The sequence below is a fragment of the Anabrus simplex genome, chromosome 6 (genome assembly GCF_040414725.1).
Source record: "Anabrus simplex isolate iqAnaSimp1 chromosome 6, ASM4041472v1, whole genome shotgun sequence".
NCBI classification, from domain to species: domain Eukaryota; kingdom Metazoa; phylum Arthropoda; class Insecta; order Orthoptera; family Tettigoniidae; genus Anabrus; species Anabrus simplex.
Genome location: NC_090270.1, coordinates 37625808 through 37769986, shown reverse-complemented (window position 1 = coordinate 37769986; position 144179 = coordinate 37625808).

Below are 144179 nucleotides of genomic sequence, written 5' to 3'. Positions count from 1 at the left end.
CCACGCCTTAGGACGGTAGTCCGACAGTCATGGCAGTTCGTGCACTTCACAGCACTGGCAACCACTCACTGACTGAACTATAATTATTTTCACGAGAGTTTAATCCTGATGTAAACATGGTATGTCTACGCCCCCGGCAAAGAAAGAGTTGTGATTTGTTGAGCGTGTAATACCGACCTCCACCCCGTTAAAATCTCCTGTTCGGACTTACAGTGCTACGCATCGCATACGGCAACAGTGCGAAGATCTGAACTTCTGAATAAACGACTAAACCTGGATTCTGTTCACTTAGTTTATTGAACACATTCACAATTCACAGCCTATGGTCACTTCTGAGCGGTTTTCCTCTTTTGAGCTTCACTACACGCGATGGTCGTACCTCTTGCTCCGTTTCTCATTATGAATACTGACTCACTGACTGATGGAAGATGAAAAACCTCATCTACACGGTGTACAGCTTGGAACTTCCCTCCACTACGAGACGACTTCATGTATTACACCATGCCTTGTGCCATCATTTTCGTTATTTAATCACTATTTTATATACAAGCATATATAAAATGTAATATATATACACTGGTATGTATAACCAATTTTAATTTTGTTGCGTAATCTTCCAAACTCTCTAAATGTAATGAAATAAAATAAAATTAATGCGACGTACTACTTTTCTTCGTCTCCCATAAGTCCAACCCCTCGTCCACGTCGTGGGAGACGGGCAACGTCATAAAGTAAGGGACTGCCTGGCGGGGTGATGTACAGTGGGGACTGCGTGTGCCCCGTGACCGCTTCGGTAGCTGTGAAGGCCTAGCAGGAACCCTGAAAAGTGGCGGCTAACGGGGCTATGGTGAAGATGCTGCTGCCTTGCAGTATGCGGGGTTGGTTCTCCAAAGGCTAAGGGAAGAAAACCTTGATTAAAAATTACCCGTCCTCCGGAAGAGGTTGGACGTAGGGCTGACACCCCGCTCTGTGAAAAAGGTCGAGTTGCGGAACTTCAACGAAAGAAAGCCGGACTGATCAATGGAGACAAACTTGGCTTGGAAAAGGACAATGATAATCGACCATCAGTGCATGAAAGAAAGAAAAGAAATATAAAGCGTAAGTCAGATTTATATATTGGAACCTGGAATGTGAGATCCTTGTATCGCCCAGGAGCCCTGAAGGTGCTGCTGAACCAAACAATGAAGCTGAAACAGAGTATCATAGCTCTACAAGAAGTAAGGTCGACCGGAAGGGGAATCCTAGAAAAGCGAGAAGATTGTATATTCTAATGCTGTAGCGAGAAGGAGCACGAGTGCGGCACAGGATTTGTGGTACACCACCAGCTAAAGCAAGTTGTAATTGGGTTTACACCTATTAGTCCAAGAATGTCAGTACTCAGGATAAAGGGTCAATTATTTAATTACTCTATATTTAACGCCCATGCACCAACAGAAGAATCTGAGCAAGAAGAGAAGGAATTGTTTTATGAACTTTTGGAAAGAACATATGACAGTTGCCCAGGCCATGACATTAAAATAGTTGCTGGTGATCTAAATGCTCAGGTGGAAAGGGAACAGATACATAAGCCAACAATTGGTCCCCACAGCAAACATACTGTGATAATGGAACGTGACTTATATTATTTGCAGCATCTAGAAATATGGTTGTGGGCTCCTTATTATTCCACACAAAGATATACATAACGGAACGTGGACATCACCGGACGGAAACATAGTTAACCAGATTGATCATGTGTTGATAGATGCAAAGCACAAGTCAGATCTCTTGGATGTGAGGAGTCTCAGATATCCAAATATAGACTCAGACCACTTCCTGGTACGTGCGCGAATTAGGGCTAGGATCTCCAGTGCATTCAAAGGAACCCGAACCAATATACCAAAATACAATATAACCGCTCTAGAATCATCTGACGTTAAAAAGCAATACCAGGAGAGGATAATACAGATCCTTGAAAATACTGAAAAATGCAACGACATTGAGTATCAGTGGGAAATGATTAAAAATGCAGTGGAGACGTCAGCAAGTGAACCACTGGGAATTGAAACAAGATATAAAAGATCTCCTTGGTTTGACACTGAGTGTGAAATAGCAACAGAAGAGAAGAACATGGCATACAGAAGGACATTACAATCAAATTGTACAACGAATGAAGGAAGTCTGTAAAGAAAAAACGGAGGATTGAAAAAAAGACCCATCAGAGGAAATAGCGAGAGTGGATGAAGGCAAATATCGAAGAAATTGAGCTTCTGAGAAATTAAAATTTGGCGAGGAAATTTCACAGAGAGGTAAATGCTGCACGGAAACCCTTCTGTGGCAAAACTAGCCTGATAAAGGATGAAACAGGAAAAATTGTTAGCGAGGGGAAAGAGATATGTGAAAGATGGCGGCGACATTTTGATAGACTCCTGAAATTCAGAATTATAACAAGACACTCAATTGATGCGCAAGAAGAAAATGACCCTGACGAAAATATAGGTCCACCAAATTTAGAAGAGGTGATAACTGCCATGAAGAAATTGAAGAATAAGAAGGCAGCAAGAACAGATTATATTCCAGCGGAACTGCTCAAGCAAGGTGGCAATGAATTTGAACGGACTCTCCTAAAAATAGCTACTTCAGTATGGGATAAGAAAATGCCTCAGCAATGGGAAGAAGGAATTATATGTCTTATATGTAAGTGGATCAGCTTGAGTGTGATAGTTATAGAGGAATTACGCTTCTTAACTTGGTATATAAAGTATTCTCTAACATTCCATTTGATCGCCTTCTCCCAATTGTTTAGAGAGGGACTGGAATTTATCAGGAAAGTCCACTGTAAATCACATTTTGACCTTAAGGCAAATTTTAGAGAAGACAATCGAATTTGGGATTGGCACGCATAGCCTCTTCATTGACTACAAAGGAGCGTAGGACAGTATAGATAGAGATGAATTGTACCATGCTATGATTGAACTGGGTATTCCTGGAAAATTGGTAAGGCTGGTGAGAATGACAATGAATGGGGCTAAAGTAGCAAAAACATATGATTGAATGATGGCTACGGCTGATTCTAACACTATTAGTATAAGAACGGGTGGAATGATGTCTGAGATATTAAATATTCAAAATGGGGTACGGCAGGGAGACGTGCTGGCATGTCTCCTTTTTAATGTTGCCTTGGGGAAGGTGATGAGAGATGCAAACCTCCTGAATAGGGGGACAATTTTCTATAGATCAGTGCAGATACTTGCTTATGCCGATGATATAGATATAGTGGCAAGAACTCGAAAGGCAATTGAAGAGAAATCCATCGCTCTGGAACAGGCCAGTAGGAGAATGGGACTGAACATCAACCAGAAGGAAACTAAATATATGGCTGCTGTGAAAGCACGTAAGGAGAACATGCCACCATCAATAAACGTGGGCAATTACACCTTTGAGAGAGTTGAGCAGATTAAATATCTGGGATCGACAGTCACCTACTCAAATGATACCTCTCATGAAATTAAACAGAGATTAATAGCAGCCAAACAAGCCTATTTTGCTCTAACAACGCTTCTCTCCTCAAGGCTTTTGAACCGTACCACTAAATTAACCATCTATAAAACACTTATAAGACCTGTGCTTACATATGCCTCGGAAACTTGGCCATTAACAGCAAAAGATACTGGAATGCAGGATGCCTTCGAAAGAAATATACTTCGAAGAATCATCGGCCCAGCCTGTGAAAGAGGAACATGGAGGAGGAGGTACTATCATGAATTGTACAACATTTATAAAGACCCACCTACTAGAAGAATAGTGAAATCAGCCAGATTGAGGTGGGACGGGCATGTAGCACGGATGAGTGATACGGAAGTACCTAAAAATATATTAAATGGAAATCCACGGGGACAGAGAGGACGAGGTCGACCGAGAACCAGATGGATGGATGGAGCAACTGAAGATCTTCGAGAAATGGGCTATAGGAATTGGAAAGTTTTAGAGTTGAATCGATATAAATAGCGGAAGATTGTTGAAGAGGCCAAGGTTCACAATGAACTGTAGAGCCATAGAAGAATAAGAACACCACTTTTGTTTAGAGCTCGCGTACAGTCGATTGAATGCGACAGTTGCTTTTCCAATGAACTATGTCTATGTCCACGTGCAAAAGCAAGGTGCTCCGCCTATTTGTTTACATCAGGATTAATCTCTTGTGAAAAGAAGTATACACCAACTCCGATTCCAGCAAGTCACTCCTGTCTTATATATCTGCGCCAGTCATTCCAGAACAGTCCGGACTGGATGTATCCAGTAACTCGCGAGATGGAAGACTCCAGGTTAATCGTCTCGTAATTTCCATAGTCCTATGCCACGCCTCCATGGGTGAAAGCTTGAGGGGGGCCGGTCTAGCACCGAAGCCTTGTTCTTGATTGGTGCCGTCGGGGAGTAAGCAGGTGGGTCGATATGGTGACGTCATCAGCCCATAGCAAGTTGGCATGGCGGACGCTGTAACCATTACAATACGTTTATGGGCTAGGGTTCTATTTGGAATTAGCGTCCTCAATTTCCCGACATCATTTAGTACGTATACATGGGGATTGAGATCGATTTGAGTACACTTACCGTATTGAGAACGCCATGTAAACGGAGACTCAGTTCATATTGAGTCTCAGGGTCGATACGGTAAAATCTGGGATCGTATCGTAGTCGGTTCGAATTGAGTTCCATGTAAACGCGGATCGTACTGAGATCGTATTGAATTGTAACCATAGCAACCAGTGCTATTCTATGTATGGCAGATCAGTAGCGTCATCAACTTCTCGACATCATTGTAACCATAGCAACCAGTGGTCGTCTATGTATGGCAGGTCGGTAGCGTCATCAACTTCTCGACATCATTGTAACCATAGCAACCAGTGTTCGTCTATGTATGGCAGGTCAGTAGCGTCAACAATTTTTCGACATCATTGTAACCATAGCAACCAGTGTTCGTCTATGTATGGCAGGTCAGTAGCGTCATCAACTTCTCGACATCATTGTAACCATAGCAACCAGTGGTCGTCTATGTATGGCAGGTCGGTAGCGTCATCAAGTTTTCGACATCATTGTAACCATTGCAACCAGTGTTCGTCTATGTATGGCAGATCAGTAGCGTCATCAAGTTTTCGACATCATTGTAACCATTGCTACCAGTGTTCGTCTATGTATGGCAGGTCAGTAGCGTCATCAAGTTTTCGACATCATTGTAACCATAGCAACCAGTGTTCGTCCATGTATGGCAAGTCGGTAGCGTCAACAATTTTTCGACATCATTGTAACCATAGCAACCAGTGTTCGTCTATGTATGGCAGGTCGGTAGCGTCAACAATTTTTCGATATCGTTGTAACCATAGCAACCAGTGTTCGTCTATGTATGGCAGATCAGTAGCGTCATCAACTTCTCAACATTATTGTAACCATAGCAACCGGTGTTCGTCTATGTATGGCAGGTCGGTAGCGTCATCAACTTCTCGACATCGTTGTAACCATAGCAACCAGTGTTCGTCTTTGTATGGCAGGTCGGTAGCGTCATCAACTTCTCAACATCATTGTAACCATAGCAACCAGTGTTCGTCTTTGTATGGCAGGTCGGTAGCGTCAGCAACTTCTCGACATCGTTGTAACCATAGCAACCAGTGTTCGTCTATGTATGGCAGGTCGGTAGCGTCATGAATTTCTCAACATCATTGAAACCATAGCAACCAGTGTTCGTCCATGTATGGCAGGTCGGTAGCGTCAACAATTTTTCGAGATCGTTGTAACCATAGCAACCAGTGTTCGTCTATGTATGGCGGGTCGGTTGCTTCATCTTTCCACTGTCCGCTTTCTTCGTGTAACTAAGAGCTTGAGAAAATCTCTTATCAATTGAACCACGTTCTACACCTCAGTCCAGAATAAAAATCCTTGAACTGCGCGGAAAACGAACCCAGGGCCTTGGAATAAGGGAAGAGCCAAGCTACCTCTATACCACACGCCTGTCTAATTAGAATAGTAATGATTAGTATTATAGTTGCAAGGTCTAGAATGTCTTTCATTTTCTAATGTTTTGTAAAGGGCCGTATAGTCCTGATTCGGGATGCCAATCAGACAAAATCGCCTAAGAATTGAGGCACTCATCCCAGCGAGGCACAAGGTTGGAGAACTCCGTGTCGTAAAGTACCGTGTCCTGCTGCAAAGCCTCGTCCGATAGGAAGCGTCGACCATTCAAGGCCCGAAGCTGATGTGCGGATCCATTGGTGGTGCAAAAATGGTTATGCGCCGGTCCTTCCTAATCGCCTCATCCACCGCCCACTTGATGTTGTCCATGATATTGGTGAGGCTTGCCTCCCAGATTGACAGGCGTCTTGTGTCGTAACGCGACCAACACGGAACTTGGTGGATCATACCACAACGGTCTTTTTAGACAGATGTGCTACCCCATACACAGTCTTCATTCTCCGATGGATGTCCACTGGTGATTGTCCTTCGGCAATCAAGAAGAGAATAACAGCACGTTGGTCCTGTTTGGACGCATTTGGTTATATCGTGGCCACATTTCGCGTGGCCACATTTAAATCACGCACCTCGGCACGACAGAACTGACACACTGATCCCTTTGCCTACCTTTCCGTGCTTACATACCCGCATCGGGGTCGCGCTACATTGCATGTCCGCTGCAGCAACGGAAACGTTTTATCGAGCCTTACATAACGATTTTTGCAGAAGCCAAGGTGCCAGGAGCTTTTTTACGTGCTGATAAATCTACTAACACGAGGCTGACGTATTTGAGCACCTTCAAACTGTACTAAGTCAGCTGCGAACCTGCCAATTTGGGGTCAAAAGGCCAACGTCTCCATCGTCTGAACCATTCAGCCCGACTTTTATTTTCTCGCAATTCATGAGCCTTGCCATTATATTGTGAGCACACTCCTTTTTATTTCCATTTATCGTAACTCATTACCTCTCCTATGGATGAAGAGAAAGAATGTTAAGTCTGTAACCCCTGCATGTCGTAAGAGGCTACTAAGTGGGAAACGACAAAATAATCTGTACTCTCTGTCATTATCTATTCAAAATCGTATCCATGATTCTATGCTTTTTCATGTCTTCAACATCTAAACCAGGGGTTTCCAATTTGTAAGGGCTCGTGGGCCACTTTGGAAACCTTAGGTATGGTCTCGGGCAAATAGAACAGTGATACCAGTTTGAAATAATATGCATAGTTCAAGAAGGTTTAATCCTTTTAGTTGCTTACAACACTATTTTATATTTGCATGAAAGAGTGAAATTAAAAATTAAGAGATTCTGTTATACCCTGGACAATTGAATTTTGAAGAAGAGCACCAACAATGTCAATTCATTTCAATTAATATTTGACAAATTAATGATGAAAAGTAAAAAACAGCGAAATAAAAACTGAATTAATTATTTATTTTTTTAGCGTATGATGCTTCAGTTGAGAATCGACTATGTACAAGTTCATAACAGGCGCAAAAAATTGACTCTATTTGTATATACATTATACATGTGTACAAATTCCACGTCCGTAGGTTTAACCTTAAAGTACCCTACACGTGTCCTCTGGGTGGTGCTAATAGAGAAATGACAACAACAAGATGCCGCCGCACTGCACTACAGGGCCTCACGGTTATGACAATCCAGAAATTAATTGAAATGAATAATGTAGTCTAAAACAAAACTTAGAGAATTAAAATTTGGCGGGAGTACTCTGAAGGGAATATATTTCCAGGAGTGTGCAGCATCGTATACAGACAAGAGAGCAACGAATAATTGAGACCGCTTCTTACAAGAATGTCCATTAAAGTATTTCTTGGTATTCATTGCATTAAACGTCCACAGTGAGGTTGGCATGGAGTTTAAAATTAGGTTTGTATCCCACGGCTATTTTAATAATGGTTAAGACCTAGCAATGGCATTTGAGAGGGCTTTTTTGGATTTTAATTTTTTAAATCAAGTATAATCTATTCAGGGTAATTGAATACTTAAATAGAGAAAATAATATTAACCCTCTACTGCATACTGTTGCCATTAGGCAACAAATAACTTTTCACCCGTATAAATGGATACAGAGGTAGTTTTATGGCACATCTTCAACTGTGCAGTCAATTAAATATATAGTGATGCCTTGTTATTTTTTACATAACAGATGACAATTCATCCCCACAACCAAAGGTACGCCTTTCACCCCGTCAACATCCACCCGTACCAACCACCGTTTATTTTACGTGAGCCTTTCCCATCACATACCACAGGCTTCATGAGTACCTCTGGCTCAATCTCAAAGACATTACCTACTTGCGCCTTAAAATACGTACCCATGGCCAGTAGGCAGTAATCTTTGAATGTTAAAAGCTTAGCGCAAAATCATGCTGCTGCTGCTTATAGTTATTTCATTCTCCCTGTTTGAGAGCGGGCCATCAGCCCAACTAGGGACTCTTTGGCCGGTGATTTCAGTAGTTTTTGTGCACTCTAGTTATTTATTCTAAGTGTGCTATGGCACACGTACAGTAATTTTACTTTGTTGATGTTGATATGGATACTGCCGTGTGGATTGTCACAACAAGGCCTGTGAGTCCCGCTCTGCACCCACCCGGATTTTATCCTGCTATCCCCCGTTTAGTGAATCTTTTTTGAAATACAATTTTTACAATATGTACAATATATTGTATTCATTTCATCTTCTTTTTGAGTTTTTGCTCATTGTGAATTGATCATTAATCATATAATAATTTCACATTTGACTTCATTTCATTGCACTTTCCACTGTAAGTTCTGTCTTGATGTTGTTTTAACATTTTTCAATCTATCATCAACTAAAGTACAAACACACCAATTATTCTAAACACTCAGGCACACAATACACAAAAATGTTTAAATTATATCCCGATACACAAACACACAAAAACACACTACAGGAATATAAAATGTAACAACAACACAAAACACAACTCTAATAATATTGTAAAATCTCGAAAACAGCAAGCAAAATAACTCAAAAACTGAAAATGAAATGATAATATTACAGTGAATCTGATTGGAATATATCGTCGTTGCCGGGACAAAACCTCCTATGTGATAATATTTTTGGAGATATACTGACCCGCAGCACATACATTATGAAGAGCAAGAATGCCTTGACAATTGTCACACAATATTGGCCCTTAGATGACAGAACCTTACCGGCCAAAGTTCTAAGCTAAAATATTTCACATAGGAGGTTTTGTTCCGGCAACGACGATATATAGGCCTACCACACATGATACAACACATTACACCCGCTCAAAATGTAACAAATCTTTTGTGTAGGTCGGTATCTACGGTTGACGTTTCTAAAAACTATAAATTGGGTTTTGTTTATGTTGATTTTCCAAAGATTTAACCATTGCTCGATTTGGTGGAGGTAGGGTTATATGCGTGATTGGAGGGAGAGGTTGTTAGTTCCAAGGGCGAGGATTGCAAATTGATATAGTTTGAGTGGGGGTGAGGGTTGCGGGATATCTATACAATATAGGACGTATAATAGGAGGATCGGAATGACAATATATCTCCTGGGATGATTTCTTCCTCCATATTCCATCCATACAAACTGGGCCGAAAATTTTCCTTTCTTGTTTCTCAATGTCTTTGTTTAAAGATCAGCAACCAATGATTAAGGTTTCTGAGGCATATAACGCTTCAGGTTTGATTACTGTATTCTAGTGTCTAAGTTTTGCATTCCGAGATATTGATTTTCTATTACCTGTTCCAGGTGATCCTTTCTGTAATTTGGAAATTCTTTATTTGCCTCGCGGTTTAAACCAGAAGGCTGAATAATTTCTCCCAAATATTTAAATTGGTTCACTTGAACAATTTTGCCGAATTTAGTTATCATAGGTTGTCCACCTAAGTATCGTGAGGCTCCTTCCATGTACTGAGTGTCCTCATACGACATTTGAAGTCCCGTTTTGATGGCGATTTCATGTAATTTTTCAATGGAATGAATTGCTTCATGCCTATTATTCGAAAGGATTTCTATGTCATCAGCAAAGGCCAGACATTGCACGTGAATTCTGTCTTTACGAAGTCTTCCAAGGGTTAATCCTTTAGTTTCCTTTTCCCAGGTCCTGCTTACTTTCTCAGTACCAAGTTGAACAGTAACGGCGATAAACCACCCCCTTGACGGACCCCGGTGTTAACAGGAAAAGGCTCAGATATTTCGCCTAGGAATTTAACTTTTGAAGTAGTGCCAGTTAATGTTTGTTTGATTAATTCTCTTGTTTCTTATATATTTGAAATTCTTCTTAGAGTATTGGGTATTGCTTTTCTGAAATCTACAAAAGTAATGACTGTTTGTCTGGTTTTGCGCATTATTATTATTATTATTATTATTATTATTATTATTATTATTATTATTATTATTATTATTATTATTAAAATTTTGTTGAAGCCTTAGCGGGCCGCCATTTGAATACCTGTTCTAAAGGCTAAGTTTCATGGCCGCAGCCATATAAATCTATCTTAATCCAGTCTTTTCAACTCAATGTAGATCTTGCAGATCATTCCCTGAAGCAAGACACTCTGGGTCGTCCTCGTACTCTTACCCTTTTGTATGCAGGAGGAAAAATATACGAGTGCGAATTTTTTAAGCTGTTCTGGTTGATTTGATCGTATACTAGACGTATTTTTTTCAGACCTCAGAACCACACCCTCTCCTTTTCCCTCTCCCTCCTAGTTTCTTTTTCCGGTCAAACTCAATCATATTGTACTTCTGTTCTCTCACCAGCATGACTCGGAATGTGCTCATTATTTGGTTTCACTCTCCACTATGTCGGCTGCCGCCAGCAATAACGATCCAGTACTTGATCACATGCTGGATATCATTATCAATATTGTGCTGAATCATGCAGCTGCAGAAAGAATAATTTTATTGAAAGCCTGTTGCTCTTCTTTTTTTTTTGTCCGTATTGGATGGCGTCGAGCTGACTGCTAATACGTACTTAACAGTACGAAACCAAATTCCATTACGTGCATATATTGAAACTGTATTCAGCTTTATTAATAGAATTGTTCGGGATTTATTCGTTTTGTTTTCAACAGAATTACATACAGACCAACTTGGCAATCATTTCAATATTTGTACCCAATTTAATTATAGAGAAATATTTTAGAGATCAGTGCGCAATGACGTACATTGACATTTATTGAGAATTACACAAGTAATATTAGTTCTATGAGCATATCCAACTGCGATATTTAGTATGATGTGTTGGGTTGCTCGAGTGTTCTACCTATTAATTGGTTTAACGTCTTATGACATTCTAAGTTCAGGCAAGCAAATCAATGTTGAAAACATCCTAGGGATTTGATCTACGAATTTTAGGCAAATACAATTTAATAAAGTATGAGAATGTGTTTATTTACTCTTAAAAGTTACAATCCTTTGATTAATCATCGTTATCCGGTCGATTAGATTACAGTTTCGCTAATGTAAGTCAATGTAGAGTTTCACTTAAACCCTTAAAACTACATACGATGTGGACATTAAAAAAAACTCTCCTGAGGGTATTGAACCAAGGTTGCAGCTCAATTACCGCTCTGTTAAAAGAGGCCAACGAGTTACTCTTGTCCCTCCCTTCGCTAGAACCACCTCATATTTAAATGGGTTTTATGCAAGGGCTGCTCGTACCTGGAACCGTCTACCACCTGAGGTAAAGCTGCTTCCTCTTCCTCAATTCCTCCGCGAAGTAAAGAAAATGTATATGTAAATAGAAAGCCATATGCAATGTATATAACTTGTATAAAATAGAATTGCAAGAAGGATGGGTGCAAGTACAGGTGTATGTGGGCGAATGTGTATGCGTGCGCGTGTGGGAGTGGTTGTGAATGAGTGTGTATACAGGGGTCTGAGTGAGAGTATAAATGGCTGGGTGTTCTTACTCTAATATTTTCAGTATAAATCAAGATAATTATTATTCTAAGGGTACAGTGTTTGTAGTGTAAGTATGTAAATTTAAAATTGTCTGCATAAGTTTGTATGTAAATATTCAGTAGAGTTTATGTACACTTGTGGACATGGAGGCACTTCCGTGTATGTCGGGCTTGCCCTTTCTCCATCTACCTCCCCTAAATTGTACATGTACAATTTAAGGAAAATAAATAAAAATAATGATAATAAGTATGTACATAAGGTGATTTGGCTAGGATTTGAACAGAAAAGAAAACAAGTAAATAAACAAGGGATTTTAAGCCTTTTCCGAAATTGCATTTAGACCAGAAGTGATTTTCAAAATTCCTTTTTATAGACATGATGTTTTATAAGCTTTTGGGCATATGCAATGTCAAGAAAATAAGGTAAAATTCTTTACGTTTCGCTGAGAGCTGTGCTCTGCGTCATCAGAAGGAAATCTCGGCGGTCCACGAGAAAGGCTGTAAGTGCAGGCCGTGAAAGCATCAATGGCATAGTTTTTTAGTTTCATAGAGTCACAATAGACACTTCATCTTTCGGCACAATTAAGGAAATTGCTTAATTTTACGTTTTTCGTAGTGCGGAGACCATACTTTGTATGCTAAGAAATGTTTTTAACATTCGAATGTGTATGACTCCCCTAACTTTGATTTTTGAGTCATACCTTGCACTGATAGGGTCACAAACGGGAACATTCCTTTGAGACACGCACCTTGGTTGACACCTTAAAACAAAAGAAGAAGTAGATTCGTTTGCCAATTGCTTCGTCATATTGACTGGTGCACCACGTTGTTTGAAGGAAAAATGGAAGGTATGAGGAGCAAAGGAAGACCTAGAGTGCAATTGATAGACAATACTAAAGGCAAACACATCTATTGTTGTTGGCCAAAGAACGGAAACGCTTGGAAGACATGCACGTTACACACCAACGTTAGGGTTGAGGAGGTGAAGAAGAGGACAGATTTTTAACTCTTGATATTTAAAAATTACCTGTTTTAATACATAATTTGGTTCAGTTCCTACCATAACCTAAAATGGTAGAAATAAGGTTGTGATCGCCTTGAATTAAGTGTATAAGAAATATCATACTAGAACGAGGCACAACTGGAGGGCATGGATGATAATTAGATAGATAAATAAAACTTTCATTGTCCGTGGGTACAAATCCTGTAGGAAAAATCAGAAACTTGCTTTTGTTACCACGATCAAATTAAGTTAGACATAAAAACTCTCATCTTTATAGATCATGTTCAGTGTATAATAAACGACATTCCCTTGGAAGTGATCTATTTCACGATATAAAAAGAAGCAAAACCAAACCAAACCCCATGGCACTACAGCCCTTGAAGGGCCTTGGCCTACCAAGCGACCGCTGCTCAGCCCAAAGGCCTGCAGATTACGAGGTGTCGTGTGGTCAGCACATTTCACGATATACTGAATGAATTTAATGCACCTTACAGTATAATAAGATGTATTTTTTAAATTAGTTATAGACCTATAGCTGTCATGTTACCAGCTATTTTTAATACTGCTGATTCTTATTTTATTTCCATTAAATTATTTTAATATTATAATGCATAATGACTTCTCTTTCTTAGGTAACGATTATATGGTTAATATTGCATAATTAGTGCTTTACTTAAAAGAGTTACAAACTTAATATATTTCTTAATATTAAATCTGGATACATGTGCCATTTATGTTTGTACAATTCAGTGGTTTTCCTCTACGATTCCTTTGTTTTCCTTGTTGTTTCAATTTATTCCTGCGCGTCATGATGAGGATGAAATGTATCATTGAATGAGAGAATAATGTAATTGGCCTTACCGATTGTATATTCACATTAAATAAATAAATAAATAATGTTTAAACTAGGATAAGAAAAAATAAGTTAGTAATAACTACCTATATTGAACTGATGTGAAAATATTGACTAGTCAATGACTACAAAAATGCAACAGAATTAAAAACATCAATAATAAAATAATAACTTATCTTAACAGTACCGATGAAATGAAATGTCGTATGGCTTTTAGTGCCGTGATATCCCAGAACGGGTTCGGCTCGCCAGGTGCAGGTCTTTCTATTTTACTCCCGTAGGGGACCTGCGCATCATGATGAGGATGAAATGATAATGAAGACAACACATACACCCAGCCCCCGTGCCATTGGAATTAACCAATTAAGGTTAAAATCTCCGACCCGGCAGGGAATCGAGCCCGGGACCCTCTGAACCGATGGCCAATACGCTGAGCGTTCAGCCAACGAGTCGGACAACAGTACCGATAAGAATTAGTAACTTACTGTAATTTGCACAGACTGCTCTTATTTCTAATAGGTAAATACCGATGTTATCAGTTGAATTGAATTGTTGTTATACATCATTAATTAAAATTACTTCAAGAAATAAACATAAATTAAAACCCATACATGCCCAGAATTATTTGTGGTTCCATACATCAATGAAACTTTTCATATTATTATTATTATTATTATTATTATTATTATTATTATTATTATTATTATTAACAAATCGCAATTGGGAATTATCCCGGTGACAATAGTGTGATAATAAGGTAAAGTTAAAACATAATTACACTACAACAACAACAACAACAGTAACAACAGCAGCAACAAGAGTACAACAGCAATTGTATGCAAATAAAAAATTACAAGAAATACTCCTAGTTTATCATTCTAAATCCAGCATCTTCATATATATACTATAATATAAGCTACAATATATTACCTCTTCTTCTTTTTCTACCGCTTTTCCTACACCTGTAGGGTCGCGGGTACAAACTGTGTGTAGCACATGTGGATTTGGTCCTGTTTTACGGATGGATGCCCTTCCTGACGCCAACCGCATATGGAGGTTGATGAAATCACTATTGCGTGTTTCTGTGGTGGTTGCTGGTGTAGCGTGTTGCCTGAATATGAAGAGGGAAGTGTTGGGACAAACATAAACACCCAGTCCCCGGGCCAGAAGAATTAATCAGAGGCGATTAAAATCCCCGACCCAGCCGGGAATTGAATCCAGGACTCTCTGAACCGAAGGCCTCAACGCTGACCATTCAGCCTATGAGCCGGACATACAATGTATTACATCATTAAGTCTTAATAGAGCCTGGAATGTTAAAATTCCGTAATTTGGGTTTTTTGGGGAATAAATAATGCCTGTTACAGAAATGCAACAATTGGCAAACCCGGTATCATTTTAAGCTTAATTATCTTATCTATTTATTTTGTTAATGGTTATCTTAATAAAACTAAAAACATGTCATCAAGGGAAAATAATAATTTCATACACAAAATTGAACTCCCTAAATGGGAAACGAAGGCGAAGAAACTATGCTAAGAAAAAGTTTGTACTTCAAACAAAATCTGAATGACAGCATAGATTGTGATGAGTCACCTTACACCATGGATTTGTAAGAAACATCTGTCATGCGATGGAATGTCTCATGTTACACACTTTCTGTTAGTCTGTGACCGTAAGAAACATCTGTCGTGCGATGGAATGTCTCATGTTACACACTTTCTGTTAGTCTGTGACTTGCACAAAGCGCATCACGACCGCTTAGCTTGCACAACCGGCATGTGTGCCCTGTGATCAGAGGCACTCTCGTTACGAATGGTGTGACTTCCACATCTCAGTTTTAGTTGGCCAACCGCCTGAGGACTTTTGACATCCTTTTGAGATGATGAATGAATTAATTTCCCATTGCAACATCAATGCTCCATGTGAAAAGAGGCCACCACCATTTCTTACATCGCATGTTATCCCTATAGCAGCCAACATTTTGGTCCATTCTGTCTGTGCCTCCCATGTAGGTGTTGTACGATGCGACAAGCTTTGGCTGAATAATACTTATTTTCTTTTTCTGGAATTCTGAATACATAGTTACTATAGACGTTGGTTCTGTGTTTTCACAATTGAAACCCACTGTTACATCGTTCCATCTGCACACAGCTATTCTTGAATCACAGCACTGATTATCACGAGTTCCGCGGAAAATCGTCTTCATTGCCGATACGAACATTACCGGGTCCTATCCGTACGGTTCGATCGAACTGTACCCGTTTGTTCAATATCTAAATATGTGAAGTTGTCCAAAATTTTCAGTGACATAAAGAAATTGTCTGCAAATATATGTTGAGGAGTTTTATTACCCTGCGCTTTACATGGCAGTAAAGTCTGTAAACTTTAGAAGAACACTACTCCTCTATTCAAATTCGTTCTTGTAAACATTTTCTGGTCCTTTAGCGCCCTGCTATGCCTCAAAGTTGACGACATACCCCAGGCGGAAGTTATGGCGCCATACTTCGTACCCAAAGCGGATGGGCTTTCCACGTTCCATACCGGCCGTTGTAGGGTATCATCGCTCCATTAACGTTTGACTTCTTTTCCCGTATGGCGAACTCGAGAAAACGTTCATGTAGCATTTCAAGGTAGGATAGAACCTTTGAAATTATAACATTCAGATCAAATTCAGTGCTATCATTGAGGTGAATGAATTGAGTTATTGCCTCAGATCTGTTCCTTCTCATTGCTTCAGCTACAGCATCATTTCTGCTGTCTGTCTGTTATTCGCAATACATAAGACGGTGTGGAACTGAAGCACAGCTGACCTGGCCAGTAATCGAACCCGGGGCCTCAAAGTAAGAGGTACGCACGCTACTCCTACACCGCGGGGCCGGAAAATCTATATATCAGTAAAACGTATTAAAATTGGTGCCCACAAAATAAAAAAAATTAAATATTAAAAATTCATTAAACAGAGTGTTTATTAAAATTTCATTCGTATTTAACTGCTTATTAGAGCTGAAGTTCACTATTACAAACACTTGCTATATACCCTAATAATCGTGGGTCATGACTGCTAACTCGAATATTAAGGTAACACTTTACAAACTGATTTGAATATACCATTGGTGCTTATTTTAAAACTTCATAAGAAGATTTTAATGACTAAGAAATCCACCACATATTCCTACTTGTATCGTCCAAACTCGTCTAATAAAGGTGTTATTGGTACTTAAGGAGCCTTTCTTCTCTGCTTCTTATATTGCATTCTGAATATTTCTTCTCCAGAGCATTAATATACCCTCTCCCCTCTATCGTCGTATAAAAGTTGCTCGTAGCCATGCCTTGTTATTAAAAAGGGAGGAACATTGTATTGGAATACCAGGGACTGGTATCCGTGAAGATGGTGAAGAGTAACAGGAAATTGCCGCGATAACAGAGAAAGAAAAAGTGAAGAGATTGTTCTAGTACGTGATACTGTACTGCAATAATAATAATAATAATAATAATAATAATAATAATAATAATAATAATAATAATAATAATAATAATAATAATAATAATAACAATAATAATAATAATAATCTGAGGATAAAAATATTAAAATAAAATATGTATAATTATCAGACGAGAAAAGCTATGATATCACTTAAAATTCACAGATACAGACATAAAAATGCGCTTAAAATTATACTGTCAGCTATACAGAATGGATAACAGAGACTAACAAAGAATGTGAACCTAGCGCTATCCCTGAAAAACTAGAAGGATTCCCTAATATCAATAAACAAAAGCCTACGAGAAATTGGTGTTAAAGGAACAATAATCGTTCCTTGAATTATTCAAGATAGAACAACATTCAGAATCTTAATAAACAAGCAAAAATTAGCTGAAAAACGTACACAAAAAGATCCGAGCCAAACCAAGCAGCATGGCGCAACAGCTCCGAAGGACCATAGACTACCAAGCGACCGCTGCTCATCTCTAAGGCCTGCAGTTTACGAAGTGTCGTGTGGTCAGCACGACGAATAATCTCGGCCGTTATTCTTAACTTTCTAGACCGGGACCGCCATCTAACCGTCAGACAGCTCCTCAATTGTAATCACGTAGACTGAGTGGACCTCAAACCAGCCCTCAGATGCAGGAAAAATCCCTGACCTGACCGGGAGATGTAATATTAATTATCCTTGCCCCACGCTGTGTGACAATTGTCATCTTAATTCTACTATTAATTTTATTAGCTCCATATTTGGGCATTAATTGTAAATATCTGACATTCTTTGTGTCTCTTGTAATACATAAAATAATAATAATAATAATAATTCCAAAAACCGGGCAATGAGCAAGTCGGCCGTGATTTTAGTGGGACGCAGCTCTGAGCTTGCATCAGGGAGATAGTGGGTTCGAACCCCACTGCCGGCAGACCTGAAGATGATTTTCCGTAATTTCCTATTTTCGCACCAAGCAAATGCTGGGGCTGTACCTTAATTAAGGCCAAGACCGATACCTTCCTATTCCTAGGGTTTTCCTATCCCATCGCCGCCAGAAGACCTATATGTGTCGGTGCGACGTAAAGCCATTGTAAAAAAAATTCGATTAAATGGGTGCCGGATTTCAACACACTATCCATTAAATTTAAATATTGACAGTTGTAGAGCTAATGAAAACATTATCTCATGCCACGTTCATGAAGAACTAAATATCTGATATTCAGTTGGGCGTTCCCTAATACCCACCGAATTCGATAGAAATGAGGAATAAATTGCAACGAGTATTTCTCCACGAATAATATAAAACAAACAAACAAACAAATAAATGAACTTTGATAAATAAGTATATTCAAATAAGCACTTCAAATCAACATAATATTATAAAGAATAATCAGCCGAATCCGATCAGAACGTCATTCTTAACAATTAACACAATTTATACAGTTCTTCATAATAGACCGTTCCAAATACCTTGATGTCATTTCTTATTCTTCTTCTACAGATTTTTCCCACATCTGTGGGGTCACGAGTGCGAACTGTGTCGAACATGAGGATTTCTGCCTGCTTTTCGGCCGAATGCCCTTCCTGACGCCAACCTTATATGTAGGGATATAATCATTATTGCGTTTTTCTGTGGTGGTTGGAAATGTATTTGGTGTATTGCCTGAATATGAAGAGGACCCTGTTGGGACATTCACAAACCACCAGTCCCCGAGCCAGAAGAATTAATCAGGAGCGATGAAAATCCTCAACCCAGCCGGTAATTGGACCCGGGGCCGTTTGAACCGAAGGTCTCAACACAGACAATTCAGCCAAGCGGATTCAGATTTTTACTCCCACATTTCTTGTTACTTAACAAGATTTGAATCATTTAGTAGTTTTTCATCAGGCTGGGTACTTAAGAGTAGGCAACCCGTTTCACCTCCGTGACTCAAGCAGCTTCCTTCTTCTTCTCTGTACGCTACCACATATACGAGTGCCGATTTCTCCTTCGAATGAAATCGTCGATAATATCAACTTAAGCTCTGTGGGCAACATACATACTGTTATCCCAAAACGAGCTACAAGTCTTGAATATTACTGGCATATACCAAATGTCATTACACTAAATGAGATATGTTAGCAATATGGACCAATATCTAGTGTCAGGATTTGTAGACAATAATTCACTCATGTTCATAAAAACAAGAACATCTCGAAACACCAGAAATAGGAAGTTCATGTTCACAGGACATGTGCATTAAGGATGTTCCGAAGAAATGATTAGCATTTGAAACATGTCAGCCCTCAGCTTCAAGCTCCACATCGATATCTCGGCGCATCACCACCGACTGGTAAAATGTGGCTGAGGCTCTTGTTGTCACTATAAACCGAAAGGAATGGATCAGTATGACATGAGCAAACTTGCAGGATACTTTGCAGACGTATGCGAGAACCGTACCATCAAAGGAGTCAGTTTGAAAGAGGGCGCATTATTGGCATAAGAATGTGGTGCATCTATCCGGGAATTTGCTGCTCGTGTGGGACGAAGTGTGTCGACAGTGCAACTGGTGTGTACGTAATGATTCACAGAAGGCCGTAGAATACCACTAAGTGGGTCAGAACACCACTAGATGGGTCTGGTCGCACCACCCAGACCAACCCCCGAGAAGATCGACACTTCATCCGAATGGCTTTGCAGGACAGGTCTGCGTCCTCCTCGGCTCTCGCGCTACAGTTTATTACGGTCTGTGTTACCTGCGCGTCGTCTACTTCTCCGCATACCATTGACTAATGTGCATAAACATGTTAGACTGCAGTGGTGTATGGAACGACGTCACTGGGGACAGGAATGGCAACATATAGTGTTTTCGGACGAATCCAGGTTCTGTTTGTTTGAACATGATGGCCGCATTTTTGTTCGCTACAGACAGTGGTAGAGGCATCACATTTTGACTGCATTCGCACAAGACATACAGCACCAACTGAAGGCCTTATGGCCTATTGGGTACAACCACAAATCATAGTTGGTGCGTATCCAGGGCACAGTGACCAGTTTGACCTACGTGAATGACATTCTGGGACCCGTAGCCATACCGTTTGTGCACGATACCCCAGACGCCATATTTCAGCAGGACAATGCCTGACCACATGTTGCAGCACGAACACGTGCCTTCTTGTTGACACAGGATGTCAGACTGTTGTTCTGGCCCGCCGGGTCACCGGACATGTTGCCAATCCAAAATGTGTGAGATATGGGGAAACGGCGGGTGCGGCGCTGTGACCCAGTGCCAACCACCATAGACGAACTGTGGAACTAAGTGAATGCAGCGTGGAGGGCTATACCCCAGGACGCCATTCGCGGCTTATACGCGTCGATGCCATAACACATGGAACAAGTTATCAGTGCCCATGGAGGACCCAGTGCCCACTAGGCAAGAAGATGACATAAATGCTATTCGTTTCTGCAGAACATACTAATGACATGTCCTGTGAATATGAACTTCTTACCTCTAGTCTTTCAAAGTGCTCTTTTTTATGAACATGAGTATATGTGAGAACTCAAGCTTACGTAAGAGAATAGCAAGTATTCTGTAGCCTCCACAACAGTGATGCTATAAGATTTGCATAAACATCAGGGGTTCGTGCACAGAAATTGTAGGATTTATGTTACTCTCGTTACAGTAGGAAAGAGCGAGCCAGTCGATACCTCCTAATAAACAAATTAGTTTGCATTCTAACCCCAAACATCCCGACTGTACTAATCTCCATACTGTGAAATTAAATGACAGATAAAGATGCTTAAAAACATGTTAAAGGTTAACTCTTTCACTGCTGCAAAGTATGAAGTGATTTTCTGATTATATATTCTTCCTCTTACATTTGTAGGCTCTGCTACGCCCTAGGTTTTTAGAGCTAGCTAGTGCAACCTAAGCGTTCATTGGAACTTCTCCTTGCAGAAAACAAACTTCCCATCTGAGTCAAAAAGGAGACTGAATTACTTGTGCATCTATTCGACAAAAGTACACGTAGCATTCTGCACTAGCATCGTATTTCAAAGGCGCTGATTCGACTTTTATAGGTCACGTAGATAGACCATGTGTCACACCTTTAACACGTTCATATTACAACCCCTAAATTAATTGAATACAGCCGCTAACAAAACTCCAGTGGTCGCGCGGAACACAATAGTGATCCAGCCGTTTAGTTTTGTCGCTCCTGTTTCTGGTATGACTGTTGACCTTGAGCATCTGTGTACCTTCCTTGCGCCCCATTCCCTTTATGATAACGCAGTAGTCTGTTAACATTGACTGATGATTGTTGCGTTATAAAGCAATTTATTCTCGTGGATCACAACTGTGATCCGTGCGACCACTAGCGTGACTTCTTTTGACTTTGTTTGTTTTCTTATTACGGTGTCTAATCTCAGTTCATATGCATTTATCTAATCTGTTTTATGAGTTTATATTAATTATTGGAATATAAGTACAAAATGGATGACTGTGAGAATATAAATCAATGGCAGAATGAACCAGACAGTGAGGTACCTGAAAAACATTATGGAGGGAGTAGGTGAGACAAATCACAATGTCCGGTAATTTTTCAGGTATTTTTATAAATGCATGCACAATTATATTATATTGTACAGAAAATAATGTTCTTTTTACAATTCATAATCATATTAATTGAATAAAAAAGCATTGAATAGCCTTACATCAAAAAGAAAGTACGGATCACAATTGTGATCCGCGCGACCAGTGACGTGACTTCTCTTCGCGCGAGCACCGGAGTGTTAATTATGATTGACGTACATGTATATTAGTCTTGATTGAGCAAGCATAAAGTGCAGATGTGCTGAGTGAGTGGTGAAGAATGTGTAACACCTTGCTACAACATAGGGCTGCGATAGGTAGTTGGCAGGGTAGATGGAAGTGTAAATTGGAAACGGATAAGAAGATGAAGGATGTGAAAAAAAGAGATATTGGCAGCACTGCTTGTGGCATGGTGGTGGTAGTGTTTCTAACAATAGGGATCTAGAGTTGGAAATTTCATTTTAGAGTTTATCGTAGTTCTGAATTTGGCATACCGGTCTAGAAAACCAAGAATAACGGCCGAGAGGATTCGTCATGTTGACCACACGACACCTCGTAATTTTCAGGCCTTCGGGCTGAGCAGCGGTCGCTTGGTAGGCCAAAGCCCTTCAAGGGCTGTAGTGCCATGTGGGGGGGGGGGGATTTGGCATATGGCACTGAGCATTTTAGAAAAGAGTTCGTGCTTCTAGGTGCAATACTTGAGAAGGTATTAATTATTGGCTGTTTCTATTAAGAAAACACTATTTTGAGGAAAGCGCTATTGTGGCTTTCATTAATTAACTTACCAATTGTACAAAGTTTTCATGGCATCAAGTGACGAAGGATCTAACTGCTGCGTAACTTAATTTGTTAAGAAGACCCATAATTAAAGCAAGAAGTCAAAACATAGAAATGCTATTTTTAGATCCTAGGCACGTTTCTCAGCTCTTGCTGTAAAATTTCTTTTACAGGATTTTCGTCCCTTTCCACGCAACGGATCACAAATAACATGTTCCCTACACCTAGATCTCCAAGTGGCTTATATCCAGTTTTAAGAAATAATATGATAAGAAGTAAGAAACGCAGAAAGAGATCTAGTAGATGAGGTATAAATTCTCAATTGCAAAGCTCAACAGTTGTGCCAAAGCCGCTACAACTGTATCCAATCGCATAATAATAATAATAATAATAATAATAATAATAATAATAATAATAATAATAATAATAATAATAATAATAATAATAATAATAATAATAATAATGTTGTTAGCTTTACGTCCCACTAACTACTTTTTAAGGTCTTCGGAGACGCCGAGGTGCCGGAATTAAGTCCCGCAGGAGTTTTTTTACGTGCCCAGTAAATCTACCGACACGGAACTGTCGTATTTGAGCACCTTCAAATACAACCGGACTGAGCCAGGATCGAACCTGCCAAGTTGGGGTTAGAAGGCCAGCGCCTTAACCCTCTGAGCCACTCAGCCCGGCATCATCATCATCACCTTTGCAGTAGAAACAATAATAATTGTTAAAGCCTCTTCAGTTCGTATGGCTTTCAAAGCGCAGGTAAATTTGTCTTGCGGAAGTCGTATAGAGTAATGAAACCCAAATATATTGAGTTGCTGAATGACGTATGGCCCCTATGAAGGCCTGATAAAGATCTCTCGAGTTAACGACCAAGCGACCTGCTTGTCTTTGAAGATTGAGCTCTGCCCAGGATGAAATCTAATATTGAAGACGGCACATACACTTATTCCTCGGGCCAGAGGAACTGACCATTGGGAAATGAACCCGGGACCCGTGGACCAACGGCCAACGTGTTAGGCACGGAGCCAACGGATGTTGAATTAAACATTCTCATTATGACACCGATCTAAGCTCGGATGAAACGCACTCTGCTGGCAAGGGATTGAAAGTGACTAAGTGACTTCACCTCTTTTTTTCGGGGAATCTAGGAATCCTCGAGTGAAATTTAATGTTGAAGACAATTTTTAGCATAATGAGTAGGGGTCCCCATACTACGAAAAAGGTCACATTAAGCAATTTCCTCAATTGTGCCGAAAGTTGAAGAGCTACAGGGCCCAGAAAGTTTTCAAATTGTGAGTATTGGATAGCTCTACAAACTGAAAAGACAAATATCTAAAATCACATCCGGCCTAAATCCAGTTCCCGAAAACAGCCTAAACTCGCATGTTTCCTTGCTCATTTTCTTTTTCATTATAATCCTAACCAAATTAAATTATTTACATAATTTTTTCTGTAATGTGCTCCTTGGACCAATTCCCTCAGTAGTATATTGTTTTTTTAAAAATGTCCACACCGAATGTAGTTAGCGAAACTCTGCATTGACTCACATTAGCGCTCGTAGTGGCAGAAAAAGGCAAACTGCTAATCTAATCGACCAGATATCGATGATTAAGAAAAGGATTGTAATTGTTAAGAATAAATAAAAATATATTCTCATACTTTATTATATTTTTCTTATCTAAAATTCGTAGCTCATATCCCTAGGACGTTTTCGACATTGACTTGCTTGCCTGAAGAGCTAGAACTGCGGATATTTTTTTGTCTACGAAACCTCTCTCATGAGGAGAAGTAGGTGACTTCTTAACTCTTCAAAATTCATTTATTGTGAAGGAGATGACTTAGAATTTCTGATAACTAACCGAGTCTTTCGGTATAATCAAGAGATTTTCTTTGTTAATTAATGGTGAGGCAAATGTTCTTCAACAATTTCCTCCATACGTCTCAAGGTTCAATTAGGTATTAACAGAGGCTTGTGAATTGCGTGGGCTACTTACACAGAAGACTTCGTTAATCAACACAGCTTTCATTTCAACTGAATGTAACTAAATAGATGTCCTTTCTCTCGACAGCGGGTTGATTCTTTACATGCCAGAGCTTCTAATTGAACTGCAGTTAAATTGTTCCATTCATAACTAATTTTAATTAGTTCAGTTGTCTGCTGCTCTGTTCTTAACAAGACAAATGTCAAAGTATTGTAAGAGAATCTAGCTCTCTATCTGAGTGGCAGCGCGCTGGTATTTGGTCCAGAAAGTCCTGGATTCGTTTTAAAGATAAACTTTCGAATTTATGGTCGAACAGTTCGTGAGTATTCGTGCTATTTCTACATTTTGCTGTAACAAAAATACAACATGTAACGCGTTCGTCTCCTATTTGTTCACACAGTATCTCACACAATAAATACTGTCCGCTTTCTGTGGAGAATCTGTCTAAGAAGGGCTGTACTTAGGATAGGATAGTCACATTTACATTATTATTATCATTATTATTATTTACCTCGTCTGGTGCCATTGATCGTTAAGGTGTCGAGTCTATATGGTCTGACACCATGCATAGCCGGTTCGATTCCGTTGGTCGAAACAATTTTCACCACCAGAGTGTTGACGACAGCGTAAGAGAGGCGGTGGTATACAATTGTGATCACCAGATGGCGTGCAAAAAGGCTGGAGTAAATTCCAAACCTCTCCGCGGTATTCGTATGGTGTGAGGGCATATGACACACTAGACGGTAATCCTCTACTGACTTTGTACGTTCAACTTGTGCTGTTACCTCACGACGTCCCCCAGGAGGGGCTGTACTTGCCAGGAAGTATAGTTTATAGACAGGTGTAGGCTTCAGGCAGCCAGAAATTATTCTACACGACTTATTGAGAGCAATATCCACTTGTTTTGCATGAGTTGAAGGATACCACAGAGGGCTAGTTCATAAAGCAGATTATTTTGTTTATCAAAATCTTCTGGCTGGTTTGTAGAGATTTCGGAACGAACTGTAGGGTACATTATATAACCTATGCGGTCTCATTGCGTATAGGCTACAATTTCAGTTTTCCAACTGCAATCATTATCGGCAAATCCGGATACTTCTTCGATTATCCTATAACTTCTCAATTATTACTTCCTCTTCTGACCAACTACTGTATGTCGAGCAACGGTTCTTAGCTTCTTTTTACTAAGACTGAAAGTGAACCAGTCAAAGAAATCAAGCGACTTGCACCTGTATTAAACTTAAAGTATTAAATCAGAGTGGTCAACTTAGCAGCCATTTTAGTCAGAATTTCGTGTGTTCAATTCCTGTTCGCGCCAGTAATCTTAGCCGCATCTGGTCATTTTCTCTCACTAGGTAGTCTCGAAATCCTAATGGATAAATAAAAACAGGTGGGGAAGACATTGGGAGAAAAAGAAAAATATTATATTGAGGAGCTGACACTCCTGAGAGAATTCGAGATGCTAACGTTGAAGTCAGGGATGTTTACTTGGACACCAGAGATGCTACAGATACTCACATGCAAACTGTCAACATGAATTCGGACTGCTAACGTTATAGAACCATTTTATCCTTAAGTAAGAACAAATGGGAACAACCCTTAGACATGTATCTCTTTTTTTATCAGCCTGCCGAAGTAATCGGTAATCCGGAACAGTAGCCTCCCCATCTCAGACGTGCACGAAGACCATATTTCTCCTAGCCTGTAAATCAACTAATCAATGAGCGCTATCCCAGGACCTCATTTCCTGTTCGAACCAGCGCTATTTCATGTCATATATTTCAACATTGCATTTTTTGAATTAATTCAAATATATAATTCGAACATTTATACATTTTATGATGTATAATAATATTATTTCTACATTCCAATTTATTTTTGGAGAGTAATTTAATTAAATTTCAATTCAATAACTTTTGCGCACGGCTAATAATATTTGTGTTTGTTTTAAATGCAAACTCCACACTGAAAGTGAGAGGAACGCTTTTAATAATATCGCCTGTTGACCTTTGGATCGTCGAACGAGTAGGAGATGAATAAACATGGAGTAATGGTGTTCTCTCTTCGTTTAGTGGACATCATTGTGAGCTGAAGATCACCTCTCTCAGGGGATGACGACCTGTAGAACCACTTAGTTGAGTCTTATAATCGTTAAGGGTAACTGGGATTGTTTTGAGGTCCACATTAGAGATTCAAATGTAAAAACTATATTTGTTCCAAAACACCCAAACTTTGATCTCCATTATTATTATTATTATTATTATTATTATTATTATTATTATTATTATTATTATTATTATTATTATTATTATTATTATTATTATTATTTTAACCACAAAACTTCCATCATTTTCTCAGGTTCTCTATTATTCGTTAGTAATCCTTCGTCCGTTGGCTTACTCGTGCTCGTTCTTCTACCGAGAATAATATTTTCTTTCTCCTCGGATAGATCCTTCACCTCCACAACCTGAACACTTCTGTGTTTTGTACGTCTTCCTCACTGATTATACACTTTACTGAATCCCGATGTATTTTTTTCACGAATGGGACTTGCATTCTTCTGTTCTCCTGGAAAGCAAGAATGCTGTTGGCGAGCCTTTTAGGGTCCATACTTTTAATATGTCTATAGATAGCCAATCTTCTTTCCTTCATTCTGGTTGTAATATTTTCAAATCTTTGACGTAGTTGTTGGTTAAGTCTTAAGCGGAAAATAAATTTATCTGTTGGTTTCATGGGTTCACGTATCTTTGTTAGGAAACTTCCTTCTTAATGTTCTACGTCGGAGAGTCTCTTTCTGAATATTCTCTCAGATTCATATAAACATTCATGTTTGTAATGCCTAAATGTGGCGTGGTAGGAGATTGATTTCGATTTCTAACACTTCTGTCATAGTATGCATACCGTTTCCATGTTTATCACCCAGGTACTTGAATTTCTCAGCCCTCTTGATGTCACCATACTTGGTCTCCATTGTTCATTGTGGATCTGTGACATTTATGTTCGTATTATTATTAACAAGTGCATTGCAAGTGGTAGATATACCGAAGTCAAAGCTTACCATAGCATGGCAACGAAGTAAAATTAAAACATAAATGAGATGAAAACAACATTAACGAGAAAAGGACAAAAAAATTCAATGACAAGCAAATATTACAAGAAATTATATCGAAATAAGATATTTCACGATGAGAGAAGACGGATAGAAAGGTAACATATTAAGACGGGAAACAGGAAAAGTCATGATAGTAGTAATTGTCTCATATGTTGAAGTACTGCTATTTATTAAGTTACTGTTGTTGGCCGTGCGTTTAGGGGCGCACGGCTGTGAGCTTACATCTGGGAGATAGTGAGTTCGAACCCCACTGTCAGCAGCCCTGAATATGTTTTTCCGTAGTTTCCCATTTTCACACCAGGCAAATTCTGGGGCTGTACCTTAATTAAGGCCACGGTCGCTTCTTTCCCAGCCCTAGCCCTTCCCTATCCCAACGTCGCCATATCACCTATCTGTATCGGTGCGACGTAAAGCAAACAGCTATTCCGACTATTGATTTCCAACTAACGGTATCCTATATCGATTATATCGTACGTGAAACAATCGTCAAGGCTGAAAACAACAATCACAGCAATCGAAAATAGCAAGTGCGAATTTTGAAACTGACATTGATTTCGAATCATTAACATTACCGGAAATTATGTTGAATGGTACTCAAAATTTATTGCCGCAAAGGAGAAGGAATATGAACGAGAAATTCTATTGGCAGTTTATGGATCGCAGTATAATTGACTTAATTTCCTGTGCTTTAATGTATCTTTCTTCGAGGTCAAAATACGCGATGGCCATTTGTTGTACTCATCGGGAAAATGCATAGTCAATACACGGCCAACTAGATCTAGGTAGAGTGACGCATCAAGTTGGCTGTGATCAATACGTATAATGCAGGCCATTTGTTTAATACGAGTAGCGCAACATAATCATTAAATCAATAGTAAGAATGTAATTTGAAATTTGAGGAGAATTCCATAATATTTAGAGTAACATTATTATAACGTATACACTTAAAAATTCACCCAAAATTTACAATTACAGGTAGTGTACAGCAATAATAGTTACAATGCAATTGCATTGAGGTAATTCATACACAAATTAAATATTGCTAATGCCTTAACACTAAGACTTAGAGCAAGTTGAGTGGTACGCAACACCATGACATCAACTATGGCAAAATAAATGCATAATCTCATTTTGATAATAAAGTCTGATATAAATAGCAACAAATCTCGTTTAGAAATTCAGATAGTTCATTCCAGGTCATGTGTTAAGTGTCATACCGTCATAGCGCATGTATATCGGTTATGCCCCTCCCCCTTTCAAACTGTCTCACATTATTATCATCGTATGAATTTTCCACATATTTTCTTTGCACTCTTAAGCTCTGTTCTATTCTATCCTGGGTGTCTTCCGTTGCACTTTATTTTTACTATTTTCTATTTATTTTTCCTATCATATTCGTCCCCCATTCGTCTGATGAGCTCTCTGTTACTTCTCACGCACACACGGTGTGATGGACATCATAATTGGAGCACGGCCGAATTGATGCGTCGCTCTAACTAGCGGAGAGCAGCGAGGGATCCAGTCGGCCGTGACTGGAGCTTAATAGTGTCGTCAAATCCCGCTTGGAGCACGGTGCCAGCATAGAGCGAGGCATCTGGTGACGAATGCGCGTATCACTTAGAGCGAACAACGGTTGCCATTTTAAAATTCAAATCCTCCTTATTGTAGAAGTCACTCTCGTGAACAATCGAGATTTTCTCCTGAAGACGCGGAGCAAACTTCTCTACGAAAGGTTATTTTCTTGACACTGAATAAGCCCAAAAGCCAGTTCATGTCTACAAGTACGGACCGTGAAAGCAACAATGTTGCATATTGTTGTTTGAGTCATCAGTCCATAGACTGGCTTGATGTAGCACTCCATGCCAACCTGTCTTGTGCTACTATTTTCAATTCTACCTAACTACTTCATCCTAAATCTGCTCTAGTTAGCTCGTCATATTCATACCTTGGTCTTCTACTCCCGTCATTACAACCTAAACTTCTCTCAAAAACTATTCGAACAAGTCCTGTGCCCCTCAAGATGTGCTCCATCATTCTGTTACTTTTTCTTGTTAAATTTCGCCAAATCGATCTCTTCTCTCCAATTCGATTCAGTACCCCTTCCTTTGTGGTTAGATCTACCCATTTCACCTTCAACATTCTTCTGTAACACCGCATTTCAAGAGCTTCTTTCTGAGCTGGTTGTCGTCCATGTTTCACTTCCATACAGTGTCATGCTCCAGACAAAAGTCTTCAAAAACTACTTTGTAATTCCTGTATCAATGTTCGAAGTGAACAAATTTCTTTCCTTAAGAAAGATCTTCCTTGCTTGTCCTAGTCTGCATTTTAAGTCCTCCTCAGTTATCGTACCGATAGTGGAAGGTAATTCAGATGCTTGTGTGAAAATTTTACTTGCCATTAGAGGCCCGTTGCGTAATATACTATTATGAATATCAAAACATAATTTAGAAGCAACATTAAAAATTGTAGAATTTTAATATCTTTTCTTTTCTTTTGCAAGTTGCCTCACGTCGCACCGACATAGGTAGGTCTCATGGCGACGATGGTACAGGAAAGGGCTAGGAGTGGGAAGGAAGCGGCCGTGGCCTTAATTAAGGTATAGCCCCAGAATTTGCCTGGTTTGAAAATGGGAAACCACGGAAAACCATCTTCAGGGCTGCCGACAGTGGGGTTTGAACCCACTTTCTCCCGAATACTGGATACTGGCCGCACTTAAGAGACTGCAGCTATCGAGATCGGTACTTTTAGTAGCACAGTACAGACATAAATACTCTGGTAAATTAGTTTAGGAGTACCTAAATGTGAAAAAAATAGTTTTCTGGAAACCGCAATCAAAGCTTTTGCTTCACTCACATCTGTCTCATAACATTCAAGGAGCATAGTGCTGTTGGCTCTTATCACCTTCTCCCTTCCTCTCTCTGTTTCTGCTTTGAATTTGACTTTATTAGTGGATGCTGCACTTGCTTTTTGGATTTTCTCGCATGGCCACTGGATAAACCTTTTTTTTTTTTTGGTTGCTAAAAGTTGCAATATTTTAAAATTAAATTTTAATTCATAAATGAAGACATAAATATTCATCAAATGTTAAAATTATAGAGCTTCATGTTGCTATGAATGTGTGGTGAAAATTTGGAAGCAATGGTTGCAGTACTCCAGTAGTAATGTGTACCAACATGACGACATGTTTCAATAAGACCTTGACAAATTTATCAGTTTAAAATATTCCTTACACGAAACTAGAAGTCTGAATACTATAAATTGCAATCCCTTAAAATCAGAAAAGCTTTGACTTTACATGTTAAGATTTGTGGATTACTATATTTTATGCTAAAATAGATATAGTGAGAAATGTTATGGTTTCATCATTATTTCAATGAGCACTCACGTACTTCTGCTCTTGAGGTGTATTTCCTTATTGATTTATTCATTTAAACTGAATAGACAGTGTTCCTACTCAGGTTAATTGACGCTAAAATTAAAAAAAGTACATCTACAAGACTATCAGTCCCATTACTAAGGAAATGACAATTCCTCTTGATCAAACGAACAATCAGAAAGCAGAGGGACATGATTACAATAGACAGTTCTGTCAGATGTTGAATGTTTTTTACCCTGTGAAATCACAGGAGTTCTTAAAAATGTATCAAATTACTTGATAATTATATTATTTTGAAACAGCACTGCCGTTGCGAAAAGTATTACTTTGCTGTCAGATTTAATCACAACTCTGGACGCACAAACACTGAGTGTCAGAGATTTGGTAGGAGGAAAGCTTGCTGGAGCTTCTAGCTCACTAACTACATTAGAGACCAGGCTGGCTAACTCCAAATAACAGAAAGGCTCTCGCTTCAAATCAACTTTCCCCAGCACGCGGGAGATTGGATTAGAAATACAGTAACGCACGACAAAGTAGCCAACTACTTGCGGATTGAATTACTATTGTTTTCAGTTATCAGAAATCACAGGGAACTAATTTAAAACATGCGGAATCTAACAGGGAAACACAGTATAGCTGTCGTTGATAACATTAAGTAAAATGATTTTTGTGTCAACTGTCAATACGAGAGTAGATTGTGGACGTAGAAATCTAAAGGAGTGTTTCTCAAACTGTTTCACGTGTACCCCTAGTGGTACGCATGATACTTTTGGTGAGGTAGGCGAGCAGCCTTCAGAGAGTAATTAATAAAATATTAAATATGGAAACAAATAAGAAGAAAGTTAATATTTATGCATGGTCTCTCATATAAAAGCAGACCGAACGTACGGTGTTCATACTTTGCGCTACGGCAGCTACCTTAGCCGAGCATATGTCGCGCGTGGTCGTCCTGCTTTAAGCGTGTATCCAATCTTACATGAAATCTTACCTTATGAATGATGCTGAAAGTGTCGTCCTAGTAGCATAGAGCTTGTGCGCGCTAATCACATCAATGGAGTAGTGATTATTTTTTTATAAGGAAGTATATCTATCCTCAATTTCCATCGCTCCGCTGACTTGAGTTGACCTTCCGTCAATGATTACAGCGTTATCGTTGCAAAATTAAGTAATCACGTGTTCGATTTCCGGGATTACACGAAGATGGTAAGTATTAGCTGTTATGATGTTTTTAAATTCTAATATGAATATGGACAGAATATAGAGTTGCAGAAAATCGTATTGTCTTGCGTTATTTTATCTGCATAATAGTAGTGATTATTGACTTAAGAGGAAGCACATCAGTTCCTCTCACCCTGGGATCTAAGTTCGAATCCTATATTTTTTTCTTTCTCTACGCTGTTTGCGATAAGCGTTTTTTCTATTGTAACTAAATCAGAGTTCGAAATCTATACAGACTTTTTTCTGTTGCATGTGTTCGAATCCCGCAAAAATCCATCTCCTTAGGCCAAAGATTTTTCATAGTATCCCGTGCTAAGTAGTAAAATAATTTTATCTGCAGTGATTAAGAAGAAGTACGTTGGACGGAGATATACAACATTTGCAATTCTTTGTGTGCGCGTGATTGCATAGAAGTGTGTTTGTATCAACAGAGAGATTAATCTCATAATGCAGAGTTCGAATCTCATAATGTTTTGCGCTATAAGTTTTTTCTGTTTTAAACACTAAGCCGTCCCTAAAATGAAGGTAAGTTAACAATATATATTTCCGATCCCTCTCACAGCTCGTTTAACCTGCATAATAGTAGTGATTATTGATATTTTTTTATTTGCTTTGTGTCGCACCGACACAGATATGTCTTATGGCGACGATGGGATAGGAAAGGAGTAGGAAGTGGAAGGAAGCGGCCGTGGCCTTAATTAAGGTACAGCTCCGGCATTTGCCTGGTGTGAAAATCGGAAACACGGAAAACCATCTTCAGGGCTGCCGACAGTGGGGCTCGAACCCACTATCTCCCGATTACTGGATACTGGCGGCACTTAAGCGACTGCAGCTATCGAGCTCGGTGATTATTGATTTAAGAGGAAGTACACTTCTATTCCTCTCCCTTGTAAGCAAAGTTTCGATCCCATACATTTTTATAGTGTTAGAACAGGGTTTGAATCCGTAATTTTTCTCCTTAACACAATATGATGTAGGACAAAGGTATCCCCTGCAAAGTAGTAAAATCATTTTATCTGCACAGTAGTATGATTTTTATTCTGCTACGGTAACTAAATCACTATACAGATTTTTTCTATGTTGCATGTGATCGAATCCCGCAAAATCGATCTCCTTAGAACGAAGGTATTCCCTACTATGTACTAATCATTTTATCTGTAGTAATTAAGAAGAAGTACAACTGTACGTTGGATAGAGATATACAATATTTGCAATTCCATGTGTGCGCGCTGATTGCAAAGAAGTGCATTTGCCTCAACAGAGAGATTCATCTTGTAATGCAGATTTCAGATCTCATAATGTTTTGCGTTATAAGTTTTCTGTTCTAAACACTAACTGTAAACATTTTTCGTCTTGTTCTACAATCAGTTGTAGTGTGTGCTAATTGTACCTTGTCTTGTCGAATAGAAGCATACAGCACAGTAGAGTTAAAAGTTTTATCTTTCTATTCTCAACACTAATTGTCAACATGTTTTCTTATGACGAATAAGGACATACAACATTAGCTTGTTCTACAATCAATTCTAGTGAGCCATATCCTGACGGTACATAAGAGACAATCAGATATATATTTGCCATATTAAATAGTTACTTCAACGTGAATTTCAGCCAGGCATTGGAAAAGTAGCAGATTACAGAACAGTTGAGACCGAAAGTCCATGGAGACATAAAGTCGCTGTATGTTGCGCGATGCTTGCTTGCGAGCCTGGGAAATCTTCAGCGTTACCCGGAGTTAGCACATCTCGGCATGTGTAAAATTCGTTGGCCATGAAGAGCATTCAGCCAATTAGGAAGCGAAGGCGTGGGTAATGTGAATTCTGGACCGCGCAGAATTAAAATCCGAGGTTGACTAACATGGATATCTGTGTGAAGAATACATCGATATAGAGGAGTCACTTCTGTTAGTTGATGGATTTCCACAGGTCTGAAAGTGAGAAATAATAAGGAATACGTTATAGTAATTATATGAATCGTTACTAAGTCATCAGGAGTGTGTCTAATGTTAATTTTAATTAATATCAAAGTCACTGTGGGTAACAAGCACGCTGATTGGTTGATTCCTTGAATATACGGGAATCCCCTAGCTACAACGGCGTTGGCTAAGTTACTTAAGCGTCCCAATCATCGGGAGCGTCATTCTTATTGCGTGAGTTGCCGTGAAGTGAACATCGTTGTATACTGCTCTTTTATCTGTGCGTGAATGCTGCCACGTGCGCAGACATCTAACAGTGTAAGGTATTTTCCACCAAAATCAGTTACTTGTGAAGAGTGCATAGTAAATTGGTGCAGTGATAAATTACAAATTGCGCGATGTCGCAAAATCTCATTCTAAAGTAATAGACGGTAATGTCAGCCACAGACTGGCGATTGAAGGAGAGACGCTCATCAGCACTGTACTTGCGGGTAGGTCGTGTATCGCGAAGGACTTTCGTATCGAACCGCGAGCAGCTCTAAATGACTGTATCTAAACCTAACATTTGTGTAGTGAATCTGACGTGTGTTTGTGCTGTTATATTAATGTTGGCTTAATTCACAGCTGACGAGGGTTGATTCGACACGCGCCCGTAGAGCGGTGAAGAGGTATTTACTAGAAGTCTTGTGTGTTGCAGTGTACAGGAACTTTTATCAAGAAGATGGCACCGCCTTTAGAAGAAAGAAGATTGTTTCCATGTGTTGAAAACGTGTTGAAGATGGAGTAAAGCATTACCGGAGCGGGGATGTGAACCGCTGCCGATGTCCAGGGAGTTGCCACTGATAAGGCGCATGTTTTTTTGTACCGGGCGGTACAAATCTACGCCGCGAATTCAAATATTGCGCCAGTTGAAACCTCTCTACAGGAGAAACCCTGAACTTTAACAAACTGTATTAACTCAACGGTTTCTCGGAAGATGTCACTACTGTAAATTTGGTAATCTTGAAGTGTTCTGAACTGTGTCTATTTTGATTTGTGTTTGTTTGCTCCGTATCAAGAAGTTTGAACATTCTCTAACAGATGTCGCTACCCAAAACTATGGTAAGACACTCTGGTGCAATGGAATGAACTTTCTTGAAGAAATATTGTATTCCTAAGTTTTATTTTTACTAAAGTTTGTTCTGTGGTTTGTGGGTTGGAAATATAATCCTTTCCTTCCGCCAGTTTTCAAATTAGCCAATCATAAATTTCTGTAATTAATTTTCCACCAATAAGGTGTTTCTTCATCGTCTTGTGTATTAGTTTTTGCTGTCGGCCAATAAAAGTTTGTGGGCGGGTTGTTATCATTCATGAAAGGTCTCAAATGTTCCACGAGGGTATATAAACTGCTGATTTTCTTGTCTCGGGGCCACTTCAGTAACATCTTTCTCAGTGTGTGATTATGTAGCAGGGGGCGGGAAGCGCCTCTTTCTCCAAACAGCAGTTCATCTACAAGGTAATGGCCTGTTAACATCTTCATTTCTTGCTAGCTCAGCAGTTTAACTCTCGGGGAAGGTTCGAAACCTTTAGTATGTAAACTACCCTTTTAAAATGTAAATTCTTTTCTGTCTATCTATAAATTACAAAGCGGGGATAGAGAGTGCTTCACCCTCTCGAACTCCCCTTCATTTTGAATTTGAGGTGACTATGTTTTCGTAACCGTTTTTCCCTTTCTTCTTAAAGTCTTAAACTTATTTGCCGACTAGTCACCTCCCTAGTATGGGATTAGCCCCTGTATAACTGGCCGAGGGCCACCTAGGTTTTAAGAAGTTTCATGTAGGAGTGACAGCTACGCCTCCAGCCAATTTGTTTTTTGGGCCATTTAATTAACCCAGAGTTTGTTTTCTTCATGTGAAGGCCCTGTAGGTTGGGTACAAGATACCCCTGTTTCACTGTATGTGTGCCTTAAGGGCAGTTAGGAATGAAGTTTGTTGTAGCCTTTGATAGGCTTGTAAAATTAAGAGCGGGTCTGCTCTTTTTCTCTTAACATTGTAATTAGGAGCAAGTGCTCCTTGTACTTAGGGGTTTTCTGCCCTGTTTGTGAGCTGAGAGCTCAAGAGTTAATGAATTCGGGCCGTAGCCCAGTATATGTAAAGATCACTTAACTGGTTTTTGGTACAGCGGCTGTATACCTGATTGCCTTGGTCATTTCCCCTAGTGGGAACTGGTTAAATATTCTCTAAATTGTGTACCTGATTTAACTTTTTGTTATTTGTTGTATACTCAAAATTCTGTGCTACCATTGTAAAGTTTTGAAAATATAACCCTGTTAAAATTTTAATTCATCTTTCGTGCTTCTGTAGTTGAGACCTATTCCAGCCCGCACCTTCTTTCACCTCTGCAAATCCACAAAACTCCGTAACATTTTTAAATTAAATGGCATGTTATATAAATTATGATTAATGCTAGTGAGGCTTAGTGTATGGATTTTCTTTAATGTAATTTTTCCCTAACGGCATGTGTTCATTTTACATTTGTGATGCTGTAAATATGGATAGGAGGGGATCGCATGATTTCTCGTTTTTTCTTTTACTTTACGATTAGTTAGATGGGATATTGAGGGAGATGTTAGGATTTATTTTGCTTTATTGATGATTATGCATGTTACCTAGTATATTTTTGTATGTTAGAGATAGGAGGATTAGATTGCCAAGATCATCCACTTTCCGAGTTAAACACTTGTGGCGTTGAAAATAAATTTTATTTTTCCATTTGGAAAGAATAGTAACAGATAGGATGCATGACGCATGTTATTTCAGGAGCTGTGACGTGTGTGGAGCTGTATATGCACCTTTGACTAGAAAAGATTCTTCTAACGTGGGTTGGAAACTGTTTCGTACAATGATTTGAGAGGGAATTGAACCCCGATTGATAATGAGAAAGGCTGACGAGATTGAAAGATATACAAGATAATTTAATGCATGCTGATACATGAAGTTGGTTATGCACGCCGATTGCATGCCTGATGATATTATAAGAATTGTGTGCAGCGGGAATAGGCCTGGGATTGTTTTCTTAGAGATTATTGAGAATCAGTATTGACGGGAAATTAATGTCAGACTGGTGAATATGATGTGAGTGTTGAATTTAATAGCATGCTGGCAGAAGTACGATTGTGTATGTGAAAATCCGAGCTGTTGTGGATATAGGACCTCGCGTTACAAGTTTACTTATTAGCCGTGTTTATATTGACAGTGCGAAATGAGATGTTGCTTCCGTAATACAATCTTATCGGAACAGTGACCAAGTCCTCAGTGCAGTATTAGGTTTTTAACCTTTCTTTTCAGGCCACTGCAAAGCAGGAGATATGGGGCAGATGAAGGCACTTTCCGGTGCGCAAATGCAGCAGAGGAACGCAATGTTGCCCATTGCTTTCCACGTGTTTATTAAAGGATATCATTTGTTTTCTCTTACAGGATGGTGTTTTGTGTAATTTCATGGTGTTTTGATATGTTGTCTTGTTGTCTAATGGGGAACATCCCGAGTGCTGAGTGAATGTTTGTGGTCAATCTAGTTCTTACTAGATCCTTTGGTGAACCGCGTTTCACGTCGAATCAGTGTAGTATATAAGTTTTCCCCTACCTAATCCAATGTAAATATTTGAGATATTTTAATTATGTTGTGATTATTGTAAATATAGCGTAGGTAAATGCTACCAGTATTTTTCCTAGTTCATATCATGTCCCATTGCGTCCTAATTTTCGTTTAAAGGTAACTTTTGCGGCAACTTCCCCGAATTTCAATCCGTATTATGGTGATACTTAAAATCGTGCTACTCCATACGAATATGATCATGAAAACTGGACAATAATTTGAAGATATTTTGTAGGTCACAAATATTTCTAATGTTATGATTTTTGAACTTTCATATAGTTGATTTGTGTAATTAACGCTTGTTGTCCATATTTATTTCAGTTTTATTTCTTTGATAATTTTCATTCATCGTTTTATTATTTGGATTTTTATTTTGTTTAGTATGATTCAGGGTTATTTTATGGAATAAACTCATCTAACCCCATATTATTGTTTCTTATTCGAGATAAACCTCCATTATTCCTGTTATATATTTATAGTTAAGTGATAAACTTCGACATTTAGACTTACTCTCGACAATCAACCCACTTCTCTGCCCAACCCTGAGTTAGTCGAATGTTTAATCAGGAAACAGAGGCATCGTCCTAGAGGGTTATTACCCCTGGGTACGGTACACTAGTGTGTGCTAATTGTAACAGGATTGAACTTGTCTTGTCGAATACTGACATACAGCACTGTAACTATTGTGTTTGTGTTGTAAGCTTTTTCCTGTTCTAATCACTAATAGTTAACATGTTTTCTCTTGCCCTTTTACTCTCCATCGGAGGAGGCCATAAGAGCCTATGTATAGCTGCCATCTTGCGCAGTAGCCCCTAAGCTAGCTTCCTCCATAAGAGCCTGTGTATAGCCACTATCTTGCGCAAGCGCGCTTAGGCCGTCTCCTTAAATCCTATGTCTCCTCTAGACCAGCTTTCTCCATAAGAGCCCATGTATAGCCGCCAACTTGTGCAATCGCCCATGGCCGTCATCTTTCTGCATAAGAGCCTACGTACAGCCGCCATCTTGCGCATTCGCCCATGGCTGTCATCTGTCCCATTATGAGCCCATGTATAGCCGTCATCTTGTGCAATCGCCCATGACCGTTATCTTTCTCCATAAGCGCCCATATATAGCCGCCATCTTGTACAGTCACTCTTGGCCGGCATCTTTCTCTATAAGAGCCCATGTATAGCCGCCATCTTGTGTAATTGGCCCTAGGCCGTCTCATAAGTGCCTATGTATAGCCGCCATCTTGCGCAAGCACTCCTACGCCGTCTCATAAGAACAGCCGCTTTCTTGCGCAAGCGCCCCTAGGCCGTCTCATAAGAGCAGCCGCCATCTTGCGTAAGAGCCCCTAGGACGTCTCATAAGACCCTATGTATAGCAGCCATGTTGCGCAAGCGCCCTTAGCCCGTCTTTGTATAGCAGCTATCTTGCGCAAGCGCCCCTAGGCCGTCTTATAAGAGCCTACGTATAGCCGCCATCTTGTGCAAGCGCTCTTAGGCCGCCGTTGTACAGCCGCTATCTTGCGCAAACGCCCTTAGGCCGTCTCATAAGAGCCTATGTATAGCCGCTATCTTGCGCAAACGCCCTTAGGCCGTCTCATAAGAGCCTATGTATAGCCGCTATCTTGCGCAAACGCCCTTAGGCCGTCTCATAAGAGCCTATGTATAGCCGCTATCTTGCGCAAACGCCCTTAGGCCGTCTCATAAGAGCCTATGTATAGCCGCTATCTTGCGCAAACGCCCTTAGGCCGTCTCATAAGAGCCTATGTATAGCCGCTATCTTGCGCAAACGCCCTTAGGCCGTCTCATAAGAGCCTATGTAAAGCCGCTATCTTGCGCAAACGCCCTTAGGCCGTCTCATAAGAGCCTATGTATAGCCGCTATCTTGCGCAAACGCCCTTAATCCGTCTCATAAGAGCCTATGTATAGCCCCCATCTTGCGCAAGCACTCCTAAGCCGTCTCATGAGAGAAACCGCTTTCTTGCGCAAGCACCCATAGGTTGTCTCGTAAGAGCCTATGTATAGTCACCATCTTGCGCAAGTGCCCCTAGGCCATCTCATAAGAGCCTATGTATAGCCGCCATCTTGCGCAAGCACCCCTAGGCCGTCTCATAAGAACAGCCACTATATTGCGCAAGCGCCCTTATGTCTGTCTCATAAGGGTCTATGTACAGCCGCTATCTTGCGCAAATGCCCCTAGGCCGTCTCATAAGAGCCTATGTATTGCTGGTATCTTGCGCAAATGCCCCTAGGCAGTCTCATAAGAGCCTATGTATAGCCGCTATCTTGCTAAAACGCCCTTAAGCCGTCTCATAAGAGCCTATGTATAGCCGTTATCTTGCGCAAGCACCCCTAGGCCGTCTCATAAGAGCAGCCACTATATTGCGCAAGCGCCCTTATGTCCGTCTCATAAGGGTCTATGTACAGCCGCTATCTTGCGCAAGTGCCCCTAGGCCGTCTCATAAGAGCCTATGCATAGCCGCCATCTTGCGCAAGCACTCCTAGGCCGTCTCATAAGAGCCTGTGTATAGCCACTATCTTGCGCAAGTGCCCCTAGGCCGTCTCATAAGAGCCTATGTATAGCCGCTATCTTGCGCAAGCACTCCTAGGCCGTCTCATAAGAGCCTGTGTATAGCCGCTATCTTGCGCAAGCACCCCTAGGCCGTCTCATAAGAGCCTATGCATAGCCGCCATCTTGCGCAAGCACTCCTAGGCCGTCTCATAAGAGCCTGTGTATAGCCGCTATCTTGCGCAAGCACCCCTAGGCCGTCTCATAAGAGCCTGTGTATAGCCGCTATCTTGCGCAAGTGCCCCTAGGCCGTCTCATAAGATCCTATGTATAGCCGCTATCTTGCGCAAGCGTCATTAGGCCGTCTTATAAGAGCTATTTGCTTTATGTTGCACCGACACAGATAGGTCTTATGGCGACTGTGGGATAGGGAAGGCCTAGGAGTGGGAAGGAAGCTGCCGTGGCCGTAATTAAGGTACACCCGCAGCATTTGCCTGGTGTGAAAATGGGAAACTACGGAAAACCATTTTCAGGAGTGCCGAAAGTGGGGTTCGAACCCACTATCTCCCGATTACTGGAAGTGCATCTTGCCTTAAAACTCAGGTTAAGTCCCTCAAGATGGCGGATGTTTGGTTAGGCTCGCTCTCTTAGGCGTCGGGAAGGGCAACTAGCCGTTAAAGTGTGGTTAGTCCCCTCAAGATAGGGACTGTGAGGTTAGGCTCGTTCTCTTATGCAAAATCTGCAAATTGTCATGGCACACCTACTATACTAGGGGTTAATTACCTCGAGTGAGAACCCGCATTGCTCCCCTACTAAGGGTCAATGACCTCGGAGGGCAGACCCTTCGTAGCTGTAGGACTGCCACAGCTCTACTACTAATACGTAACCGAAAAATAGGGAGAATTACGCACACCTTCGGATTGGGTACTGTATCGTTCAATAAACTCTGTGATCTACCCCATTCTGTCTCCACTTTACTCAGCTTTATAGTCCTTCACGTTACTGACACGTGCTTTCGTAGAAGGATATCAGTTTAAGATGCCGTCCGGCAAGATCGAAAATCTAATGTATTTTTGTATTCCGTGCAGACAAATGTGAAATACCAGTTTCCTGAGCTCCTCTCCGAAGTGACTTATGTGGGCTGACCTGCAGTCTTACCTGTATATCTTCTAACCTCTCCTGTGTGGCAGCTGTTCTGTGTCGTTGTATTTTCTTATTAGCGGAACCAGTACTACGCCACTTGTGAAGGAGTTGTTGTGCGTAACTATTTGATTGCATGGTAAAACCGGGAAACTGTCTATGGTATTTTCGAAAAGCACCTGTTAACTGATTTCTTCTTCTATTTTTTCTATTCTCTGTGCTGTAATATACTTAACCATCGTGATAAGAACTTCACAACACCCCTTAAAGTCCAGTAGTGATAGAGAACTGATTCGTGAGCTGTCAAGACTTTTTATCACTCCAAGCTTGACATAAGCCATTGTCACATAGCGGTATTTCAAGGTGCAACCACGATATACCCACAGAGGAACATTAAACAGTGAACTCGTGAATGTGCTGGTGATATGCAGGATGAGACTGGAAATGTACTGATGAGTTAGCTGGGAAGAGAAGCAACGCTTAACGTTTGTTTTAGGGTCAGAAACTAAAGTCTTGCTAACTCCTCTTCCCAATTCTAATTTACATAATTTGTTGGAAACTCGTGTTTTGGGTGCCGTGGACAGTTTTGCTTGGAGGCTTCCTTCCACTGCTAGATTTAATGTTCTCAGCGCCGGTCGGTTCTTGCTCGGAGACGCTGCGAGGCAGATGAGGGAGTAAGAAGGATCTACAACAGGACAGAGAAACAATTTGCTATTCAGGATTACCGAGTTGCCGTGCTCTGAATATTGTAGTGGACAGCACCTCTTCAGGCTGAAGGCAGTCCCTATAATATTAATTGAAAATTACTATTTCTTCTCCTCCTCACTTTTTCATATCCCGGAGGATTCCCGAGTGTGCCTGTGGACTTGACCCTGTTTTACAGCCGGATGCCCTCGCTCACGCTAGTTCTGTGTCGAGAGATGTGTTTCTCTGGTGGTGTGGCGTGTTGCGCTGTGTATGAAGTGGAGTCTAATGAGACTAACATAAACACCCATTTCGAGAGAGGGAGAGAGAGAGAGAAATTAACCAGAGTTTTTATTAGGATTATTTTTTACAACCATTCTGTTCAGAAATATGGAAGGTCTACAGAAAAATGGTAGCCCCCATGTACATATATAATGTTCCATATTAAGGTTATATATTATTTACAATATTTTCTTAGTTTACAAAATACATGAATAGTACTGTGTAAGATATGCATGAATACTTAACTTGGTTTCGATCGTCCATTCTCTTAATTGAGAGAAATATATTAAAAGTAATCAAGAAGAGAAAGCCCAAATGGATTGGTCATTGAATGAGGAGATATTGCTTGCTTATAGATGCTATAGAAGGAACGGTAAATGGAAAAAGGCAAAGAGGGCGGAGAAGAAATCAGATGCTGGACAGTATCAGGATAGAATACAAGTATGAGGAAACAAAGAGGGTGGCAAGAGACAGAATTGCGTGGAGAGCTGCCATGTGAAGACCTGCCGTATGGCAGAACACTGATGATGATGATTCTCTCAATCGACAGTTAACTAATCACTCTTTCATTCACTCAATCCTGTGCTATGATACTTCTTTTCACTCTACCAATCATTCACTCATTCACCCACACACTCACAGACACATGCCACAGTTCCATTAAATTATATTTTTCTTTACATACATGTGAAATTTTGGAAGATGCGAGTTCTTGCTGACATTCCCCGACAGCAGTTCCATATCTTTCGGGACGCCACTCAAAATCCTTCTTCAAGGCAGAGGTACGGGCGAACGGTGGACGCGTCTCTGAGATGAGCGGTAAACAAGACCCTCTGAAGCCAGGACCAAGACGCTCACCATTCAGCCAAGGAGTCGGACAATAAAGTATTAATTGTTGTTACTATGTGATTCGGACGAAAATTATCCTAAGAAAATGAACAACCCTTGTGCGTGGTGGGGGTATAACACATCGTCGGTATCATCTACTTGACGTAAGAGGTGACTAAAAGGGGTGAACTTCAGGGGCTCCTAACTTTGCTCCATGGCTTCGCCTCTAGACGAGTCTAGCATAGCTTAAACTTACTTCTGTAACCCTATTCACTTTTATCTTTCCTATGACCTCCTTTTCTTGACACTTATTCTCTTCCGGCTCTTCCTCTCCTTTTGATGATTCCCTCATTGTTAAATGATCAGAATTATTCCTATTTTTTCCTCTAATTAGTGGTAAGAGATTCTATTTGCCTACGTGTACTTTCCCTTAAACGACAATCACCAGTACAGGGGAACCGAACTCCTGATACAGACCTTGATAGAGTCTTAACAATACATTGTCTGTGGCTTCTTACCAACCAGTGTATGTGGGATTTTGGAAATGGAATATGGCTTCCCTCAGGTTACGATTCAAATGTACACAGAGGTAAAAAGAGCGTAAAATTGATATATGAGCGTTAGATGGTTGGTCATAATGAAAATATAATCCTTACCTTACCTCGTTGCCATTTTATCAGTTGCTGAAGTTAGCCAATCAGATCTCTTCGCAGGTGAATAGCAACAGGCTTTACGGGGTGGCGTTGCTAAATTTGTACGTGACTTAGGACCAGCTTGATAGCACCAATTGGAAGAAAAATCTTCGTGAGGAGAGGAAACTGAACTCGGGCCTCGAAGCACACTGGATCGTGACATAGCAAGTATGCTACGGTGGAAAAGGTAGAAACCCACGATGCGTTTGTATTAGATGCTCATTTCTCAGCAAGACCGACCCTCTAAGTTTCACTTACCCAGTTTACGTCGTTTCCGACCACCCTCTGTATATAGACAATAAATGCTTACGTTTAGAACAAAAAGTTCACACTCCTATCAAAAATACTAGAATCAAGATAACTCAACTCATAATGTTTCGTAGCTTTTTTCGTGAATATCACAAGTACCATTGTTAGAATTAACGTTAAGAAATTGTGAATAACCAGATTATTCTGTTGGTGTATTTAGTTCTGCTCAAGACAGAACTCACCCTATTTTCTAACATCCCAGACGGTAATAGGTTAGACTGCAAACTAATTTGGTTATTAGGATGTGTCCTCTAGCCCGGTACTAAATGATGTAGTAAGAGTAACATAATTTCTAGTGGTTCTGATAGCCGAACCCCTAATGTTTATGTAAAACTCCTTGCACAACTGTTGTGCAAACTAGTATACTTGTTACGCTCTTCAGTAAGTTTGCATTCTCACTTATTGCTGCTTAAACAACCTGGCTCTCCGTCACATTCGCTATCAATAACAACATTCCCTTCCCTTCAGTTGTTAGTATAATCAGATGATAGTAGTGTTCAAGGACTCGGGGAATTTATTCGCTATTTGACTACTAAAATCAGCGCCTAAATAGGGAGTCTTCTTTCAGAATTAGAGTACTATTAAAATCCTAAGGAAAAGGTTATCGTGAGTTAGTTGACCAGTAATGGTTATTGAAGCTGTTGGTAACTACGTATTTTGTAATATTTAATTATTAAACAACCCAGGTCAGTCTTCCTTAGAATCAACCTTTATTACCTCAACAGTTTAGGCCTTCGTAATTAGTCCTTATGTCTATTATTAGATCGCCAGTGATTTCGGAAACTAAAAGTAGCTCTCAGACATAAAAATATTGATTATCATAATTTTCTCCGGAAATTCCGAATTGACGTTTTGTCATAGGCCTGGAATTTGAAACAAAATGCCGATATTGCTGATAAATACAGAAAGACTTTTTGATTATTTGCCAGCTTGAGTAAGGCGGTATATTCTCTATGACATAAATGCCTCAAAATTATTATGAGTATTTTAATTCGTTTTTATATTTTAACACTGAGAGATTGTTGTTATATTTTCCGTGCTGTGTATGATATATTTTCTTGTGATTAGTAATATTTAAAACTTGGCACGAGCATCAATACTGTCTGATAAAAGGAAAGTGGCATTCTGTATTTTGCCTGGGATGAAGGGTTATATCCATGCAGAGGATATTGTTAGATTTAAACATGGTTGAAGTGGAAATATATATTTTCTAAGCAGTTGCTAACATGGCAAATAACTTAGCAATTTAGTATCCTGCTAATTATTATGGACACAGTAATGATGTCCTTAAGGAAATTTTCTTTGGCTTATGCCAGGTATTTCCGTGGCTGCTGGAGGTGCCGAGGCTCATTTCATTTTTGGCCGGCGGTTTAAGAATGGATACTCTTCATGATACCATGATGAATATTTCAGCCCCGTGTTGACATGGATTCGAACCTCAACCTTGCGGGTGGCTGACCATCAGATAAGCCGTTGAGTTAAACACTCCCCCTTCCCCCCTAAATAATGCTGATAGTGACGTGGTCTAAATATAGGAATTACATTTGAATTAGAATTTGATGTTTTATCTTGATATCTAACTCTACAATTATTAAATTTTGTTTGAGTCTGTATTAATATGCTTATAACGTACTTTTGACGCCTAACACTTGGTTTATTTACACCTAAACTTCTGAAGTCTAATGATTACACTTCTGCCAACACTTGTTTATTCTCTCTGAAGTTTATTGAAATTCCGAATTAAACATAAAAAATATAATAAGATACCTGGATTCGTGTGATTTCGATTTATCTCCGAAATTTCTGCAGATAATGTCACCTCCTATTGTGAATAACCTCGTCTTCCAGGAGCTCTCGCTATAAAATGACGTAACAAAGTACGTAATTAATGGATGGTAGACGTAACACTCCAGGGAATGCATATTAACAAACTTGGAAGTGTTCAACTTTAACACTTAGGAGGGCGCCTCCGATATAAAGAACAAGATACTATCACCATCACTCACCCACTAAATACTTGAAGGACTAATTTATCAACTATCATCATGGCTGAACTCCCACCAATTCAATTCTAATGCTGTTATTAATTGACCGCGCCTAGTAACGTGTAAAATTAATTCACAAAAGTTAATTTCCTCTTCTCGCGCGCTATCAATTAGTGAGAAGGAGGTAATGCAGTGAGAAACTGAACTGCCATGAGGCTCTTCCCTACAGACATTAGTTAACATTTCATTGGATGTAAGAAGAACACCACATTAAATTAAATGGGACATCTGATGACGGGTGAGAATGTCTCTCATTGTTTTTCAGCAGGAGATGTCAGTGGCCCATTCGAATAGAAATTGATCTCCTGTTTCTAAATTACCGGGTTCGATACCAACTAGGGCTGGCAGAAAAAATGTTATTATTATTAATGAAGTTATTATTATAGATACAGAGATATTTTACAGATAAGCAGCTACGAAACAAATATGGTTCCAGAATTACAAGCTGTGGTTCCTAAATTTTTGAAAAAGTTGCCCTCAAAAATGATTCACCTAACAAAGAGCGTCAATTAAAAATTTGTAAAGCTACGGATAATAAAAAATAAAATGAAAATTAAAATACTTGCCCACCGATGGAAACTACATGAACAAGAAATTTATCTAGTTTGAATAGGTTAATTCCAGGAATCTATTTAGGTCAAAATGAAATAACTCACAACATAGACATAAATGCCCGTATATAAAAATATATTATTGCGCTAATGTAAATGTAGAATTAATGATAACGTTGTTAATAGGAAGGATTGCAATAATGTATAAAAATATGTAAGAACTTCATCTGCAGATAAGCACGCATGTAGTTTGCAGGTATAAATAATTGCGAAGGTAATGTGTAGTAACTTACTAAACGTTTGCACATGTATTCTAGACAAGTGTGAATAAATAAATGAATAAATAAATAAATAAATAAATAAATAAATAAATAAATAAATAAATAAATAAATAAATAAATAAATTCCAAAATCGGTCCACAGACTAAAATTCAAATATACGATAATGAACAATGATTATGAACCGACCCGCAATGCCCCAACTTCCCAGAAACTACCTTAAATCAATAGTGTTACTGATCACGGAACAGCTTCCAAAGCACAATCAACGTAAGAATTAACAAATATGTGTCATCTCATTTTCAAATCCTACCTCATGTGGTAGGTGTGGTGGCCACTGTGATATCAAAGATAATTTACCTCTGAGATTCCCTGTCATTATCTTGGGTGTTCTTCAAGGTGTACCCGTAATCTGGCTAAGCCACCTTGTTCGGTCTCTTCCTAGCGGCCAATGTTCATTAGTTTTGCCCTCAATGATAAACTTTTCCATACTTCCTGATCTCCTCCTCCATTGCATGGCCAAATTATTTTACTTGGGCCGGACTGAGTGGCCTTCTGACCTCAGCTTGACAGGTTCAATCCTGACTCCGTCCGGTGGTATTTGAAGGAGGTCAAATACGTCAGCCTCGTCGAGGTAGATTTACAGGCACGCAAAGGAACTCATGCGCGACAAAATTCCAGCACCTCGGCGTCTACGAAAACCGTCAAAAAGGTAGTTAGTGGGACGTAAAAACAATAACATTATTATTTTTATTTTCATTATTTTAGTGGACAGATCTGAACCTGGCCTTAGAACTTTCTTTCAATTTTAAGCTCTTTTATGATGAGGGTTATTAATGTGCGCTGATTGGTCCATTGAGGTATCAACTCTCTTCACGAGCCAAAAATTTCGGTGCGCGTAGATTTCATTCGCCTCCTTCTTTCTCAATGTTCAATCCTCACATCCCTTATAGACCTGAATGAGAAGGAATTTATCTTTTAAATATTTTATGTGCAATTTTAAACTAGATTGAGTATATTTTAATGACTTTTTTAAAATTCAAAGTTACATACTTTGGAGAAGAGCGAGTCCTCACCATAATATATGGACGTACTGCCCTCTAAACTTTTAGAGACACCCATAAGTTTTAGACTCTCGGCGTTGCTGATTTTAACCTTTTTGGATTCTGGCAAGCCACACAAAACTGTAGAATGATTTTCTGAAAATTCTGAACCCATTCAATTTTCGCAAAGCGTGACATCTTACAAAAGCGACAAATTTTTCGTCCTTCTTTCTTCACCACAACGTCTGCTGTTTCATTCATTGTCATAATTTATACTTATAGAACTCAATGATAAGAGTCAAATTACTCCTCACATAACGTGCTACCATGTCGAAATCGAGAACCACATTAGTTGTTAGTTTATTAAATTACATTATTAAGTTTCCCATTTTCACACTAGGAAAATCCTGCGGCTGTAACTTAAATAAGACTACGGATTCCTTCTTCGCAATCCCAGCCCTTTACCATCCTTTCGTCCCCAAGAACATTCGATGTGTTAGTGCGATGTTTGACAAATAGAAAAAAAAAAGGAAAGGTGAAAGATGAAAGCGACTAGCCTGATACAAATATTTGTAGACAATGTTAAAATCAGCTAGAGGAGCCAAGGTGACAAACCTACGCTTCAAGCCTGAGAGCTATTGGTTCACCCTGCTGTCACCTGTTACGACAGCCAGGATTGTACAAAGCACCCAATAGCTTACGGCAGCATACCATTCATAAGAACAACCATTTCCAAAAAGTCTCCTCGAGTGAGTATGAAATGAAGCAAAATGTCTTCATTCAGTGACAGAACGAGTTTTCAGTACGTTCAATATTGATTGGCACTCCCCCTATAACTCCCGCAAAGTTGCAGTTTGAAGTGTGTGGCGATGTATAGACTATAGTATTGTGTACCGCCACCAGATGGTGTTGCTGCTTTCCATAGGTAGCGCATTGCAGCAGCACTTGTTTCGGCTTGCGAGTGCGCTGGTAAAATGAAATGGGGTCTGGCTTTTAGTGCCGGGAGTGTTCGAGGACAAGTGCAGCTCGCCAGATGCAGGTCTTTCGATGTGATCCCCGTAGGTGACCTGCGCGTCGTGATGGGGATGACATGATGATGAAGACGACACATACACCGGCCCCCGTGACAGCGAAATTAACCAATTATGGTTAAAATTCCCGATCCTGCCGGGAATCGAACCCGGGACCCCAGTTACCAAAGGCCAGCACGCTAACCATTTAGCCATGGAGCCAAACAGTACACTGGTGAACATCGATAAGACAACATGGAAGCAGACAAGCATAGGCAACAGTGGACAGTGTGGTATCTCTGGAGGGAAGGCCTGACAGCTTCAGACATCCACCACAAGAAGCCAGTAGCCAGATGTGGGGAAACAGCACCAAGCTGCAGAATCCCGTTTCGTTGGGTATTACAGTTCAGACACGGCAGGGACTCTGCTGAAAAACGCAAAAGCTCTGGGCGTCCAACAACTACACGCAAACAAATGCACACCGTGTCAATGATTTGATAATGGAGTGCAGGTGAATCACGTTTGATGAACTAGAGAAGGCAACAGGTCTTTCACGTGTAACCCTTCACATCATCATCCATACGGACTTGAAGATGAAGTTGTGTGCTGTCACATCCTCCACATTCTCCAGATCTGGCACCCAGTGACTATGCCCTATTCGACACAACGAAGGAGGCCATGCAGGGTAAGAAGTTCACTGCCAATGAAAAACTTCACGCAATTGTGCACCAGTGACGCCGAGATACCCCCAACGTTTGCTACGCAAATATGGAAGCTGCCAGAACAATAGAAAAATTGCATAGGAATTGGCGGGAATACCTGTAATATAATCTGAATTCGTTTATTCAGTGAATGGTTCCCGTTAACAGGAAAAAGTGTTTGGGCCAATTATTTTTGAACGACGCAAGTACTTAGTAGATAATTAAGGTCGGGCTGAGTGTCTCCGGCCTTCCGACCCCAACTTAACAGGTTCGATCCTGGCTCAGTCCGGTGGCATTTGAAGGTGCTCAAATAAGTCAGACTTGAGTCGGTACATTTACTGACTCGTAAAAGAACTCTTTCGGGACAGAATTCCGGCATCTCGGCGACTCCGAAACACGTCAAAAGGTAGTTAGTGAAACGTAAAAACAATAACATTATTATTCATGTGGTAAAAGCGCTGGTTATCTGAGCTCGAGTTCGTGGGTACGATCTTGGCTCATCCGGTCGTATTTGAAAATGCTAAAATATGCCAGCCTACTCTGAATATATTTACCGTCACGTAGAAGATCACTCACAGGGCAAAATTCCGGCACCTACGATTCCACGAAAACCGTAAGTATAGTTAGGTTGACGTAAAATTGATAACTTATATTATTATTATTATTATTATTATTATTATTATTATTATTATTATTATTATTATTATTATTATTATTATTATTATTATTATTATTACAAGTTGCTTTACATTACACCAATACAAATAGGTTTCGTGGCGTCGATGGGATATGAAATGGGTAGGAGTTGGAAGGAAGCGGCCGTGGCCTTAATTATGGTACAGCCCTGGCATTTGCCTGTTCTGGAAATGGAAAAATACGGAAAACTGTCTTCAGGTCTGCCGACCATGTGATTCATATAATAATAATAATAATAATAATAATAATAATAATAATAATAATAATAATAATAATAATAATAATAATATATAAAAATAACTAATAATTTATTTATTTATCGTGTCAGAAGTACAAAGTAAGAGAGACAAAAATTAAACAAGGAAATTTTAAACATTGGTTGACCAAAAATTGGCCACGACAAGCGCATTTGGAGTTGCCCTCATTAGATCTTTAATGGTACAAGTGGCTGGAGAAGATGGACACAGTAGAAGATGCTCGTTAGTCTGCTCAGTACCACACTTGCAGTAAACTGTCTCCACAGGAAGGCCCCATTTCTGTAGGTTGGTCTTGCATCTCGTGGTGCTGGAGCGTAATCGATTGAGAGCCTTCCATGTTGTCCACTGTTCAGAATGTCCAGGAGGAAGTTCTTCCTTTGGAACCATCCATTCTCTCAAATGTTGACATTTTTCCCGCCACATTGAGATTATTGCTTGTTGTGGTGTTCCTTTAAGAGCTTCAGTGGTTGTCAAGAAGCTCTTTCTTGATTTCAACCTAGGATGTGCTGGTTGACAGGCATACAAAGGATGGGCTTCCATAGTCATAGCCTTGCTTTTCTCATGCCTAGCAGCAATCTCACGTCGGATTTCGGGTGGTGCTATACCAGCGAGACAGTGGAGTTTATCTATGGGAGTAGGTCTTAAACAACCTGTGATAATACGGCAGGTGTCATTTAGTGCTACATCTATGTTTTTGGCATGGCTGGACTTATGCCACACGGAGCATGCATACTCAGCAGTGGAGTAGCACAGTGCTAACGCGCTTGCTCTCACAGTGCAAGGGTGAGCTCCCCAGGTGGTGCCTCGAAGTTTCCGCACTATGTTGTTTCTGGCAGACACTTTTTGTTTCACGTTTAGGCAATGTTTCTTATACGTAAGCGTACGGTCCAGAATCACTCCCAGATATTTTGGAGTCGAACAGTGTTGAAGAGGGATTCCTTCCCAGGTGATTTGTAAGGTTTTAGCTGCTTTTTTGTTATTGAGATGAAATACACAGCTATGAGTTTTGGCAGGATTTGGCTTCAAGTCATTTTCATTGTAGTAGTTCGTAAATTCTTTCAGAGCTTTGGATAAAGTCTGTTCTACCTTTTCAAAACAGTTGGCCTGAGCAGTGACTGCACAATCATCAGCATAGATAAAACTCTGGGTACCTTCAGGTAGAGGCTGATCGTTAGTATAGATGTTGAATAACAGTGGTGCGAGCACACTGCCTTGCGGTAACCCATTCTTCTGTGTTCTCCATCTGCTTCTTTTTCCCTGAAATTCTACAAAGAATCTTCGGTTTTGGAGAATATTTTTAATGTTGCACATTAGATGGAAGTCTTTGGTGATGTCATACAATTTTGTTAGAAGAAGCCGATGGTTGACTGTGTCATAAGCTGCAGAAAGATCAATGAAGACAGCGCCTGTAATGAGCCGATTCTCAAAGCCATTATTTAATAACTAATAATAATAATAATAATAAATTCAATAAATTATTATTATTATTATTATTATTATTATTATTATTATTATTATTATTATTATTATTATGATTATTATTATTATTATGAGGGTTCGGGAATAAGCCATGACAGCTGTTTTTCCTCATATTTCCACGGTTCTACCATACAATAGTCTTGGAAAGCGTGACACTCATAGTTCATGGACACAGCATGAGATGGCGCTGCGTTCGACAGGTACTATGCACAGTGCGATGGGACTACAGGATGCATGTGACGAAGCAAGAACAGTGTCTATACATCAAAAACCCACGATACTTGCAGGATCTGTCTCCATGCGATTTTGAGGTCATCCTCAAAGTAAACGAACCTTTGTGTGGGAGACGGTATGGGATTCGAGAGGGCATTGCCAATGTTGTGAAACGTATGACTGCAAAATTCACACTTGGTGAGGCGACTGGTATGCGATGTTTCCCGCATCGTTGACAACGTGCTGTAGGCAATCTAAGAGAACACTCCGAGGGTTTACCGAAAAGGATGCTGTACTTTCTGAGAATGAACATTACGTAGAACAGGGATTTTATGAGAGACAGTTCTTTCGCTTGGTATTACACCTAAAACCAAACCAAACCCCATGGCACTACAGCCCTTGAAGGGCCTTGGCCTACCAAGCGACCGCTGCTCAGCCCGAAGGCCTGCAGATTACGAGGTGTCGTGTGGTCAGCACGACGAATCCTCTCGACCATTATTCTTGGCTTTCTAGACCGGGGCCGCTATCTCGCCGTCAGGTACCTCCTCAATTCTGATCACGTAGGCTGAGTGGACCTCGAACCAGCCCTCATTTCCAGGTAAAAATCCCTGACCTCGCCGGGAATCGAACCCGGGGCTTCCGGGTAAGAGGCAGGCACGCTATCCCTACACCACGGGGCCGGCTGGTATTACACCTACACAACATTATTGATTCAACCCACAACACGTTATGGTTCCCACTCCAATCTGCGTACTTCTATTTCTATAGTAAATGCCGCATTCTTGAGAAAATAATCCACAGTTGTAGCCTTTCAGGCAAACAACTCAATGTTGAAAACATCCTGGGGATGTGAGCTAAGAATTTTAGGTAAATAAAATATGATAAAATATGAGAATATATACTTTATTTTTTCCTAAAATTACAGTAGTTTTCTTAATCATCGTTATCCGGTTGATTAGATTAGCAGTTTACCTTATTTCCACTAGGAGCACTAATGTATGTCAATGCAGAGTTCCACTTAAGCTCTTATAACTGCATTCGGTGTAAATATTTCTCAAAAAATCGAAAAAAATAGCCTCAGGATATTGAACGAAGGAACACATTACGGAATGAATTATGCGAAGAATTTAATTTGGCGAGGTTTCGAATAAAATTAAACTAGTAAATAACCAAGCGATTTCAGGCAGTTTTTCCGGAACTGCTGTTTGAACTTTGTTTTCTTTTTGGTTTTGATACAGCTAATACCCGAGACTCACAATTTCAATTTGAAACCTTTCCCGGCCCTTTAGCCCTTCAACTTGCTGCTCAATCGAGGAGATTGCTTAATTTTACGTTTTCCATAGTATCGGGACTCTACTTTCTCTGCTAAGAAATATTTTCATCATTAAAAGATTGTTGTCATGTTGTATGCTCTAAAGTTGTTCCCAACTAAGGAGGGCGGTGAACTTATTTAGAAGGAGCATTTGCTTTTTTCTCTCCCCCAGAATCTCTTCATCCTCTCGATGTCTTTTTCTTCCGTTTTTACGTTCCATGCAGCGGTGGCCCTCATCTTGGGTGTTCAAGCAAAATGATATTCGTTGAGGAACGTCCCATATAATTTCACCTGTTGTGCTGAATCCTTCAAAATATTATTCAGTTTCGATTATCCAATTATTTCAGCGAGGAGACATAGTTAAATATCTTTTTACTAAACCTTTCCATTATTATTACCTATCTATATATAAAAAGCTAATTTACATGTTTCAAAAAACTCCATCTATTGAACCAGAGGGAGTTAAAAGCTGCGGTTTGTACCAAGTTATTCGAAATCGTCTCAGTAGTAAGGGAAAATGTTGCATGTTTTGAAAAGTCGACAAAAATATTTTTTTCAAGACCAAATCATTAAATGATCACTCCAATAATTGCTAAACAACTAATACTTACACTTCCTCTGTTGTTGGAAGGATACTATTCTCCGCTACGATACTCTTTGATTCTCTGACCTTCCCCAGCTTCTGAATATACTCAACAGATGGCAGAACGTTCCTAATAACACGCAAGCTGCTAATACAGTATAAAACAGTCTTCGTAGGTACAGACGGGAAGGTATAGAGTCGACCAGCCTTCTGTATGGCCATTAATAAAGCATAGGGAAAACGCTTGAAAAACTGGGTGTCTACTTACCCGCACCAGTACTGAGCCACGACCAAGATCGTTTGAAAATGTTAAGATCCAGATCCCGCCGAATGATCGGTGCACAGATAAAATTGTATGGAAAGAAGTGCAATAAGCTACAGTAAATTACGAATGGATCAGTTATTATATACCCGTATTAAATGTTCAAAAAACTATTGAAAAAGGACAGGCAAAACAATAGGACTGCGGCAGGCTTGTCAAGACGAGTTATCTGCCGTATTGATAAGGAATACTGCGGAGCAGCACGGGTTTACTAGTTATTATTATTATTATTATTATTATTATTATTATTATTATTATTATTATTATTATAGTTCTATCAAAATGTAGTGCAATTAAGGTAGGAATTTCATGCATTACGTAATAGATTAGATGCAAGCAAGTGACAAGTACCTCTTGCCCACTGTACGGACATGTAGGAAGAGTTGCATGAAAGCAGGGGTTATTACAGATCGTGCACAAAACTGTATTTATGTGTCAGGAAAATCGTTAAGTAAATGAGACACTATTGATGCACTGCTAATGATTTACTGCACTAAGTTCCTGTCTCTGTGCACAATGAAACTGTTCCTCGCCTCAGAACGAAGTACGAGTACAATGCAGAAGAGATAAAAGCTAGCTTTTGAGGCTGCTCAACAGGCTGCTCCTTCAATTATATGTTAATTCTAACGCTGCTCGTCGACCGGACTGTGCCAAAAGGGTCACTCCAGAGTAATTACTTCCTGTGGCTTTCCTTTGTCAAGTACTAGACCATGTGATGAATAAATTACGAAAGTATGTAGAGTGTCTGGAAATTATTTATCTGAAATCATTAGGGATAATGTACCAACCGTGTTCTTTCTTGTGGCCCTTTTCTCATTTAATTAACTTCATGTGGACTAAGCCTTTCGTGATGCCAAGTTATGTAGAGGGAAATATTACTACGGCGTGTGTCTGCATTGGATGATAGTATTGTACTTAATAAAAATGTTCATTAACATAGACGCCCATGCCCGACCTAGAGGCTATAAACATATGCGCCTAAAATTTCCAGGAACCGAATCAAGGACCCTCTAAATCGAAGGCAACTTCCCTGATATTAAAGAAATGGAAGCCGACCAACAAGGCACCAAGATTTTATTTATATAATTTGTATTTATTTATTTATTTATTTATTTATTTATTTATTTATTTATTTATTTATTTATTTATTTATTTATTTATTTATTTATTTATTGTCTTGCCCCGTGGTGTAGGGGTAGCGTGCCTGCCTCTTACCCGGAGGCCCCGGGTTAGATTCCCGGCCAGGTCAGGGATTTTTACCTAAACCTGAGGGCTGGTTCGAGGTCCACTCAGCCTACTTGATTAGAATTGAGGAGCTATCTGACGGTGAGATAGCGGCCCGGTCTAGAAAACCAAGAATAACGGCCGAGAGGATTCGTTGTGCTGACCACATGACACCTCGCAATCTGCAGGCCTTCGGGCTGAGCAGCGGTCGCTTGGTAGGCCAAAGCCCTTCAAGGGCTGTAGTGCCATGGGGAAAATTTATTTATTTATTTATTTATTTATTTATTTATTTATTTATTTATTTATTTATTTATTTATTTATTTCCCGGCGAAACATCGGTCTGTTTTCAGATTATCTTTGCTTACTCATACGTTAGAGTTAACAGACATGAAAGTAGCGAGATTTATCGCTAGTACAAACAGGTTGAAACGATGGCAGAAGTGTATTCGGAATGAGGAGGAAAAGGCTAAGTTAGGAATCAAACCGATTGATGACACTGTACGCATGAACCCGATTCGATGGTGGGTCATGTGACGCGAATATACGAGGATGAATTTTCTAGAAGAATAATGGACTCGGTCAATGAGGGTAAGGGGAGTAGAGAGAGACCAAGACGACGATGGTTAGACTCAGTTTGTAACGATTTAAGGACAAGAGGTGTAGAAATAAGCGAGACCACAGTGTTAGTTACAAATAGAGGATTGTTGCGGAGTTTAGTAAACTCTCGGGTTCTTGCAGAATGAACGCTGAAACGTATGAGTTAATATTACAGATGTATGTACTGTATGTTATTTATTCATTCACGAAGTGGTGAATTTAGGTCCCTTGTTTCTCTCTCAACACATAGAATTTTTGAGATTTGTAACGGTATAATTTTGAATGCAAAGATATTCAGTTTTTAAGTTACGACAGAAAGTGGGACACAAGAATAATTAAATACGTTGGGAGAATCTAATTCTCATGTACTTGAAGACGAATTATAGATTAACCTTACACTATCCAGGTACTGTGTAGTAGTTGATGGAATTTTTATCCGTGATGAATAAGCCTTAAAAAAGGAAAGTCCTCAAAAGTCATAATAGATGTTTCTTGATTGGTGGGAGAAAAATTAACAACTTATTATCCACTGATGATATCACTCTTCTCGTTAGCAATACACGAAAACTGATGGAGAGTCTTGAAAGTGAAAATGTTAAATTTGGAGTATGAATTAAAAATAAATCTCAGCAAGTCAGAACAAGCTGAGCTCACAGGCAGGTTTTCAAGAAGTAGAGATTGTGCGTAGGATATAGTTTTAGGATCGGTCTTTAGCAGCGCAATAAACTGTGAGAAGGAGATAGTGTGGGATGGTTCATTCTTGGAAGAGTCGCCAAGGAAATGTTCGCGAATATTTGAAAGGATAGAACGATGAGAGAAATCAGAGAATTTCGACTGGTGAAAACTCGTGTTTCCTATGTTCCTTCACGGGTAAGAGGCATGGACTTTCAATGTGATTGGTATGAAACACCTAAATGAGTTTTGTGTGTGGTACTGGCGAAGAAAGTTACACTTTCCGAAGACTGAAAGGAGCAAAAATGTTTCAGTCATAGAAGAGATGAACATCACTGAACCTTTTCACCCCAAGTGAACCAATGGATTCGCGAGGTTTTTGCTCGCACAACCAGGAGAGTTTGTATGAAACTTGATAAGAAAATATTACAGGAATTAGAGGGAAAGAGATTGTAATGACGTCCACCATATAGGTGGACCAACAAGTTGAAGAGAATCGCAGACTTTCATTTCGAGCAAATATTAAGAAATGGTGAAGATCATCAGGAGCGGTATTGCTGTGTCCAGTCAGCAAGAAGAATGCAGCCATGACACTTCGAAATTAGTAATATGGCAAATGATGGTAATTCTGATTTAGTAGCTTTTAAAAAATGTGTTAACTAAAGCTTTGTCTTGCGCTTTGTGAATTGATAGATCAATGAACAACTCCATGCCGTTGGCTTACAGCAATACGAATTCACGTGGGACGAAACTGCGTTATTCTGGCCTCTCTTAAAGTTTAAACATTTCGGCGGTTCGAGCATTTCCCGGTAGATGTCCTGGCAAAGTCCGCTGCCGTCATCCAGACTGTGGTGAGAATGAAACTCTCGGTCATGTGTTGGGATGCTGCCACAAAGGAAGACTCGTCATCACAGAGTGAGAGCAAGCTTAGCCTCAGCACTGAGAGATTTAAACTGGTGAGTTTATGAACATATGCCCTGTAACGCTTCAACTGGGTCCAACAAAAGAACATATATTTTTACCATCTACCAGCAGACGAGAACAGCTGTTACTTTTGAACCAACCATCTGGTTTGAATTACACTTATCCCAGGCTAAGGAAGTTGACCAGGTAAAGAAGAACAGGTAATAATCATACGTCCCATATCTGAGTGACAGACATAACACTCGCCCAGAAAAATGGTCCGTGATGGTCTGCTATTTGGAAGCAGAGGCAGTGGAGCCAAAAATACTTGGGAAATCCTGACAAAACATGACGTCCAGCACAGGACAATGGAAAAAATTATAGTGTACATTTTAACAGATTCAGAGATTATTTTAAATCATTACTTATTCTACTCCTAAATAAAGTTTAGTGTTTTATTTACAATATTTTCATAATTTCCTTTATCGTCTAAATTGTAAAAGTTGATGATCGATCGCTCAATCAATCAATCAATCAATCAATCAATCAATCAATCAATCAATCAATCAATCAATCAATCAATCAATCAATCAATCAATCAATCAATCAATCAATCAATCAATCAATCAATCAATCAATCAATCAATCAATCAATCAATCAATCAATCAATCACTACTGATCTGCATTTAGGGCAGTCGCCCAGGTGGGAGATTCCCTATCCGTTGTTTTCCTACAATTTTCATAAATGATTTCAAATAAATTGAAAATTTATTGAACGTCTCCCTTGGTAAGTCATTCCAATCCCTAACTTGAATTGCAACTTTATCTTCATATTGTGATCTTTCCTACTTTTAAAGACACCACTCAAACTTATTCGTTTACTAACGTCATTCCACGCCATCTCTCCACTGACAGCTCGGAACATACCACTTAGTCGAGCAGCTCGTCTCCTTTTTCCCGGGTATTACCAGCCCAAACTTTGCAACATTGTTGTAACGCTACTCTTTTGTCGGAAATGACCCAGAACAAATCGAGCTGCTTTTCATTGGATATTTTCCAGTTCTTGAATAAAATAATCCTGGTGATGGTCCCATACAATGGAACCATACTTTAACTCTGGTCTTAGCAGAGATATGCCCTCCCCTTTACATCCCTACTACAACTGGTATATACCCTCATAACCATGTGCAGAGTTATGTACCATTTACTTACAATCCCATTTATGTGATTACCCCAATGAAGATCTTTATTTATGTTTACACCTTGATACTTACAGTAATCCCCGAAAGGAACTTTTACCCCATCAACGCAGTGATTAAAACTGAGATGAAATTTCCTATTTGTGAAACTCACAATCTGACTTTTAACCCCATTTATCATCATACCATCGCCTGCTGAAAACATTATCGAGGTCATTTTCTTGTGATCATTCACGGTTTTCATATACTACTAAAAGAAATGAGTTATTTGTTTGGTAAAGGCATCTGCATTGGTAGATGATATGTCCGACTTATGATCCAAAGTTCGTGTCCTTATCTTGGTCTAGATAGCCGATTTCTGCAGAAAGTGCTATATTTGGTCAATGTTTTTACACAATCGTGAAGTCTGGATACTAAGTGCTCCGACAATCAGCTCAGAAGATGCATTTGAAATGTGGTTTCACAGAAGGATATTTCATATTACGCCGCCACCTCGAAAATCCAATGAAAAATATTAATGAGAGCCAGTGTTGGACCAGAAATTTTGATAGTGTAGGAAAGTGAGCGACCTAGGTGTAATCAGTATTAACATCTGAAGTTAATCCTGCAGAAGGTCGTAAATGTATTGGAAGAAGAAAAGCATCCGGGCTGGGAAGTATTCAAGATCCGACGAGTAAGTGTTATGATTCTTTCCGTATTACTTGTGTCTTGTCCTTGGAAATTCCTGAATGCAACGAAAGGAATTATGGAGGAACACAGTCGGTTCTTAAGAGTTTAATGGAAGTGTGCAGTTTTTCCCAGCGGTCCGTGGCACAGAGCGAGATTTACATTTGTTGGTAGTTCCCACGATTTCTAATGGAAGTTTGTCCCTTCTTCCCCGGTTCATATCAACACTCGCACAGCTTAAAGGGGTCACGAACCGCCTGCATTGACTCGTCTTTGGAAGGAAAACATTATTTAATAAGAGAGGGTTCAAGAAAGGAAGCTTTGGAACATTAAACCAGTGACTTATAGCAGAAGAACGCAGATAAAAAATCTTCTTACAATAGTTATTCTCATACATCAGGATTATATGGTTAACTATATAAATTATAACTTTTATGGTAATAGTTTTAGATCCTCCAGAAATGTAAAGAAAGAAAAATTTTTGAACAGTATTACATATCAAGAATTGCACATTTATTTCTTAATGGTGTAACTGCTCCCTCTGTTGAGCAGTGTTACGACCAAGTCCCGGGTTCAAACCCAGAAGAGGTAGTGAGAGTTTTGGAGATCAGGAAGAAGTCCATTTGGCAATCCTTGTCTGACGATGTCGGCATGTTAATGTCTCCGTATCCACATTTTTGACGTTTGCCCGATAAAATTAATTAAATATCAGCCATTGGTCACCCAATCTGATCCGCTTTTCTGGCATTTTAAAGATTAAAACTGAACGTCAAAATTTTCATGCATACAACGGAGTGGCTATGGAGCCAAGCTCTGCATTCGGGAGACGCGTGGGTTCGAAACCTACCATCGGCGATCGCAAATTTGGTTTTCTGTGGTTGCCCATTTTCACTTCCTGACATATGCCGGGACGTAGGACACAGCCCATTCCTTCAACCTTTTTACCCAATGTAATTCACCCTCTTTCATTTAATCTTCATTAGCTCCTAAACTGATTTTGGTGTCAGGAAGGGCAACCGGCCGTAAAAATCCGGGCTATATAAATTCATCTCACCCCATGCACAGCCCGTATCAAGAAACGGGAGTAGTGGTAGAACAATAACAGCATAGATGGTGTCAGATAAAACGTGTGAATATGGCGACTAAGGCCGTAGATCATTGTTATTATTATTATTATTATTATTATTATTATTATTATTGTGAGCGCCATATTATTGTAAATCTTTCGAAGGAGCAAGTTAGCTTGCCTCCTGCGACAAGTGACGCCATCGAGTAAGGGCCTCACCCACTTTCCACTGCAGCAACCAGTCCTGACCGAGCCAAGCGCGCAAGGCCTGCCTCTCTCCCACCTGCCGTGATTTCACTCAAGGCCTCCGTGATGGCGCGAGAAAGGGCTAGAAGGGGAACTCAGAGCTAGCTGAATACGGAGTACTGTGGAGGTTTCTCTTTTCGTGAAGTATTTGGAATGGCCAACTTCCATATTTAAGGCAGGCCAGACGAGCTGCAGCGGTTCGGTTCAGTTTTGCCAGTGATGGAAGCGGTTCAGTTCTGATTGAAGTTCACTGGATCAGATGGTGGACAGTGAGGGCTGAGAGCTATTTGCGCTGGATGTGTGAACTGACGTCGAGTGTGGGAAATGCCGCTGAGCGACAAGAGACAGTGAACGAAGACCGCTGTAAGTGTACGGACTGTGTACCACATTCAAAATAAAGTCTGTGTAGCGCGCGCGCAAATTGTAAACTGTGTGATCGTGATTGGTGCACTGTGAGAGTCTAAGTGGCAGTTGCAGTAAGTAGGGTTTATCTTTTTTACTTTTTAGGCGAGAGAGCGAATAACTAGTGTAACTGAACAGTTAGAGTAAAGGCTACCAATTGTGTGTTAAATTGCCTACCTGCTCTCACGTTACATAATTTTTATAAATGAGCAAACTTGGGGTTCCTTCATTTATTCACAACAGAAATGATATAAACTGAAAATATAAATAGACGACCAGAAAACTACCCCTGGATTCCAGTCTCCGACTCACAAATTGGTGTCCGTAAAATGTATGTACTCTCCTCAACATCCCTGCAACTCGCACACCACACATAACACTATCCTCCAGCACAATAACACGCAGTTACCTACACATTGCAGATGCCGCCCACCCTCATCGGAGGGTCTGCCTTACAAGGGCTGCACTCGGCTAGACATAGCCACACGAATTTATTATTACCACGTGGGTGGCTGAAGCGATACTATTCTTTTTTTCCTTTCAGCAGCAAATACATTAAACGTAGAAGTGTTTCAACATTTTTTCGCTTACATACACGTGTAATGTACTGATTTATAGCATTTTTTAGAAAAATGTGGAATTTGAGTTAATTGTGATAAAAAGGTAATGTATATTGATAATATTAATGTGGAATTCATATCTCATTTGAATAGAGCTAAATGTAAGCGTGAATGTGGTGTAATAAGATTGTACATGCGTTTAAACTGATATAGGCTGAGGCATAACAAAGACAAACAAAGTTATACTTATAAAATCAGAATAACAAGAAAAATATGCAAAACTGACTTAAATAATATTCTTGAATCTGAGATTCTCTTGAAGGAAGTCGTATAAAATGCATGAATATTTTGTTCTGTTTCCCTTCCACTTGTACTTACTGAAATATCTTTCAGCCTTTGTAGTATTGTAAGACTCCACAATATTTTGCAGAGCTGATTGCCTAAACGTTGGGTATTTTAAGCTTAACAGCCAGCAGCTTTTGCGGGCAATTCAAGGACGCACGAAATCCCCGGGTTAACCATTCAAGGATTAGTTTTTAAGCACCTCGAACTGACCCTTTGTTGGCATTATTTTCACTTTTTGAGAAACTCATTTCTAACAACTTACAAATATTATTTTTGTCCGGTACTGGCATCAACTCATCTAAGGTTAGGTTGAATGGGGAATCCAGCCTTCCAGTACTTATTTGTTTTTTTCTGCTACTCTGTGTAATTATAAAACATATTCCAGCTAAAAATCTACTTTACATTATTTCATATTTCGTTCCTAATGCGAAACATTTTCATCTAAAAGAGGACATTCTGTCAGTTGACAATATAAGGGAAGAGGTAAGCCCAGCGGGAGACTCTCTCCAACATCTAAAAATTTTATATCAAAAAAATTATCTCAACTTCGGTTATTTTTAGAGTTTTGTGCGGTAATCGTACTTTAAATTTTAAGTTTTACACATTAAGTCCATCCTCAATATATTTAAAGTACATATTTCTGTAGGGTATTCAAGAAAGAAGATCTCTTATATACGGATTTCATCTCAAGCTTGAACATTGACTTGTTGAGTTTTAGCTCAACATGAAAGAACATTTTATCTCATCATTATCATCATAAGTGTTTTTACTTTGTTTGTGCCGATTTTTGTACATTCATGATTTATTTTAATGGCCCCTGCAGCAACCCACGCCAGCTACCTCACTGTAGCGATTACACGCCTGGAACTACACCACACGACTGAAATGCAGTCCGGTATTTCATACACATATAAGTGTTCACTCTAGGAATAACAGGCTCTGAATTTGAATTTGAGCTCAGCATAAAAAGTTAATTCTCCTTTTACACGGAAACTGAACGTGGTGGAAAAAACCAACTCTCACAACAAGACAACGGGATGGGGCTAGGCGTGAGCGCGTGGGTAAACATAAGGTATCAACCGTGCAAACTTGAAATCCCTCGGGACGGGGGGGGGGGTGAAATCAGTTCCGGGAACGGAATTTGTCCTCCCTACCTTACTACTAAAATTGTTTACTGATATCTGACTTTGCATTAATTCGTATTTTTTCTTAATTCAGTGAATGACTCTATCTAGGCATTATTGCTTACAAAATACGATGCTTGAGATTAGTCAGTGACATAGAGATACAAAAATATTGTTCTGTCTGTATCGATGAATAACAAACAGAGACAATAATGCGAAACAGAAAGTTAGATATCACGAGAAGTCATACTGGGGATCTTCTTATTTATTTATCGTATGGCTTTTAGTACAGTGAATGTCCGAGTACATGTTCGGCTCAACTAGTGTAGGCGTTTCTACTTAACGCCCATAGGAGACCTCTGGGTCTGGATGTGTGATGATGATGGTATTGAGATAGGGAGAGAGTGAACCCTGGTGTCGTAAAATACGATACCCTTGTCGAATAACACCAAGCGGTCAGCTCAACGCTTAACGTCCCCATCCGACGGAAGATTCACCATCTACAGCAATCATATGTTCTCACTCCGTATGAACATTGCGCAGAGGCCTGGAACTGAATTGGCGAGCAATTTGTTGTTAAAAATTGTATGCCACTACTACTCCTACCCTACCGGCCAACATTCTGATGGTGGCAATATTTTACACAAGCGGTACTGGAACTGGCTATCCACGGTGTCATACCGTATAGACTTATTGAAAACATTTCTTAGCAGAAAAAGCAGGGGTAGAAAACGTAAAATTAAGCAATTTCCTCAGTTTTGCAAAAATTTGAAGGTCTAAAGTGCCCACAAAAGTTTCCATTAGTGAGTCCCGGATGGTTTTATCATAGTAAGTAAACAACTTTCGAAAATCACTTCTTACCAAAGTGCATTTCCAGAAAAAACAGCCTAAGGTCGTTTCTTTCTTTTTTATTCAAATCCTGTCCAATTTAACTTATTTACATAATTTTTTCTCTAATGTGTTCCTTTGTTCAATACACTCAGGCGTTTTTCTTAAGTTTTTAAAAATGTCCACAGCTAATGTAGTTATAAGGGTTTAAGTGAAACTCTGCATTAGCGCTCGTAGTGGTAGAAAAAGGCAAACTGCAAATCTAATCGAGCGGATAACGACGAAAAAGAAAAGGATTGTAAGTTTTAGGAATAAATGAAGAATATATTCATGTACCATATACAAATTTTATTTGCCTAAAATTCGTAGCTCATATCCCTAGGATGTTTTCAACATTGAGTTGCTTGCCTGAAGCGCTAAAATTGTGGAGTTTTGAGAAAAAAAACTCTTCCGTTTTGCATTATGAGTACATTTTACACTTTATCTTAAAAACGGATTGACAAGTGGTTTGAAAGTCGTATAAAAGTTTATATACATTTCTCTCGGTCTGTACCTGAGATGAGATAAGTAGAGGGAGGGACTGCGACTGTAACAGAATATTCTCACTGTACGGGAACTGTATGGCAACTCGGTGTGGCAGCTCATTGTCTGCCAGTTGTGTATCATGTATGTGTGAAGAGCTCATAGAACACCACAACAAATGGAAAGTATACCAAAGCCAGTTGCCCCACTAGCAGGAATGAAAAATCGATTCCTATAATAGAAAAGAAAGGGGATGAAATAAAGAATAAGAAAGGAGAAGACGTATTGTAAGTCCTCATCACACTTACGACGTGCGTGGATTTTCACATCATCACCAGCCGACGCGCACGACTGTGCGGAACGCTAAATAGAAATACGTTACCTGGAACAGCTGCAGTAGACACCAGACACAGCCGTATTCTGATCAATACAGGCTACTGCTTCTTTGGTTTTATAAGCTGATCACTTCAGCCTCTTTCTTGCTTGGAACGATCCAGTCGTTTGATAGTAAAGTAAATACATACTCATATATACTCATTCTAATCTCCCGTTTTCCCCGAAGAGGTGCACCTAATAGAGATAAAACAATTATTAATAATAGCACACAATACAAATGCATAAATGAACAACAATTGTTCCACCTAATCGTTACTATGTATTTTGCCTTAAGCAAATTCGTAAATTACTAGTAATTGTTTCGTTTAATCTTTAAACATCATCAGCTACAAATATGTTTAGGTGAAAATCTTAGAAGTGTATAAAGATATGCTCATCATAAATGGTCTTAAAATATTATTTTGTGCTTAAATCATTAAATATATGATGAACAGTGGAGAGAGGGGGTGGGGGTGTAAGGAGGGGTGACTATATCTATCCACTGATTCAAAAAGTAAACTTAACATTACGTCCGAATGTCCATTAAAAGTGTGTTAGAATGATATTGTAACCTCAGGCTGTTGAAAACTAAGACGTATAAAGCATCCTCTTGTGTCACCATATCCTTTGACAAGTTGTTGATCGTCTCAAATGTGATGAAAATTGTCGTATATCGTGTGGATTTTAAACTTCATTGAACAGTTGTAGTGAGACGTTATGTGATGATTTGTACCGGTGTGATTGTTGGTTTGCAACTCGTTCTGCAACAAAGGGACAAATTTGTCGTATAAGGACAAGACAAAGCTCAAATTAAGTCCCTTGACGCAAAGAACAAAACTCGGTAAGCCCTACGGGCCCACAAACCATGTTTCAAGGCTCTAAAATCAGCCGTTATGGAGATATTGGTACCACACTACCCCTGCTCTAGGAATCGGATAAAGAAATGAACTGCCGTAACCATGGCAACGTCTGGTCCAGGTTTCTTTCAGCAGCGAGATTATCTACAATATTTCACAAAAATCTAACATTTGGAATCTCCTTTAAAAATAAAAGGACACAAATTTTTGTTTTCAGAAAATCCAATTAAGGGGTGGTGGCGGGGGGGGGGGGGGTGGAGGGTTAAAAGAAGTGAGGAAGGAGTTAAATTCTTTATATGAGAATACATAGATCTCAGAAAATGATGATGTTACAGACGTTAAAACTGGTACTTGGAAAATAAAAGAGATACTGAATGAACACACTTTTTTGGAAAATCCACTTAAGGGGATGAAATAAAAAAACGGGTGAATTTTTAAAATGATTATCTTCTTATTCTACAGGTATTCCCACAGCTGTGGGGTCGCGGGTGCAAACTGTATCGCACATGTGGATTTGACCCTGTTTTACGGCTGGATGCCCTTCCTGACGCCAACCCCGTGTGTACGGATGCGATTACTATTGCGTGTTCCTATTGTGGTTGGTAATGTGGTGTGATGAGTGAATATGAAGAGGAGAGTGTTGGGACAGACACAAACAACCTGTCCCCGAGCCAGATGAATTGATTACACACGATTAAAATCTCCAACCCAGCCCGGAATCGAACCCGGAATCCTGAGAACCGAAGGTCTCAACACTGTCGACTCAGCCAAGGAGTGGGGCAGTTTTTGATGTGAGTATATTTACAATATATCTCATAACTTAACAGTTATAGACGTGAAAATTGGTATTTGTAATCCCCTTTAAAAACAAAGTGACACGTACTTTCTGTTTTTGGAAAACCAACGTAAGCTGGAGATCGAAAATAAGTGAAGAAGGAGTTGAATTCTCTTGATGAGGGTACTTATATCTCAAAAATAAGATGTTACAGACGCGAAAATCGGTATTTGGAATATCCTTTAGAAATAAAGAAACCCTTTTTTTTGACTTAAGAGAGGACTGTTTCTCACATGTAGAGTTCCATATCGCATGTTCGAGATTTAGTTCTTCCAGTAGCCTGGTCACCTTATCCCCAAAAGGCAATGCCACAAACGTGGTTTACAAGAAGATTCTGGGATAAATGAAATGCAATTTTTCGGGGAGTTTTTCCACTTTAGGCAATTTCACATAATGTCTTAGAGTTGTACCGAGAAACAAATAATTGTTATCAACTTACCAAATCCTCGCAAGTGAAGCCGTGGGCAACAGCTAGTTGTAAATCAATTTGAAACAACTGGCTCAGTGCTCAATAAAATTGATCCGCTCACAGGAACAGTCTTAACAGAAAATGCCCTTCCTACAATCTCGGAAGTGTTTGCAGACAGAGTGATCAATGCTGGTCTATTTCCCCCTCGTTCTCCAGATGTAACAGATCTTACTTGTGCGGTAAAATTAAAGTAAAGGTGTATCGGACAAATGCTCACTCATTGGAGAAACTGAAGGAAAACATAACGAATGAAATAAGAAATATTACAGTCAGTCAGAATGTGGTTACCATATACAAAGCCTGTATAACCCAGGAAGGAAGACACTTGCAGCATCTTTTATAAGGTAAGATTTCATATAAGATTGTATACACGCTACAGCAGGGCGACGTAAGTTCGGCTGAGGCAGCTGCCGTAGAGCAGAGTACAAATACCGTGCGCTCGGTCTGAATTTATATGAGGGACCCTATTTATATATATAAAAAAATAACCTTCATATTCCATTTAAATTGCGTCTTCTTATATTATAATATTATTATTTATAATATTATTATTCATTTGATATCTCGGACGTTGTATGCAGGAAATGAGGATGACTACTGCGGTTACCCCTCACTTTATGCTGGGAGAATGGGGGAAGTCACCTATGCGGAGTTTCCGATGGATCTTTGTAGCATACCCAAGAAGTCTTGTGTTTTATTTTTCCTTTGCTTTGTTTCTTAAATTTACGTTTATTAGCATAATGTTTCTAAAATTAATTTCAGGCCATTCTTTCTCTGTTCAGTTCCTGAATCATTTAAATCTTAAAATTAGTTTAGGATGTTTTCTGGACACTTCTTTGTTTTATAACTATGTTATAACATATTGCCAACGGCCGTAGCCGTGTTGAAACACCGGATCCCGTGAGATCTCCGAAGTTAAGCAACATTGGGCGTGGTCAGGAGTTGGATGGGTGCCACGCGCTGATGGTGGGGAGTAAGGGAATGGAGGAGCGGAAAGAAACTGGCCACCCTACCGCACGTAAACTCCGGCTCAGGAACACCTCTGCGGAGGTTCGGACCTGCCTTCGGGCAAAATAACCCTTACCTTACCTTACTATAACGTATGAACCTGTGTGTACATTGCGTATCAAATATAAGAGAATATTACAATACACAGTAACCTCTCTCTGATCTGTGCTTTCCGAGTTTATTATCTTATATTAATTTAATTAAACTAACTCATTCTGCCACATCTTAACCAATAAGTAGACAAGGTAAAGTAATTATTTAAGAGTCTGGAAAACGCACTCAATCTTGATAATATGATACAGGCATTTAATACGATTACCTTCAACGAGAGTGTCGCATGGAACGGAAATGTCCAGCATTATACGGGAGAGGCGGGTGGATTTAACTATAACGGATGTGTGGGTGAATGAGGGCTGCTTATCCACTAGCCGCATGCAGAAACAGGACGTGATCTGAGCTTCAATTGTTTATGTACAGGTCAACCTGCGTTTCTCCCTAACCTCATTTCTCCCAGCAGATTCAGCCCAATCTTACCTCCAGAAGCACCTGCAGAAGATCGATACGTTTCCAAGGTTCTCGAACTGATTTAGTTTTGTTGGAAGTATTTAGAAGTACTCACGTTTATCGGTCACGTGCATTCACAATGTAACGACTGGAGATTTCGTGCTAGCCAATGAAAACTAGAATCTGCGATATGCCTCAACAAGTCAGAAAAAATTAACAGCAAACATATCTAGTTAGTTTTTAAATTGCGAACATTTTAAAATAGATCTAGAAAAGCTTCAAAATCAAGAATAAAAATAATATATTCCTAACTGTAATATCCTTAACAACAAATAATATGTCGTTCAACCCAAAACCCGCTGGTTCGATTCCCGTTCAGGTAATTGATTTTTACTCTGTCATATGCATTGAGCAGCTATCTGGTGGTGAGGTGGCAATTCCGATCTGGAAAACCAAGAATAATGGCTGAGAGGATTCGTAAAGCTGAACATTCATCACCTCGTAATATGCAAACCTTCGGACTGAGCAGCGGTCGCTTAGTAGGCCATGCCCAACAGGGCTCATGGGATTGTTTTGTTTTAGTTTTATAATAATAAGGAAACATGTGCCTTCGCTGGCTAGATGTATTGTTTATAGTGCACTGCGTCTGCTGGCATGGGCTAGAATTTTTTTTGTTACTTTCATTGACCTGTCTCTGTCTCATCCTTGGCTTTGACAATATGAAGGTGACCGAGGTATGAGCGATGCTAGTAACGCAAATCCTTCTGCAGCCAGTCCCCACCATTAATGGTGTGAAAATTTCGCTCATAGGGTCGGTTGGCGCATGCATTTCAGTGGGCTTGGCATACTGATATGTGATAGCAACTTCTGGCTCGGTGAGGAAAGCAACGGGAAACTAATTCACTCGTCATTTCCCTAGTATGCCTCTTCAGCGATACCTAGGCCATATATGACAGTTGTTGGCAGTGCTGTTGAGAATCAAACCAGTCTTCGGGAGGATTACTCAACATACACAACATACAAGGAAAAAAATAAGATTTGTAATGGTGGAAGATTTTTTCGATTTGCTTTAAGTCGTACCGACACAGGTCTTACGGGGACGTTGGGATAGGAAAGGAAGTGGGAAGGAAGTGACCGTGATTCTCATTAAGGTACAATCGCAGAATTTGAGTGGCGTGGAAATGGGAAAACACTGAAAACCATTTTCAGGGTTGCCAACAGTGGGATTCGAACCCAGTATCTCCGGAATGCAAGCTGACAGCTACGTGACCCAAACCATGCGGCCAGTCGCATGGTGTCGGGATTACAAAAATCAATAGAGTGGTATATGACATTACCCTTCATTAACCAACTAACTCACTTTCTTGTTGTTGTTGTTGTTGTTGTTGTTGTTGTTGTTGTTGATCTTCTTCTTCTCCCACACCTGTGGAATCGCAGGTGCGAACTGTGTATAACCTGTTGATTTTGCCCTGTTTTACGGTCGGATGCCTTTCCTGACACCAACCCTATATGGAGGGATGTTATCACTATTCCGTGTTTATGAGGTGGTTGGTAGGGTTGTGTGTTGGCTGAATATGAACACGAGAGTGTCGAGACAAACAAACAGCCAGTCCTCGACCCACAAGAATTAATCAGACGCGATTAAAATCCTCGACCCGGCTGGTAATCGAACACGGGACTCTCTGAAGGAATGAAGGCCAGAACGCTCGCTGACCTTTCAGCCAAGGCGTCGGACAAAGTAACTCACTTTTTCTCTTTATAATATTAGTATAGATTTATGTATATTCAAATCCATCCGTCCTTAATCCTGAAGGTGATTTTCCGTGGATTCCCATTTTCGCACCAGGCAAATGTTGATGCTGTCCCATCGGCGCCATATTAAAGAAAGTTCACATGGAGACCATGATCGTTAAGGTGTCAGGTATTTATGGTCTGATACCGCGATTAGCCGGTTCGAGTCCCGTCGGTCGAAAAAATTTCGCCATCAGAATGTTCTCCGGCAGGGTAGGAGAGTATTCTGTTGCAAAACAATCCGCTGTGTCATTATGGACTGAGGGCATATGACGCTGTTGAAAGTGATTCGTCCGTCGGATGGAGACGTAAAGCTTTCAGCAGACACCTTCGTGTTATTCGACAGGAGTAGGCTGCATGCCAACACTGGGATTCACCCTCTCCCTACCTCATTAATATCTTCATCCCACACCCTGATGCGCAGGTTGTCCATGGGAGTCAAATACAATTACCTGCACCAGGAAAGACAAACACATCGTCGGACACTGAAAGCCATATGATAACTAATCATTTCTATAAATAAAAATGAATATTTGTTTTTATGTATGTCTCGAATGGACTCAAAAAATACTCGACCTATTTCGCTGAAAAATTCACAATTTGTTCTTATTACCCCTGGGAAGGCTTAGGAAGTCGTTTGAACGAAATCTGATGAGTAGTTCGACATAGGGATGAGAAGGGTGAAAAAATAGGGGAAGGTAAGTAAACCGCATGACAAGTCTGACCAGTGGGTAACCTAACCAACAGTATGTAAAGATCATGACGTGTTTCTTAAAACTTTTATTCTTTTTCTTCTTCTATAAACGGTGCATAAAATGAAAAGTACAAGTTCAGCCCCATGGCATATGAGTGAGAAAGACTTAAGAAAAAAAATGTCGTAAATGAAAGAGATTACGCGAGAATGTGTGTATATGTTTCAGCATAGCTCTCAACCAAACTAGATACACATATGACTTAATATCTGGAAAAATTACGGTAGGGGAAAGAAACCCCTAGCACCCCCTAAGGAAGGGGTGAAATGAATAAATCCGAAAAATGACCGATATTAGTGGCGGGTTCTAGTATTTGGGGTAGCTGAGTTGAACGGCGACACTCTGGATGCCGTTTGAGCCAATGTTCATTTCCAGTCGTAATGACAGTTAGAAGGGGTGAAAGAAATGTCAAAAATGACCGAAATCATGGATGTGCATGTGCATATTCCAGCATAGCTCTCAACCAAGCATAATACTCATATGACTTACCGTTTGGGAAAGAAAACTGTAGGGTAAGACAGCCCTGTGGACATGGGTTGAAGGGGGGTGAAATATTAAAATACCGGTAATAGAAAAGACCAATATTAAATGTGAAAACGATGTGTGTTAATAAATAGCCTACAGTTTTTATATTGCATTTAATTAAACGATTTAGAAAAATCTAATGCGGTTGAATTAATAAACGCGGGCGAAGCCGTGGGCACCTGATGGTTAATTATATAAATATATGAAAGGAAAGAAAGAAAAGTGTGAAAATAGGATAGCTGTCTAGTTTCACTTTTGTTAATGCAATAACCACTACTACCACCGGTCCTGATGTTTACCCTTGTTTAAGTAGAGAACTATAGAAAGTCATATCAGAGCTTCAAACTAGCCACCTCTAGAATACAAACACACAGCTACACAACTGTTTACCATCCGACAACTCATTCGTTCAATTAATTACAACACACTTAAATGGAATATCCGCAAACTATGCTCTGCTCCAGTACATGTTGACCAGCCTTCAAAATAAAAGCAAGCGCGCTTTATCATCAGCAGTTAGCGCTACCACAGTAGAGTAGAACGTTAGTGAAATTGCATCTCCAAACCTCCAAGTAATAATAACAAGCACAGAGAATGCCTTTGTACCGTTTGATACGAGCAGTCCTCCTTACCACAACGCCTTCTAGTTCGAACAATGTTCTTAAATTGGATGTGTGGTCGTATTCACTTCCACGTCAGTTTACACAGTGCTAAGAGTTTGTTAGGCAAACAACATAATAAAAATAAAAGAGGACACAAATAATTAAGGAAGCTTATATCAGATCTAACCAATTTCTTCTGTGGTTACGTCTACATCAGCAGAGTGTTACAACTATTTAGTTCTTTCTTACTATGACAAATACAAAACAGTTCACACAATATAATGTCAAATGAGATGTATTCATACACTTTAACTAACTAAAACAAAATACTGATTGTGATCTACGAATATTAATAGTTTCTTAGCACCCCCGCAAGAATAGTGGCACAACTCAAGAAATGGCAGTGTTTAGTTATGACATACACAATATGCAAAAATAATCACTCTTTCGATCTACAAGAACTGTCATAAATTTAACTCTTTTCTTTCTTCGGAAAGAATACAAATGCCTCTATACCACGTCAGCATACTGAACATCGTCCTTCAAGAACATTCACACTTCCCAGTTGTGATTTATTTAATTGAAACTCTGTAAAAATGTGAATTAATGAACGCCAATCTTTGATAATATGTCTACCAGACATGGCCATCCATCAATACTTCACATCACAGCTTGCAAGACCACATCGATCGTCTGTATTCTAACACCCCTCTCTTATAATATCTCTCTGAGTTATGGACATCCATGAATACTTCACATCACAGCCTGCAAGATCACATCGCTCATCTCTACTGTAACGCCCCTCTTTGATAATACGTTTGTCTCTCTGCCATGACCACCCATCAATATTCACACCACAGCTTGCAAGATAAAATCGATCATCTGTACTCTAACCCCTCCCCCTCTTTGATAATAAATCTCTCACTTATAGTCATCCATCTATACTTCACATCGCAGCCTGCAATATCACATAGCTCATCTCTACTCTAACGCTTCTCTTTAGGGGTTGTTAAACAATTATGTCATAAATGCACTTAGCCTGGAAACTTCCGCCCGTTATACCTTGAGAACATTCCTTGGAAATTTTCCACACATCTGTGTTAGACAAAGAAACTTAAGTAATACGAAAAGGACAGAGGATAGGTTAATCTTTGGAATTTTACGAGTTGACCCCGTAGAAAAATGGCGCAACCAATCAAATTGTTCCATTCTTAACCACCGAAATTCCCGCTGGGAATATTTTAGTCTATCTCGTGAGTTTGTGTAAGATTGTGCAACATTTGGGCTTCTAATAACTATATTAGAGTGAAGATCATTTGTGGTGGACACAGTTAAATTAATTACATCGTAGGTGGAATAATAACTATTGTGCGCAACAGATCGCGTGTGGATAGCGGAAGTAACAATGGTAGCGCCATCAAGCAAATGACCGACTTTAGTTGAATTGAACCAACACCAAATGAATTATACGAAACGGTGCGATCGTACTCATACTTTCAACTCCGTACCTTCTTCTTGTTTCGTATAGGCCAGCTAAGGACCACGACATTCAACTATTGCATTTTGGAATGGGCTTTGATGTTTGCCCAGTAGTTGCGCATCCTGAGGCTGTGTTGCTCCTTCCTTTCCTTTGTCCAAAGGGCGCCAGTCTTCTTTGTTGGTAGTCTGTCCTGGAACTTCTTATGTTTAAGCATCTTCCTGAGTGCTGTCCGATCCTTTAAGATTCCTTCTGTTATTCCCAGTTCCTGTAGATCTTTATCCACTTCGATCAACCATGGTGACTTGGTCTTCCTATTTTGCCAGTAGCTGAGAATCCGGTTGGTCAACCTGGTAGGATGCATCCTGTAGACGTGCCCATAGAATGCTAGGCGTCTCTTCTTTGCTACATTCGTTATTCTTTCACAGTACTTGTAGAGCTCCTGGTTAGGCCGTCTTTTATAATTGTCCCCTTCCTTGACTCCGTACCGTTATGCAATAAAAATCAGAAAGCACGGACAGCGGTTAATAACCTAGTGAACCCATTGGATTAATTTGAGACGCTCCGCAGTATCACTGGAAGTTGAATTAGAATCACGTGGTCGGACCGAAGGCTCATAACAGACGTGAAACGAACCAGGAGTGCACTTTTTCATCGACGGCACTTCGTCATCAGCACTCTCGTGAGTACACTTCAACCATTCCTTTTCCATCAGTCGAGCAATTGAGTTCAGTCCATAAGTGAAGTGCATCGTACAGTTGAGTACGCGTGCGTGTTCAACCGAATTCGAGGGAACGCCAAGTGACCGACTATTCAGATCTCGCAACAAGATAATTGATAAATTTAAGTAAATATTCATAAACCATTTATTCACTCGCCATGGGGAAAATAGGCTCTAAGTAGAGGAATTGCTTAACGCAAAAATTTGCTATTGCCTAGGACAGTGTTGATATCATGAGTCAATGGGTGAAGTACAAGTGGCCGGTTTGTTTTGAAACAGTAAGGGGGACAGATTAACATACCGTAAAGGCTAACGGAACATTGAGAATGTAAAGAGGGAGCAGTCTGGTGTAGTCACCTGTATTTTAAGTGTGGAAGCATGTTCTTAAGCTTATTACGGACATGCCTTTGACCAAACCAGAAGAGGACAATGAACGTTAACAGGAAGTGTGAGAATAATTCCTAGCCAGACGTCTGAAAAAGTAGCACATTTGACCGAGATATTAAGAGGGCTAGTTTTTCGCATATCAGACGAGCTGATAGGAAGTTAGGTAGATAAATATAGGACATTGTCACAAATTACGCTGATGGAGCGGGGTCATCACAAGGAGTGTGTTAGAATAAATAATGATATTAGAGCTTAGAATTAAGTTGAAGAAGAGTGTTTTGTGTATATAAATAAGGTGTTTGTCATAAGTGTAAAATGGGCCAAGTTGGATATACACGTCTTCACCATGACAAAGTTAATATTAATATGGATTAGACCTAAGGAAGCTGCCGTGGATCGCATGGGATAGCCTGACTGATGCAGCTTGCTAAATGTAAGTACCAGGTCATTAAAATATTGTTTTAATTAATGTCTAAATAAGTAACTATAGCGGTGACCACGCATTATTTTAGGGTTTCGTAAAGGGAAGGTAATATTGCTTTAAACGTAAAATTGTAGGTAACGTCCATAAATTGCGAACATGGCGTGAGTTAATGTTGAGGGTCCAATATTAAACCATCTATTTGCTTAACGCGTATTGATTTCATTGTTTGCAAGATGTTTGCAAGATGTTGGAATGTCTACTGTATCGTTTAATGATCTAAATTTATATTTACTGTATCCAGTAATTTTTAAGTCATATTAAGAGTAATAATGAGGTAAGACATAATAACAATAACAATAAGTTGTGTTGCGAATGATAATTTTATAGTGATGGATCGAAAACATATAATTATAATTATCATGATCTTCTTTGACGACGTGATTTATCATAACTATGTATGAAAGTTTGTAAAATCAGATAGTGGTAATAATAACAATGCCATTCGATTTGTATAACTCTCAGTTATGAATTTGAAGAGGATTCCAACATAACGTCAGAATAGGTGAATATTGATATCCCTGAGAGGACCCGTCATTTGTTTGACCATGCACTAATAATTGGGAAGTTGTAAGAAATTAATTTAAAGATATTGCATTGTTTACATAACATTGAGTAGAACTAATAAGGTGCCAATCGGATGTGTACAAGTGAGTCGAGGTCCGATATAAGTGAAAATATCGAGCACAAACAAAAGAATTAGAAAGAAAGAAGTCCCTGCAACAGGAGGAAATAATACGCTGAAGTACCAGTAGAAATGATGTGCTGGTTAACAAGCGATGAGCTAGCGAGTAAATGTCTACCATAAAGGAAATAATATTAATAAAGCTTCGATGAAATAACAAGAGAAAAATAAGAATCTGCGTGGAAATTAAAGAAACGAAGTAAAGAGGGACTAGCCGCTGTGTAATAGAGGTAGGCAAATGTCTGCTTAAAAATTGTTCAAATACACGAGATAAGACCGCCGTGCTCACATCCAGACGCACTGTGAATATTTAATCGGTATTGAATGGAATCGAGATTGTATACTCTGATATGAAGCAGGATTAAATGAATACCCTGATACTCTTAAATTACACTTGTGAATTGTAATAATACTAACAATCCATGACACAGTAACATTTGCTAAGGAGGTTAAATAATGTTTATTTATTTCTGTGCAGGAATTTTGATTGAATTTTGATTCGTAAGTTTTGTCATGGAAGGATGCGTATTGAGTAAGTTATTAGGATCATTCTGTGGACGTACTTTCAGCCCTATTCATTTTTGAATCTGTTTTTCTTTGATGTTGAAATTAAGCGACGTTTCAGGCTTATTTTATTTATTAGAGTGACCATGACATGAGGAATTTGGACTCGGTCACGCACACCGTCCACGGTGAGATATTACCATAGTCACTGTGACAAGGCTAATCAGTAGAAGATTTGGTGACATTCAGTCATTTGAATGACAGGTGCCTTCAGCAAATGAGATATAAGTTACACTCAATTTTGTACGAGATCTTGCTGCTTGATGTAAATACTGTAGGTTAGATAAGCTAGGATGTCTTCTCTTTCAGTTAATTTTGTCAATTAAATTGTTTTAGTTAGTCAGCGTGGGAGGATTCACGCTCTAATATAAATATGAGGTCAATAACCTCAGGGGAGGAAGACAGTTTGGTAACGTCCTTACAAAAACATTTCGCTTACAGTATCCAAGCAAATTGCAACTTAATAATGAAGTCACCTAACAGGCATCTGTAGAATGCAAATAAGTAGGACTGCAAGTGTAAAGCAATAGACTTAAGACATTTGTTTATAATTGGGGAAAAAGGTATCCGAATCATGCAAGCCCGGTACGGTAAAGATTTGAATGTGTAATGATAATATGTAATTGTTAGGCAGGTCTGTTCAGTTGATTTCTTTATTTTAATTCATAACTTAGGGAATCCGTGGTGACTACACAGTGATCGTGAAATGCTCATGGATAAAATTTTGATTGCGTATCCTTCCGATACCAGAACATGAAATGTCAGTTGAGACCATGTTTAACATTATGCTAATTTAAATAAAAATACGGTAACAGGGAGCAGTAAACTCCAAAACTCAGGTGTGCTCTCAGGATACTCCTAATTATTTATCGGAGCAGTGCCAATTCACATAAGTCAATGTAATTCTTTTTATGATTTTGATTTTTGATATCTGTCAATTAAACTAAATATAACTTTATCACTCTTCATAGTTCTCTTATGTAACATTTATTGTATTTGACGTTGTAGATAAAGGTAACTAGGTTACGTCAGTAATTGGTCAATATTGCACACCTGTGGTGTCAATAATTAATTTCAATTTAATAATCGGTTATGGAGAATTCATTCTTATGGCGTAACCGAACTATTGATGGCTATTTTACAGTGATTGTACCCATAGTACTTAGTATCCTTATGTACCAGAAGAAGAAGAATACCGAACCGATCGCGCCCCAAGCAGATGAGACTCTCAGAGCGGTAAGTACCGTCTAATTTATTTACAGAGCGCTGTGACAGAAGAATGATAGGGAAGATTACTGCTGATTCGACATTCCCAGTGGTAAATTACTTTACATCACAGCCTGTAGTATCACATTGACCATCTCTACTCGAACATGCCTCTTTGTTAAAATATCAACCAGTCATAAAAATGAATTGGCGTGTGGCTTTTAGTACCGGGACAAGTTCGGCTCGCCAGGTGTCCGTGGGAGACCTGCATGTCGTGATGAGGATGAAATGATGATGAAGACGACACATACACCCAGCCCTCGATGGTGGTGGTGATTACTGTTTTAAGAGGAAGTACAACTGGGCAACCATCCTCTATATAACACTAATCAGGGTGAAAAATGGAAGGGGTCCGACACTTCGAAAAATGAAGATATCGGCCAAAGGAAGACAAGGGCCAAGAAGGGCGTGAAAATGAAAGACTCCCTAGCCCTCGCAAACCTAATAGCGTCGGGGTCGAAAAGAACAAGAGTTGACCAAGTGAGGTCGGACAGGATAGACGAAAGTGAGGAGCCTGGTACAAGTAAGTGGAAGCAATGCCATGACTCAGCTGAGGGCCCCGTGGTCGCCAACCCACGCTCCAAAGTTCAGAGCCCCTGAGGCCCCTTTTAGTCGCCTCTTACGACAGGCAGGGGACACCGTGGGTGTTATTCTACCGCCCCCACCCACAGGGGGGCCAGCCCTCGAGCCGGCGAAGTTAACCAAAGACGGTTAAAATTCCCGAACCTACCGGGAATCGAACCCGGGACCCCTCTGACCAAAGGCCAGCACGCTAACCATATAGTCATATCAACCAGTCATTGCCATCCATCAATACTCCATATCACAGCCTCCAAGTTCATATCGACCAACTGTACGCTGACTCCCCTGCCTGATAATATGTCTCTCAGTCATGGCCATACATCAATACTCCACATCACAGCCTGCAAGATCACACCGATCATCTCCATTATAACGCTCCTCTTCGATAATAGTGTATATCTATAAGTCATGGCCATCCCCCCAGTACTTCACGTAACAGCCTGCACGGTTGTTAGGTAACTTCACGTCACCACTAGCCACTCCTTACTCTTTCTTCAATATAATCATTAATAGTGTTAACGTATTTCGACCCTTATCAAGCGATAATGCTAGTATCACATAGCTTGGAAATATCAATCAAATCGTTTTCCGTTAAAACCTTTAGTAACAAACAGAGTTATATCTTACCTCGCTTTAATTTTAGCTAGAAAGCTCCTTATTCAGCGTGTGCTGAAATCAATACGCACCCTGAAAAGTATGGAATATGGAGAGGGAACAAAAGGAGAATGTATGAACTTGTAGTTCGGATTCAGTGAGCATGTTATTCATTGTTATATGCCTTACTTATGAGCTTGTTTGTTATCCCAGGATGTCCGGTTTCTTCCTCTCCCATATTTTCTCCGTGTTTCCTCTCATTTTCTTAACATAATCAGACTGTCCTATTATGTTCGCGATGTAATTCGGCTTTAGCTTCAAAATAAAGGATTCAAGGAAATCTGATCTCCTGAATAAACAATTCATTTATTTTCTTGTCAGTTTAGTTTATTCATGAAAGTCTCCTCCAGCAACACAACTCGAACATATCAATGTGCTTCTTATCCTTCTTTTCCAGGGCCTAACTTTCAGAATAACGTGTAGCTAGCCTTAACCATCCTGATCTCGGAGTGCACATTGTAAGATTTCAAGGAGACTTTTGAAAGCTGGTCAGCCGATCAACAGCAATTTTCTGGACTGTCAGAGCCATTTATATTGATGATTGATCCCTAAAGACTAAAGAAATATAGGCCTACTATTTTTATCACATCAACATTGATCATCTCGATGGTAATCCCGGTATGCAGTGCTAACCTTTTCATTTCTGCGTACATATTGTATTCTACTCCTATTTTGTTTATATTCGCTTTATTATATTTAGTCCTTCGTCAACCTCTATCATTATTGCCCTATACATTTGGATATCAATCCATTTCTTCCTCTAGTCGAGGGGTACCGTATTTTTCGGACCAAAAGACGAATTGTTTACTTACAAATGGCCATGAACGCTCTTGGAGGGATGGAAGGTAAAGGCTTCCACTAACCTTAACCTCGGCTCTTGGCGGTTGACTTTACCACCAGGAATTAAACTCGTACTCATTTTCGGTGTACGCTGAGTGAACCTCAGGGCCATGTGCACTTTTCTCTTTACAAAAATTACTGCCTAAAATAATACTGCGTCTTATGATCCGAAGGTATATTATACTTAGACACTGAGTATACGTGATTTGCTACACCAATCCTCAAAATATTCCTTGACTCCTGCAGTTAAGAAACAGCGTCTAGATATACCTGCATTCGTCTGACAGGAATTTGAGTTGCCTGGGAATTCTTAACAAGACGGCTCGTAACTTCCCCGCCCGCCTCCTAATCGTACCAGGCACACACAAAGAGCTGTGACCTTGATTACCGTTATAGGTAACTTTCAAGGATGGGTAGAAATACAGTCTTTAACTTTGTAATGTGTGGCAAATTCGGGTGGTGATAATTTACCGTACACAATGTCAGTGGTACAGAAGAGATTTCCCTACAACTTAGCATATAAATTAAAAGTTTGGAATACGCACAATTACATGGTAATAGGGCAGCAGGAAGACAATACCTGCTCGTGATTTTTAACAGCGACACTATTGCACTATCTACATGTGATTTGTGTTTGTACACAAATTAAATTATTTCTGTAAGATTTTGTTTGATAATACAGTAAAATTATATATTTTAATTAAATTTTATCAAAATATCACTGTGCGTCCTCCGGCCGCAGCGTACTTTGGTCAAAAAATACGGCAAGTGTCACAAGTAAGTAATCTTCATTTTCGGCGGGCTGAGAGTCTTAGACGGTTCAGGCGCTGGCCTTCTAACCTCATCTTGGCTCTTTGTATCCTGGCTCAGTCCTGTGGTTTTCGAAGGTGCTCAAATACGTCAGCCTCAGCATATAAAAGAACTCATACGGGACTAAATTCCAGCACCTCGATGTTTCCAAAACGGTAAAAGTAATTAGAGTTAGTGGGATGTTAAAACCAATAACATTATTGTGAATTTACACTTTCAATGGTGTTTTCTACAAATCGTACGTTGTTTACATTCAGACCAACGATGTCAGTTTCCTAGGATTTCTACCTCAGATTCTCTCATTGTGTGCTCAGCGTAAATTTGGAGAAGTAAGGGGAGAGTATCCTCCCGAAGGTATCACCACCTTGACGAAGGCAAGATATATTTTGCCGGGTGTTTATTGGAGGCTTGCGTGGTCAAATGATCCTTAGAGCTATGCCGGCGGGAGCATCTGCTCCTGGTAGTGCCACCCAAGCCGGACAGGTCTAAGGTGATGATCCAGACTAAGAGTGATACCCTGGTCCTCCAGGTTGGGGGTTGAGCGTAGGGTTAACTCCCCTACCTCGTAAAAAACCAACTGTTACGGATACCTTAAGAATGAATAATGCAGGACTGGAAAACTTGGTGACGAACCGGCGAGAAAAACGGCTAAAGAGAAGGAAAAATGATATTATATTAGCAACGTGGAATGTTAAGACATTGAAGAGACCTGGCAAGTTGAAAGAATTAAGGAAGGTCATGTTCAGAGAATGGCAGAAACCTGCACCGTAAAAAAGGTGTTTATAGGGAAACTTGATGGAAGGAGGAGGAGAGGAAGACCCAGGAAAAGGTGGATTGATGATGTTGAGGATGACCTTAGAAAGTTAGGAGTTAAACGTTGGAGAAGAAAAGCTGAGGACCGAGATGAATGGAGGCAGGTGATAAAGGAGGCCAAGGACCTACAAGGACTGTAGCGCCGACCAGTAAGTAAGTAAGTAAGTAAGGGGAGAGTATGAAAACTTGTCTTACACCTTTACCGACTAGAAGGAAGTCGATATCATCGCGCTCAGTTATAACTGTTGCTTTTTGTCCCCAATGGAGGTTTTGTTGTAGAACAATTAGGTGTTCCGTTATGCCCATCTATCGAAGCACCTTCCACATCCTTTTCGAACCTACTGTACGTTGCCTTTTAGAAAACCAAAAAATGTTAATGATTGTGGTTGCCATAGATCCGTTTTGCAAGCTCAGATCGTATATCTCTTATCGAATTCATCTCGCCTCAGTCCGATGGAATTTGAAGGAACTCAAATATGTAAGCCTTTTGTCGTGAGTTTTATCTGCACGTAACGAAAATCCTACAGGGAAATATTTAGGCATATCGGCAGACTACCACTGATCCATCGAGGCAGCTAGATATTCGTGAACCGGGCGAGTTGGCCGTGCGCGTAGAGGCGCGCGGCTGTGAGCTTGCATCCGGGAGATAGTAGGTTCGAATCCCACTATCGGCAGCCCTGAAAATGGTTTTCCGTGGTTTCCCATTTTCACACCAGGCAAATGCTGGGGCTGTACCTTAATTAAGGCCACGGCCGCTTCCTTCCAACACCTAGGCCTTTCCTATCCCATAGTCTCCATAAGACCTATCTGTGTCGGTGCGACGTAAAGCCCCCAGCAAAAAAAAAAGATATTCGTGATTTATCTTGTGTCCTCAGAGGGCAATGATTCTCAACGGACGATGACGTCGAGGTCTCACTGTTCCAGCACTGTAGCGTTCTCACCGTTCCATAGAGGGATCATTGCCTCAACAGGTGCGAAAGCTAAAAGTAGCTGTGTCGAGCATAGTTTTAGATATTCGGTTTGTAAATGCACCTCATGTATTTTTTTGTTGTTGAATCATTAGTCCCTAGACTGGCTTGATGCAGCTTTCCGCGCTAAACTATCCAGTGCAAACCTTGTCATTTCTTCGAAAATTTTGCAATCTACACCTATTCTGTTTATATTAGGTTCATCATATTTACTCCGCTTCAAGCTCTATGCTCTTATCCTCTGCACATGGCTACGGATCTATCCCCTCCTGTGGTCAAATATCTTCTCTCACCGACTATCTTCATTTCTTATCCAAACTACCTCTCATGCGTTCAACTTCTGTATTACTATATTTAATACTTCCACAGAATACCACACTCCACATGAAAGTCTCCAAAATTGTCTTTCTAATACGCTTGTATACTGTATATGTGAGCAAATTTTCTTAAAAATTGCCTTCGCAACATTTCGATACTCTACTTCCGTTAACGTAAGTCGTATAAATAAAGCTAAAGGAACTTTTGCACAGTTACGACCAATACGGAGACCCCCTCACATCCGTATAAAAACGAAGCTCAACTCAAATGTTAAATCCCTGTTACTGTGTGGAAGTGAGATCCGAAAATGTACCAATGGCATTGCCACAAAGTAGCAAACTTTAGTAAATCGTTGTTCGAGGTACATTATGAGAATATGGTGGCCAAAGACCATCTCAAACAAAGATCTTTGGGAGGCCACAAGTCCAAGTCCCATACAGGGAGAGATAATGAGAAGGAAATGGAGTCGGATTGGGCACACCCTGAGAAGACCACAAGAAATCATCAAAAGGCAAGCATTGATCTGGAATCTACAAGGTAATCGCAGGCAAGGCAGACCGAGGATTACCTGAAAGAGAACCATAAACAGGGAGACTTCTGGAATTAACAAGACATGGAGGGAGGTGAAAGCATTGGCGACAGGTAGAACAAGCAGGAGAAATTTCGTCCAGGCCCTATGTTCCACCTGGAATTAAAGGAAATAAGTTAAGACTTCCTTTCCTAATCTAATATTTCCTGCATTACATGATCTCGTTCGACTGTACTCCATTACGCGATTTCTTTTAGAATTTGTTCGATATCGCACCGACGCTGGTATGTCTTACGGCGACGATGGGATAGGAAATGCCTGGAAGTGGGAAGGAAGCGGCTGTGGTCTCAATTAAGGTACAGCGTGGTGTGAAATTTGGAAACCACTGGAAACCATCTTCAGATCTGGGGTTCGAACCCACTATCCCCCGGATGCAAGCTCACAACTGTGCTCCCCTAACTGCAAGGCTAAATCGCGCGATATTGCTTTTGTTTGGACTTATTTATTTTTATCTTTTACTCCTTCCCTAAGACTCTGTCTATACCATTCAGCAATTTCCAAAGACCTGCAGTCTCAGACAAAATAACAATATCATCGGCAAATATAAGAGTTTTGATTTCCTCTCCTTGGATTGTGATTGCCTTTCCGAATTCCTCTTTGATTTCTTTTAGCGCCTGTTCTGTATAAACATTGAAAAGGAGGGGTAATTATTGTAATATGAAATCGATAATTTGATCACGAATTACAGCTGATGATTGGTTAAAGTATCTGGTGTTCTTATACTAGATTGGTCCTTGGAGCAATAAGGTACATAGTTACTGTTACGGTCTACTTTAGTTTCTGGGCATAGCATTCTTTGTCTCCCCAAATCACTCCACTGGAACTACATGCACTTAAGAGGCAGGCTGCTGGAGATGACGACAACTTAAAGTGAGGAATGACGGAGGAGCAGCAGAGCTTGCACTACCTGAACCCCTCCCGGGCACTCTCAACTCGACTATCGATTCAATTTCGTGCAGCCTGTTTATGTTAAATGTATGTGGGTGGACATGAATGTCGGGCACACTGCCAGCGTTTTCAACTCGGACCGTGTACAACAGGTTTTTAAAAGGAAAAAGAATAAAACGTCGTGAGAGTAAATACCAGAGCATTGCGGCTTAACAAAGAACATGAGAATAGGTGGACACACGAATGAAGGATTTCTACCATGATTTCAGCTTCTCTTCTGACGCTGTAGATTACAAGGTAACGTATTTTCACATAATAATTTGGAACCATTGTTTAGAGTAAAATAGTGTACGTGTCAGATATTTCCAGATACAACACAGATTATATCAGAGTGTTTTAACGTGGTATCACTGTCACATGAGTGACTTTTTCCTAATCCCCCCCCCCCCCAATGTGTGCACATCTGCATTGAATGTGGTTTTGGGTTGGTGAGATGGTAGTTGGTAGTGTGTTGTAGGTAGATCCTTTATTTTTTATATTTTGACATGAATATGTTTTATTGCAATGGTTCTTACGAAAAATTGTATAACACCACAATATGTTCTTTAAAGTACAGAAAGAAACATCCAACATCATTATAGCAGAAAAACGAAAACAAATCCAAACCCGTCTAGAGGAAATAGACCGATACTTCCAGGAAAGCAACTCTAGAAACTACTCCAAAATGTTCAAGCGCCCAGTCTTTGCTTCAAACATCCAGACGGATAATTAGAAACACATAACAAAGAAAACTGTAAACTTCTTGCAGACTACTTTACAAGTCTATTGAATTGAAAACGTCCACAAAACCAATTAACCAATAAACCAATGTCAAATCCCGACTCATAACCTCCCACTCTAGAAGATCTCCAGCAAATAATTTAAGAATTGAAAGATAATACAGCACCAGGAGAAGATGAGCTAATTGCTGAAATGTCGAAAACAGGTGGTGAGAAAATGGTTTACGCAATTCAAGAAATCACACAGAGCATTTGGAATACTGAGAACATTCCACAAAACTGGAAATGTACTTATTCACCCACTCCACAAGAAAGGGGATAAATCAGATATAAACAATTACAGAGGGATTCCCTTACTATCAGTCGTCTACAAATTTTTCTCTAAATCCCTATTGAAGAGATTAGAAAAGCAAACCGACCACCTCATTGTAGAATATCAGACAGGGTTTCGAAGAGGGAGACCATGCTCTGAACAAATCTTAAACCTATAAACTTTTTTACAGGTTCGTAAAACAAAACAAACAATAATAACCTTTGTTGACTTCAAAACAGTTTATGATTAAATAGAGCGACAGTCTCTATTCAACATACTCGAGGAATTTCAAGTCGACAGAAAAACAAGGGAGTTGATCAAGCAAACTTTAACAGGCACAACAGCGAAAGTTAAATTTTAGGATAAATTTCAGAGCCATTCGAAATTACAACAGGGTTCAGACAAGGCGACGGATTATCAAAATCAAAATTTTGATATGAAAAGACAAAGTGTATGGAAAGTACAAACTCAGGATTTAACAACCATCCTCTAATCACTAGATATGGGAAAATCTCCCAAGTAGATAAATTCAAATACCTAGGTGAATTTATACAACCAAACGGGATAAATCAGCAAGCAAACAAAGATACAAAAAGCGTACAAAATTGTCTGGAAAACAAACAAATAATATTCCAAAACGCAAAATTACGATACTAGAACACAGTTGTCAAACCAGAAGCCCTTTATGCATCAGAAAATCTGATAATTGGTGGCAGCTCACAAATAAAAACATCGAAAAAGAGAGGAAAATTCTCAGGAAAATTCTAGGACTTAAATGCGAAAATAGCATTTGGGTGAATAGGAATTCACACGAAATCTGTCATGTAACAGCAAAAATCACAGACACCATTAGAAAAAGAAGATTAAAATTTTATGGTCACCTGATCAGGATGGAAAACAATAGGCTAACAAAGAAAATACTAAATCTCGCAGTATCTTTAAAACATCACAACTGGCTTACAGAAATAAACAAAGATCTTCAGAAAATTGGTACAAATGAAGAAATCATGCAAGACAGAAAAAATTCAGAAATCTCATAAACAAACACAAATTCGCTGATCAACCTAAAAGACAAGCTACAGGATGGACGGGAGAACGTAAAAAGAAGCATAGCGAAAGGATGAAGAGATTTTGGGAAGACAAGAAGAAACGTTGTGCTAAATAAGTTCACACGCGCTCCTTAGATGGGCATAACTAATCAAAAATAAAATAATAATAATATTAATTATTATATATGTGGAACATATCACACTATCAACCACCTTATAAACAGATGATATTAAATTAATCCCTTCAGGAAAAATGGATTTAATCCGCGGCCCCATGGAGTTGAGAACAGGCCAAGAAGATGGAGAAGAAGAAGAAGAAGAAGAAGAAGAAGAAGCAGAAGAAGGAGAAGAAGAATATGTGTGTGAAGTAAGCAGATCTGCACATCTCAGCATCTAGTAACAGCTGATGGCTTGGTATACCTGCTTTCAACGATTCCAGTTAACCAGCAATGATGACTGAGTAGGTAAGAATTAGCTGTACGTTGGATGGTAGAACACTGAATGCCACCTCATTCACCCAGTAATTGGTAGTAATGATACGTCAGACGGTCACATGCGTGTCTCTTGAGGGCGAGTCAGTAAATAAGAGGCAACCCCCCAGAGTGCACCACCGTCTCAGGCAATCTCCTGCACGCGTTAGACTGGAAAATTGGTCCAAGCCAGGGCAATCTCCCACTCGCTACCTTGCTCGAGGAGGTGCCGAGAAGCAATCGTAATCAACTCGTTTATATTTTATCCCGAGGAAGATTTTGTACAATGTCTTGGAAGTGTTGAAAAGGTCGTAAGTTATCTTAGAAGCTGGGGCTAATGACGACTATTTTACCGTATTTACTGAGTATAGTAAGTTATTATTATTATTATTATTATTATTATTATTATTATTATTATTATTATTATTATTATTATTATTATTATTATTATTATTATTATTATTATTATTATTATTATTATTTGTTTCTTGGTTCATCCTTTGCTTCATCCTTTGTTGTTCCTTCTTATTCCTCCTATATTCATTCATCTGCTCACTACATCTCTTTTTCCTCTCCTCGCACCATTTTGAGCCTGCTTATTTCACTCCTTCCATTTTTAACACTTTCTTACTAAAAATCACTCTCTCTGTGTTGATCCTTCCTCTCTTATATTGATTCCTTCCAAATATTTCTTGACTTTATGAATCCAGGTTGTTGTTGACTTCCTGTTCCAAAGATATTTGAAAATATTTTTGGCTAACCTGTTGTCATCCTTTCTGTATAAATGTTACAAAAAATCAATCGCCTCTTCCGCGTTGTTTCTGTTATGTTTTCTATGTTCCGGTATATTTCGTCATTACTTCTTGATTTCCAGATTTCTGTAGTTCTTAGCAGACCGAGTCTTTCCCGTATAGTTTTCCTTTCCAGTATTTATTATTATTATTATTATTATTATTATTATTATTATTATTATTATTATTATTATTATTATTATTATTATTATTATTATTATTCCGAGGATACTCTGGTGGACAGAGGTGAAAGAAGGTGCGGGCATGAATGGGTCTATATCAGGCAATCAGAAGATTAATTTAAAATGTTAAAATCAGAGCTATATTTCTCTTCTGCTGTTTTTTAAATGCCCAATTCTAACAAAACACGTCGTTCAGCGACAGAACGACATTTCAGATACAGAACTAGCTCGTTAGCTTAGGTATAAAGTAGGGGAAATTAGAAAATAAACCTAATTTGTCAATTAATAATCTGAGCTTAAAGCTACAGATTTTACAAATGCTACACTAGCATACGGACTCAATAGTCAAGGAGACAGGTCTCCCAATTTCATTTACAACGGACAATCTTCCAAGAGCACCCTTTGATCCACAAAATTATCCAGGAGAGAACAACGTTACGCCTTCCAAAAGACACAATTCAATATTTATACTAACACCACTACAAGAATAGAAATAGCATTTATGCTCTATGAATTTATCTAGGAGACTGAGCTCCGAACCTTATACCCTTACTGCCTTCTGAAGGCAACCTTAAACTTTTACATTTACAACCAGAGCATCTTTGTTCACTAACATTTACACTTTCCAGACCTCCTGAGGCACAACCTACATTTTACACAGTATTCACTGTCTTAAACACTCACGAGTGTTTTACTGGAGTATCGAATACCCATTCTAAAACACTTGTACTCCTTGAAATTTGCACAAAAAGATTAAAACCCAACTTGGGCTTCAGGCCCGAAGTTACAGGGGCTAAGCCTATACTACTGAGGTGTCTAGACGGGGAAAATTTAAGTCACAAAAGCTACAGACAGAAAAGGGTTACAAAAAATGGTCACCTCAAATTCAAGTTTTTAGGGAACGCGTGAGGGTGTCACACTCTCTGTTCCAGAAATTCGGCCAAGTTTCTTAGGCTAGTTTTTAGATTTACGTTAGGAGATGCAATTTACATTATTAAAGATTGGAAACCATTCCCTCGAGCCAGCATTTAAAGACTATCACATAGTTATTAAATGGCTGCCATAACCTTAATCAGCTGGAATACTCGATGATGGGCGACGCCTCCTCCCCACGCCTCCTCTATTAACACACACTCAGTAGACCAGACGATCGATAAGACAAGGTGGCTCCAAAAAGTGCCAACTTTTATCCCCGAGAGGAAGGTTCTAGAGAGCTCTGGGCTAAAGCCCGATACACCTCCAAATTTTACTGGATAATCAACTTGAATGAACGAGACGGGTGTACCTCGCTGTATATTTATTACTATTATTATTATTATTATTATTATTATTATTATTATTATTATTATTATTATTATTATTATTATTATTATTATTATTATACCGTGAGGTACACCTCTACGCCGCACATTTAAATCTTGCGCCTAAATGAACTCCTCTACAGGAGAAACAGTGAATTTGAAAGCTAGACCTACTTCAACTTTTCTCAGAAGATGTCACTATTGTAATTCAACGTAATTTTGTTATTGTGAAGTTTCCAATACTGTGTGATTTTCAACTTGTTTTGTTTTCCGTTCATCAAGAAGTTTGGACATTCTCTCATAGATGTCACTGCTAGAAAACTATGATCATGCACCCTGGTGCGAAGTGAAAGATTTTTTTGAAGAAGTTTTGTATTCATAAGTTTTTTTACTAATTGATGTTTATTTATTTTTGGGTTGGCAATATTTATCTTTTCTTTCCGCCAGTTTTGAATCCATCCAATACCTAATTTTTGTAATTAATTTCCAACCAATCCCGTATTTCTTCATCGATTCTGAGGGCCACTTTTAAATTTGACCAATAAAATTCTGTGGGTGTCTCTTGATTATTCACGAAAGGTACAGAACTTTCCCCGAGGGTTTATAAACTGCGGATTTTCACGTCTCTTGGCCATTTGATCAACATCTAACTTAGTGTGTGTGTGTCAAGCAGGAGGCGGGAGGTGCCTCTTTCATCAGGCAGCAGTACTCCGACAAGGTATGGCCACTTAACATCTTCAATTTTTGCTAGCTCCGCGGTTTAACCCGAGGGAAAGGTTCGAAACTTTAACTATGTAATTAACTTCTTTAAAATGTAAATCTCCTTTCGGCTCATGTAAAAATTTCATAAATCTTTAACTGTAAATCGGGGATAGAGAGTGATGCACCCTCTCCAGCTCCCCTTCATGTTGGTTTGAGGTGATTGCGTTTTGTAACTGGTTTTCTTCCTTCCGTAAAGTCTTAATTCTTTTTCTTATACGAGTCACCTCAGTAGTTTGGGAATTGCCCATGTGTCATCGGCCTAGTGCCCTTTAGGTTTTAAGAAATCTGTTCTAGGAGTGCAAGTACTCGCCTCCATTTTATTTGTGTGTAGGGCAATTTACTTAACCATTATTCGTGTTCCATGAAGGCCCAGTAGGTTGGGTACAAGATACTCACGTTTCATATTTTGTTAGTTGTGCCTTGGTGGCAAGTAATTGTAAGTTTTCTGATATTGCCTTGAATAGGCTTGAAAAACTGAGTGCTTGTCAGCTCTTTTCAAGTGTTGTAAAAGTGCCTCTGGGAGGCTTGATATTTGAAGTTGGGAGCATGTGCTCCAGGGGCTTTCTGCCCTTTTAACAAATTTCGGCTCGTCTGTGAAATTTGAGCTGGGAACTCAAAATTGTAACACTAGGCGCTTGTAGCCCAAGAATGTTCAAGTTCTGGAATCTTGGATCTTTCTAAGTCTTGTTTCTAAATTGCTATGTCATTGTTATCTCACTAAGTGAAAAGTTGTTAAAGTTTTGTTGTTTTTCGAAAATATAACCTTTGTTAAAAGTTTAAATTAACTTTGACTTTGTAGTTAGACCCCGGCACCTTCTTTCACCTCTTCTGGTCCACGGGTAGCCCCGTAACAATTATTATTAGTGTGACATGAATACGGTGTCTCCCTCATGTTAGGCAGCACTAAGCATCTGCCATTAGTATCTTCTAGATTATACCGGAAGATCCTTTAGATATGGTGGGCAGGCAAGGTTACCTATGAATACATCATACGCAGGATGAAAGAAGTGCCCTGCCTGTGGAGTGGAGGGTTTCTGGTGGTGCCACAACTTCAGTCAGGGGTGGGTATTGACCACCTAACTGAAGGGCGCCGTCGACTGCTCCAGTGCGAGGGGCAAACAGAGCTAGATTCCATCAACCAGATCATCAGGGTCGTGAGCTTCTCCTCGTACCTGCAGATGAAAAGGCTGACCGAGGACAAGAAGAAGTGAAGAAGGAGTGAAGAAGAGCGACAACCACTGCTAATCATTATGAGGACTGATTGCTGCAGAAGAAGCACCACACGAATGTCATTGTAAGGTAATAAAAAGCAGCTTCTCATTTCGCTTCCTTCAACTGACGAGCTTTCCTTGCTTCAGTTTATATTTAAAAAGATGGGGAACACATCTTTACAGTATAGACAACTTCATGCCAAAATATCGGTAATGTTTGTATCGGACACATACAGTGCTCCCCTTTGGAGGTCAAGTGCTGAGGAGGGCTGTCCCCAAGTGGCTGAAAGCATTCTAATGAAGTAGTTCACTTAACCCTGGAACGGCAGAGCTGGGCCTCTGAGACCCAGCAGTATGAAATTTTCAGTTATCCCAAGCCCTCAGCATTCAGAGTGCTGGTCGTCTCTGTACCTTCCCTATAATGGTCATAAGAATGCTTTGCAGTTCTTATTTAGGAGCTTCATTGGGTAGTCAGTTCCTGCCACTTGTGCAAAGTAGCAGAGGGTCTCTCAAGCCCAGTCGTTGACGTACCAAATTCCGTCCAACACGCCGACAAGATTATTTTTTCTGAGGATGCTCTTACTGTATTCATATTTTCAATAAACAATATAATCAGTGTTTCCATGAAGATTTGGACACGGTGGTAGCAACTGGAAGTCCTGCATTTCAATATGTGAAATAGAGGAAATGTTATACGAGGATGAATTTGACAATTCAGGCGCTGCCGGATTTTGTGAGAACCAGTGATTGGGAATCCAACGGTGAATTTAGCAAAGCAGCAGAAGAAGACAAACTAGATGCAACTATAGCCTGTTTCAGTGTTTCAGTGATTACGGAAGATTCAAATTCAGGCTGTCCTCCTCGTTATCTTTATGATAAATACGGAAAAAACCACAGTTTTAACCCTTCAGGCAAGCAAATTTATGATGAAAATATCCTAGGGATATGAGCTACGAATTTTAGGTAAATAAAATGTAATAAGTATGAGAACATATTCTTTACTTATTCCTTAAAATTACAATGCTTTTCTTAATCATCGTTATCTGGTCGATTAGGTTAGCAGTTTTCCTTTTTCTACCACTACGAGCGCTAATGTGAGTCAAGGCACTGTTACACTTACGCCCTTATAACTACATTCGGTAAGGAGAGTTTTTTTTTTAAAACCTGAGGGTACGCAAACAAGGAACTCATTGAAGAATGAATTATGTAAATATGTTAATTTGGCTAGGATTTGAATAAAAAGGAAAACGAATAAAGAAACAAGCGATTTTAGGCTCATTCTCCGAAACTACACTTAGGCCGAAAGCGATTTTAGATTTTCTTTAGTTTGATAGATCTACCCTAGACCTACAATTTGAAACCTTTCCGGGCCGTTTGGCACAATTGAGAAAATTGCTTAATTTTACGTTTATTGTAGCATGGAGACCCCCCCACTGAGAAATGCTTTCAACATTAAAACTAAGGAATTTGACCGGGTTGCAATTACTTTAAATTTCATTTACATGCTACATTTTCCTCGGCTTATTGACAGCCATTGTATTCATTTTTCTGAAATATGGGGTAAACAAACAGATATATTAAATACATATCTGTTTGCAACAAATTCTCATGTCAATGTATGCTTTGAACGCTAAATGTCATGCATATTTTCAGATGACAATTTTTGAATTTGTCATAAAATCAATAATTCTAATAAAATATTTTCTGGCTATTGACATTATGCCATTTCATTGTAAAATACGTTCTTTAGTGAAAATGAATCGCACAAAAGCTTTAGATAATTGTTTTTATATTGGGTCAACCAGACCCGTTAAGTTTTCCAACCGACATTCCAGGGTTAATGTAAAAGGACAGTAGGTTCAATTGTCCGAAAACGTAAGCTCTATCTTGAAGCTGCGTGATCATAGACTAGTAGTATAATCCACTCCAGGTTAACCTGAGTAAACTTTGCTATAACAGCATCGTGAGATGCTCTACACAATGAGCTGCTGCCGGGACTCGAACAAGGTAGGCGGGACTGCAGCAGGCAGGAGGTAATGAGGTAAAGCTTGTGTTAACGACCGCCCGGGGGAACGACCTGGCAGTTACCATTCGCGCTCCACAAGAGGCTGCAAGTATCTGCACCAGGTGTCTGTTTAGTTACCGCTCGACATAAAGATGATTATCTCCTACAGTATTACAAGTAAGGCATTGAAATTAATATGGTAATATGTAACTTCCTAACCTATTGCGTTACATAGAAAAATCAAAATTTAATGTAACGTATCCACACTATTTTTTTAAAGTATTAACTACATCATGTAACATAAAACCTTATAACCCTTTGAATATGAGCTTAATTGTTGTTTTCTTTCTTTTGAGTTGAAACTCACAGAATATTGTAGAGGATGCACTAAGATGAAATCCCTTGGTGCACACGAAGTAATAGGCAGTTTTAAAAATATATCTAATTTTTACATTCTTCTGACCACAATTATTCATACTAAGCCTAAATTGTGTCTCAGTTCCAACGAGAACGCTGTCGTTCAAACACTTTACTGCCAGAAATAGAACGCTCACGTTAGCGAATGGTGGTCCTATAAATTCATTTAAAGATAAACAAATACCAACGTTATAATTTCGGTTATATTTAAAACAATGTAACACATAAATTAACTGCTTTTTACACCACATCCATCCGTCGGTTCTTCCTTTTTGCGAACGTGTCAATGACCTTGTCAATTAAGGCGACATCACAGGACAGTTCCCTTAAAACATTTTTACATAGGAATTCATGATACAGACTTTATAATAATAATAAGAAGAAGGATTCAAATTATTAAGAGAGGATAAAAGTAGGAAATCGAGTTGTCTTGAAGAAATAAGAGATACTGTGACACACAAGAGCAGCTCATCTGCACAGAAGACATATGATAATACAAGGAAATCAAGTGCACTTGAATTAAGGAAACCAAACTGCTTTTAAAAGAAGGTTTATGAATTAGGCAGTTACGAAAACGATACCGGTACGTTCTTCTGTACCAGTACAAGTCAGAAGAATTGAAAAATGGTTTGATAGACATTGTTACAACTCTGCTAGCACTACACAAGGCGAGGATTACTCAGTCTTAGGGAATACTTTAATTATACGCAAGGGTACGGAAAGTATAAAACAACTCTTGAAATCTAAAAGGGGAACCTACAGTATATTGAACAGGACCTATTACATTAGCAGAAGAAGATTAAGTCGACCCATTCTTGGTTCTGAAGAATAAAGAAAGACCAAAGATCACAGAAATACGAATAAAAAGTTGGAAATATTATTTCATAACTATCCTGAAAAAAAATAAACAAGGAATACATAACGCTTTCAGTACAGCGAATGCAGACTTGACCGAGGCTAAAATGCTTACACCGAGCTCGATAGCTGCAGTCGCGTATGTGCGGCCAGTATCCAGATAGTGGGTTCGAACACCACTGTCGGCAGCCCTGAAGATGGTTTTCCGTGGTTTCCCATTTTCTCACCAGGCAAATGCTGGGGTTGTACCTTAATTAGTGCCACGGCCGCTTACTTGCCAGTCCTATCCTTTTCCTGTCCCATCGTCGCCATAAGACTTATCTGTGTCAGTGCGACGTAAAGCAACTAGCAAAAAAATGCTTACTTACACAAACGGTGATTCGTCAGAGAGTTTCACAAGTAGCTACATTTGAAAGTACTCATAGCTCTTTCACTACTTGCTGTTGTAGTGGGAATGGTTTCACTGAAACGCAATAGTTTAGTGACCTCCTCATACACAGATTCTAAATCATTTATAGTCAAATACTTCAAATGTGCTTGTAGTGATCAATTATTTTGCTCATCTGCGCAAATATTGAAGAGCTTATTTTCAAGCTGGTCTGAATTACAGTAATCAGGGTACTGCTTTATCAGTTGGGAAATTTTAGCCTTAGGAAATTACACTGAGTGGCCATACGTTACGCGAAGGTGTGTCCCATTGTAAAATGTGCCGTGTATGATCCCTGAGCGTAGCGGCTAGCTGCGGCGTACCTTAGCAGTCATTCAAAGACACCAGTCTCGTGAAGATTTCAACATGTCGCCAGTTAACCGACTTTGAATGTGGGATGTTCATCGGCGCCCGGCGCATGGGTCATAGCATTACGGAGATTACATGCGAATTCGGGTTTCCGAAGTCAACAGTTTCGGGGGTCGATCTTTAATATCGCAAAGAGAATATTACTACCCGCATAAATCGTCTTACCGGAGGACCACAGGTGTTTGAAGAACGGACATCACGTCACCTCAGCAGAACCATACTGGACGGTCGACAGGCTATTTTGAGTCAGATCACAGTCCAGTTCTACCAGGACTGTAAGGAGGCAACTGCACCGCATAGGCTTCACCAGCCGACGACCGACTCGTGTCCCTTTGCTGACACCTCAACACAATGACGTGCATGGGCTCGCGAACATCGGCAATGGACCATGGAACAGTGGCGGCGTGTGTTATGGTTCGATTAAACTCGGCTCCAGTTGTATCGAGCTGATGGGCGCGTGAAAGTGTGGCGAATGCCACATCAATCCTGCGTGTCAACAAGGTAGTGTAGAGGCGGGAGGTGGCTTGGTTCCGGTCTAGGCGGCGTTCTCATGGCAGCAATAATTAGGCCCCATTGTCAAGCTGCAGGTAACTTGGACAGGTGCACGTTGTGTGGACATTATTTCAGACCACCTACATCCATTTCTGGCCCCTGATGGAGATGCCATGTTTCAAGAGAATATTGTGGCATGTCACCGCTCTGTGGTGCCACGAAGGTGGTTGAAGGAGCATTCCAGTGAAGTTACGACCATGGATTGGTCCTCCAGATCCCCCGATCTTCATCTAATCGAGCATTTATGGGATGCTGTCGATGCTGGTGTATGCTCCACGAACCCCGCACCAACTACGCAAGGTCAATTGTGAATAGCAGCGCAAAATCACTCCAGAACCTTGTAGAGTCGATGCCTCGCCGTACTGCTGCCATTTAGAGAGCTCGCGGCGGAGCAACCCGTTATTAACACCACATTCAGTATCTTGCCATGACTTTTAGACACTCAGTGTATTTCTTGTGTATCGTGAAGTTTTTCATTCACTGGAGCTATGGAAAATTTTCCGATCTGGATTTCATTTGAACAACTTGGCAGTCAATGATTTCATATGCCATCACTTTCAACCTAGCCTTTTGAAAGTCACGTTAAATTCGGCACATTTTTGCACACACACTTCAGTGAATGTCTCCCGTCTTAGGTTTTGTACAATTGCAAACTCGATTTGTATTTCATTATGGCAAGCATTTTTATCAACTAGTGACTGCAGAGCATTAAAAAGGGGGTCAACGTAAAAATGTATGCCTCGTAAATCCACAATAAATTTGCGTCATCCATATACTTACGTCACATGTGGTCTCTGATAATATTTTCACGGTCATTCACCATCCAAGAGCAGGAATATCCACTCCAGTCAACGAGAGAAACCATAGTTATCGTAGTCCCAGTTATTTGGAGGGTCATTATGAGATATTTGAGTGCATTTACAGTCCCAAAAGGTGACCCTTCGTTACTGAATGTATGTGTTTACGCTCGTTTTATATCCTATTAAAAATTATCGCCGACGTCTTCTATTCTAAATTGATATCTTCGCGCCACTTTTTCAGTTAGTTTATCTAGCTGTGGTGATACAATTGCCATATCATCCACGTGTAGGTAAATTCTGTTATGGTCCGTAACGACTGATTCTGTCACATCACGTGTTACTACATTGACAAGAAGTGGGATCATGTGATCACCTTGAAGGTCCGCTACAGCTGTAACTGAGTTATACGAGGTGTATCCGTGATATGTCAGAAACTTTCAGGGATAATGGAGGAAAGAAAACGGATCAATTTGAGATCAGGAACCATATTCCGGAAACGATCGAGTAAAATGTTAAGCAAAATATAGTGATATAAATTATCTGCTAGTGAATAAAGTAATAGAAGTTAAATTTCCAGTAACAGTAAGTAAAACAAATTAACTAGGTTCAATACTTAATAATATCCTTTTGAAATTTAGCAGCTGTGAAGAACAATTCATTATTGATGACATGTTATAGATGTTATTTTAGATGTTTCATCTGCCATTTTACCATACATAAAAGAGTCCATTGCAATATTGCATTCCTAAAAGAACAGTTTCCACTGTTGGACTGCAATAACAAGAGAGGGGCACAATATTCTTGTGAAACATTGCTTTCTGGTCTCTTATTCATTCCATCTCTCCACATTGTTACAGGTTTTAAGAAGTAGTGTTGTTATGTTACTTTATTATCTGTAGCAACCTTCCCACTACTCCTGTAGTAGAACAGGACCTTATTCATTTTCTACGATACCTAACTCAAAAAGCTTAGTTACGTATTAGTAAACAAGATAAGAGCTTTTCTGATAATGGATGAAATTCACATTAAACCATAGCTTGATTTTAATGGTGGAAGCATTATATGTGAGTCACAAGAAGATACTCGGTTGTGCATCTAGTGAATTTGTATTTATGGTTTGGAGTCTAGAAACACATATTCATGTAGCTCACATCATGCCAGTTGTAGACCTAAGTGTCTATGCATATTCTCTATTTGAATTTGTCAAATGCATAACTTTGAAACTGGGAGCAATAGGGTTTAAAGTTGCGGGCATGTTATCAGATAACAATGCTATAAATAAGAAAGCATTTTCACATTTTAATAATCTTCCAGAACTGAAAACAAGTATGATGACTCCATCCTTCTCCAGGCCACTGTATTTTGTGTTTGATAGTGTGCACATTCTGAAATGCATCCATAATAACTGGTTGAGTCAGAAAAGACAAGTCACTGAATTTCCACCTTTCAGTGGTGAGATAGGAGGATGAATTGCATCCATGCAGAGTTAAAAACTACTTCGTGGAAAAGAAAAATACAATTTATTAATGTATGCCAATAGTTTAATATCAAAGTCTCTTTCTCGATCTAGTACTGAAAGGCAGAATGTAAAACTCGCACATGAGGTTTGCAGTAGTACTTCTTTATTGTAGTCAAAGATGTTGTTACTTGTGTAGCTTACACATTTGTTGTCGCACAGAAGTTACTTCATGAGGAGGAAAGCAAAAGGCTCAGAAATATGTAATATTCGATGTATAACAGAAGGTGATTTATTTCTTGGGTTGAACTGCACTGCTGGCCACAGTGTATAGTACGTACAGAGTTTTGTTTACAATACTGTAGATATCAAGATATTGCATTCCTTGGTATGCCAGGCAAGGTGTTCACTACAAATTGGATGAACATCAGTTTGATTTCAGACCGCATAGGTTGTCAGAATCAGGTAGTTTTTCAGTATGCATCAGGTAACTGAAAAAATGCTACAAGAGGAATAGACAGTTATGTATCGGAGATCTAGAGAAAGCATATGACAGGGTGTAGGTACAGAGGAAGAATATGTTTACCATAGTGGGGAACTTTATTTTGACAGTAATAGCTTTTTCATGGAAAAAAATTTGCTGCTTTTGATATCGTTTTGTTAGAGTATAATTAACTTATGAAACTAAGCTAATGCAGTGAGTTCACAGTTGCAATCAACAATATTCTGTAAGAAGGAAGTCCGATCTTGGACAAAACTATATTTATTTACACCGGTCTGTTTTCAGACCAACTTAGGGTTATGGGGGTGAAAGCTCGGTGGACTAAGGATATTTTATTCATAAGTTAGAAGTAATTGACATGAAAGTATCAAGAATGATTGCTGGTACAAAAAGATGTGAACAATGACAGGAGGGTACTCAGAATGAGGAGATAAAGTATAAGTCAGGAATTAACTGTATAGATGAAGCTGTATGCATAAATCAGCTTTGGTGATGGGGTCATGTGAGGCAATTGGATGAGGATAAGTTACCTAGTAGAATAATGGACTCTGTTATGGAGGGTAAGAGAAGTAGAGGGAGACCAATACGATGATGGTTTGACTTAGTTTCTGAAGAGTCAGAGGTAAACAAGGTCATACAACTACTTGCAAACAGAGGTAGTAAATTCAGAGGCTTTCAGACTGAATGCTGAAAGGCATAACGGTCTGTAATGAAGATGCATGTATAATAAATTGAAGAGAGTGAATGAAGTTGAAAGTAATAGGGCTGCAAATACTTATAAAAAGCTAAGAAGTATGTAAAATGTGCATACTTGCAATGCACAGCTAGCCACAATGTATAAATATTCTGTTGAATAATTAGTGGTATGTGAAGGGAGTGAATGATTATGAAAGGATTAAAATCATGCAAAATTTATATACTTTTCTTGAATTTGTATTAATAAATATTATATTTTAAGATGTTTGTAATTCGATTGATTTTTCACATTTCTCTGTCATCAAATTATGGGAGAAAATTTCAGTATTGTCAGTGAACTCTATTATTATCCTTTTTCATTTGGACGCACTGAGGACTACGGGGCTTGTATCTTCTCTTCACTTATTATTATTATTATTATTATTATTATTATTATTATTATTATTATTATTATTTCTATCCGACCCCGTAGAGAAAAATAGTCACACTGAATTATCATATATACCGAGCTCGGTAGGTGCAGTCGCTTAAGTGCGGCCAGTATCCAGTATTCGGGAGATAGTAGGTTCGAACCCCACTGTCGGCAGCCCTGAGGATGGTTTTACGTGGTTTCCCATTTTCACACCAGGCAAATGCCGGGGCTGTACCTTAATTAAGGCCACCGCCGCTTCCTTCTTACTTTCAGCCCTTTCCTGTCCCTTCGCCTATATAAGACCTATCTGTGTCGGTGCGACGTAAAGCAAATAGCAAAAAAAAAAAAAAAAAAAAAAAATTCATGAACATTCTTTGAGTGGGTTGCGATTGGCCGGAAGTATTTTACTTCTCTTGAAATACGACGAAGTAATGTTGTTTATAATAGGAGTAAATAATAAAACAATGGCTTATATTTCTGTTGGACCATCAAACCGCATACACTGAAAGACATGATAACAAACTAGAAAGAAATAACATGCGGCATTCAAGTAGTGCTAAATGATCCTAAAGTTCGAACGAGTTCGAGCCGGCGCGATACAGAATCTAACCCCCTCGAACGGTAAGGCGACCGCACACATGAAGTTGAGAAATGGGGCCTCCTAACCGTGACGTAATTTCACAGTTTTGGAGGCCTTGTGGATAGTAGCTGCTCTCTTAAATAAAAGAAAAGGAGGAAAACGGGGAGCATTCTTAATCAATGACCAGCAATTGAAGTCAGTCACAAATTTAAAAGTACCTAGGAGTCACTTTTCAAACACTGGGGAATGTGTTCTCTTTACATGTAAAAGACTGACTGAATGCTGCCATAAAATCCATTAACGACATCAGATCTTTGAGCCGTCTCTCACTTTCATGTGCCATCGAGTTATTTCATCTTAAGGTTAGTCCTGTAGCCACCTATGGATTAGAAAATATATGGATATATCTTGGAAAGAGGCAACTACATAGTATAGAGAAGGTGAAAGCATTCTATTTAAAGAAAGTACTTTGCCTATCAAAGTACACTCCATCACGCCTCGTATACCAACTGTCGAGGGAATTATTCTTTGTGGAAGAGCTGCGTTTGAATCTACTGCTCCCGGCCACCCCAGCGTATAAGGAACTCCTACAAGAGCTTCAACAAAAATGGGACAGCATATGGTGGGACTTTTACCAATGTGATGCGATGATCAACAGCAGCTGGACTCAGAGAGGCTATGAGTTGAGACACGTTGTGACCAGACTCTCAGTCCATGGGTTTCACCAAGGCCTGTGTATTAAAGCGAGTTTCCATGACACAAGTCCGGACTGCAGGTGAACTTTGTGAACGCTATCACATACTTAAGGGGAAACTGAGAATAGAATCCTTAACAAAATTCTGTACAGACGATTGCTCATAAGAATTTTGTCCATGCACATCTGTGCGAAGTATTGAGCGGTATCATTTTACCCAACGTTTTCTGCAATTTCTTGCTAAGTATTTTATATAATTTTTCTCTAACAGGATTTGCCATAAAGAAGTACCGTGGCCTAATACGTATTTTGGGATATCTGTATTATCTCACGAAACACGCCGAACAATTTAAGTATAAACATAAACATTCTGGTTTCGTAGTAATAATCCTTTCCTCAGAAAATAACATTCTCTATAAGACTACTATATTATTGCATTATTTATTGCGGTCGCTTATGTGCGGCCAGTATTCAGTATTCGGGAGATAGTGGGTTCGAACCCCACTGTCGGCAGCCCTGCGGATGGTTTTCCGTGTTTTCCCATTTTTACACCAGGCAAATACCGGGGCAGTACCGTAATTAAGGCCACGGCCGCTTCCTTCTCACTCCTAGCCCTTTCCTGTCCCATCATCGCCATAAGGCCGCGTGCACACCGAGCGCGCTTCGCATAGTGTGTCGCGTGTAGCGTGAAATGCTATGCATAGCGCAAGGCGTGCTTGCTGTTCACACCGAAAACTCTACGCCGTGCTCTCAGCTTAGATTGGCGCGAGGCGTTTTAGGGTCGTCACAAACTAATGCCGTTATCCAAGTACACTAGAAACAGTTTACTGATGAATAACAGTCACCTAAAATTAAAAATTAGAAAGAAGAATCGAAAGTGGATTCATGAATTTAATGCAGAACGAATTACTTTCGTAGAATTCCATCGTTTGCACAGAGATGCAAGACTTTATCGCGATAAATTTTATGATTACTTAAGAATGACAAAAAATACCTTTGACCTTCCAAACCCTACAACTGAAATGTGGCGACAAGTAGCAGAGAAGTATTGGGAGAAATTAGATTTTCCCAATTGTCCAGGAGCACCGTGCAGCAAACACGTGGAAATTAAATTTCCGGCTAAATCACGCTCTTTATATAATAATTATAAATAGTATTTTACAATACTGTTACAATTAGCATACACAATTTATCATCGTTACAAAAGTGAAGTAAATGTGTGACAAATATCATATTTACTTCCAAACCCACTCCTGGCCTGCAGAGTGATATTCTTCATGTTACCAACCTCTATTTGCAAAATTATAGATTCTGTGCACTTTGTCACAATGTGTCCGGCTACATGGCTAAATGGCTACCGTACTGGCGTTTGGTCACAGGAGTCCCGGGTTCGATTCCCGGCAGAGTCGGAATTGTAATCATAACTAGTAAATTCCATTGGCACGGGGGCTGGGTGTATGTGTGTATTCATAATCATTTCATCCTCATCACGATGCAGGTCACCTACGGGAGTCAACTCAAAAGACCTGCACCTGGCCAGCCGAACTTCTCCTCGGACACTTCCGACACTAAAATCCATACGCAATTTCATCCTGTCACAATGTTAAGCCCAGTAAAGTGTGACAGTAGAAGTAATATTACTGTATATGTTTACTGTAGGAATGCGATAAAACTGTTGTAGATACGTAAGTCCACTTATTTTGCAAAACAGTTACATTTTTATAGTTTTTGTGTCTTGGGTTCCATATTTCTTCTCATTGAAACACTGCATGAATAATTTCTTCTTCCATAGCTTCAGAACAAGCTAGGTAACGCTAAGCAAATAACCAAAACTGCGCGTTGTCTGGCGCTTCGCTTAGCTGTAAGGTAGGCGTTCAGCGCAGCAGAGCGCGGACGGTGTGAACACCTGGCTTAGGAACAAAGCACTGGTTATGCTTAGCGTGACGCTTAGCGTTGAGCAACACGCGACACACTATGCGAAGCGCGCTCGGTGTGCACGCGGCCTAAGACCTATCTGTGTCAGTGTGACGTAAAGCGTATTGCATATTCCACTTTATCGTCAGCTGATAAGTGACAATTCAGTAAAAAGGAGTAAGAATTTAAATCACACCGAAATCGACTTACTGCTTTCTTTAGCGACTGCAAAGAAAGATACACTGGAATGCAAGAAAACTGATGCTGTTCCTTGAAAAGAAAAAGAAATGGCATGGAAGGAGCTAGCAGATACTTTCAATGAAATTAGCGGAAGTGTGTTAAGGGACTGGAAGGTTTTAATGGGGAAATATGAAAACCTTAAAAAGGCCCGCAAAAAAATTGCTGAAGAGGAAAGTTACACTTCAGGTACAGGTGAAAGCCCATATGAGCCCAATTTAATAACCACCACAGACATTAAAATAAAAGAAATTATTGGCACTGTGCCTATAGACGGGTTGCCATCAGTATGTGACTCGGATTCAATCGTCCAGCCATCACTGCTCTCATCTTCGGAGCAAAGTTCTGTCCTCATTACAAACATACCTGTTCACCCAGTCCAAAATAACAACACATATATTTTGAGATCAGTGGATATGAGTGACAACAGAACAAGACTTCGTTAATTTTATTTATTAACCAGAAAACAGATTAAGAGAATGATGGATTTATATTTTGAATTAATCCTTCAGCAATGTGAATGTTGGTTTTCATCTTTTGATTTGTTGGATTTTAAAGATTATTATTGCGACCAATATGACTGATTGTGATAATAATTTGATGATGTAAAGATCATAACTAACAAAAGTTAGGGATTAGGATTGTTTTGATTAATTTGACTTTCGATTAATACTAACATCCATTTGTGTTTTTTTCTAATTAATATTGTAGTAGTTATTCCGAATGTTGACAGTTATTGAATGGAACATCATTCCAAGAAATTATTCTCGAAATTTAATTGATAGAATATCATAATGGTTTAGGTTAGGTCATTAGTTTACATGCATCTCCATCCGTCAATCAGGTCTTAATAAAATAAACGGTGCGACATTGTGACCAGGCTCGACGAACTTTCATGTCCCTTCAGTGGAATCTTTTGCATCTCCGCATGACACCAGCCGAGGCATAACATTTTCAACTAGAACTCAGAAATTAGAGATATGTTTTAAAACCAATAAAATCAAAGAAAAATAAATTGAGGAGCAAATACCACTTAATATATATTAAATAGTATTAAATTCAAAAGCTGCTACCTACATATACTATTACAGTGAAATTAAATATCACGATTTAGAAAATTATATCATTAAATAAATGAATAAATAAATTTTAATTTTTTTTTGCTAGGGGCTTTACGTCGCACCGACACAGATAGGTCTTATGGCGACGATGGGATAAGAAAGGCCTAGGAGTTGGAAGGAAGCGGCCGTGGCCTTAATTAAGATACAGCCCCAGCATTTGCCTGGTGTGAAAATGGGAAACCACGGAAAACCATCTTCAGGGCTGCCGATAGTGGGATTCGAACGTACTATCTCCCGGATGCAAGCTCACAGCCGCGCGCCTCTACGCGCACGGCCAACTCGCCCGGTAAATTTTAATTAAAATGTTGAAAAAATTAAAATAGTGGAAAGGTTGTAACCAATTTAATAAATTATAATTACTTGGACCATAAGGAAAATTCATAAATCAATACCATTAATTAGATGATCATCTAACTAAACATAAATTCCCACTTGATAAATGAAGTACGGCCCCGCAATTAACTATAAGCCTGTTTAAAATTGAAATTTGCTATACATTCCTACATCAATAATTAAGCACTTACATACGGACACACGCACCATAAACAAAATGTGACTCCAACAGCAAATTACACAGATAAATAAATGAAGTTTAAATGACAATAAATAAATGGCAGAAAATTTTCCCAACTAAGTTGCATATAACAAGGGAAAATAATATAAACGTTCCTCAATTAATAACAGAACAAGAACGCACACAACTCGAGCTAGTCGTTACCGAAGCCAAGCTATAATAGGGGAGACCGGGGCTAGTTGTTACAGGGGCAAGTTGTTACAAACATCTTTTTTAAAAAAACCAATAGGAGCAGCGCACCCCTCTCCATATAATGTGTTGACCTTGCCGTCCCTCACAATCCAAGGGAGGCTCAGGCTGCGTGTGGATCTGTGAAATTTTTAAAATGGAAAAGTTTATTTTCGCTGTGTGTTTAGGCAGCGTCTTGCACCTTTCCGATCTTTAACCACGTGACCAAATATACAGGTAAACAGATTTTTTCTGTTTGTGATTTAAACCCTCAGACATAAGCCTTAGTTTTCTAATGTAAGATAATTCTATCTTTCCTCTGTGATTAACTGTAACACAAAATATAAGATGGCGGCTACTGGGGCTAGTTGTTACTTACCACGCGGGGCACGTTGATACATGTAACGATTCTTCGTGGAACAAGCCTGGGTCAAGTATATCCACAGTTACCATTAGCACAGATAGTCTCAAATTACCAGAAACATTAGAAGATGGAAATTCAGCATTACGGCATGTTTGAGACATGAATAATTTTAAAGGGGCATTTTTTCATATTTTTTGTCTTCACTGTAGGCTACGTGAATAAACTTAAGCTCAGATCATTAAAAACTAGTAGAGTATTGGTTTAAAATGATGTTAATTAGGTCATAGGGGCAGGTGATAACCTATGATATTAATTGTGTATGTACGGTCAGTCCTAAGCCATAAGCCTGGTTAGATCCTCAATAACTCCGCCATCAGCTGTCATGGATGGCCTAGGCATCACTGAGGAGGCGTACAAGGGAAATGAGGAGTGAGGTAGTTTACCGTTGCTTTCCTCACCGAGCCAGGAGTCACAAACATATCAGTCTGCCAAGCCCACTGAAATGCATGCACCAACAGACCTGATGAGCATCATTTTCACACCATTCATAGCAGGGACTGGCTGCATAAGGAATGACATTACTAGCATCGCTCATACCTCAGTCACTTTCATATTGTCAAAGCCAAGGATAGGACTGAACAGATAATTATGTTATATTTAATGAATGGGCTAAACATATTTTGAATATAAAATGAAAATTATAAATATTTATCATATTTTCAGTGACATTTTACTCTATGTAACAAAGTGCCCCTCGCATGTAACAACCTGCCCCGCTGTGGGGCATGTTGTTACAGAATACCTAATCTGAAAATAATGTATCTTATTGACAAATGTGTGCATGTTCTAGAATTTTTCAACTTCTATTCTTATTATAAAAGTTTGTTCCTTCTATCAGCAAAATTGAAATTTCATTTACTATTCACCTTAAAATTTAAAAAATGAAAACCAAAAATTGTAACAACATGCCCCGGTCTCCCCTACATTAAATGTAGCCAAAGCCACCAGCACGAAAAATATGTTAATACATTTAAAGAAATAGAACAATACACAAGCTCATAGGCGCACATCTAGCGATTCCAAATTACCTCACAATTTAATTACAGTTAGATCTTGAAATTTTAAGCCATAATCAAAACGTTTAGAGGTAGTTACATTTTAAAAAATAATATTGTTGATGATTTGGTCCCTTTTAAGAAAATTTCACCTGCGGAAGTGAACACAGTTGAATTACGTAAGCAAACTGTTGCCGAAAAGGTCCATTAATATGTAGGGCGGATTCACGATAAAGTCTTTTAGTACAAATAATCCACGGCCTTAGAAGAGCTCCAAAATATATTAAGATTTTTCAGTACTTACTAGGAATCACATACATGTGTTACACTCGGATTCGGTTGAAATTTGGTAGAAATATTCGTGGGAGGCAGTAGAATACTACGGTGAAAACTGCATGTGACCAACGCAAGTTTAAACGCCAAAATTGAACAAATAAATAGTCGTAAAATTAGAAGTGCCGCGGGAGTATCGGGATGTGGCGGAGAGGTAGGGAGGAGCGAAGCAGCGTACGTGAAGCAACCACGCTGTAACGAACTGCGCCAGCAGCCAGGCAGCGTATAGTTAGCGCGTTCTCATTAACTTCCCGATCAGATGTGCAAAACATAAATATGAAAACAGCACATGAAACAAGTGTACAAAGGACGACGTTTGAACAACGATGCCAATAAGGTTCGAAAAATTCACGGCCGAGTTCTTGTTACTGAAGATAAACATTAAGATAACCCAGTTTATGGTCATCAGTAAAGGACAAGACGTCCACGTAAAGCTCACTCTCGACAATGAACCCATCGCTAGAGTTCACCAATACTAGTATCTAGGATGTTACCTCAACCAGAAATGGGACTGCAGCCAAGAAATACGGGTCCGCATTGAACGTGCGAGAAACATCTTCATGCAGATGAAGAAACTGTTCAACAACCGAAACCTACAACTAAACCTAAGTCTCCTTCTGGCCAGTGCCTACATCTTTCCCACGTTACTTTATGGAATGGGGGGCTGTACACTTACTCAAGCCATCTGCAAAATACTGGAAGCATTCGAAATGTGGGTGTACAGACGGATGCTTCGCATTTCGTGGACAGACAGAATCCGGAATTCCGAGGTGTTGGATCGACTTGGAAAGAAAACTGAAGTCATGCTGACCATTAAAAGGCGGAAACTGGAATACTTCGGCCATATAATGCGGAATGATAGTTACAGAATCCTGCAAGTTGTTATACAAGGAAGAATAGAAGGACGTAGGAGTCCTGGTAGACGACGAACTCTGTGGATGAAGAACCTATTAAACTGGAATGAGTTGGACACGATTGCTCTGTTCCGTGTCGCTGCATCCAAATTCAAGATCGCCATGTTGGCACATTAAGAAGAAGAAGAAGAAGAAGATGCATGTGAATTTGTAGATAAAATGAAATAGCGTATGGCTTTTAGTGTCGGGAGTGTCCGAGGACAAGTTCATCTCGCCAGGTGCAGGCCTTTCTACTTGACTCCCGTAGGCAACCTGTGCGTCGCGATGAGGATGAAATTATGATGAAGTCAACACATATACCCAGCCCCCGTGTCAGCGAAATTAACCAATGATAGTTAAAATTCCCGTCCCTCCCTGGAATCGAACCCAGGACCCCTGTGACCAAAGGCCAGCACGATAACCATTTAGCCATGGAGCCGGACAATTTGTATATGACTGTGTTGTAATGCTAAGCTAGTAGTAAGCTCAACCTATAGTATTGTAATCCGTAGTGTTAAGCACTGCAAATACTTAAGTTGTGCGTGAATGTGTATACGATGATTCTGGGTTTATAAATTTAAACTAATAGTATGTCTTGTATTATTGTCTTCCCGTGAAATTGCTTGTTGTAGTCTTGCTGTTGTAGTTTTGTTGCTGCTGCTGTTGTTGTTGTTGTTGTTGGGTAATTATATTTTAACTTTACTTCATTATCGTTCTTTCTTAATCTGTTTACCCTCCAGGGTTGGTTTTTATCTCGGACTCAGCGAGGGATCCCACCTCTACCGCCTCAAGGGCAGTGTCCTGGAGTTTCAGACTCTGGGTCTGGGGATACAACTGGGGAGGATGACCAGTACCTCGTCCAGGCGGCCTCACCTACTGTGCTGAACAGGGGCCTTGCCGGGGAATGGGAAGATTGCAAGGGATAGACAAGGACAACGGAAGGAAGCGGCTGTGGCCTTAAGTTAGGTACCATCCCGGCGTTTGCCTGGAGGAGAAGTGGGAAACCACGGAAAACCACTTCCAGTATGGCTGAGGTGGGAATCGAACCCCCCTCTACTCAGTTGGCCTCCCGAGGCGGAGTGGACCCAGTTCCAGCCCTCGTACCACTTTTCAAATTTCGTGGCAGAGCCGGGAATCGAACCCGGGCCTCTGGGGGTGGCAGCTAATCACACTAACCACTACATCACAGAGGCGTACCTTATTCATTATCACACTACTCTAAGTGATCATTGCCACCGGGATATTTTCCAATTTTCCAATTGCCATGCATTTGTTAATAATAATGATAATAATAATAATAATAATGATAATAATAATAATAATAACAACAATAATAATAAGTGTAAAATGAAGAGCTACATATGCAGGAAATAAAGAAAGGTATCAACAGGAAACATCTTCACTTATATCAGTGTTAAACATTTATCCTAGAACACACTGATTTTTCTCACGTGACGCCTGTACAGGTTAGCGCCACAGCGCCGCGACGAACTGTACCCAAAGCAACGCGCGTCAGCCTGCCGGCGCCTATCAATACACAGCCTCATCACGCTTGACTAGACCCGCTAAAACATTTGGCCCCGGTCTGTTCGTAAATCTAATAATCGCCAGTGAAATTTAATCTGCTCAGCCTCTCAAGCGGGACGAGTTTCAACGCCTGCTGACGAAATGTGAGCCTCCACTGTTCTTGTTACCAACCAGGGATACTGAGGTCAACAGTCTCACTTACATTGTATGTGTATTATATTAATCTAGAATTAAGGGATGCACAATTGTAGTTCAAAGAACTAACTTTGGATGCCGAGAATGGGTCAAAAATTTCGAAGTTCTGTGTGTAGCAGCTTAACGTTATTATGCTATGGATTTTGATACCAATTTGGATATACAGTCTTAAACTACTGGAATATTTATTTGTCCATTTATTTATTTAGGATTAGTAACAGCCTAAAAACCGAATTGCAGAGATTCGTAATATGCACAATATTTATTAATCTAAAATTAAAAATATACATACATTTGCAAAGGACAAAAACATACACAATAAAAACTGTACAATACTATGTTTTACATATTTACATAAAGAACGTCGTAAACAAAGTAAAAATAAACTAAAATTCAAGAGAAGAGACAAAAAAGAACCAGAATAAAAATTAAGTTATGAGAGAAATATTATGACAGAAGGAGGGATTTGATAGGAAGATATCTATATTCATGTTGATAGATAAAGTATTCTAGACCTTTAGATAAGAGAAAGACGGGAGTAAGAAATACGGAAGAGGGTCTTCATTTTGGTAGTACTCAAAAGAACGTGGAGGAGGAGGAAGAAGGAAACTAATTCTGGAGACATAAATAAACAATTAGCTGCTTTGTATAGCAGCTTTAGGTCGGCTACTTTCCTCTGAGTCGAAAGAGTTCTATGTTTAATTACCCAAGTACTTGGTTAGTGCTCAAGTTGCAAGAAACAGGCAACCCGGCTCTGACGATTGCGCAGAAGAAAAATTGTACACGGTCAAGGTGTTTGAGACTTGAAGAAGCGGATATGGATCAGACTGGGCAGGCAAATTCAACAATAATTAAGATAGAGGATGCGTAGTAGCCTCTAAGGGTATTTATATCTCTGATGTTTGAAAATTTGAAGAACAAATCAAGGAGGGACACAACACGTGAAGTGAGCCTGTTTATGCGTGAAACAGACAACAATTTACTGTCAAATTGCTCTCCAAGGCTATACTTGATGTACATCGGACACCTAGATGAAGAGTCCACGGAAGAAGACATCACCTCTTATATGGCAGAGAAATGTATTAATAGCGTCAAAACTTGCTTCACTATTCGAACAAGAGGTAGAAAAAAAAGCATTCAAAATAGCACTCCTGGAGAAAGACAAAGAAATAGTTGACCATGAAAATTTCTGGCCTAAGGGGGTTACTTCTTGCCCCTTTGAGTTTTAACTCTGAAATCAGGTTATCATCAATATCTACCGTTACAAGAGGTCATCCGGTGCATAGGTCACACAGCAACAACTTCAACAACAGCAATATCTTTAAATGCATCAGGTTAATGACTTGTAATGTAGAAGGGTTGAAGAAAGTATTGGCCTTGACCTCCCGGCTCACACTTCTAGAGAATGACGTACTGCTCTTCACAGAAACTTTCAGCATGGAAGAAATAGACATTAATGGCTTCTATGGTATTCACTCTCTAGCCAAGAAAGGCGACAGAGGCCGCCCATCAGGCGGATTATGCTGCTACATAAAGCCGCACCTACAGCCTATCAGTCAAATTATACGCACATTCAACACTTTAACAGTAATCGTTAGTAGGATGAACACAATAGGAGTGTACTTCATGCCCGATACAGATCCCGTTGGTGACCTGAACTGCCGTGTAGACAAATGGGATACAAAGTCTCAAGCGATCACAGACTTTCTTCTAGACTACCAGCTAAGACTACTAAACAGGAAGAATGATTACACATATATTGCCCCAAATGGTAGGAGCACAACTGACACAATCTTCTCAAATTCAGAAGGACACGCGCAGGTGAAGACCGAAAAAGAAGCAACCAGTAAACACCTTCCAGTAATAGCGGAAATAAAATTAAGTAATGGAACACTACGTCAGTCAGGAGATCCCCCTAAGCAGAGAGTCTCTAGACATATAGAGGTGTAAAGATGGCAAAAGAGCAAAGAAGTGATTCCGAAAATCATGCATATGATAGGGCTAGGGAACCTGGATGGAGCGACAAAAGCATTGAATGACACGATTCGGCACGCTTCCACTATATTACCTTCATTCGATCGCACGGCAAAGCCATGGTTTGATAAGGAATGTTACATCATGAGACAATCAACGCTACATTTATTTCACTTTGCTAGGGTAAATGGTATGGACGCGCTAGCGTAATGTGCTGAGGTACGTCGGAAATATAGAACTATACTAAAGGAAAAGAAAACAAATTATGATTTATATATAGAACAGAAGTTATTATCCCAGGCAGAAGCGAAGCCTTTTAAAATCTTAAAGTACTCAAGGCATCAACTCCTCTTATAAACATGTCGCAATGGGAGTCAAACTTATAAGCAATGGAAAAAATAACAAAGCGGCTGGACCAGATGGGATTTACAGAGAACACTTAAAAGAGACTCTCCATGACCTGCTAGATCAGCTAACATGCCTATTAAAAGAATGCCTAAAACGTAAGACAATTCCAGATCAATGGAGGAAGATATTCATAATTGTGATCTACAAAGGAAAAGGGAAGAAGGAGGATCCAAACTCTTACAGGGGAATTGCCCTGGAAAATATGTTCAAAACCTTCTCTAAACTCCTTCTAAGACGGATGGAACAAAATCTACGTGCTAACATACCATCGAATCAATACTGCTTTACCCCGGGGAAATCAACTCTACAGGCTGTGCAGGATCTTGTGCAAGAAATAATAACGACCTTAGCGGAACCTGGTAGACCGCTGTATGAAATCTATATAGACTATTCTAAGGCATTTGACAGTATTAACAAAAGGATACTTATCCGTAAGTTGGAAAACATATTAGGTACTTCCAATAGTAAATTAGAAACATTGAAATCGATTTTAAACGTGGACTATGTAACAATCTGTGATGGCATCATCACGTCGAGGAGTATCACTCAAACAAAGGGTGTTCTACAAGGGTATCCGATGAGTCCAATTCTCTTCAACGTGATAACCTCACATATTGAGCAGTCTATAGACTCAAGATCAGTCAAACTGCTTATGTATGCGGATGACATGGTTATCCTTTCAAGATACCGTGAAGACCTACAAACAGCCATGGAGAACATTAGGGTATGGGCGAAAGGTAATTCTATAGAAATAAATAGTTCCAAACCAAAGGCTATGAAATTTAGAAGGGTAGGAAGGATATCTGATATGGACCAACTAAAATGCGGAGAAGAACCTTTAGAATTCGTATCCAACTTCAAATACCTGGGTGTCGTATTACAAACTACTGGAACTGCTTTCTCCCTACATGTACAGGAGCGAGCTATGGCAGCAACGAAAGTCTCCTACGACATCCCCAAACTCCAAAACCTATCCCTATCAACTGCAATGAAACTATTCAAAATTAAGGTTATGCCGACTGCCACATATGGTATTCATTTAATTTGGCCTTACTTGTCGGTAAACAACCTTAACAAGCTAGAAAGCGCCAAAGCGAGATTTATTAAGAGAGCTCTCTCAACATCAAAATTCTCAAGAAATAGCTACGCCTATAAAACAGCGCAGGAAACCTTCTGCATGGAAAACATAAAGCACATTTTTGGTCTACCGGAAACGCATGCGTATAAAACTATGATCGAGGAGAGACGGAAAAAAGCCGACGAGATATCCCAAGAAATAATGGAGAGTGATGCAATGAAGTCAGAAATTTGGAAGGGACCGAATTTCAAGCTTCAACATCTATATGCACGATTCGCTGTCCACGGGTTTCATGGAAGGATCTGCCAGAATGAGGCATTCCATGAACCCAAGGAGGATTGCGTCTGCAAGAAATGCAATAATCCATGCTCTAAATACCATTTGGTGGAATGTGTAAACAGACCTCAATCTCTAATCACAGAAATGACCGAGTGGTAAAAAACTTGATTGTACACATTGTGTTTAATAAATTAATTCATAATTAATTATTAGCAAATGAAATCGGATGGTTCAGCAGGTAATAATAATTTCGTGTGGCTATTTCTAGCCGAGTGCAGCCCTTGTAAGGCAGACCCTCCGTTGAGAGTGGGCGGCATCTGCCATGTGTAGGTAACTGCGTGTTATTGCGGTGGAGGATAGTGTTATGTGTGGTGTGTGAGTTGCAGGGATGTTGGGGACAGCACAAACACCCAGCCTCCGGGCCATTGGAATTAACCAATGAAGGTTAAAATCCTCGACCCTGCCGAGAATCGAACCCGGGACCCTCTGAACCGAAGGCCAGTACGCTGACCACTCAGCCAACGAGTCGGACGGTTCAGCAGGTGATTCTTGCGAAGTGCGGGGGATTTACAGAGTGTGAGCACAAATCTTGGAGGGATGAGGTGTAAGACGCTATGTAGAACACACCGAAAATCAAGTAGCCTTGTCACTGGCTTCTCGTCAAGGTGGTCGAAGTTGTAATTGCACGAATGCTTCTAGGCTGCACTTGAAATGAAAATTCTCCTTCCTGTCTTTCAAAGTCCATGAAAAACTGGAAGTCCTGTGAATCTGAAAGAAAAAATTAAAGTTTCCTTTGATCACCAGCCAACGTCTTCATATGATTATACGGGTACTTAGGTTTTCTGGCATGGATGTATAGTGTAGTGTCTACAAGTTGCTGGTAAGTCTCCAATATTAGAGTATGGTTCCAGTGTGACTACTTGCTCCGGGAATCGGAAACGATTGATTTGATTCGATTTGTTCTTGGTGATTACTGACGAACTAGTAGTGCTAGGAAAATTTTGCAATTTTGGACTGGGAGGACTTGTGATAAAGTGAACAGCTCTCGACTAAGCGATATGTTTCGAGATGTCAGTGGGGAGATGGCGTGAAATGACATTAGTAGACGAATAAGCTTGAATGGAAATTTCAGAATTAGGAAGGAGGTATGAATTCAAGAGGACAAATTGGGGCAAATATTTGTTTACGTGCACCTCTGTGGTGTAACGGTTAGCGTGATTAGCTGCCACCCTTTGACGACCGGGTACGATTCCCGGCTCTGCGACGAAATTTCAAAAGTGATTCAAGGACTGCAACGTGTGAGTTGATTTGAGTTCGATTCCCACCTCAGCCATCCTCGAAATGGCTTTCCGTGGTTTCCAACTTCTCCTCAATGAAAATCTCGGGATGGCCTTACTTAAGGACACAACCACATCCTTCCCTCTTCCTTGCCTAACCCTTCCAATCTCCCCATTCCCCCACAAGGCACCTGTTCAGCATTGCAAATAAGGTGGCCCGGGCGAGGTACTGTTCCTTCTCACCAGTTTTATCCCCGACCCAAATTTTCACGCTCCAGGACACTGCCCTTGGGGCGGTAGAGGTGGGATCCTTCGCTGAGTCCGAGGCAATAACCAACGCTGGACGGTAAAGTGCTAAGAAAGAAAGAAAGGAAGGAAGGAACTAAGGAAGATAGAAAGGAAGCAAGGAATGAATGAATGAATGAATGAAGGAAGGAAGGAAGGAAGGAAGGAAGGAAGAAGATGATATTCGTTTATGGAAAGAGTAATTAGGGATTGAAGTAATTTATTACGAGATATGTTCGATACACTTTCGACTACTTTGACATCATTCAGAAAAATACTAGGTGAACGACTGATAGGCAATCCGCCTCCCCACAAACAGCCTTCGATGCAGATCTGTGGCGATTGATTCATTGAGATAGATAGATAGATAGATAGATAGATAGATAGATAGATAGATAGATAGATAGATAGATAGAATGATTGATTGATTGATTGATTGATTGATTGATTGATTGATTGATTGATTGATTGATTGATTGATTGATTGATTGATTGATTGATTGATTGATTGATTGATTGATTGATTGATTGATTGATTGATTTCAGTGAAACGGAACAATGAATAGGTGTTAACAGGGATTCTATCAATCAAAATCTGCTGTTATAGACACAGTTTAATGCTTGTGCTAATAGAGTCATCAGTTTCATTTTTAATGGTACGATTAACTCTCAAAATTACTTCGAAATGCTCTTCGAGGTGATGGCATATCTGGAATAAACTCCAGTCTTTGAGAACTTATAACTGGTTTGTGGAAAGTTAATAATAATAATAATAATAATAATAATAATAATAATAATAATAATAATAATAATAATAGAAATAATAATAATAGTGTATCACCTCCGGAGAGGCCTGCTGCAGGTCGTTTACTTGTAGACCGCCTATAGGGGACTTGCATGTCTGTGAGCATAGGGCTCCACCTAAGATAATTTCTAATGGTGAAGACGGGACAAACCCAGCCCACTAGACAGTCACATTAATCAGTTAAAGTTAAAATCCCAGTCGGAAATCGAACACGGAACACATTAACCCAAAAATCAAACGCTAGCCATTTAGCCATGGAGTCGAAGGGGAAGGTTAATATGGCAATAAGGATGGACACCCCACGTGTCTGTTAGGTTATCAGCCCAGAGGCTGGTTGGATCCTCAAATAGCACCACCAAAGGTTATGCGGTTATAAGGCAACCGCAAAAACCAATGGCAGCACCAAAATGAGGCGTACTAGGCAGGACGAGGAGTGAGGTAGTTTGCCATTTCTTTCCTCACTGGGTCAGAAAGTGCTATTGCAGCACGACTGACCCTATGAGCAACACCTTTCACAACACTCAGATGCACTGGTCGTGCTATGAATGTCATTCATTACTCACACCCCACTGCGGACCGATTTTTAAGAAATTTAAGAAATTTGTTGAATAACACTTTCGAGAAATGGATTAGCAAAGATGATACCGTGAAATGGCCTCCTCGTTCTTCCAATCTTATTCCGATGGGCAACTGAAAGATCATGTTGGTTCATTGAAAATTCATAATGCGTAACATTTATTCCGACTGATTCCTACAACACATTGTCCTTCAACATTTCTGAAAGATTTGTAGTTCTGTGTTAAAGAGGTGAAAGAGAAAAATGGTGGAGTTTCTTAGGTTAGAAATATATATATTTATACAGTTAGGCATCTATCTGGTTCGAATTAATGCTTCGCTTTCGTATGGCTATTTAATGCACTTACTTCCTTGTTTACATACTTTGTGGTCATCGTCTAAACTAGTGTTCGCAGTGCTATTGTTTTACTGCTGGACTGCTTAGCCAAGGTGGTAACGGTAAGGTCGGTTTACCCAGTGAGACGTGGATTCCATTTTCTGTAAAAAGAAAGGCGAATCATTAGAACGATCTGGAAAGGTACATGGTCCCGAGGTTTCTTCATTCTACAGCAGAAATGAGTAGCTAGTTAATTCCTTGGGGCAGATGCACCGGGTATCATCTCATTTACTGCCGAGGTAACTGGTAGTGTAATTCCTACCTCATACTGTTCCAGGGCCTTTATAGAATTTGCTTTGGGAATTTTAATGGCCAGTGACGTGTTGAGTACTTCGATGAGTTGAACCCTGGGTCATCCGGTGGTATTTGAAGTCCTTAAATACGTCAGCTTCGTGTCGGTAGTTTAACTGGCACTTAAAAGAACTCGGGTGGGAAAAAATTCTGGCAGCTTGGCGTCTCCTAAAACCATGAATAAGTGGTTACCGGTACGTAATAGAAATAAAATATTTAATGGCCAGGAAAGATTCGCTCGGGACGGAGTATATTGTATATATATATATATAACACGAACAGTAGCATGAAGCAAACCCCATAACGCCACGGTTTTCTGCTAAGCGACAGTTGCTAAGGTCGAAGTTTACTAGGTTCCAAATGCTCAGTGCGACGTATTTTTGGATTTCTATATTTGGGCCTCTTCCTCACTCTCAAATAGCTCCTCAATTGTTATCACGTCGGTTATAGTAAGTGGATCCTAAATCAGCTTTTAGATCCGGGCCCACCGGGTAAGAGATGGGCTCGCTACCCTTCGGTAAAGGGGGTATTTAGTACTTTTAGTTTAGGTCACACCGACTCGGACAGGGTGTATGCACTGGTGCATTGTGCGGCGCAAGTTGCATAAGACGACTTTGGTAGGTTGACCAGAGTTCAAATTCCCCACTCCTCGATTTTGAGCAACAGCTCTGTCTCTCGCTTTCACTACCTCTCTCTCCCCCTTCCTCACTCGCTGTGCGGCGTTCCACCACCCGAGCCGATTTGAACCGAGTTCAGCCGAGTCGCCCCGAGACAAAACACTGGTCCGAACGGACCCGAGTCGGACGGTGCACAGAGCCTCTGCACCTCGTATCGCACGCGTGAGAGGCCCTGTCTTATGGTAACAATGAGAAAGGACTGGGAAGGAAGTGATCGTAGCCTTAAATAATCTACAGCCCCAAGGCATTTCCGTGGGGTGAAAGTGGGCTGCTATGGGAAACAACCTTTAGGGATGATGACCGTAGGATTTGAAACCACTGTCTCTCAAAGTTAAGCTAACCACGTAGCCAACTTGCTTTGGCCGACTATATTTTCCAAGCTATCCAATTTATTCTATCTTTCGTCTGAACGTCAAACCAAAGTTAAACAAGTTCGACCATGTGAGAGAAATTTACAGAGCCAGTTCAAACACATTAACAGGAGCGTGTAATCTGTCCACTATTTCTCGACGTAGAACCTAATACATTAGTCTTTGTGTAGATGCTTGTAGCTCATGAATCACACATGTTTAATATCAAACAAATAAAATCTTTGTCACTGTACTTTCAGACACCCAATTATATTTCGTAGCGCGTAATTCCTCCATCAAATACGCTCAGATGGAAAGCAATTCGTACTCTCAGAACATGACCAGTGCTCTGTTTCATATGTCACTTAAAAGGTAACTTATTCGACGGAAAATAGGGCAGCAAATGCTTGTGAGTCACGGGTATAAAGGTGAGACATCGTGTCACAGGGCTTGGTTGAAACATTCATGCTTAATTGAGGTAAATGAGACGAAAATCGTTAACTGTTACGTAGAATGTTTCAAGACTAAAATCAGTGCGAAAATTTATTATTATTGTTACGGGGTTTCCGTGGCTCACAGACGATTAGAAAACCCCTGGGTTGAATAGCTGGACAGGGGATTACTTATAGCAACTTTTAATATAACAAATTTGGAAATTTTATTTCTCCCCTTTTCTTTTCTTCGGTTTAAAATTGAAAGATATGTTATTGGATTCAGGGTGTATTATGCCCGAAGGCAGGAACTCCGCAGAAGTATGCCTGACCCGGACTTTGCGTACGGTAGGGTGGCCAGTTCCTTTCCGCTACTCCATTACCTTATCCCCCTCCCCCTTCAAACGACAGCCCGTGGCAACCCATCTAAATCTTGACTACGCCCAATGTCGCTTAACTCCGGAGATCTCACGGGAACCGGTGTTTCAATACGGCTACGGCCGTTGGCACATCCGAATGAATAACAAGCAAATATAACAAATTATTAATGAGCTCGGTGGTTTTAACGATAACAGTAGATTAGAAGTCCGAAAATCAGGTACAAAACTCCAGTAATTATCAATTTGGTAATTTATTTAGAAAAGTGCATTATTTCTCTTGACAAGTAAACATATATTATAAGAGCAGGGTTTGCTCCAAGAAGTTATACTACACAGGAGTTTCCTTTGCTAAACTAAAATTACAGTAGGAAACCCATCGGGTGACCTCACTTCAGAGTGTTCATCACTTTCTCCACAATTACAATGACGCTAAGAACTGTTTCTAAAGGGAATCAAGATGCAGAAACAGTTACCGGATAAACAGGGGCATGATTGCCCATGCTAAATAGCCTTAATGAAACCGGCAATACAAATTACAAGGAGGCGAAATATCCGTACTCCTAGGAACTGTTAAAACCCTAAGTGGGCTTATGGCGCAATGACACAGAGGTTAATCCAATACTACACCGGGGTGATTAAACTTAATGCCAAAACAAGATGTACGAAATTTCGAGATTATGAAAATTTTAGTCACCCCATGCAATGTTAAATACATATTTCCCAGTAGGGAATAGAACAGAGACCTTAAACTTGCCAAAAAATCTACATTTAAACAACCAGTTTTACCAAAATACTTTAAAAGAAAAGAGGTCGAAACCTTCCCCCTCAAACTACTCACAGGAGCTATCACATGTCTAGGTAAAATCTGCCATTACCTTGATCCGCTGGATCTTTCTCACGCAGGCCTCAGCCCTGCCTCCCTAGGTCACGACGCAATCCCCAAACATTGGAGTAATTCAGAAAATAAGGCCCTAAAATGCCCTGCTTTTATAGTACTTTAAGGGAAAGATTCCAGAACTCTTTACTGATAGGCTAGATTCCTATACCAACATCCAGTTTTAATTGGCTAGAGAAAATATTTTCAAATTTTTGGTAGGTTGATTACAATCGAGAGGGAATCAGCTGAAGTGTTGACAGGTTCGGTACATTTAAAAAGCAATCCTCAGAAACATGTTTACAAACATCAAAAATAAACATTAGTCTATGGAATAATTCGAGTTTAGCCCGCGAGAGGGAGCAAATAAATCAATGGGAGAGACATCTAACAGTAGAAAGCAACATTTCCTGGAGTTAACAAGTTCAAGTTTGTTTACATAGATGGCCTTAGAGAAGACGCGCAGTTTAATAAGCCGGGGAAGATGTACCCCTGGTACAATTATTGTATATATATTTCGAACAGTAGGCTGGTATCTGTTACATCGATTTTGAGAGAACGGCTGAAGTGTCATCGTAAAGCATTCTGACGAAAGCTCTTGGCCTGTATATTTTCAGAGTATCTTTAAAATCATAAACAATTCTTGCCGTATATTTTTAAATTATTAAAGAGAATGTAGCATTCTGATTTGTTAATGCGTTCGCCATTACTTCAGGCTCGCCTGAGCTGTGAGAGGTACTGTGCCACACCCACACCTTATTGTATTCATATTTTATTCTCTGATATCGATGTCATAAGTAAGATAATTGCAAATTGTAAATGTTCTCTAACTTGACGTCTACTTCTACCCGATGAGGCAGATGGCACCACATGTAATTATGAATTGCCAAAGCATTTCTTTCAATATAAAACTTGCTTTGTATGCTCTCTGACTATAAGACAAGAAGGAGGCTTGGGTAAAAAGATGGAGAGGCAAGGCTACAAGATGATTGTCGTATCTTTTATATGGTACTCCAAAAATGTATGAATTTTCCTACGTAACTCTTACTGTTGACACTCTCAGCCAAGCGCTCGTACGGAGCACATCCAGGAGAGCCAAGCACCGTCAGCCAAGAGTCTAGCACCCAGATCACTAGCCACAACGCTGATAACTATCAGACCTTCGGTGAGCCCCTAGCTCGCCAGACACCGGCTACCCGCCAAGCATGATTTCGCCCGCCGGCGAGCCCCTGCAGCCAAGTACAGGCCACCTGCAATACAGCCTGTTCAATTCCAACAATTACCAACTGCCTATCAACAAACAGGCAAAATCCAGTACTGCCTGCAACCAAGTTCACGCAGCACTCCAGCAATTTCTCAGGCTCTTAGTGAAGTGATCGTTAGGGCCTTGTCACGGTGAGATCCGAAACCATACTTGGTCGGACTGTTACCCACTAAGTAGCACAAAATCACGAACGCCGGGCCTCTCTTTTGAGTTTGACCTTTCCAAGACACCCCCACCCCGTTAAAACCACCCAGTCGGGACCACCCTGGTGGACTGAGTAGCCATGTCACCGACACTCATGTCAACCCCCTCCCCATACTACAATCATGTCCTTCAACTTCCGAAATCCTAACTCAAGCCAACCGCTTGAAATACGGACTAACGCATGGGATTAAAATTACTATCCCTTCATCATTCCCATCCATTACTACCCATTCTACAATCCACAACAACGATTAAAAGCACTATACGATCACCGTAAGAACACTTCCACTGCCATTAGTGATGTCAGACATCACATCCAACTCCTACAAGCTCACAGTATCCGTTATAAAGTTTGTTTTGAGGACGCCCCAGACGCAGCCACTCAAACTCAACTAGACATAACACACACTGCAGCACAAACAAAGCCTACACCACTGACAATCACAAAATTCTCCCAACCTTACACAAACACTGAACACCAAACAACACAGACAGAAGACACAACAACCAGCACAGACACCCCTCTCACTTCCCCCTTTCCCTCAACCAGAAACCGAACCCGGGATTGAGATCCCATTAATCACAAAAACAGGCACGGATAGACAATCCAAGTACACCCAAACTAGGAGCAGACGTAACAAACCTGCTCCTAAGTCTAAGAAAACACTAACACGCAACACTATCACAACAGAGACTCGAACCCGTACACTCCCCAGACCCGCACTCGTCACACAGTGCTTTAATTGCCTTCAACTAAATCACTCAGCAGATACGTGCTCTGAACCCACCCGCTGCAACAGATGTAGTGGCCCTCACCGCCACACTGATTGTAAGGTGTCACGGAACCAGGCGAGGTGTGCCAACTGCTGTGGCAGCCATGCCACCTCATTCCCTGGTCGCCCTTTCTTAAAAAAGCAATTAAAGATCACCACAAACGTGCACAACACCTACATGCAAACAATAAACCTCTCCCACTACTAAGCCTTAAAATTCCACCCCTCTCAAACCCCGGTCCCTTCACCTCCGAGCACATAAACCAGCCCGGCCAAGACATCTCTGCCCTCCTAAGTCAACTCCTCCTGAAATTACTTTCCGACAATTACCAGCTACCACCTCCATGCCAAACAGACAATTGTTTTTAACCTAAATCTCCACCTGCCAAGCTACCGTATAAAGCCCTCACTTCCTGAAACTCATAATACCTCAGCCAAAAGCACTGGAACACGCGGAAACCGTGGAGGAACAATTAAATACAAACTGCCTATTACAATGCTTTTTTAAAAATTTAACGAATTAACATCGCACACTCTCACTAAAAGTCAATTCTACAGTTAACTAACTGTTAGTCACTGCACTATGATGTCGGTATAGTCCCACTGCAACTCCGAAAGCAAATAGGCGTGTTTAGTTGCTGGATGGCTGACCCTGAGGTCTACCACAGCCGACACACACGTAACTACTGTGTCAATCAACACTGAATGAGAATCGACCTCCTCGTCACTCACGCGCAAATGCACACAAATACACGTAACACTCAACACACACACGCATACAGAAAAAATTAAATTACAATTCACAACTGTTAGTTAAGCAATATCGGGCGTGGTCACCCAATGGATGGGTGACCACCAAAGCACACCCAATCTGTTTTAAAGACAACCAACTGGTTTACACACACATAATAACACACAATGGACTTGCACTCACTACAGGGCGACAGAGGAGCGCGGAAGAGCACCGGTATGGGCACGTCAAAAACCACCTATGTTTTGGGAGATAGGTGAATCATACGGATAACCAGAGATCCTTCGAACAGGTATTTGTTTAAATTTCCTTTTCCTTGGCTTGCCACTGTTATGCAAGGTTACTGTACTATGTGATCCCTGTTCTGTATTTTGTTTTTATATTCATTGTGGCGGACCTATTTACGTGTCTGTCGCACCAAGCTCAATAGATGCAGTCGCTTAAGTGCGGACATTATCCAGTATTCGGGAGATAGTGTGTTTGAGCCCCACTGTCGGCAGCCCTGAAGATGGTTTTCCGTGGTTTCCCATTTCCACACCAGGCAAATGCTGGGGATGTACCTTAACTAAGGCCATGGACGCTTCCTTCCCATTCCTAGGCCTTTCCTGTCCCATCGTCGCCATAAGACATACCTATCTGTGTCGGTGCGACGTAAAACAAATAGCAAAAAATACGTGTCTTCCCTTTTTCATTATATTTACTTCATATATATTCGTTCCTACGTAGAGACGAAAGGTAACACTGATCTTTTTGATAGGCGTGTGTGTGCGATGTGGTTGTTTGTGGATTATCTTACATTTGAGACCTGTTCACACCCTGTTCGACTGCGACGTCTGGCTTGAGCCCATGTTGTGTAATACTGTATGTTTGAAACGGTAATGCTGTACGATTCATGTTTGCCATTTCATGCGATTTAAATATGTTTCATAGCTTATGTGTTGTTTGGTTATTGTGGTGACTGGGTGAGCCTTGCCTTAGCATCGGCCACCCAGATAATCTCATCTATACACTCGGATCAACCTCAGAAGCCATCGACTGACTTTTATCATGCTGTGACAGTCATTATCGTAACGTGCCTTGCTACTACATTTTTTCTACTTTGCACATTTGGTCTCTATGTGTATATGTGCACGTGCATTGTGTGATTGTCGGATCGGTGTTATTTTTCGGTGTCTTACGAATGATTGCCTTTGGCTTTGTTATCATTTGATTGTCTGAGAGCTGTTTCTGGCTTGTTCAGCCATTTAATTTACCTATTCCTGGATCTTATTTTCTGGTCAGCGTATCATGTTTGGCTCGTGTTTATTTCGCTTTCTTATAACCTCGTGATCGTCTATAATTATTCCTCTCTGACCGCTTTGCTTCTACTATAATTTCTGAGAGATTCTGACTCTTTGTAAATTGTTAGATGCTTTTTGAGAAGGTTTGACGGGTTGTTGGATTACTTTTGTTTTATCCGGAGCAGCGACAATATTTCTTTCTTCTTTAAAAAGCCGCTATACGATCTCTAATTGATGCTTCGTTCTAATGAAAGAAATGTTTTGAAACAAGCCTTCTGTACCACTGTCTGGTATTAACTGTCTGTTAGGTCATCAGTCCAGAGGCTGGTTGGATCCTCAAATAGCACCACCAAAGGTTATGCGGTTATAAGGAAACCGCAAAAACCAATGGCAGCACCAAAATGAGGCGTACTAGGCAAGACGAGGAGTGAGGTAGTTTGCCATTGCTTTCCTCACTGGGTCAGAAAGTGCTATTGCAGCACGACTGACCCTATGAGCAACACCTTTCATAACACTCAGATGCACTAGTCGTGCTCCGAATGCCATTACTCAGCACCACCCATACCCCAGCAGCTTCCATATTGTCACAGCCATGGATGAGACTGGGACTTCGGTGAAAGCTACACTTTACTCTGGCCTGTGCCAAGAGATGGATACAAAAGTACTGTATCCATCAAGAAATTAACTGAACCAATTGATATTGCCCTTCCCTATGCCACTGTTGAATAAGATAAATGCAAGAATTTTATGAGATGGTTATTAAAGAGGCGAAATAATCTTATGTATTTTAGTATACTTCAAAGACTATGTACATGAGTAACTGTTTCCATTATATCTCCTGTGTGATTATTTTGTGCTCATCCTTTATTTGTACGGGGAAACTTCTGATAATAAATCCTCTTCATCTTAACTTGATCTCTGCCTTGGGTTCACGCCTTTTATACTTTCAGTCATTAGTGTAAGAGGTCCGGATTCAGTTCCTGGCTGTCTGTAGCCACTTCGACCGGTCCACGATATTTCGTTAGTAGCTGAGGTGAGTAAGTGGCGTACCCATGCGAAGTCATTGTCTTACTGGTCAGTTGTACTGAACTTCATGTATGGGAATAGAGGCTGTTTCTTTGCCCAGCTGTTGAACAGTGACAATGCATTGAGAATTCCTCTAAATTGAAATGATATTTCGGTGCCTGGTTTTAAATTAAATTCCAAAGCGGCTGGCGATATCCTATTAGCACGGTTCATTATGGGATAAAGCCCCAATGGCAAAGTATTCTTTCATAAATGTGTGTGAATCGTCTTCTAAATTATATCGTCTGCTGGGGAAATTATTATTTTTCTTGGGAGAGGTTTAATAAAGGATTTGTCTGTTTTTCCACATTTTAACGTAAGCAATTGTCTTTATACATATACAATCGTTATTCTCGATGTCATTCACAACGATATTGAGAAAACAAGAATGTTTCACCGCCTGAAATCGGTACTAATTATAGACCCTTATGTCTTCTTTACAGGAAAAAGGCAATGAACTTCTCACAACGACGACATCTGTACTTTTCTAAAGAAAAAAACTTTTCTATCAGCGAAGCTGTTGTCTCAGATTCGCCATAATTTAGCTACAAGGCTATATAAATCGGATTGCGGTCGAACTATGTACACGGTGACTTGTGTTGCCTTCCGCAGTTAGTATATTGAGAATTGGGGAACGTATGAGAGACTTATATTCGTACCAGATGATTAAAAAGAACACTGCGATAATGACAATCGTACATGAATGCTTACGTGAAAAATGATCTTGCTTGGTGAAAGCTTCAGACAGTACCTGGCAGTGATTCCACACTGTTACAGAACAGGTGCTGTTCAGTCAGTTTTTAAATATTCTACTTTATGGCCAAAAATTAGGAATTAACTTCACTGAATGGCTTCTAGGACTCGGAAATGAAAACCTAGGCCGAATGGAACTTCATTCTGCTTTATTTCTTCCAACCCGCTTGTGCACATATTTGTCTTTTGGAATTTTTGTCTAGGACGGGTTTATGTTTACTTCATTTAAATTCATGTACCTGCCGCAATGATACTGATATGAATGAACATTTATTTTTAATTTTAGAATATGGAGACACATTATTTGTATCAAATTATTCGACAGAACAGTTTGTTTGGTGGCATTGTTCGTTATGATGTAAAGTTTATAATTTTGGCCTCACACCGTGCTTAGACTGTTCTATTTCCGTTCGTCGAAGATATCTTTACGATCAGAATGTTGGCTGGCTAGGTGGGGGAGGTGGGGTATACAATTTCTAATCACTAAAATTCGCGCTAAGTGACAAGTCTTTCGCAGAGCTCATATGGAGTGAGGGAATATGACGCTATTGATGGTGATTCGTCCACCGGATGGAAACGTAAAACCTTGAGTAGACCTCTTTGTACTATTAGACAGGAGTAGCCTATGTGACGGCATAGGGCTCCACACTCTCGCTTCCTATTAACATTCATTTAAATTTTCGATCGTCAGTGGCTCTATGAATTTCGTGTGTTTTGATTTTTAAATGAGTCGATTATTCAACGTATTAAAAATCCACGAGGTACATGAAAAGAGAAAACAATGGCAAAAATGCCAAAGATGAAACATACTTTTACTGCAAATAACTGAAGCTAAAACAATGTATTTGTAAAAAGTTGAATTATGTACAGTTAAGTCAAAGGAGATGCAGAGAAATGACTTTATATTCGCAGGCCTCTAAGTCTAATATAAGAATGAAGGAAGACGCGAAATAAATGAGACAAGTTGAGTTAATCACATGGGACGATGAAACCATAGCTCCCCTTTATGCTGTTTCAGCAGTAGGCCAGCTGCTTATAATGAACAACAAGTCACCTTTCGCTAAAAATGTGATCTTGCTTGGTAAAAGCTTCAGACAGTACCTGGCAGTGATCTCTCACTGTTACAGACCAGGTGCTGTTCAGTCAGGTTTTTAATTTTCTACTTTGTGGCAAAAAATTAGGAATTAACTTCAATGAATGGCTTCTACGACTCGGAAATAAAGACCTAGGCCAAATGGCACTTTATTCTGCTTTCTTCCTTCCAACCCGCCTGTGCACATATTTGTCTTTTGGAATTTTTGTATAGGACGGGTTTATGTTTACTTCTTTTAAATTGGTGTACCTGCCGCAATGAATTTCATTGAGATCATCCATCAGTTGGAATATATTGGGTTGTGGAGCGTAAAACTGCCCATTAAATTTTGCTGTGAAAGGGTGCATAGCAATTACTGGTACATTCTAAAGAACTTGAAATATTCCACCCAAATTGCGGTTAAATAGTAGCAAATTTTAGAAATACTAGTGTCCAGGGGATAATTGATCGAACATTTAATTTAACCTTACACCCATGGTTTCCAAGAATATCACTAATACACAATGTGATGATCATCATTTCTATATTATAATTCAAAACCCACAATTAACAGAAACTTTCTCGAGCCTTATAATAATAATAATCAATACTGATCTGCATTTAGGGCAGTCGCCCAGGTGGCAGATTCCCTATCTGTTGCTTTCCTAGCCTTTTCCTAAATGATTTAAAAGAAATTGGAAATTTATTGAACGCCTCCCTTGGTAAGTTATTCCAATCCCTAACTCCCCTTCCTATAAATGAATATTTGCCCCAGTTTGTCCTCTTGAATTCCAACTTTATCTTCATATTGTGATCTTTCCTACTATTATAAACGCCATTCAATCGTCTACTAATATCATTCCACGCCATCTCTCCGCTGACAGCTCGGAACATACCACTTAGTCGAGCAGCTCTCCTTCTTTCTCTCAGTTCTTCTCAGCCCAAACTTTGCAACATTTTTGTAACGCTACTCTTTTGTCGGAAATCACCCAGAACAAATCGAGCTGTTTTTCTTTGGATTTTTTCCAGTTCTTGAATCAGGTAATCCTGGTAAGGGTCCCATATACTGGAACCATACTCTAGTTGGGGTCTTACCAGAGTCTTATGTGCCCTCTCCTTTACATCCTTACTACAACCCCCTACAACAGATCCGGAAGAGCGGCTACCATTATTATGCTAACGCACCGAAGATATTGTTGTTGTAAGAGGAAGTGCAAGTGGGCGACCATCCTCTATTAACAGTAATCAGAGATAAAATAGAAAATTTCCGACATTTCCAGGAATTAAAATACAGGAAAGAGGCGTGCATGGAAATTCACTTTTCAGATTTTTTTTTTACAATTGCTTTACGTCCACTGACACAGATTGGTCTTACGGCGGCAATGGGATAGGAAAGGGCTAGCAGTGGGAAGGAAGGGTCCTGGCTTTAATTAGGGCACAGCCCCAGTATTTGCCTCGTGTGAAAGTGGAAACCCACGGAAAACCATCTTCAGGGCTGCCGACAGTGGAGTTTGAACCCACTATATCTAGGATGCAAGCTCACAGCTGAGCGCCCATAACCGCACAGCCAACTCGCCCAGTTCGCAGCTTCAGGGAAGTGATGTATTTTGAATAGCTTTTTTCACATTAGGCATGCATGTTACTTGAAGCTGCAGTGATGTGCTTAGAATTGTTCTTTACACATTAGGCATATATACTACTTGAAGGTACTGTCAAGTGATGTACTTAGAAATTTTTTCGTTCACGTTACGCATACATACTGCTTGAAAAATGGTACGACGGATGGTATAAGCTGAGGTGCAAACGAAGCTACTATGTACCTCAAACTCCTCCCTTGGACAAACAAGTATAAAAGTGATCATATTTTACGAATTGCGGATATTCATCTCTATCTCCGTAACACCCTGTTTAGGTATGCCTGTCCATTTAATCGCTATCCAGATCGGAATCCCTCGGTAGTTTATCAGTCTAGCTTCTACAATGATCAGTCAATTAAGTGGCCACTTAATCACCAAGCATATTGGTCAATCAATCAGTCCACAGCTACAACAATTAACGGAGCGTCTAAGTAATGGATCGCTCCCTGAGACGCCCGTCGTGACGGAGGTCGCCACACAACTAATTACTGGCATCGCTGTCATAATTTAGATGCTGGGGAAGTCACAGTGTCACATCCTTTGGTATGCCACTCTGCTGAAGGATATTCTTCGTAGAGTTTCTTGCATTATATCAGGAACTTTCAGATACTTGCACATCTTACAGCTCAAGTTAGCTCTTCTGTTTTATACATTATATATTATTATTGTTGTTGTTGTTGTCCTTGTTGTTGTTGGCCTGATCCTTATCCTTGGCTGAACAATCAGCGACCGGGATTTCGGTTAGAAGCACCCTGAGTTCATTTCCTTTCCATGTAAATTTGGAACTAGGACGGGAATTCACCCTTAAAATTGGATCAAGTAGACATGCGAAACAAGGAGCACATCCGCGACCTCGCTAGGAAATAAAAAAGTGGCAGAGAAGGAAAGCAAAAGAAAGAAGGAAAGAAAGAAGGGAAGAAAGAAAGAAAGAAAGAAAGTCTAAGAACTTGAGTGGTGGCTCATAATGAAGTACATTTTAGCTTCTGGAAAAAAATAATCGAAGTCCTGAACTTAGCTGTAATATTAGAAAGGTGGACTCTCCAGAATGACTCGCGGAGTGCCTGGCGCATATTTAAAACCATACAATCATTGGCCGTATAACGATAGAATGAAGCTTGTTAGCCTATTCAATAAAAATGATATATGGCAACAAATAACATTTTGAAACAGCTTTTAGCAATGATATTTATTTATAATACAGCAAGGACTCAGACACTTGTGATAAAATGATATTACAAATTTACAAATTAAATTATTTATAAGATTGTAACGGTATTTATTTATCACCCTCTTCTGACAGGAATTTCTCATAGCTGGTACAGTTATTGGCTACCCCATATTTCACTTATTAGGGTTGTATCTTAAGTTTACTGAACAGTCTGTATACTTGCATACTTGTATACTGCAGTCTGTGTACTTTTATATTGATAGATTTCACATTGTAGCAGGAATGACAAAGGAACCAATCCTCGTCCTCGTCCAGGTTTGTGATTGTTAGGGATACGTTTTTTTATGAAACGTACGGTGGAAATCGTCACAACATATTTCCCTCCCATTCGTGATCTTGCCATGGAAAATGCGATACGACATTTCGGTTCAATCCTCCGGAAATAATTTCCTTTTAATTTTCCGAGTGCCACTTGACTTGCTTTCCTTTTTTCTGTTTCATTTCTGCACGTTTCTTTTCCTAAGTTTCTTCTCTTCTTCTGCAGCGAGTTAAACGAAGCGCTTCTTCTCAAAACATGTATTTTTGATGTCACAGCGAACGGCTGTCTGTCTGTTGTCTTCATTCCTTTTCGCTTAGGAGTTCCACCCCTAACAAAGTATGCATCGTGCCATTGCTATTGTCAAAAGTTTAAATTTAGTCACCTCCTACAGTAGTAAAATTTTGTCGTAATTTGAGATATTTTCGTCGTTGCAGTACATCTGGCCATTCTCCTTCGGGGACCGCTGTCATAGTCGATTTCCTAAGATATTTGAGCAATCCAATGCATGAAGATTTAAATGATAAAAACCTTATGCTTCAAAACTTTTGACAGTGTTTCAGGTTTCGCAGCAGACTTAACTACCTTCTTCAACTGAGGTGCAAATTACAATTTGCTTAGAACCTCACCAGTATGGTTAGCATATCAACCATGTACTGCCTTTTGTAAGCATCATTTCAGGGAATGAACCACAGCAACATCGGCAAGTTGTAAAATGAGGGTGGATTTGAATACAGTGCAATTATCTCAGTCTATAAATCATGACACAAGTCACTTGTTCGACAAGTTAATTTTGATTTATGTCTGTCAACAAACAATACTACTTGCAGCGTTATCACTATAGACATATTAAAGCAGTAATATATATTTGCTATGTATTCAAAGAGTACATCACTAGTCATCCACGCGCTGTCGCTTCCAGCTATTCAACACTACCTGGGAACAGTTTCTGAAATATTTTCAAGAATTCATTTATAAGAATATACAATTATCGTGCATAAAGCTTTTCCCACTGGTTGAAAATGTGATCATAACAGTGATGTTTTCCTGTACCGATGAGGCGTTCTTGGCCCACTTCTTCACTAGCAGTCGACCCTGAGGAATATATTTGGAAACATGTTTCGTCTCCATTGAAGGATCTGGAAGGGTTTTTCATAGCCTCTTCAAGGTTTTTCTCTTTAACATACTCCTTCACTTCGCAAAATCACTTCCTAAGGTCACTTTCCGAGACATGTGAACTTGCCGCTGGTAGTGTATCACTTGTTCTTTCTGTTGTTTCTAGATGACGACGGAAGAAAACCTATAAAACATTAGCTAAGGAATATTGATTATTTACGACCACATTGGAATCGAAATCGACTTTCAACCTATTAGGTCGTGTTACGTACGTATAGCACGTGTTGAAGAGATGCTAATTACAGAATAAAATTTGCCAGCCATAGCTCAATGGTAAGCACCCAACGCGATATGGGGAGGTTGTGAGTTCGGATTCCACTGGTGTCCGGTTGGCAATCCCTTTAACACGTACTATATGTACGTAACGCGACCTAATACACAGAAAATTCGAATGAAACTACTTTTACCTTTACGAAAATCAAATCTTCATAAATATGTCTCCCGGTCATGGCCAGCCATCAACGGCTGCTAATATCAGATGGCAACTAGCCATAAGAGACAGCCTGCACGGTTGCTAGGTAACACTGTCTGACCATCCATCAATACCTTACATCTCAGCCTGCACATTTGCTAGGTAATACTATCTGACCATCAATCAGTACGTTACATCTCAGCCTGTACGTTTGCTAGGTAACACTGTCTGACCATCCATTAATACCTTACATCTCAGCCTGCACATATGCTAGGTAACACTGTCTGACCATCCATCAATACCTTACATCTCAGCCTGTACATTTGCTAGGTAACACTATATGACCATCCATCAGTGCGTTACATCTCAGCCTGCACGTTTGCTAGGTAACATTATCTGGCCATTCATCCTTACTTTACACCATAGTCTGCACGATTGATAGGTAACACTGTCTGACCATCCATCCATACTTTACATCTAAGCCTGTACGGTTGCTACGTAACATTGTCTGACCATCCATCCATACTTTACATCTAAGCCTGTACGGTTGCTACGTAACATTGTCTGACCATCCATCCATACTTTACATCTAAGCCTGTACGGTTGCTACGTAACATTGTCTGACCATCCATCCATACTTTACATCTAAGCCTGTACGGTTGCTACGTAACATTGTCTGACCATCCATCCATACTTTACATCTAAGCCTGTACGGTTGCTAAGTAACATTGTCTGACCATCCATCCATACTTTACATCTAAGCCTGTACGGTTGCTATGGTTACACTTTCGTGACGCGTTTTGTCGCGTTACGTTACACAAATTTTCGGATGATCCACAGCCATAAAACATATTTTTCAAAAAGGGAAGTCAATATTTTCAAGATAATTTATGATTATACGGATACTAATAAAGAGTTGCACGCATTACTTATTTACCTTTAGCCGTGCTTCACCTCGCTGGTTGTTCCTGAAAGGGTTCGGCCGTGGGTTTAATGTCAACAAATTCACCACTATGGAAGTGAAGTCTTCTCTCTTTCTCCGAAAAACATTCTTTGCCATTTTAAGCATCCCCTTAGAAATATTACATTTCAATTTCATTGTTAATAACCATAGTCATAATGCAAACTATGTTTCTCTTTACTCTATATTACATATTTTGAATCATCATAGGTCTATATGACTAAAGTATCCTCTTCTTCCTTCGTGAGAAATATTGATGGACCGAAGGATATTTTATGAGCAGGATTTGCAAACTTATATTGTAGACGATTCGTGGTAGGTCTTTATTTATTAGGATCACTGTGTATTTTCGCTATTGCTCCTTCCATATAATCAGGATCATATTTTGGACGTATAGACATTTCGACAATTACCTTCAGAGTACCAATCAAAAATTGTTACAGTAATGGACCACCCCAAAAACAATTATTGAGCGGGTGACCGTTAAATTTATAGGCTACTTTTATCACACAAAGCAAGGAATATTCATATTCTGATCATATAAGAAGTTTGCTGCAGGAATTTTTTAATCGACTTCCCAAACACAGCTATTGGCCGGGGTGTCTATTAGCTGTAAGTTGCAATATTTTTCAGTTAGAGTTCCTGGCCAACTGCGTACACGGCACAAACTACAGTGTTTATTACTAATTTTAACATTAAGTTATTGTTTCTTAAGTCATCTCAGTAACCTTCCTTGGTGGGTAAGACAACATCTAAACAGTATCAGAGCAAATAAGATAAATTTCTTTACGTTTCGCAGAGAACTTCCCTCCGCGTCTTCAGAAGAAAATCTCGACTGTTCGCGAGGAACAGTCTACAATAACGAAAGTTTGAATTCCCTGTCCCTTCACTATCGTTACTTCCTTTCGGTATTTTCCAAAATCATACGTTCCTCATCATCAGATGTTTCATTCCTGGCTTGCGTCAGTGATACACTTTCATAATGTGTGTACACCTGGTATGTGACCGCCTCCAAGACTGATTCTGGTGGTGTCCTCTTCGAATGCTAGCGCTTTACCGCGTACGGTGACCATCTGGTGACGAATGAACGTACCACTTACAATTACGTTACTAACGTATAAATTCAAACTTTCATTCTTGGAGAAGTCTTCCTCGTGAACAGTCAAGATTTTCTTCTGAACGTGCAGAGCAAAGTTTTCTGCGAAACGTAACGAATTTCACCTTATTTTCTTGACCAGGTATAAGTACAAAAAGCCTATATCATGTCTATCAGTAGGGACCATGAAAGCATCAATGGTAACAGTATCAGAGATGTACCAAATAGGTCCTGGCGGTGAAGAATTTCACAAGAAATACCATAATATTGAACACTTATGTCAACTGAGTGCCGCCATTTTAGACTCTCACAGCTCATGTAGAATAAGGGATAAGTTCGCCACCTGGTGACAACTGAGCTAAATGAAATGCCGTGTAGCCTCCGTAGAGGCCTGGTTTAAAATTGACACTCGTAGGCTACCTGCGCTTCGTGATGAGGATGAAATGATGATGAAGACGAAATATACACCCAGCCTCTATGCCAGCGAAATTAAGTAATTTTGGATAAAATTACTGACCCTGTCGGGAATTGAACCCGGGGCCCCTGTGACAAAAGGCCATCACGCTAACCATTTAGCCATGGAGCCGGACACCAACTGAGCTGAGACTTGTATTGCTTCCATTTCCTTGTGTGAAGCTCCTCACTTCCATTTATCCTGTCCCTCCTTTCTTGGACAACTCTTGTTTTCTTCAAAACCTGACGGTATTACGTTTGCGATGCCTAGGGTGTCTTTCATTCTTACGCCCTTCGTTTCCCTTCCCATTTTTCCGATACCCTCATTCTTCGAAGTGTCACAACTGTTCCATTTTCATTTCTGATTAAGGACAGAAGGCAGGTAATTGCTATCAGTTTGCAACCTGCTTTGGGCAAAATTCAAACTAATGCAACTGGGCTCTTAATCACAATAGACTAATGAAATTTTACCACATACATATAGAATGTTCTTAATTGTTGATATACATTTTAAAAATCGTAATACAATTAGATCACCCGCAATGGACTTTTCGAAAATACATCAAATAAATTGATTTTCACGCATGCTTCTTTTTAGGTACTACAAATTTTCATGTACTAAACTTTTAGATTAGATATAATACAAGGATGTGATCTACTAAACGAATAATATTTTAAAATGGCATAGCATTAACCAGAATATGTTGCTATTTACCTAACTTATTCTACAAATAATTTGATAATATTAATTGAAATAATTGAAATAGTTTCAATTTGAATAATATACAATTTTATTCACCACTTTCGGGGTGGTTTTGTGGGTTCACATAGAGATAAAGACATAGCTATGTCCCAAATAGTTGCTGAGAAAAGTGCACCTGAATATCTGAAAACTCAATTTTGAAGCATTTTTAAACAAAAAAAATTGCAGGTGAACTAATTGCATTAGGACTTTTAAAATTTATAGAATCAATTAAGAACATTCTATATGTATGTAATGAAAATTTCGCTAGTCTATCGGGAATAGGAGCTCAGCTGTATTAGTTTGAATTCTGCCCAAAGCAGGCTGCAAAATGATAACAATTACCTACCTTCTGTCCTTAATGTTAAACAGAGGATGATTACTCAGTTACACTTTTTCTTAAAACAATAAACATCACCACCACCTGTCTCATCGTCTTGAAGAACCTGTAGTCGTTAGTGAAATGTCAATTAAGTAGCCAAGAAGGAATAATATTAACTTCCGATTTGGAAACCACTGTAGGTGTAGCGATTTGAATACCGGTGTCGTCCTTTACTCATTTCGAGATTCGACAACCAGTGTTGCCAGCACCGTCGTTTTCTCACTAAATCTAGGTTTGTTTACCCTTCGTCGGTGGGTGTACTTTAACACTCGGTGAGCAGTGGGAAATCTGGTCTTTTTCACCCTTATGCTAGTGAATATTTTGGTGTTTTTTCTACTCAAGTTTTATACAATGTGATAGGGGGAATAATAAGATAATATTTCAAATTTACTTTCTTGACTTTGAAAGTAGTGATGCCATGACAAGGTGAGCTGGGGAATACCTGTATGGAATTCCCTGAAAATAGGAAAGCAAGGAACGATTCAGTGCGTCTTTCTTTCATATTTAAGTGTCACTTCTTCAAGTGTCAAATGCACTTACAATTGTTTTAGAGTCGTTGATTCCCTTTCTTGAAAGACGTAATTTGGACAGGGACGAAAATAATAATATATCAGTTAGAAGAATGAGTCCTTTGTAAAACGGTCTCAAAACACCCTTAATTTCTGGTTTAAGGAAGTGGAATACTGCGATGTAAGTAACACCAATCCATTTTAGGAGCTGGCAACATTTGCACTGCTGCGCCTTGGTTAAATGCAAGATTGGAGGGGATTTTTAGTGAATAGAACGTTATTTAAACTAAAGCCGAAAATTAGAATGAGGCCCAAAGCGATAAATTTGCTTTTTCCGACTTCAACAGGACTGAGAAGCAACAAACAGTGCAGCCATATAAGCTACCGAACGAATCATTACGGCAAGTAGGGAACGTAAAAATATAATATACATCTGTTCCTATTCCTGCTTCTTCCTCTGTGCCTTCTATCGAAGTGTTAGAAAAAGACGTCAATGATCCTGAAATATTAGGTAAGTTTACCTTCAAATATATTTCGAATATTTTTACCTTTGAACTGAAAATATATACTCTACTTTATGTTCGTATTGATATAGCAAGTTAAGTAGGGGAGGACGGCCGTGAGGGTCTAGTGGTTTCTAGAGACTTTAGAACGGCTGTTTAGTGGGAAATCTTATCCCACTGTTGGCAACAATGTCCTCAAGGGTAAAGACAAGTAGAGAATACACGTGGTTATCTTGAAACACAGTCAATATGGAAGGGCAAGCAGTTAGCTCATCAGACCGAACTGATGACATCGCGCTGATAATAGCGAACTCATCAGCCTTCACATTGATATCAATTTAAACGTTGCTGGCAAGCTAGCTGGATACCTTGCAATAATTATCACCCTATTCAGGACAGTACTAATGGCAGTGAAAGCTTCATTGTTGTACCGCCGGTAATTTCTTCCTCAAGAGGAGGAGCTGAGCATTAATGAGATATTCAATTGAGACCTCCCAATGTGAAGCGCACAATTTGCTGTACCTCACTACGAGACTATCAATTACACCCATTCGAGAAATATAAGTACCCAGTTATGTGCTGAAAATTTGGTACCTACATCTACTTTGAAGTCAAGTCTGTGATGAATGGATATAATTTTTAATTTAAACTAGAGGACCCGTTATGCTCCACAGCATTTGTTATAAATAGGTCAGATAACTCCACTTGATATGTCAGTCGTAGTCATATTTAATAAGAAGCCCGTTATGGTATGCCGCAGTTCCATCCATTTTGACGTCATCATGCCGTCTCTTTGGTAAAAATCGATCCATATATTCGCTCTTTTTATCCTACAGTTATTGATAAAGCTTGGTGTTGTGGCTTAGGAGGCAATGTTATTTTTAATCACAGTTCTTCTATATAGAACGGTTGGCTTGTGAGGTGATAGGTTAGTCTCGAAGGCACATTTTTTACCAGACAGACAATCTTGTTAAGATACATTGTCTTCACTCTTTCTAGTGTAGCTGGGTTATCATTCGATAGGTGCTCCCAGTTAATGTCTAAGGCGTATGTTATGATGGAGTCTGTTTGTACGTAGACTTTTTTCTCTTAGTAGCATGTGAGTTATTAGGAACGCTCTGCCATCTATTGAATATATGTGGAAGCTGTGAAAGGTGAGAGAATTAAAGAATATCTAGCAGGAAATAGAATTCTTCCGTGATCAGAGATAAAGTATACTTTCAGGCTTGACAGGTATTAATCAAACATGGCTGCAATCAATGACATGAATAAGGTTGAAAATTACTTATATTAGTATCAGAATATTAACGAAAATCTTAGTCGCTTAGCAACCTGCTAAGTGCAGAATGTATTGCGGGCTAGTGTAAGCCTTCGCCTGCTGTTTTTGGAGTGATCATTTAATGATGCTGCCAACCTCTGTATTTAGGAACTAATGAGTGAGTAGTGCTTCGATAGCTGCTGGTGGTGATTATTGTTACACAATTGGTTAGGAGTTGTTCTTGCCGAGCGAAAGGTTAGGATAGGACTTGGACAAGACCAGTGAAATAAGAATAAGCAAAGGGGGCCTGACGGCGTAAGCTCCCAGGTTAGAAGCCGTGATGCGGCCATTGGCCTCTAGTTTCGTTTGGAAACACGATTGGTCTGGACTGGTTCTTGCTGTGCGGACGGTTAGGATAGGATCTAGACAAGACCTGTGATGTAGGGACGAGCGAAGGGGGGTTACAGTTTGGCTAGAGCCTCGAAGCAGTCTTGGTAGTACATTGTTTCCTTAACATATTACATTTCCTTGCGTTTTTATTATGCTGGGGTTGATAACGAATCATAATTAACAATATGGACGGGAATGAGATCACGTACCTCTTTACGTTGACCAATAGGAATGCAAGTAGATATTTCAGGAATGAAAATGGCGTGTAATTCTCTTCATTAGGTTATAAAAGTAAATGTATTCCTTGGGGTGCGATGCTGGGTTCCTGGATATCGCAATGAAAATATCTCTCCTCTGAGACGCATTAAAAATAAGATTTCATTAATTTCCTCTTACTTATAACATTAGAAGTATCTTGTCACTAGGGCTGGAATTTTACCATTAATTTTTATGATTACTCAAAGTTGGCTGAACCCAGGGAGCTATCAGTGTCTCATGATTCACCAGCAGGAAGTTCCGGAGGGAATAAAACAAAATTGAAGCAAATCTGTCCAGTAGAACGGACGAACGGATTTGCCAAAGCTCTTTTTATAATCATTACAAAATATCAAATCTATCTTATTAACAGTGCTGATGGTGGTACTTATTATGATAATTATTATATATACTAATTATATACTTATTATTAGTCATTTTAATTCATCATTCATTGAACGAGAAACATCCAATGCCTTTAAATTTAGGAACAGAAAATTAAAAATATTAATCATCAACGAGGACATTAAGTTCTACCGAGAAAATTATTTAGTGTGCTGATACGACTGTAATATGACTATTATAATAATTAAAAAAGCTGCTCTTAGTAAACTCTTGTAATATACAGATTACCTACCGATGGTACATCTTACAATCTATAAAATTCGTCACTTTTCTGCCACTTGTCAAAACATCATAGCTATTGACCACGGAGACTCCAAGATAGATGAATATAACGGACTTTGTTAAGTGTAAATTCAGTACTATGCGGGATGAAGTGAATGATCATACCGTGCCGTCTAGAAGATAGCTTCGTATTTATTTCTGAATCTTGCACATGTTCGACACACGTACGGCTCCCTTCTAAAGCTCAAAAATTCAGATCCATTACACTGCTCGTTGTACCTGTCTAAACATACAACACATAAAAGTACAGAATGACTAAATAATAATACTCACCTCAAATATCTGCACGTTTAGTCAATTTTTATCATTACATCTTTTTTCTTACTCTTAAAATGAATAATTAAGGATTATGTTCAGTCGCGAGTGATTGACTCCCTTGCAGCTCCACGTCCAGTCTAAAGGTTGCCATGGCAACGCTGTAGTTGGCGTTGTTAGAGCTCAAGGTCCTGTCTTACAGTGAAATACTGTGCGATATAAATCCGTATATAATAACAAGTAAATCAAAATAATAATAATAATAATAATAATAATAATAATAATAATAATAATAATAATAATAATAATAAAAAATCATTTGAGGAATCCAAGTACAGTATAAGAAGAATTTTCAGCAAAAGTGCATGAATGATAACACTGAAACGGCATACGGGACAGTTTCACAGGTACACTGTTTTATATGCCTTGAAGAAATAATTCTTCCTTCGGGATTAAATAATTTGACCAGTACAGAAAGGGACTCAAAACTTCACAGGGCATTTAGACTAACATGGAATCACTGTAAACGAGTAACGCTAAATTGAAACATTACAAATCCGTTACCTTACCAGTAGCTCTATATGCATCAGAAAACCCAACTTTACGAGGTCATTCTAAAATTGAAGGTATTGAAAAACAAGAAAGTAAAATTCTTAGAAAAATTTTCGGCCCTACACAAGAACATGGAATTCCAATTAAATGGTGAACTGCAAACCTTTGTAGTCACACAGATAGTTTCGTAATCGCTGTACGAATGGGACGTTTTACATTTTTGGACCCATTTTTACGATGGATAAAAATAGAATCAGAAGAAGATTATTCAATGTAAAAAAATCTTCAAGACAGAAAAATAAATTGGCTGGAGGAAACAAGAGGGGACAAGGATGAATTGAACATCAGGGACACATCATGAAAAATTGCGAAGTCTTCAGCACCACCTTAAATAAACATATATTTGTGGGGAAAACTAGCACCAGGAATGGTACAATGTTGTCAGAAGAACGGAAGAGGCAACACAGTGAGTTCGTGAAGAGATTTTGGAAGAATAGGAAGGCGGAATTCATCAAGCCCATGAGCAAGTTCCAGCGTGTTCTACGAATGGACATAATGAAAGAAGAATATGATATAACGTCCACTTATATGAAGTCTTCTTCTTTTCTTAAGCGTTTTATTCCCCTGCTGGCCGGGTCGGCTACATCGATTCGCTGCCTCCATTTAGGTCTGTCCTTAGTAATTTCAGGGTAGGAATTGACGCTCTTCAGATCTTTGTGAAGGTTATCGGCCTATCACTATTTTGGTCGCCCTTTTATCTCCTAACGACGACTTCTAACATGTAACCTGTCTTCGCCATAGGGTCGGCGTCTTCCCTTAGTACATGTCCAAACCATTGCAGACGACTCTCGCGCACTTTATCTTGAATCTGTGCAACGCCAAATCTTTCTCTGAAAATTGCATTGGAGATGCGATCCAGTTTAGTGACACCAGCTGTCCATCTCAGCATCTTAGTCTCCATGACACACAGTCGATGCTCTGTCTCAGTCGTGGCAGTCGTACAACACGTCGGATGACAGTAAGATAGATACCTGATTTAAGATTACTTTCCATCCGCCGATCACAAGGGCGCCGTGTGTTGTTCCCCACTTCATCCAGGCTGCAGATATTCTTACATTGACCTCCTCGACAAGTCGGATATAATTAGTGATCGCGGAGCCAAGATACTTGACTCTTGTCACTCGCGAAAGGTCCTCAACGTCTACCTGAACGGTTCCGATTGCTTGTGGATCTGACTTCAGACATTCAGTCATCGTTTTATTTAGGCGCTGGATGTATTGGGCCACCTGATCGCTCCATTCCTGGGATTGGCATTGCGGATCAACCGGCGTCTCAGAGGCCAACACGATATCGTCTGCATAGCTAAGCGTCCAGGCAAAAAACGATGCAGGTCTGTTGTTACAATATCCATCACTATAATGAACAAGAGCGGTGACAGAGCTGAACCTTGAGTAACGCCGACGGTGATGGGAAAGTCGCTGGATGCCCCTGAGTCGGCTCTGAACATAGATTGGTGGGTGTACATAAAGCAGTTGAACCCGGTTGACAAGGTATTCTGGTATGCCATGGTATGCCAACAAGTCAATGGGATCTACTCAGCAAGTGCACGCGGTGGGCCGCGTTTAACATGCTATGAGAGGGAACGTATCTGATGTTTGGAGGTTTGGAAATTAGAAAATTAGAAAGGAACGGTTATAAACTACAGAGGGCTTTGCGGGTATCGTAGTACAGGAGCCGAATCTTGTAGTGTTGTCATGACAGCACACCTTCAGCTATTCACATGCCGTCAATGTAGTCACATCACATACCATCAATGTAATCACACGTGACCATTCTCGTAATCATTTTGTTCAATCGATGGCCATGAGGGTAACTTATTTGGACTCTTTCGATAAGAGACTTGTCGCTTGGCCGCCAGCGGATACTAACTGAGTCAGGCATTGCTTTCATTTATTTGTGCCAGACTCCTAAGATTCATCTACCCTGTCTGGTTTTCTTTGCTCAGCTTCTGCTTTTGCCGAACCCGACGTAATGAGGTTTAGGAAGCTTTTAAAGTACTTCATTTTCACTCCATTCGTGACCTTCTCCTTTCTCTTCCCGATACCTTCCTTTTTTTCAAGTATAGGACCTCTTCCCCTCTCCCTGTGATTAATGTTAATAGAGAATAGTTCGCCATTTGTAGTTGCTCTGAATCCTAGAACACAAAACCACGCCATATTACTGTCCATTGTAGTAGAGAAGTTGCCGTGATGTTATTTTATCCTCAATATGTTCTTTTATATGTGAAGAAGTACGCATCACATCGTAAATTTTACGAGTTTTTGCATTAACGTACTACAGTTACAGAAGGGTACGATTTTTGCAGAATAGTATCCAACTTATGTTTGTCATATATGATAATGATCCAGAAAGTTTTAGAGCTAAACGTGGACCTTCTGTATTTGAAGCTGAATCCAGTGGCATTAGTAAAATTTGCCATATGTCCCTGTAAGGAAAAGCGAATTACTACATCATATTGCAATCAATGCAATGTTCCCGAGAACGTTGGAAAATTAGTGTACGAATTGTTGCCAATGAATGGAGTTGATGTGTTCGATATTTCTGGACACCTTCCTCAAGCAGAAGAGAGACCTAGTATTGGGAAGAGAAACATTTGTCACCCAATGGCTTGTTAGGAGGGGTAAAAGACGTTATAGTGCATTTAGTGACCGGAAGGAGATCATGGTACTAAAACGATGAAAATAAGTAGACGGAATGCCCGTGAATAAAGAAATAGCGGTTTTGCGTGATTTTTGAAATATTCTGTAGGAAAACAATCCGCGCAAAGTGCGGTTACTAAATAATAGTAGGTTTTGTGTCTACGGCATTGAATTGTTTTTTGTGTTCTAGGGTTAAATCGATAGTCACCACCACAAATATTCCATTAAAAATAGTGTTAATAGAGGATGGTAAGCCTGTTGAGTTTCCTCTCAAAACAATAATCACCACATCCACCACCTCACGGGGGCTGTGTTATCATGTAATTTAATAGAATTCTGCCATTCATAAATACTATCTCCTTGTGTACAGTCAAATTATCAGTTAACCTTAAAGGACGTTTCTTATATAAAGCAACCTCTTTGGTGCGAATTATTATCTGGTACGAATTTCTGTATTTTTCAGCTTGTAACAAACGTCCCACGTCCTTAGCACTATTAATCCCTCGAGGTCTAGATTGAAGTATAGGTTACTCGTAATTATTTCTTAACAGTGATTAATCTTTATATATATATATATATATATATATATATATATATATAAATACGAGTTTTGTCTGTACATTGCTCCGAATTTGAAAAGAATAGTATTTCTGTATTGGTCATGCCCACAGTAACAAGGAAGTACAATGTTTGCTCTTCCGTAATGTCTGTCTGTCTGTCTGTCTGTCTGTCTGTCTGTCTGTCTGTCTGTCTGTCTGTCTGTCTGTCTGTCTGTCTGTCTATCTGTCTGTACGTATGTACACGCATCACAAGAAAACGGGTGAAGAGAATTTAACAAAAATCAGTATGTAAAGTCGGAAGATGAGCCAATATAATCTAGGCTATAAATCATTTTATTCACGTTGAGTGAAATGGTAGTTTAGGCGAAGAACTAAAACTTAATTCCCAAATATTTATATTATTGGCGGTCCAATCGATAAATATTACATACCTCAAGTTATATAAAATTACATTTCCGATCATTTATGTTTTATTCAGTTTTACCGTACCGACTATGATAAAAGTGGTATTTCAGAGTCGGAAGAAAACTAAATGTGAAGGCCTACAATATCATAACATTGATCAACAATAACATTACACTGACCATTTTTTGTTGTGATGTTTTTTGTCTCTTATTCTGCCACTCAATTCCGATAGATGGGATTACTGCTGCGTACCGAGTATAACAGACGTTTGGTAGCTTCCTCGTTGCATTTCTAAGGTAATGTTAAGAGCTATGCAATTTAATACAATCTTACTGGTACATCAGCTAGTCTGGTATATTTTACATAGAAGTCTCCAAAGCGAACTCTTGGAGTTTCGGGCACGACAGTATAATTTAAAGTAAATTCTTAAAACTGATTGACGCTCCTAGTGTGTTGTTTTAGAAGGTAAATGCCAGTGACTGGACTCATTGAAGCAAAGTAATTGATGGATTATCGATATGATCCGTTCCGAATCTGTTAGAGAGATTGTTGGGAGCTGTGTGTTACGTAATTGAAACAGCACAGCTATTTTAATGTGCTAGCTCAAAGTAGAGCACTAATTACAGCATTAAATTATTCAACAGTAAAATATTCAATTAGGATTCTGA